The sequence below is a fragment of the Maylandia zebra genome, linkage group LG16, assembly GCF_041146795.1.
Source record: "Maylandia zebra isolate NMK-2024a linkage group LG16, Mzebra_GT3a, whole genome shotgun sequence".
Taxonomy (NCBI): domain Eukaryota; kingdom Metazoa; phylum Chordata; class Actinopteri; order Cichliformes; family Cichlidae; genus Maylandia; species Maylandia zebra.
Window position 1 is genome coordinate 376,818 of NC_135182.1, and position 123,852 is coordinate 500,669.

The 123,852-nt window shown below is 44.8% G+C and overlaps 2 protein-coding genes and 2 long non-coding RNA genes across 7 annotated transcripts; 2 read left to right on the plus strand and 2 right to left on the minus strand.

Annotated features, from left to right (window-relative positions):
• The first annotated feature begins 16,325 nt into the window (after nt 1–16,325).
• Nucleotides 16,326–32,046, plus strand: LOC101471365 (uncharacterized). 2 transcript variants are annotated; one of them, XM_076875008.1, is made up of 16 exons: nt 16,326–16,347; nt 18,924–19,102; nt 20,465–20,551; nt 25,287–25,399; nt 25,612–25,653; nt 25,737–25,763; nt 25,859–25,930; nt 27,554–27,619; nt 27,872–27,898; nt 27,975–28,019; nt 28,105–28,140; nt 28,221–28,301; nt 29,078–29,174; nt 30,273–30,382; nt 30,946–31,065; nt 31,377–32,046. In XM_076875008.1, exons 3-16 carry the CDS (start codon nt 20,476–20,478, stop codon nt 31,392–31,394), a joined length of 930 nt encoding a protein of 309 aa, XP_076731123.1. In that variant the 5' UTR covers nt 16,326–16,347; nt 18,924–19,102; nt 20,465–20,475; the 3' UTR covers nt 31,395–32,046. The 2 variants fall into 2 exon arrangements, with proteins under 2 accessions (XP_076731123.1, XP_076731122.1); XM_076875007.1 differs by having other exon boundaries at nt 30,946–32,046.
• LOC143412985 (uncharacterized) lies at nt 27,803–32,119 on the minus strand. Its single transcript, XR_013093526.1, has 3 exons — nt 32,034–32,119; nt 29,024–29,165; nt 27,803–28,281 (listed from the first exon to the last, which is right to left on the minus strand). It is a non-coding gene; the product is annotated as an uncharacterized LOC143412985 (long non-coding RNA).
• Nucleotides 32,120–37,379: 5,260 nt separating this feature from the next.
• Nucleotides 37,380–116,136, minus strand: raph1a (Ras association (RalGDS/AF-6) and pleckstrin homology domains 1a). 3 transcript variants are annotated; one of them, XM_024799421.2, is made up of 20 exons: nt 115,918–116,136; nt 80,775–80,833; nt 68,348–68,476; nt 68,149–68,257; nt 67,609–67,748; nt 67,278–67,520; nt 66,184–66,339; nt 65,182–65,352; nt 59,622–59,696; nt 55,502–55,579; nt 52,185–52,259; nt 52,008–52,092; nt 49,061–49,182; nt 48,518–48,583; nt 48,227–48,370; nt 48,040–48,150; nt 47,831–47,929; nt 47,066–47,186; nt 45,448–45,578; nt 37,380–43,398 (listed from the first exon to the last, which is right to left on the minus strand). In XM_024799421.2, exons 3-20 carry the CDS (start codon nt 68,474–68,476, stop codon nt 41,038–41,040), a joined length of 4,416 nt encoding a protein of 1,471 aa, XP_024655189.1. In that variant the 5' UTR covers nt 80,775–80,833; nt 115,918–116,136; the 3' UTR covers nt 37,380–41,037. The 3 variants fall into 3 exon arrangements, with proteins under 3 accessions (XP_024655189.1, XP_024655190.1, XP_076731233.1); XM_024799422.2 differs by lacking the exon at nt 80,775–80,833; XM_076875118.1 differs by lacking the exon at nt 59,622–59,696.
• Nucleotides 116,137–117,510: 1,374 nt separating this feature from the next.
• Nucleotides 117,511–119,253, plus strand: LOC143412940 (uncharacterized). The gene is made up of 2 exons (XR_013093455.1): nt 117,511–118,435; nt 119,025–119,253. It is a non-coding gene; the product is annotated as an uncharacterized LOC143412940 (long non-coding RNA).
• The last annotated feature ends 4,599 nt before the right edge of the window (nt 119,254–123,852 follow it).

The window sequence follows — 123,852 nt, forward strand, 5'->3', positions numbered from 1 at the left end:
GTCTGTTTGTTGAAATAGTAACAGACCGCATTTTCTTGTTAGTAACTGTAATGGCGTTGTAACGATGGGAATAGTAATTAGTTAGATTACTCGTTACTGAAAAAAGTAACGCCGTTTGTAACGCCTTGACAGGGAGTGCAGAATTATTAGGCAAGTTGTATTTTTGAGGAATAATGTTATTATTCAACAACAACCATGTTCTCAATGAACCCAAAAAACTCATTAATATCAAAGCTGAATGTTTTTGGAAGTAGTTTTTAGTTTGTTTTTAGTTTGAGCTATTTTAGGGGGATATCTGTGTGTGCAGGTGACTATTACTGTGCATAATTATTAGGCAACTTAACAAAAAACAAATATATACCCATTTCAATTATTTATTTTTACCAGTGAAACCAATATAACATCTCCACATTCACAAATATACATTTCTGACATTCAAAAACAAAACAAAAACAAATCAGCGACCAATATAGCCACCTTTCTTTGCAAGGACACTCAAAAGCCTGCCATCCATGGATTCTGTCAGTGTTTTGATCTGTTCACCATCAACATTGCGTGCAGCAGCAACCACAGCCTCCCAGACACTGTTCAGAGAGGTGTACTGTTTTCCCTCCTTGTAAATCTCACATTTGATGATGGACCACAGGTTCTCAATGGGGTTCAGATCAGGTGAACAAGGAGGCCATGTCATTAGTTTTTCTTCTTTTATACCCTTTCTTGCAGCCACGCTGTGGAGTACTTGGACGCGTGTGATGGAGCATTGTCCTGCATGAAAATCATGTTTTTCTTGAAGGATGCAGACTTCTTCCTGTACCACTGCTTGAAGAAGGTGTCTTCCAGAAACTGGCAGTAGGACTGGGAGTTGAGCTTGACTCCATCCTCAACCCGAAAAGGCCCCACAAGCTCATCTTTGATGATACCAGCCCAAACCAGTACTCCACCTCCACCTTGCTGGCGTCTGAGTCGGACTGGAACTCTCTGCCCTTTACCAATCCAGCCACGGGCCCATCCATCTGGCCCATCAAGACTCACTCTCATTTCATCAGTCCATAAAACCTTAGAAAAACCAGTCTTGAGATATTTCTTGGCCCAGTCTTGACGTTTCAGCTTGTGTGTCTTGTTCAGTGGTGGTCGTCTTTTAGCCTTTCTTACCTTGGCCATGTCTCTGAGTATTGCACACCTTGTGCTTTTGGGCACTCCAGTGATGTTGCAGCTCTGAAATATGGCCAAACTGGTGGCAAGTGGCATCTTGGCAGCTGCACGCTTGACTTTTCTCAGTTCATGGGCAGTTATTTTGCGCCTTGGTTTTTCCACACGCTTCTTGCGACCCTGTTGACTATTTTGAATGAAACGCTTGATTGTTCGATGATCACGCTTCAGAAGCTTTGCAATTTTGAGACTGCTGCATCCCTCTGCAAGATATCTCACTATTTTTGACTTTTCTGAGCCTGTCAAGTCCTTCTTTTGACCCATTTTGCCAAAGGAAAGGACGTTGCCTAATAATTATGCACACCTGATATAGGGTGTTGATGTCATTAGACCACACCCCTTCTCATTACAGAGATGCACATCACCTAATATGCTTAATTGGTAGTAGGCTTTCGAGCCTATACAGCTTGGAGTAAGACAACATGCATGAAGAGGATGATGTGGACAAAATACTCATTTGCCTAATAATTCTGCACTCCCTGTACTTGTAACGCCGTTACTTGTAACACCGTTATTCCCATCACTGGTCATTACACATGTCTAAATACAGGGCAACAAAATACAGTTTGCATCTAATCAGTAAGTGCAATAAAAGCAGATGATATAAAAGGAAGTTCAGTAGAGAGCAAATATACAGATGTACTGATATATACAGACAAGGGTAGTACTGGTGATGGCCAGAGGGGCCGATGGCGCGATATGGCAGCCTCGCTTCTGTCAGTCTGCCCCAGGGCAGCTGTGGCTACAACTGTAGCTGCCTCCACCAGTGTGTGAATGTGAGAGTGAATGAATAGTGGTATTGTAAAGGGCTTTGGGTGCCTTGAAAAGCGCTATATAAATCCAATCCATTATTATTATTATTATTATTATTAGTATAAATAGTGAAATAGTTATGAACAGAGATCAAACATACAGCTGAACTACAGACAAATGTATAGCATACAGATGTTTATATTGCTGTACAGACGGGCAGATATACAGGTGTACTATGGACAAATATACAGATGTGCTACATATATACAGATGTAGCAGTGTGAGATAAACAGATCTACAGAGTGCTATGAATATATCTACAGCAGTGGAAGTGTAGCTCTCTGAACAGACTATAATAGTGAACAGTGTAGGCACTATAACAGAGACTCTGTCAGTGTCCTAAAACTATAGCAGTAACCCATGTGAACATATGGTGAATGTTGAGAAAGAAATTATCATGGTCACTGGGAGGAGGAGTGTAGAAGGGATCACTGAGTGTGGATGGAAAGGTTCAGCGGGGACTGAGTTCAGTAGGGTGACAGCTGTGGGGAAGAAGCTCTTCCTAAACCTGCTGGTTTTAGTCTGAAGGCTCCTGTAGCGCCTTCTGGAGGGGAGGAGCTGGAGGCAGGATGAGAGGAGTCCCTGAGAATGATGCATGCTCGGCTAACCCTAACCCTCTTGTGGACATCCTCAGTGGCAGCAAGTGGAGTCCCTGTGATGCGTTGGTTTTCACCACCAGCTGCAGTGCCTTGCGCTCAGCAACAGAGCAGTTTGCATACCAGACTGTGACACAGTTGGTTATGATGCTCTCTATCACACAGCGGTAGAAGTTAACCAGTATATGAGTAGACAGGTGGTTCTTCTTCAGTGTCCCCAAGAACTTGAAGCTGGAGCATTAGAAGGAAAAGCATGTCTTTGTGCCCCCCTCTCCCTATTAATGCCCTACGTGGCCCCCTGGCAACACTTTGCTAGACCCGCCCCTGCACAGTTACCAGCTGTCAGCTACTTAGAAAAGGATCCTGGTGTTATTTGTCTCTCAGAAACAGTTCATAACTTCCCTTCAACTCATTCATGTCACCTAAAAGGTAAACCTGTTTCTCCATCACCTGTTCAGCTCTGATGATTCAGTAAGGACATCTCCTGGTTTCATCTTCATGTTTCCCTCTCACCACATATCCAAACTGACATCATGACCAGCAGCTTTACAGCTGTGGCTCCAGCAAACATCAGCTGATACTAGAAATTAATATTAAATAAATTCTAACAACAGCTGATCAAGCTTAAACGTGCTGCTGTTGTTTAGCCTGACATCCGCTGGTTTCCTCTTTCTGGCGCAAAGTGGGCGATAAACAAACAAGAGAGACGTAACTTGCATGTCTTGTGTCTTTTTCCATTCTAGCTGTAGTCTGGGACAAACTGTGTTCCTTTTCAGCTCAATACGAAACGCGTAATATTTTCTCTGAATGTGGGACGATTCTGTTTTTTACGGAACGGTTGGAAACTCTAATAACTAACCTTATGAATAAAGTTCAACATCACGAACATCATAGCACCCACCCAACTGTACTGTATAGAAACTCGGTCATGCTAGCTAGTACGCAGTACGAGTTATTGTAACTGACTGTAAAAAGTCAGCACAACGAAACAGTTTGTGTGTTTGCTGATGTTTGTTGAGCTGATAGATACGTTGCATTTGAAATTACCTGCCACAACATGTTACTCCCTTTACGTTTGATCGTCTTCTGTAGGGCTCGTTAGATGCTGGAGTACAGCAACCACAACTTACGGACAGCTGCAGTCGTTGCAGAGCTGTGCCAAAAAAACAAAACCACACAGTGGCCCACTTGGACCCGTTACTATGGCACATGTCATCTCTTTGTATGTGACGTCCCCTGGTGATTATTTTAAAGAGGACTGAAGGCTCAGAGTGACAAAAACAATAAGTCCCTGTAAATTTGTTAAAGCAAAAGTAACGAGAAAATGTAAGGAGTCCAAAGTACAGATATTTGTTTAAAATGTATTGAGGAAAAGTAAAAAGTATTCCAGTAAAGTACAGGTACCTTAAAGTTCTACTTTAGTATAGTGGAGTACAAAGTATATGTACTTTGTTGCTTCCCCCTTGTGATGAACTGAGGCGAGTGAGCTGTGCAGCTCTTTGGATGTTCTGGGCTGTTTGGTGACCTCTTGAATTAGTCGTGGCTGGACGGCCACTCCTGGAAGGTTCACGGCTGTTCCGGTTTGGTGGAGTGCCATAGCTTTAGACATGGCGTTATAACCCACACTGACAGATCTCAATTCATTTGTTTCTGATTTCTTAGGATGCTGGCATGATGTCTGGCTTTTGACCAGTGAAACTTCCCTTTCTGTCAGTGTAAAGAAGTGACATGTTTAACTGTTTTTCTACTTGATAAAGAAAAAGCTGCTGTGACAAAGACAGAAATCTGTTGGCACGGCTTTTTGTACTTAAATCGTAAGAAATAAATGTGTAAAATCACAGAAAAAAGCCCTGACAGCTCATTGCCCACACTGCAGTTTTTTCCTTTTGTTTTGAAAAAAGTAAAGTCTATAACTACTGTGTTACTAAGCCTCATGTCTGCTGCATTTCCGCTCGTCAGACTCACCTAATGAGATGGCTGGAACTGTTTCTTTTTGGCGAGGTGTCTGATGTCAGCTGGCTGTGATCGTGATGGTGCTGCTCAAAGCTGTTTTTTAGCTTTGAGCTCGTACTTGTTTTGCAGCCCAATTATTTCCATTGGAAGGTGTCTGGCACATCAGATGGTTGTACATTAAATGGCGTAGCAAACATGTCCAATTCCTTTTGGATATTCTCCACATCTTGAAACCTCTCCTGCTTGAATGAGTTTTGCACACTCACTGGCATATTCAGTTGTAACGTCAGGCTTTTGCTCTTGCAGGGTGGGAAAGTGTACAGTGTTTCCCTTTTCCAGTTGTCCTTGCCACAGCCTTAACTTCACTTCAAATGATTCCACATTTGAAAGCAGAGAGTTGATGAGCTGGTTGGGACCTTGCAGCTTGATGTTTAATTCAATTTCAATTCAATTTTATTTATATAGCGCCAAATCACAACAAAAGTCGCCTCAAGGCGCTTCATAAAGCTCTGACATGTGCTTGGTGATGTTCACCATGAAGCCAGGTCACTGAGGAAATTGCCATCACTGAGCTCAATGACAGGTTTCCCCTTTATCTCCATGAAGCGTCTGACTTCTTCCCACAGTGTATAAAATCATGCAAGCATATTAGCACAACTCAGCCATCGCACTTCACAGTGATAAACCAGATGGCTGTACTCTGACTGAAGCTTGCTGAGTAGCTCCTTGAACTGACGGTTGTTCAACCCTCTGCTTTTGTTTGTGGTGGACACGACGGTTTCATCACAGCGTTAAGCTTCATGGAATGTGCACACAGACTCTTTGATGTGTGACGCAGTGTCAGCTGTTCCCTTAAAGTTATCTCTTTCTTGTCTTAGTGGCGCTGTCACTTGGTGTTCGCACTCTCTGCGGTAGAGTATCACTTCCTGTGCCTGTTCCAACACACAGTGGTGTTTTTGAGTAGCTTATCTACATAGCAACTTAATTAAAATTTTTTAGATAACTTCCTTTTTCATTGTATAATCTTCACGTGCTTCATCTGAAGCACACTCTCTGTGTTCTCACTCCCTAATTTGTGGCCAAAGTATTCACTCACTTTACAGTTTCGCTATCTTAGCTTAGCTCGTAGCCAACTTGCTAGAAGAATTGCCTCTTTAAACTTAAAACTGCTGGCTAAGGGTAAATATAAATCCAGTAAAATCCTAATTCAAGTCACCAGTAATGACACCCGGTTACGTCAGCTGGAGGTAGGGCTGGGCGATATGGCCCAAAATTCATATCTTGATATTCTTTAGCTGGATGGCAATATACGATATACATCTCGATATTTTTTTTAAAGCCATAAAGTAAGAACAAAACGAGAGTTCTTAGTCAAACCTGTGTCCCAGCTCGCACACAGGCACTTTTATTAACGTACAGCGCAGATATACATGAACAAAATTACTCCAAAATAAATTATCAGTATGTATTAAATAATAATGCTCCATAAATAAAATAAAACAATGTTGTTTTTGTGCATAACAAAACGCACACAATTGTGCAGTCAAAATGTAAACTAACAGACGCTGAGCATAATAACAAAGACAGGCAGACTTCACAGCTGCTCTGTTCCCAACCTCTACTGCGTGACTGACAGCCTGGAGTTTGAAATCCGCATTGTAACCGTGTCTCTGAACAGGAGCCATCTGTGGTCTTTATACACACACACAATACGGTAATATTACGTTGAAGCACAGTACACATCACTCCGCGAGGCTCCTGACTACGCTAGCCATAATGCTCCGATAATCCATCAAGCAGTGCGGCTCTGTAGCTTACCAAAGTCGTACTTAAACATTTTTTGACAGATTGCTGAGTGCCTTGTACCACATAAAATCGGTTCACGGTCAGTAAGCACAACCAGAATTCATACATAAGGCGCTCTGTCGATTTTTTAAAAATGAAATGATTTTAGTGTAAGCTAACAGTACGAAAAATACGGTATATAAGTTTTGTAAGTCGGTTTGTTTCGGGGCAAGAGGCTGGGAGACTTCGCGGTCTGGGATACAGCACAAAGTTTCACACACTCTTCATTTTGCACTTTATGGCGCTGTTGTAAATACTGAAAATACTAGTAGTGCTCCAACCTTTAGTCGGGATGCTTTCCCGGCATTCTCTACACAATACATTATTCTGCTGCTCATCTGACACTCAAAATAATAGTAATAATATTTAGTACTATCAACACTAATCTTGTTAAAATGATGTTAATGCCATAACTGCATTAACGTGGCAAAGCTCCGTTAACAGGTTAGCGCGGATCACCCTGTGTGTGGGGCTGCGCTGTGTCAACGCGTTAGCATGGTTAGCTCATTAAAGCATTGATGCCATCCAGCTGTCCACCAAAACTGCTCAAACAAATCCTGTCATTAATTAATGCTCCAATCTTAAATGTGATCAACCTATCTCTAATAATCAGCTATGTACCACAGGCCTTCAAGCTGGCTGTAGTTACACCTTTACTCACTGAGGAGATGATGGAGCGGGTCAATGCTGGGCTCAGATCTACCCCCGGCCCAATCCCTTTTTGTCCTCCATAAACCCCCCACCAGAGCGGCCAAAGGTTCGCCATCGAGCCCCACCCTCAACAGAGCAATTGAAGTCACACTGCCCAGCCTCGCCCCCCTTAGTTCCTCCTTACCACCTTCATGCCCTGTCTCCGCAGTCTGATGTGTGATGTGTGAAGGGTCCGGGCTGCGAGGATTATGGCAGTGGTGACTTTTCCCAGGAGAAGCTGGGACCCTGTTTACTAGAAGGTTTTAAAATTTCTGTACTTTTAGGTGACAGAAGGAGACATGTGGCCTGGTCAAAACACAGAGAGCTGCACTCTAAAAGATCTTTAAACATAGTAAACATACCTTGTGTGCCACAGACTGCTCCCAAACATGAGGGGGCAAGTAATACCTCTAAAACACTTAAGTTGGCTTTATTAAACATTAGATCTCTAGCTGGGAAAACATTTTTAATTAATGATTTAATCACTGAGCACAGCCTTGATTTTATGTTTTTAACTGAAACTTGGTTGGACCAAAGTAACAGTGGAGCTGTTCTCATCGAGACGACCCCTCCTAACTACAGTTTTATCAGTGAGGCCAGGGTGAGCAGGAGAGGAGGAGGGGTTGCTGTCTTATTTAATGAATCATTTCAATGTAAGCAGCTATCTCCTGGACGTTTTCAGGCTTTTGAATATGTGGCTTTACAGCTGAAGGCCCCATCCAAAGTTGTGTTTCTTAATGTTTACAGGCCTCCCAAATACTGCACAGACTTTTTTTAATGACCTCAGTGAACTGCTGTCTGTGATCTGTGTTGATTTTGACTGTGTAATTATTGCTGGGGATTTTAACATTCATGTGGACAACCCTCAGGACAAAGGGACTAAAGACCTGAGTAACACTCTGGGCAACTTTGGGCTGACTCAGCATGTAACAGAGGCCACACATAATAGAGGACACACTCTTGACCTACTGATCTCCAAAGGCCTGAGCATTTCAAAGGTTACTGTGTCTGATGTGGGCCTGTCTGATCATTACTGTGTTTTCTTTGAAAGTAAAATCTCAGCCCACACAAATATATCAACAACAGTGATCACAAAACGGTGTATAACTGAAGACAGTAGTGAGATCTTTAACCAGGTCTTCCCATTAACACCTGACCTGTCCAGAGGGTCAGTCAATGAGCTCGTCAATAGCTTCAATGCAAAAATGTTAAATGTAATGGATACAATTGCTCCCATTAAGGTGAAGGTTATCTCTGGAAGGAAAAAGTCTCCATGGAGAAACTCCACACTGGTGAAAAATGAAAAAAGAGAGTGTAGGAAAGCTGAGCGCAGATGGAGAAAAACAAACCTCCAGGTTCATTATGACATCTATAAAGAGAAACTTCACAATTATAATTTACAACTGAGGAGTGCAAGAAGGTCCTACTTCTCTGACATCATCACTAAAAACAGCCATAATGCTCGGGTCTTATTTTCTACAGTTGACAGGCTATATGCTAGCAGAGGAGATTATCCCCACTGCGAGAGTCACCACATTCCCAAACCAGAAACCGTGGATGGACAGATCGATCCGCACTGCAGTAAACGCCAGGACCGCCTCCTACAACACGGGTCTCGCCACTGGCGATATGAGCGCCTACAAAGTGGCCTCATACGGCGTGCGGCGCGCGGTGAGAGATACCAAACGCCGGTACCGGGAACGTGTGGAGTCCCGCTTCCACCAGGGTGACACACGGAGTATGTGGCACCGATCAACGCCGACTCTGCATTCACCAACGAGCTGAATCAGTTCTACGCCCGTTTCGAGGTTAGCCAGGCGGCTAATGCTATCTACCGCCTGACTACCGAGGACAGTGACGTCATCAGCGAGAGACCGGTGACCAGCATCGCGGAGCATGACGTCCGAGCGGCATTGAGGAGAGTGAACACAAGGAAAGCGGCGGGGCCAGACGGCATCACCGGCCGTCTGCTGCGCTGCTGTGCTGACCAGCTAGCAGGTGTGTTCACTTACATCTTCAACGAGTCCCTGGCGAAGTCTGTGGTCCCCACATGCTTCAAAAGATCCACCATCATCCCTGTGCCCAAGAACAGCAAACCCTCATCCCTGAACGATTACCGGCCAGTTGCACTGACCTCGGTAGTAATGAAGGTGTTTGAGAGGCTGCTGAAGAACATCATCTCCTCCTCCATCCCAGACACCACAGATCCGCTGCAGTTCGCCTACAGATCCAACAGATCCACAGAGGATGCCATCGCCCACGTCCTACACACCACTCTCAGCCACGTGGACAAGAAACAGGGTAACTATGTGCGAATGCTGTTTGTTGATTACAGTTCAGCGTTTAACACAATAGTGCCCTGCAGACTGTTCACAAAGCTCAGGGATCTGGGACTTAACAGCTGTCTGTGTGCATGGGTGTTGGACTTCCTCACTGGCAGAACTCAGGTGGTGAGGGTGGGCAGGTGCTTCTCCAACAGCATCACCATCAACACAGGAGCACCTCAGGGATGTGTCCTCTCGCCACTGCTCTACTCCCTCTACACTTCAGACTGTGTGGCCACCCATGGCTCCAACACCATTGTGAAGTTTGCTGACGACACAGTGGTGTTGGGTGTCATCTCCAACAACGATGAGGCGGCCTACATGGATGAAGTGAAGAATCTGGCATCATGGTGCCAGGACAACCACCTCCAGCTGAACGTCGGTAAGACCAAGGAGCTGGTGGTGGACTTCAGAAGGGGTCAGCACAGAGACTACAAGCCCATTATCATCAATGGAGCTCCAGTGGAGAGGGTGCAGTCCTTTAAGTACCTTGGTGTCCACATCTCCTCAGACCTGACATGGGCTGCCCACATTCAGGTCCAGACCAAAAAGGCTAGGCAGCGCCTGTATCACCTACGACAACTGAGGAAGTTCAGGGTCTCTCCAGAGATCCTCGGGATTTTCTATACAGACGCTGTGGAGAGCATCCTCACACAGAACATGACATCGTGGTTTGGGAACAGCTGTGTGAAGGACCAAAAAGCTCTCCAGAGAGTGATCCGTACAGCAGAACGCTGCTGCAGGATTGCTCTCCCCCCGCTTCAGGACACCTACACCAGGAGATGCCGGACTAGAGCAGCGCAGATACTGAAGGACCCGTCCCATCCTGGCAACAAACTGTTCCAACTTCTGCAATCTGGTAGAAGGTTCCGCATCTTCCGGGCAAGGACAGAGAGACTCAAGAGGAGCTTCTATCCCCAAGCCATCCGAGCCCTAAACACACACACCCGCCCTCTCACATCATCTATAATTGACTGAGACAGGACTCTTCCAGACACTAAACCAAGGAACAATGTACATTTCAAATTCCTTTAATTTTAAATATGTTTATATTGTCTATCCTGTAAAATAGTCAGATGTCTATTCATACTAATGTACAGAATTCACCTGCTTGCTGCTACTACTGCACATTCACCCAATGTATATACTATATATATATATATATATATATACACTCAACAAAAATATAAACGCAACACCTTTGTTACTGCTCCCATTCCCCATGGGATGGACGTAGAGACCTAAAATTCATTCCAGATACACAATATAATCATCCCTCCCAAACAGTGGTCACAAATCAGTCCAAATGTGTGGTAGTGGGCACATCTGCCATATTGAGATAATCCATCCCACCTCACAGGTGTGCCACATCAGGATGCTGATCTGACATCATGAGTAGTGCACAGGTGTACCTCAGACTGCCCACAACAAAAGGCCACCCTGGAATGTGCAGTTTTTTGCGCTATTGGGGGTCTGGGGACCCAGAACCGGTCAGTATCTGGTGTGACCACCATTTGCCTCATGCAGTGCAACACATCGTCGCATGGAGTCTATCAGATTGTCAATTGTGGCCTGTGGAATGTTGGTCCACTCCACTTCAATGGCTGTGCGAGGTTGTTGGATATTCGTGGGAACTGGTACACGCTGTCGTATACGCCGGTCAAGCACATCCCGAACATGCTCAATGGGTGACATGTCCGGTGAGTATGCCGGCCATGCAAGAACTGGGACATTCTCAGCTGCCATCTGCCCTGAACAATGTGAACCATGATTCATCCGTGAAGCGCACACCTCTCCAACGTGCCAGACGCCATCGAATGTGAGCATTTGCCCACACAAGTCTGTTACGGCGACGAGCTGGAGTCAGGTCAAGACCCCGATGAGGACGACGGGCATGCAGTTGAGCGTCCCTGAGACGGTTTCTGACAGTTTGTGCAGAAATTGTTTGGTTGTGCAAACCAATTGTTCCAGCAGCTGTCTGGGTGGCTGGTCTCAGACGATCTTGGAGGTGAACCTGCTGGATGTGGAGGTCCTGGGCTGGTGTGGTTACACGAGGTCTGCGGTTGTGAGGCCGGTTGGATGTGCTGCCATATTCTCTGAAACGCCTGTGGAGACGGCTTATGGTTGAGAAATGAACATTCAATGCACGGGCGACAGATCTGGTTGACATTCCTGCTGTCAGCATGCCAATTGCACGCTCCCTCATTGCTTGTGGCATCTGTGGCATTTTGCTGTGAGACAAAACTGCACATTCCAGGGTGGCCTTTTGTTGTGGGCAGTCTGAGGTACACCTGTGCACTACTCATGATGTCAGATCAGCATCCTGATGTGGCACACCTGTGAGGTGGGATGGATTATCTCAATATGGCAGATGTGCCCACTACCACACATTTGGACTGATTTGTGACCACTGTTTGGGAGGGATGGTTATATTGTGTATCTGGAATGAATTTTAGGTCTCTACATCCATCCCATGGGGAATGGGAGCAGTAACAAAGGTGTTGCGTTTATATTTTTGTTGAGTGTACATATATAATGTTCTTCCTCTACCCCCCCCCCCCCCCCCCCCCCCCCCCCACACACACACACACACAATTTTTGCACATGTCGAGGAGCGTGTCAGGCTACATTTCACTGTGTGTTATACTTGTATAACTATGCATGTGACAAATAAAGAACCTTGAACCTTGAATAAAGCACCAAATCCACACTTTTAAGCTTAAATTTCAAAACTTACATTTAACTACTGATTTTATCTACTGTTCTGATTTTATCTGTTTTGATTTTATATACTGTTTTGTTTGTTTGTTTGTTAATTAGTTAGTTTGTTTGTTTGCTTGTTTTAATCAATTTTAAATCATGCTTTTTATTTGTTTTTGTTTCTAATGTCTCTGTAAAGCACTTTGAATCACCTTGTTGTTGAATTGTGCTATACAAATAAACTTGCCTTGCCTTACTCAAAAAGCATCTCTAGACCCAGCAGTCTTAGCTAATTATAGGCCAATCTCCAACCTTCCTTTCATATCAAACATCCTTGAAAGAGTAGTTGTCAAACAGCTAACAGATCATCTGCAGAGGAATGGCTTATTTGAAGAGTTTCAGTCAGGTTTCAGAGCTCATCACAGCACAGAAACAGCTTTAGTGAAGGTTACAAATGATCTTCTTATGGCCTCTGACAGTGGACTCATCTCTGTGCTTGTCCTGCTAGACCTCAGTGCAGCGTTCGATACTGTCGACCATAATATCCTATTAGAGCGATTAGAACATGCTGTAGGTATTACAGGTACTGCACTGCAGTGGTTTGTATCATATCTATCTAATAGACTCCAGTTTGTGCATGTAAATGGAGAGTCCTCTTCACACACTGAGGTTAATTATGGAGTTCCACAGGGTTCAGTGCTAGGACCAATTCTGTTTACATTATACATGCTTCCCTTAGGCAGCATCATTAGAAGACATAGCATACATTTACACTACTATGCAGATGACACCCAGCTCTATCTGTCCATGAAGCCAGATAACACACACCAATGAGTTAAACTGCAGGAATGTCTTAAAGACATAAAGACCTGGATGCCTGGAAGGCCCCATCTTATCTTAATGACCTTGTAGTACCATATCACCCCATTAGAGCACTTTGCTCTCGCACTGCAGGCTTACTTGTTGTTCCTTCATTTTATGTTGTTTTTTTTTTTTATTTCTCCAGGCTAAATGATGATCCTCTAAATTTGTGACACGCCATTTCCTCTCCAGCTTACGAGTCATCTGCTTTATTCTACGTGTTTGAGAATTATACCACGGAGTCAGGTACTTCTGATTAGAGACCTTAGTTTTCACAGGAGCTACAGTATCCAGAGTCGTACGTAGTGAGGAGGTAAAATTATTAACAAGATGATCGACCTCTGTTGGGGTAGCGTTCAGATAGCTGCTCTGCTCTATGTTGGTACAGGGCATTGAAGATGATAACAGTGGGTGGATTATATTCTTAAACTTAGTTACAGCGCTTTCAGAAAGACATCTACTGTGATAAAGTCTACTCTCCACTGCTGCGTAATCAATTATTTTAAATGTAAATTGTGAGATTATAATATTATTTTATGCCATGTTATGCCCCTAATTAAAGATTGTGAATTATTATGTAGTTTTAGTTTGCATTATTCTCCTGAATTAGAAGAAGGTGATAACTATTGCATTTGTTAAACTGATTTGCATTATATTAGACTGCTGATTTATTGTGAATGAATGATATTGTTTTATGATGCATTATACTGCTGAGTTATAAGAAATACTGTTCGCAGAAAGTCATCGCCTTATTTGTCTGATTAGAAGAGAACAGAACATGCTGGAGTTTTCTGCCCCATCTCAACAGGAGCAGATAAACAGGGAGCCAAAGTCGTAACTTAGGCGCTGTGTGAGAGAAAGCATGTGAATGTTTAGGCTTTTATGATAAGGTGGGGGCCACTAGAGGCTATAAGAGTTTGATCAATGCTCCACCATTTTGAGATCTGATGCTGTCTGCGTACGGCATCCATCTCCCACGCGTGTGTTCATTAAAATCATCGTTTGACTCAACCCGGCCGGACCAGTGTTGTTATTGTGGTTTTTCCTCTTGTGTCCATCCCAATATTTGAATCCGTAACAAAATGTTATCAGGAAATGATCAGACAGGGGAGGGTTTTCAGGAAACACTGTTAAATGTTCAGTTTCTATGCCATATATTAACACAAGATCTAGAGTGTGATTAAAGTGGTGGGTGGGTTCTTTTAGATTTTGACAGAAGCCAGTTGAGTCTAGTAACAGATTAAATGCCATGTTCAGGCTGTCATTTTTAGCATCTACATGGATGTTAAAATCACCCACAATAATTATTTTATCTGAGCTGAGAACTAAATCAGATAAAAAGTCTGAGAAATCAGACAGAAACTCTGTGTAAGGCCCAGGTGGACGATAGATGATAACAAGTAAGACTGGTTTCTGAGTTTTACAGCTGGGGTGGACGAGGCTAAGCATCAGGCTTTCAAATGAATTAAAAGTCTGTCTGGGTCTTTGGTTGATTAATAGGCTGGTGTGAAAAATTGCTGCCACACCGCCCCCTCGGCCTGTGCTTCGAGGTTTCTGGTAGTTAGAATGACTCGGGGGTGTTGATTCATTTAAACTAACATAATCATCCTGCTGCAACCAGGTTTCTGTAAGGCAGAGTAAATCGATTTGTTGATCAATTATTAAGTCACGTACTAACAGACACTAAGATGAATGATTCTAAAAAAAAAAAAACTATTTTATGGAGCATAAAAGAGCAAAAACACTTCCAGACCATCTCCGAGGCAACCTTTCCCAGATGAATGTGCCTGATCCCATCTGCCGGTGGATCACTGACTTCCTGACGGACAGGAAGCAGCACGTGAGGCTGGGAAAGAATGTCTCGGACTCCCGGACCATCAGCACCGGCTCCCCTCAGGGCTGTGTTCTTTCTCCTCTGCTCTTCTCCCTGTACACCAACTGCTGCACCTCCACCCACCAGTCTGTCAAGCTAATCAAGTTCGCAGACGACACCACCGTCATTGGGCTCATCTCGGACGGGGACGAGTCTGCCTACAGGAGGGAGGTTGAACGTCTGGTGTCCTGGTGCAGCCACAACAACCTGGTGCTGAATGCCCAGAAGACAGTGGAGATTATTGTGGACTTCAGGAAGCACACAGCCCCACTCCCCCCCATCATCCTGACTGACACCCCCATCACCTCTGTGGACTCATTCCGCTTCCTGGGTACCACCATCACCCAGGACCTGAAGTGGGAGCCCACCATCACCTCCGTCATCAAGAAAGCCCAGCAGAGGATGTACTTCCTGAGGCAGCTGAAGAAATTCAACCTGCCAACACGCTGGAGCCACTATCAGGGACAAACAGAGACTGCAGCGTGTTGTGCGCTCTGCTGAGAAGGTGATTGGCTGCAGACTCCCATCTCTGCAGGACCTGTACACCTCCAGGACACTGCGGCGTGCAGCCCGGATCTCAGCTGACCCTTCTCACCCTGGACACAGTCTGTTTGACCTGCTCCCCTCAGGCAGGAGGCTCCGGTCCATTCGCACCAGAACCTCTCGCCATAAGAACAGTTTCTTCCCCTCTGCTGTTGGACACATGAACAATAACCACATGATTGTCCCCGCCACTAACACATGACCCTACGCTGTGTCACTGCATCATTTCATGTTTGGCACTGATCACCACCTGCACTCATGTATATATCTTTCTACGTAGCACTCATAATTCTTATTCTCATGTATATATCTCATGTATATCTCATGCACATATCTTTCTTTCTACATAGCACTTTAATTCTTATTGTCTGCACTGAAGCACCGCAGCAATTTCCTAATGTTGTAAACCTCAACATCTGGCAATAAACCCATTCTGATTCTGATTCTGATTCTGATTCTAAAATTAAGCAGTTTCCTATCAAAATTGCTTAATAAACATTTATTTTGTTTATTTTTATTTTATTAGTATTTTCCTTAAATGTGTTAAATATATATTTTCTCATCTAAATGTCCACTGAGCTGTGAGCCAGGGGGCGGTAATGCGCCTTAACATTGGTTGCCAACCAAGAAGAAGAAGAAGCTGTGAGCCAGGAGGGAGGGGTGAGTGAGTGAGTGATTCGTTCGCTCGCTCTATGATTCAGCACAGGAGGGAGGGGGTTAGTGAGTCCTGAGTGATTCGCTTAAGCTTATGATTCAGCACAGGAGGGAGGGGGTTAGTGAGTCCTGAGTGATTCGTTCGCTCTATGATTCAGCACAGGAGGGAGGGGGTTAGTGAGTGAGTGAGTGATTCGTTCGCTCTATGATTCAGCACAGGAGGGAGGGGGTGAGCGAGTCCTGAGTGATTTGCTTACGCTTACGATTCAACACAGGAAGGGAGGGGGTGAGTAGCTCAAATGTGTTGTTAGCATGTTAGCAGAGCGATGCTACTGTGAACCGAGGAGCTATTTTCTTGATGTGAGCTTCTACTCAGGGTTTTTTCTTCCAGTTCAGAGCAGAAATGCTTTTGTTAAGAAACTGGCTGTTGTTTGTTCCCCCCGCAATTTTAATTATAAGCTAGATATATTTCTACTAAGCGAATTAGTTTGCTAACAGAAACAGGGATGAGTCAGTGAGTCAGTTGGGCTTGTGAGTCATGATTCACGAGTCAGTAAAGTGATTCTCGAGTATTGAACGATTCGTTCACGAATCGAACATCACTAAACAAGACCAGGTTTCCAATGTCGCCTGCTCTGGTCCCTGGAAGACCATTGACTATGGTTGCCGGTGTCTCTAGCTTCACATGTCTGAGAACAGAATCACCAATTACCAGAGTTTGACCCCCGACGGGTGTGTCGCCGAGTGGGGAAAACGGTTAGACACATGAACAGGTTGGTGGTGTACCTGGGGCTTCTGTTTAAGACTATGCTTCCTCCTCACTGTCACCCAGCCGCCCTCTTTCCCCAGCTGCTTGGGGTCTGCCGGGGAACAGGGAGCGAGGCCTACGCTATCTTGGCTGCACCGCTACAGGGGCCTGGCTAGCTACGGGTGAATGAAGGGTGCGAAGCCGAGTCTCCTCCAGAGCTGCAAATATGCTACATTTGTTACAGATATAATTACTGCTAAAGGAGGCCGAGGAGTAACTAAACATCTGACACAATGAGCAAAAAACTGCAGGACGGACAGGTGAAGAGGCCATGGTGCTAGTGAGTTGGCTATGAGTTAAGCTAAGCTAGCGAAACAGTAAAGACTCAGTGAGTGAATACTTTGGCTATAAATTAGGGAGTGAGTACACAGAAAGTGTGCTTCGGATGAAGCACGTGAAGATTATACTATGGAAAAAATGTATCTTACGGTTTTTAATTAAATTGCCAAGCAGATAAGCTACCCAGAAACACCACTGTGTTTGAGCAGGAACAGGAAGTGATACTCTACCGCAGAGCGAGTTAACACCAAGTGACAGTGCCACCCAAAGGAGCCAAGCAAGCCACCCTGTCCCTCTACTCACTTTTGAATACAGTGATTAATAATCACACCATAGTCACACCAATAACTACGGATTAAATACCAAAGCCCAATATTTATGTACTGAAACCAACTACTCCCACTTGGCAGCGTAAGTAAACATGTGTGTTTAATTTTTCCACTGATTAATTTTTTAGTACTGACTGTGGTTTTTTTTGTTGTTTTTTTTACTGAGTTTGTTGCAAATATTCAGCTTAAAAACACTGTCTGAATAATTGTTAATGAGGTATGTTCACAAAGAAACAGCTCATATGTCAGCAGAACTGTAGAACTGAAAAATGTAAAAGTAGAACTTCAGATCCCGAGTGTGTGAGGACAGAGATGGATCAGCTTTATTTCAGATGCCTTGATGCATGCTCAATCATCCAGGAAAGTAAATCTCCAAAAGTTGATTCTGTTCATCTGGATGCAGCGTTTTCAACGGGAGAAACGTTTTGTCACTCGTCCAAGTGACGTCTTCAGTCTCAGCTGACTACAGGTTTCCCCAAACTTATAAACAGTACATTTGCACAATGACTGAAACCAGCCCACTGAATGAACAATGGGCTGGGAGGTCAGTTTCTTCATCATAATTATTCAAATTCTCATGACCACTGAGGGAACAATCAGCCCACTCCCGCACCTGGAAATGTACGAAGGTCTAAATATTTATCCAAAGGGCTCACTGAAGATCAGCTGATTTCTACGGGGCAAAAAGTACTTAAACTATTTCAGTTACCCACTATGACCATTGCTGCAGTGCAGGATGAACAGCACTGATGGGGCTCTGATATATTCATGTAATATATTATGACAGAAAGTGCTACAGACTGCTTTCAAAGTTTCATCCTCTGTTAAGTCTAATTGTTGAATGTTGCCATTGTGTTTCTTAAATTTGTACAGTCTTAGTTTAAGCAGCAGGATCAAAGCCATTCCTTTGATCCTGACCACCTCTCCAGCCACTCTGTGCTGGGGGAGGTTTTATTGTAGATACATCCTATCTGAAAGATCTGTTTCTTTCGATGTAAGCTTCCTGGGTTTATGACCCTTTGGTCAGCAGGAGGTCAAACACACACACACACACACACACACACACACACACACACACACACACACACACACACACACTTACAGAAGTTCACACATATACATTTACATACAGTGCCTTGTCTTTGTAACCAAAGGGGGGTTGCAAGGGGAGGTGCTTTGTAAACTATTGTTTGAAGTTTGTCAATAAAAGGCAGCGAGAGGAGGCCATCATTGGGGTCTTTGTCGTGCTGGACACAGATGAGAGGCCTCCCTTGCGCAAGTAATGGATCGATCGACTGTCTTGTTTTCTTCATGATGAATAAGTCTCTAGAATTAGCGGGGTTTGTGGAAACACAGACCCAACATCCTCCACAGCATGTGTCCTGATCAGCAGGCTCCTCTTTGGCTCAGTGTTAAAGTAATTATCTGATTATTCCTGTGAAGCAGTGCCAGAAGCTGCATTGCATTTCCACAGTTGATTGAGATTAAGCCAGACTGAACGTGCAAGCATAGCAGATTGGGCTGCAGTTCTGCTGGACCATGACCAGGAAGAGATGCAGCTCCAACAGACATCTCCAGTACAGGACTAGAGCTTTCCCAGGCACTGAGCAGGAAACAGCACTGAGGTAAGACACGCTACACTGACTATAATGCATGAACATACCTGAACTCTTATACTTAATTACATATTAGGGGAAAAGTTCTTCTCCATTATTTATTGGGTTTTATGAACAGGACAAGAACATTAATAAATTCCATTTATTAAATTAGAGTTTACAGTGGAGGGACTACGGTCCTGCATTGGAGGTCTTTCAGATTATTTAACTTCAAGTTTGTAATATGTGTTTGGCATTGCAGCCGAGTCCAGGCTAAGAAAACTTAAGTTCCACTGTGAGCTGGAAGAGTCACAACTGCGAAGGGTGAATTATTTTAAGCGTGACGCGAACAAGTTCTAAATCTTCCTCTCGTGCACACTGTTAAATCTCCCAATTCTTTTGATCGTTGGGCTGAAGGAAGGACAATACTCGGTGTATAAATGCTCAATCAACAATCTTTTATTCCATACAATTCAACACTTTATGAGCATAAACCATCCGGATGGGAGATGAGCGCGGGAGGGTGTCCGCCTGATCTCAAAGCGTCTGAGCGTTCCTCACATTCTTATAGCTTCAGCCCCTCCTCCACCTAGTCACAAAGCCTAAACATCCACATTCTTTCTCTCTCAGTAAGTCCAAGTTATGACCTCGGCTTCCTGTGCAGTCTGTCCTGTTCTTTTCTAGTCAGACACATAAGGTGATGACTCTCTGAAAACAGTATTTCTTATAACTCAGCAGTATAATGCATCATAAACAATATCATTCATTCACAATAAATCAGCAGTCTAGTGTAATACAACTCAGTTTAATAAGTGTAATAGTTTCACCTTCTTCTAAGTCAGGAGAATAATGCAAACTAAAACTACATAATGATTTCACAATCTTTAATTAGGGGTCTAACGTGGCATAAGATAATATAATAATCTCACAACACATACACATCCACACACATGTGCACCTGTCTAAAGACAGATCTGACTTAAACTACAGTCATTTGATTAAATGTTTTGATCTGAAGTATAATAAATGAGGCTTCTGCTCTTTAAACTGTTGTCTCATATTAGCTCAACTTAAACAAATTATATTCCTGCCATCTGTCCTAAAATATCTGATCTCAGGGCCCACACACATCCGTTGCCTGACGTTGGTGTGGATCTCCAAGCAGCTTTGCAACCCATTGAAACCCTTCTTTCATGCTGTGTCTGAATTATTAATTACATATCTGTCATCACTGATGGTTTCATGGATCTTTCTGCTAGTCTCCTCATCAGATTTTCCACCTGATAGAAAAAGATGGTGGGTGTTGGTTCGGAAGGAGAGACATGAAGCCATATTTAAATGACCACAGAGGGAAGCAGTACTTTCCTTAGTGGTCATGATTTGTGGTTGCAGGAAGTGTTGAGATGCTGACTCAGCTGATCCTAGGATGGACTGCGTTGCTAAGCAGCCTCCCGTCGGCTGCTTCCTCTATTACAACAAGTGAGTCAAACACTGGATAACAGTTAAGTCCATAAACACTAACACTTTCTTGCCTCCTAAGGTAAAGCACCCACCTCAGTGAGTTTCAGATTAAACCATTAAGATGTGATTGATACTTCAAATGGCAAGGGCCCTTCGTGGTCACACGACAAGTAGCGGATATTAGGTGGTGTGGTCGAACAAGGGAGGGGCCACACAGATATATCACGTTGACCAAGGAGGTCAACGTGATATATCTGTGCATGGAGAGAGGCTGAAAACACTTCTGTGTTGAGCCTGGTGAAGGAGAGAGCTGAGTTGGGGCCGGAGAAATTAATCAAAAATATTGAAGTAACTGTCTGTTAATGAGCATTTCCCCTACCTGGCAGCTCCATCTTGAACGTCCTTTATTGAATATATCCCCTGTGCAACTTTGTACATGTCCAAACCATCTCAGCCTTGCCCCTTTGTTTCCAAACTGCTCAGGCAGAACTGTTGTGATGAACTCATTGTGGTGTGAATAAGGCATGGCGGGACCACAAATTGTAATTTTGAGCCATTTATTTACACCCAAGCTGCCAGCTGCACATCACACCACAAGACCACTCATAACCCTGCTTTTCCGTGATTTAATGCTGCGGCCGTGACCTGCATCTCCAAACGATACATCATAGCAGGTCTCACTAACATCTTGGACACCTCCCCTTTCACTCTTGCTGCTATTGTTCTGTCACAAATCGCCCCTGACACTCATCTCCACCCTACCTGCTCTTTCTTCTTGACCACTCTTGTGCACTATTGCCTTAGATGGCTGACTTCAGGTATGTAAACTCATCTATCCTTATTACCTCTCTTCCTTCCATGTTCACCTTTCCACCTGTCTCCCTCTCGTTCACACTAGAGATGGCACGATACCACTTTTTTATGTCCGATACCGATATCATAAATTTAGATATCTGCTGATACCAATATGAATCCGATATAGTGTATTTTTTAATTGTTTATCTGCTGGTTTCCTCTTTCTGGTGTAAAGTGAGCCAAAAACAAACAAGAGAGACGGAGTCGCGACAGAAGAGCCGATCAGATGATCATTGATCAGTTTTATGAATGAAGTAGCAGCAGGAGAGGGAGAGAGAGAGAGAGAGAGAGAGAGAGAGGCAGTTGCTCCATATATCGGTTGTTAAGCTTAACGCTGGAATGCTTTTCTGGCAGATCAATGACCTCAGTCGCCTCAAAAAATAGAGACGACTCTGGCCCTTCCTGTAAAGTGCTGTGGTGTTTTTAGCCCAGTCCAGTTTATTGTCAATGTGTACTCCAAGGTATTTATAGTCCTCCACAATGTCCACACTGACCCCCTGGATTGAAACAGGGGTCAAGTGTTTCCTGGTCTTCCTGAAGTCCACGATCAGTTCCTTGGTCTTTGCCACGTTGAGCTGCAGATGATTCTGCTCACACCACGTGACAAAGGAGTCGACCACAGCCCGGTACTCTGTCTCATCATCCCTGCTGATGCATCCAACCACCGCAGAGTCATCAGAAAACTTCTGAAGATGGCAGGTCTCTGTGCAGTGGCTGAAGTCTGTGGTGTAGAGGGTGAAGAGGAAGGGGGAGAGGACAGTCCCCTGTGGTGCCCCTGTGTTGCTAATCACCTTGTCAGACACACACTGTGGGAGACGTACATATTGTGGTCTTCCTGTCAGGTAATCAACAATCCAGGACACCAGAGAAGCATCCACCTGCATCGCTGCTAACTTATCACCCAGGAGGGTCGGCCTGATGGTGTTGAAAGCACTAGAAAAGTCAAAAAACATGACCCTCACAGTGCTCACCGGCTGGTCCAGATGGGTGTAGACACGATTGAGCAGGTAGATGATGGCGTCCTCAGTTCCGAGACGAGGCTGATAAGCGAACTGAAGGGGATCCAGATGTGGTCTTACTATGGGTCGCAGCTGGTCCAGGATGAGCCTTTCCAGGGTCTTCATGATGTGGGAGGTCAGTGCCACGGGCCTGTAATCCTGGGGGCCACTGGGACGTGGCGTCTTTGGTACAGGGACGAGGCATGATGTCTTCCACATCACCGGGACCCTCTGCAGACTCAGACTCAGCACAAACAGTTTATGAAAGACTCCACACAGCTGGGGGGCACAGGTCTTGAGGACAAGGGGACTCACTCCGTCTGGTCCAGCAGACTTGCCTGAGTGAAGTCTCCTCATTTGCATCTCAACCTGGTATTGAGTGAAGGTGATGGGTGGGGGAGGGGTGTCAGGAATCTCACAGGAGGCAACATGTGAAGAGAGAGGCTGGCACAGTGGTGTGGCTCTGGATTCCAGGCTGACTGCAGGTGAGGTTGTGGGGGTGGGAGCAGACACTGTGGTGTCGAATCTATTGAAAAACAGATTCAACTCGTCGGCTCTATTCTCACCTCCCTCAGCTCCCCTGCTGTTGGTTGGCCTGAATCCAGTGATGGTCTTCATGCCCCTCCACACCTCTCTCATGCTGTTCTGCTGGAGTTTCCACTCCAGCTTCCTCCTGTAATTGTCCTTAGCCTCTCTGATCTTGTCCTTTAGTAACACCTGGACCTTCCTCACCTCCTCTTTGTTGCCCCCTCTGAAAGCCCTCTTCTTGTTGTTGAGGAGGGCCTTGATGTCCTTAGTCACCCACGGCTTGTTATTTGGGTAACAATGAACAGTCTGAGCTGGAACAATGGAGTCGGTGCAGAAAGTTATGTAGTCTGTGATACACTCAGTAAGCCCATTGATGTCCTCGGCGTGAGGCTCACAGAGTGTCTCCCAGTTGGTCACCTCAAAGTAGCCCTGTAGTTCCGCTATTGCCTCCTCTGACCACCTCCTAAAATTTTCTCTCCCCTGGTGGGACAGTTTGTTTGAATGTTGTTAGTGTATTGTCCAGTGATACATGGTTGAAGTCACCCGAGATCACAATAAAGGCACTCGGGTGCTGAGTCTGTAGCCGAGCTATGGCAGAGTGGATAGTGTCACATGCAGCTGTGGGGTTAGCAGAGGGAGGAACATAAACAGCCACCAAGATGACGTGAGAGAATTCCCTGGGTAAATAATACGGCCTGAGTCCAACAGCACACAGTTCAGTGTCCGGGCAACAAATCTTTTCTTTGATTGTTATGTTGGCAGGGTTACACCACCGGTTGTTAACTAAAACAGCAAGCCCACCTCCTTTCCGCTTACCGCTAGCGATGCTGTCCCTGTCCGCCCGAACAGTGTGGAAGCCTTCCACGGAAGCATTCTCATCGGGAATGTCCTGGTGCATCCATGATTCGGTGAAACACATCAGGCTACACTCTCGGTATTCCCTCTGACTCCGTACCAGTGCTGAGAGCTCGTCGATTTTATTTGCCAACGATCGCACATTTCCCATCACGATAGACGGCAGACACGATTTATAGCTCCTCCTCGCTTCGAGCCTCCGCTGTCTCACCGTCTCCTTCTTTCTTCTCTTCTGTCCTTGACCTCTGCATCCCCGATGTGTTTTCCTCCAAATATCAGCTGGTACTTCTGCGGGCCTGGCCAGCGAGCCGGCCGGCATCAGGGCGATCAGCTCATCTCTGGAGTAAACAGTCCGTCCTCTCTTGGCTCTCTCTCTCTATTATCTGCGTTCTTGAGAGCCACAAAGAGTCAGTGAGACTCTTTCTGACCTTCTCCATTCTTCTCCATCAACACTCTCAAAGCAAACATCACATAGAGCTCTTTCTTGATAGGGAGCCACACTGCTGCTCACTGATTGTCACCTCTCTTCTCAGCCTAGCTTCCACAACACTTTACTTTATCTTCATAGTATGTGTCATTAACTTTAACCTGTGTAGTTACTAGAGCTCTGCATATCACCCTTGCTCTTGAACATCAGTTCCAGTGCCTTGATGCATGCTCAGTCATCCAGGTAAATAAACCCCAAAAGTTGATTCTGTTCATCTGGATGCAACATTTCCAGTGGGACAAATGTTTCGTCACTCATCCAAGTGACTTCTTCAGTCTCAGCTGACTGACATTACATTTTAATAATCAACGAATTGACCTCCCAGCCCGTTGTTCATTCAGTACTGCTGGTTTCAGTCATTATGCAAATGTACTGCTTATAAGATTGGGGAAACCAGCAGTCAGCTGAGACTGAAGACGTCTCTTGGATGAGTGCCGTGTTTCTCTCACTGAAAACGTCCAGATGAAAAGAATCAACGTTTTGGGATGGGTACCAGTACATTTCTTTTCCATTCCTCGGGCATGAGGACTGTGGTGAACAGTCTGGTTAAACAGCCTAAAAGGTCTGCTGCCCTCTCTCCTAGAAATCTGCCAGCCACCTTTCCACTCTTCATTCTCTTCACAGCGGCCCACACGTGTGCAGGGCATTAGCAAGGAGGAAGTGTGGGCCGCTATGAAGAGAATAAAGAGTGGAAAGGTGGTTGGTGACTGCACATGCAGCAGCATGACTGCTGTGCAGACAAGTCAGACAGTGAAATATACAAATCAAGAATCAATGCCCCACAATATTTAATGTCTGAGCCACAGAGCCTTGATCATAGGACCACTCTGGATAACATGATGTCATGGATGGTACGTAAAATCAAAACACAAGATGTGATTTGTTTTAGAAAGTGTTTTTTACTTCACATACTGCCTAAAACCGTCACTATGTCATGATTATAGATCTGATTGATCTCAGTGCCCTCCTTTCCCAGAATGCACAGGGAACACAGTAATTAACATGATTTTTGTACTCTCTGCCTGTGCAGGATTCCCATCCAGCAGAGGCAGCAGGTGGTCAGTTTCAAAATGTGAAGTCTTCATCACTCCTCCTCTTCCACCACCTATGTTTCCTCCAATCAAATGGAAAGCAGAGCTAATGGTGATGATCTCCCTCCTCTCTGTTACCCACAAATTAGCTTTGTTTTAAAATTATTCCTTCAAGACTTTCTTCAGGAATAAATGTTTCAAACCCTTTAGCCTTTAGCCCAACCTGTAGCACCCACATTGATTCATTCAAAGAAAGAAAAGGTGTGAGAATTGAAGCATGATGTAAAAGAACTCGTTTTTTGTAATTTCTCTGTAACTCTCCAGGTTGACATAACAGAACACATCACAGGACCTAAAGGAGAAAAAGTATGCAGGACCATCTTTTTACATATTTAACCCCCCCCCCCGCCATATGTACTGTTACGGTAATGGTACTGTTACTGTTGCAGGGCTGTAGGGGAGCCAGAGGATCGAAGGTACAGTGTAAGACAGTTATCCCATCTTTTCAGGCTCATAAATACTGCATGTAAGATGTCATGAAAGCAAAAGCTAACTGGTGAGTGTATTTCAGGGTCAGCTTGGTGTGTTAGGTCCAGAGGGAGAAGGTGGAATGCAAGGAGCCATGGGACAGCCAGGTCAAAAGGTTATACAAAGTCCGTCCATACAGACATACACCACAACACTGACTGCATGGTCACTACATGGTCAAGGAAAGACTTGCTCTGATCAAATAAAAACAGAAATTACTATTTAATTTAAGAGCTAAAAAGAACTAAAATGAGGAGAAAAGAAGAAGTTCTGGTTTCTTCTTGTTAAAAGGGAGTTTTTCCTTCCCACTGTTGCCAAAGCGCTTGCTCACAGGGGGTCATATGATTGTTGGGTTTTCTCTGTATGTATTATTGTAGGGTCAATATAAAACGCCTTGAGGTAACTGTAGTTGTGATTTGGCGCTGTAACGAAAACTGAACTAAAATGTCAGGAGTGTAAAAGTAATGGATAAAGAGACCTAACATGTAAAATAGAGAATTGCAGAGAATTGAAACAGTGGTGAAAAAATGAAAAAGAAACTCTTTGTGTAACACAAAGTTCATGTTTTCAGTAATGCGACTGTGTGACTAAGAACTCTGAGGTGTGCATTTATGCAATAATAAAGTCATATCCTGTATTTGTAAAGCTATGACTAATAAACGGGTAAACAGCCTGTATTTGTATAGTGCTTTACTAGTCCCTAAGGACCCCAAAGCGCTTTACACATTCAGTCATCCACCCATTCACACACACATTCACACACTGGTGATGGCAGCTACATTGTAGCCACAGCCACCCTGGGGCGCACTGACAGAGGCGAGGCTGCTACTTACATATTTACATTAAGGACAATGGTTACTATAAGCAGAGTACTGTACAGTTATTAAATTAAATAAAAATAACTACAGATAAGAGGCAAAGCAGGTTTTAGTGTGAATCGGTTGATTAAATTATTGCAGTTACAGCGCAGATGGACTGACAATGACAATTGCCCCAATACAATTCCCACTGCACCCTGCACGTGACACTGAGGCACTTCAGGGTTTTTTTCTTTGGCCCAAGGTCCCTGATGAAAATAAAAAGCTTCATTTACGGACATACAGGGTGGGGCATTTGTTCTTGGTTTGCTGTTGACTGCCAGGGTTGATTTTGTTATTAATCATGGTTGTAATGCTTGTGCTACCTGTTATTTCTTGTGCACACCAAGGTCTTTCAATAAGTATAAAAGACTCATCTTATACAGTTTAGGTCATTGTGACACAAGACCCAAACACACACGGGTTATGCTTAGTGTCTTTTATTTTGGAAATAACCTTTGGCACCTGCCTCGGACGCAGCCACTCCCTCCCAGCATCATCTGCTCCATCTCACTGTGGGCACACAAGACATCTCCCTCATTAACACTGTCCCGTACACCTGTTGCCTCTCCTCCTCCGTGCCGCCCAGAGTTCACTATGTCACCCCTCCTCTGCAGCAGGCCAGCAAACCACGCCCCCGCCACAGTCATCCTTTAAAAAGGGGCAAAGTTTCATGTTTTTACAGGAAACACCGAGCATAGAAAACATATCACTAACTTGATTTCTCAGGTGTATCAGTCGCCTTTCCATCCAAAGCCAGATAGGTTTTAAGAATATTAGATGTGATAGACATCATCAATGTTCCATTTATTGAAATAATGTATAAATCTAAATGTTTACACAGTGAAAATATGAGCTGATATGAGTCAATGTTTCCACAGGGAGAGAAGGGAGACAGAGGCTGGAGGGGCCTGTATGGAGATATAGGAACTCCTGGGATGATGAAGGTACATTAAAGGCTGGATATATTATTTATATGACTAACCAGCCAGTAGCCATAGTATATACTACCTGATTTAGGACACATCTCATAAACTACATTAAAGACTGTGCTGAATAGATGAGTTCGTCCTGCCCACATGCAGACATATATGTTATTCACACTCATCCCGACTCCTGTCTGGAAACCAAACAGCAGTTTCCCATTTGTATTTTGTTTTAATGCTACTGATACTAAGCTCCTTTGTGTGTTTATGTAGGGCAATAAGGGGCAAAGCGGATTCAGTGTAAGTGTTTTTTCTTTTTTTACTGTTATACATTTATACATATGTTCCGATGACACTTGCTATTTTTATTGTTCAGGGTGATAAAGGTGTCAAAGGAAAAACAGGCCTGGAGGGAGTGAAGGTGAAGAAATCAAAAGAAGAAAAAACATTGCTCCTGTTAGACATTATGTGACTGCGTTGGCTGATGAATCTGTGCGTCTCTGCAGGGGGAGCGTGGCATCCCTGGAAACCCAGGACAGAAGGTGAAGAACTGGCTGAGACACATTCGGTGAAAATCTCTGGCTGTGCAGTATGTTAAGGCCATTCTGTTGTGCTGGTGCAGGGAGACCCAGGCCAATGGGGCGCTGCAGGGAAAAGGGGGGAGGAGGGATCCAGAGGAAAGCCTGGGGACAGGGGGAGCACGGTAGGCACGAAGAATGAAACACAGAGTGTGTGCATGGTGGGAAACCCTGCAAGGGGTTGGCAGTGCTAGAGTCGGAAGAATGACACACAAGTGTGTGTGTGTGTGTGTGTGTGTGTGTGTGTGTGTGTGCGTGTGTGTGTGCGTGTGTGTGTGTGTGTGTGTGCGTGTGCGCGTGTGTGTGTGTGTGCGCGTGTGTGTGTGCGCGTGTGTGTGTGTGTGTGCGTGTGTGTGTGCGTGTGTGTGTGTGTGTGTGTGCGTGTGCGCGTGTGTGTGTGTGTGCGCGTGTGTGTGTGTGTGCGTGTGTGTGTGTGTGTGTGTGCGTGTGCGCGTGTGTGTGTGTGTGCGCGTGTGTGTGCGCGTGTGTGTGTGTGTGTGTGCGCGTGTGTGTGTGTGTGTGTGCGCGTGTGTGTGTGTGCGCGTGCGTGTGATATTGTTCCCGTTGCATTCATGCCTTTTTGTTTAAAGAGCTGCCTGTTGAAACAAAAGCTAGCTGTGAGGTAGGCGTTTACTAAACGTCTACTAACCGTGAAGTTTTGTACCGACTTCATCCTTTGACACACACACATATCTGAAAAACTGCTTAGTAGATTCATATATTTAAAAAGGCACCTATTTTCTAAATATCATTTTGTTGATGTGAAACTTCTTACCTCTCACTGTCCACAGACATTTGCTGCTTGGTTACCTTTAATAGGATATAGCTGAATGTAAGAAGTTTGTACCTCAGTTTGTCTGCTGCATGCAAACCAAATGAATGGAGTGATCACTGTGTGCAGGGGCCGAAGGGATCTCGTGGGCCCAAAGGGTTTCAAGGTCATCTTGGTCATGCAGGGCGTCATGGTCAGACTGGAGAACCTGGACTTCCTGGACAAGGTTTGTGACAACACGTGTATCAGTTTTGAGCTACTTTAAAGTGCATGTAAATATATAGTCATGATATTGGTACAGAAGATGAAGATTTATAAAGTTGTATTTAAATTTCATTTCACCAGAGAAGTCTGATTGAGGTTAGGAACTGCTTTTTAGACAGTGACGGCATCAGGGAGGCATGAAACTGTGCTGAAGAAACTATGTTCTGTAATGTAATGATTTATGTTACAGAGAATACTCCCATCTACATCTCTACACGGTATAAAAATGTATATAATTACTTTTTGTTTCTTTGATCACGCCTTATTGTGTGACATTGTTTTTTCCAGATGTTTGCACAACCACTAAAGCCACAAGAACCATTTTAATGCTGCAGGTTTATATAACCTGTAATAATCCTTTCATGCAGCGTAATAATCGGTATAAAACCACACTTTAGTTCACACTTCATTTCATCACTGTTTACATGTTTAAACAAAAACTTCCTGGAGCGTCTGCAGTTTATCCAAAACACTGCAGCAAGGCGAACCATCGAAGTATTCACACACGTGACACCGCTGCTGATACAGCTGCACTGGCTCCCCATCGAGTCCATTTCAAGATTCTGGTTCTGACCTTCAGAGCTCTTCATGGACAAGCACCAGCTTACATCATTAAAGGTCTGCAGCCCTGTGTCCCCAGCAGCTCCCTGAGGTCATGTGATCAGGGCCTACTTGTTATTCAGTGTACAAGGCTGAGAACTGAGGGAGACAGAGCTTTAGCCCCTGTGGCTCCCAGACTGTGGAACTCTCTCCCACTGAGCGTAAGATGTGTGGACTCGGTAGTTTCTTTTTAGAGCTGCATTTTGTCTGTTTCTGTTTTATACTTTGTCATCCTTGTGTCAAGCACTTTTTGATCTTTTATCTAGAAAGGTGCTATATAAATAAAGTTTTACTTAGTTACACATTATTTAATAGGGCAATGTCGTTCAGGCCAACGACGCAAGCATGGAGCAGTCATACATACCCAGAAAGGATAAAGCTGTGACATGATGGCCTTGTTGAAACCACTTAAAATATAAACTTGTTGGCAGAAAGCTGATTATGCCTTGTGTTTTCTTAGTGTATATCCTACCAGGCATGGAGGGAGAAACAGGAAACCCAGGTCCTCCAGCCACATGCAACTGTTCACAGGTTCAGAGCCCACAACGATTGGTGGTCAGCGTGCACACGGTCAGTGTCACACTCTGGTTAAACTGTATTACTCTGCTGGGGAGTAATCTTTACACCATCTCATCCCAGTGCATTTTTTAAAGCAAGACTTTTGTTTTATTGGATCTGAAAGAGTGTGGAGCAGCACACCCACAGCAACACAGACAAATGGACCAGAATTCACACATGCTAGCTTACCATGGACCTTCTATGAAATGTGATTCTAGCTATGATGACCCAGCAGCTCTGGATTCCTCATTTTGAAACCACTGCCACCAGTAAGCTTTAAACAAGTCACAGAATAGTTCTGCATGCCATGAGGTTCATGTGCTTGTTCAGTTACATGTTCAGTTAGGCTGTAATCGAATTTCTAATTTGTAAACAAAGCAATTCTTGCATGACTGCTCGTGTTGTGACAGCTGTCAATCAAAGCGGCAGTAATCCTTGGTCCAAACACAGGAGCTATAAATGTTTTCACCCCACGTGCAGTTGTCATGACGAGGAAAACAGCTGGAGACCTGGACTTTGTACCGTTGTGGAAACAAATCCTTTTGACCTCAGCAGGCTCATGTGTCACTCTGCAGGTGTTTGTTGCGGATGGAGAGAAAGCGATGAGAAGGCTGCGCGTGGAGAATGTGATGGTGCTTCGCACGGACAAAAAGGCTCTGTACATCTACACTGAGTCTCAGTGGATCAACGTATTGGTAACACACAGCAACAATTGAATGGAAACACAAGATCCAACACACAATACACAACTGTCTGATGTTTAATGAAGAGTCTCTGTGTTGCTCTCTGTCCACACAAACACACGATTTGAGTGTTTCTTCTTCCACATACTGAAGCTTTAAATTATTATTGATTATGATAATGATTATTCTTTTTTTTTTATTTTGGCAACAAGCACAAATCGGTGTAGCCCATATATCAACAGCTACGCAGCTCGAAGTGGGGGGCAGGCTTTATTAACAGTCACAGTGTCGTCTTTTCTGTGTGTTTTCCCTGCATGGAGCAGCAGGATCCCCGACACTGACGGCATACTGAAGCTGAACCAGACCTCCAGCCTCAGCTGTCCATTAGCAGCGTCTGACCAGCTCCTCTAACATTTACAAGCATTCCCTTGGATTTGTGTGACCACTCTAATATGACCTATAAATATCCTTTTGTGAAAACTCGAGCTGAAAGGTTTTTTCCACCAAGTTGGTGTTGTGGCCTGATGAGTGACGGAAGGCTCATCAGCGTTGTCTAATTGTCCATCACAGACTGTTGGTCACTGAACATCCTCGGGATCACCCCTGCAGCAGTTCTAACTTTAGTAATCACCATCATTTACAAAGTTTACATGTTATATTTGATAAGATCTGACAACTGAAAGCATAACGTCATCAGGACTGTGCTGTGTGACTCTCCTGAGGTCACAGAGTAAGGAGGCTCATTTCCTCACAGACACAAACAGAAGTCACTTAAAATAATGTTCCTGTATCGTTTACCTTTCCAGACCTGGAAGCTATGCCTGTCTTTTGTCTCAACTGATGATTTATGCATGCATCATTTAAAAGCACTTAAACAAGTCTTCATCATAACACACCAAAAGGAAAGTGTTTCTTTCTTGTGATGCTGCAGTGATCCACCTCCTACAAAGAGCTCAATAAAAACAAATACTTTGTCTTACCTTGTTGTGAACATGCTTGTTTGTTTGCTGCGATTAACAACCTGCTCTGCCACCTGATCTGCAGCCACACCTACAGTGGGGCAAAAAAGTATTTAGTCAGCCACCGATTGTGCAAGTTCCCCACCTAAAATGATGACAGAGGTCAGTAATTTGCACCAGAGGTACACTTCAACTGTGAGAGACAGAATGTGAAAAAAAAATCCATGAATCCACATGGTAGGATTTGTAAAGAATTTATTGGTAAATCAGGGTGGAAAATAAGTATTTGGTCACCTCAAACAAGGAAAATCTCTGGCTCTCACAGACCTGTAACGTCTTCTGTAAGAAGCTTTTCTGTCCCCCACTCGTTACCTGTATGAATGGCACCTGTTTGAACTCATCATCTGTATAAAAGACACCTGTCCACAGCCTCAAACAGTCAGACTCCAAACTCCGCCATGGCCAAGACCAAAGAGCTTTCGAAGGACACCAGGAAAAGTATTGTAGACCTGCACCAGACTGGGAAGAGTGAATCTACAATAGGCAAGCAGCTTGGTGTGAAAAAATCAACTGTGGGAGCAATCATCAGAAAATGGAAGACATACAAGACCACTGATAATCTCCCTCGATCTGGGGCTCCACGCAAGATCTCATCCCGTGGGGTCAAAATGATCATGAGAACGGTGAGCAAAGATCCCAGAACCACACGGGGGGACCTGGTGAATGACCTGCAGAGAGCTGGGACCAAAGTAACAAAGGTCACCATCAGTAACACACTACAACGGCAGGGAATCAAATCCCGCAGTGCCAGACGTGTTCCGCTGCTGAAGCCAGTGCATGTCCAGGCCCGTCTGAAGTTTGCCAGAGAGCACATGGATGATACAGCAGAGGATTGGGAGAATGTCATGTGGTCAGATGAAACCAAAGTAGAACTTTTTGGTATAAACTCAACTCGTCGTGTTTGGAGGAAGAAGAATACTGAGTTGCATCCCAAGAACACCATACCTACTGTGAAGCATGGGGGTGGAAACATCATGCTATGGGGCTGTTTTTCTGCCAAGGGGACAGGACGACTGATCCGTGTTAAGGACAGAATGAATGGGGCCATGTATCGTGAGATTTTGAGCCAAAACCTCCTTCCATCAGTGAGAACTTTGAAGATGAAACGAGGCTGGGTCTTCCAACATGACAATGATCCAAAACACACCGCCCGGGCAACAAAGGAGTGGCTCCGTAAGAAGCATTTGAAAGTCCTGGAGTGGCCTAGCCAGTCTCCAGACCTCAACCCCATAGAAAATCTGTGGCGGGAGTTGAAAGTCCGTGTTGCTCGGCGACAGCCCCAAAACATCACTGCTCTCGAGAAGATCTGCATGGAGGAATGGGCCAAAATACCAGCTACTGTGTGTGCAAACCTGGTAAAGACCTATAGTAAACGTTTGACCTCTGTTATTGCCAACAAAGGTTATGTTACAAAGTATTGAGTTGTATTTTTGTTATTGACCAAATACTTATTTTCCACCCTGATTTACGAATAAATTCTTTACAAATCCTACCATGTGGATTCATGGATTTTTTTTTCACATTCTGTCTCTCACAGTTGAAGTGTACCTCTGGTGCAAATTACTGACCTCTGTCATCATTTTAGGTGGGGGAACTTGCACAATCGGTGGCTGACTAAATACTTTTTTGCCCCACTGTACATACATAGCCTTCCAATTTTCAAAACAGTTGTCAAACTTATGATTGTCACATTGAGGTGAGATTTGTAAAACTAACCTGGTTACACTCTCTTAACAAGGAAACGTCCATATAACTGCAAAACATGGAAATAGTTTCTTTTGCTTGCCTGTCTTCAGCTCTCTTTGCTGGCTTCTAATGGACCACATCCCCACAGTGTTTCTGTTAGTAACATGACTGAGCATACACAGTTTCTCAGAGAGAAAGATTGGCAGAGGTTCACCAAGCTGCAAAAAACTGTCTACATCATCAAACACCAGGCGACGGCTGTTCTCAGATGTTAAAGACGGGTGGGTCCTACACTATGCTAAACCCGGCTCTCCTCAATGTTTTATGTTGGTGCCATCAAATTCAAAAGGAACTTATGGGCTCAAATTGTGGTCATAAATATTTTGTACTTGTAAATCAGTTTTGTATGTGTAAAAAGATTTGTGTGTGGACTTAGCCAAAAATATGTGTGAAACTGCACTCTAGTTTCAAGTTACAAGTATGAATTTTGACCCTATTTTTCTTCCTTTCAGCTGATTGGTCAATGTCATGTCAATCACAAATTTAACAATCCAATCAGAGAACAGATGGGTTTTCTGTCAGAGGGGTGCTATTTTGAACTGTAGGTCTTATGGGCGATCGTGGCTCAAGAGTTGGGAGTTCGCCTTGTAATTCGAAGGTTGCCGGTTCGAGCCCCGGCTTGGACAGTCTCGGTCGTTGTGTCCTTGGGCAAGACACTTCACCCGTTGCCTACTGGTGGTGGTCAGAGGGCCCGGTGGCGCCAGTGTCCGGCAGCCTCGCCTCTGTCAGTGCGCCCCAGGGTGGCTGTGGCTACAATGTAGCTGCCATCACCAGTGTGTGAATGTGTGTGTGAATGGGTGGATGACTGGATATGTAAAGCGCTTTGGGGTCCTTAGGGACTAGTAAAGTGCTATATGAATACAGACATATCATGTCTGACAGAGGAAAACTCTACAGAACTAAACCAGATGTAGTACAGATGAACTTTATATAGACAAAGCAAAATGTGCCTTCATTAGTTCAAGGGCTAAATGGATTGTCGTTGTTGTTGTTGGACCAACAGACTATCAAAAACTATATTAATAAACAATTATATTAATATTTCTATTCAGCCCTCTACACTACAAATTATTCCAGTTCAGAAACCAATTCTTTTTTTAGTTCTATCCGGGGAAAAATCCTCAAATTGATACGTACTTTAAAATTCTCAATGAGTCTGAAATCACTTTGGCTGAATTGGATGCTGCTGTTTCCCAAATGGCGAGTGGTAAATCACCAGGTCCCGACAGAATCACAATTGAATTTTACAGACATTGTGACATTAAAGATTACTAGAGGTATTTAATGAATGTATAAATGATCACATGCTTTCTCCAACTATGAAACGAGGAATAATTTCTTTACTTCCTAAACCAAACAAGGACTAGTTTATGCAAGTTAGCTCATGTTTATGCCAACAGATTAAAAACAGGAATAACTCAAATAATAGACGAGACACAGTCAGCCTTTATAAAAGGACGTCATATCCACCATCATACCCGTTTAGTATTAGATATGTTGGATTACAATTATTTAATTCCTCATGATAGCCTTATTTCCTGATTTCTTTAAAGCTTTTGATTCTTTGGAGCATAATTTTTTGTTTAAAGCTCTGGAGTCTGTGGGTTTTGGTCCCAGATTTGTTAGTGTAGTGAAAATGTTGTGCAAAGATATAACAAGTAGTATTGCACTCGATCAAGGGTTTTCTAATAGTTTTAAAATGAATCGTGGCTAATAGTAATGCCCTATTAGCCCGTTATTGTTTATTGTTGCAGCCGAAATGCCATTTATATCAAACTCTCTTCAGATCTGGAAGGAATAAACATTCTTGATAAAGAATTTAAAATTTGCTGATGACACGGCCTTATTTCTAAAGAATGTAAATATGGTCTCTATTGCAATTAATAAAATCCTTTCATTCTCAAAGCAACCAATTCCATTATATTCAGCTTTATCTGGAAAAATAAAACACATTATATACGCAAATCACAATTAGTTAAAGACTATGAAAACAGGGGCTTGAAAGCTTTAGACTTTGAATCCATTATTGCTGCGTTCAGGCTCAGATGGATGAACGACTGCATTTCCCTCAATCTATGTGGTGCTATAATCCAAACAAACTCTTTAATAAGCTCGGGGTAGATTTTATGCTCAGATGTGATTTTGAAATGTTTAAGATTCCTTTTAAGTTGTCTAGTTTCTATAAGCAAGCTTTGAATTTTGGGAAACTAATTTTCACCCGCAATTCTGTGTTGTGGAATAACAGGGTCATAGTCATCAATAAGAGTCCTTATTTAAATCAGACTGGTATGATAGCGGTGTGTGTTTGTTGTTGATCTGCTTGATAAAAACAGAAACTTGCTATCTTATGAAGAATTTATTGATAAATATAAAATAGACGTTTCATTTAATAATTATAATGTTTGTAAAGCGATACCCACACCACTGTTAAATCTTATCGTGAATACTTGAAAGATTTCACTAATAAGAACATGCTCACCTTCACTGACGATAGGTAATACCTCAATAAAGGACAAACAATTTAATCTCTAATACCTGTAAGCAAACAGTATTCTGTAACTATAATGTCAATGTCAGACATGACCTCGATAACACGTTGAAAGAAAAGTCATTTTCTTTTTACCTAAAGTAGCCACCTGTGCCTAAAATGAAAGAAACACTTCTTATCTGACATTTATCCAGTTGGAGAACTCCTGTATAAAAGGTTTAATTTAGAGGCCGACTCTTTTCTGTTCTTCCGATCCAGAAACATTAGAGCATCTATTTTTCACTTGTCAGTATGTTGATGCTTTTTGGTTTGAAATACTCTGCTGGGTTTCACTCAGATTTTCCAATACACCTTCCTTCACATCTAAGGATGTTCTTTACTTTATGGACAACCTGGACTCTGAAATCTCAGATGTTGTCAGTTTTGTAATAGTGCTGTGTATTTTATTCATTCATGTAAGTGGAAGATGCCTCTCCTCTGTTTACCATCTTCTTGAATTACTTTTGTCAATATTTTAAGTCACTCAAGCTTATTTCAAATATGAATAAAAAGACTGCTGTACTATGCTGTAAAATCACAAAGTACTTGCTATTCTAATGTTCCTGCATGTGTCAAAAGGTCCATGTTCCTTATTATTTTACCGTAGAAACTTTTATTTTCTCCCAGTAAAGTTATGACTTGCTTCACCATCTTTATAATGTAAATTGTTACAATTCTGGTCTGTTTCCTTGACTTGTTTTGTATATGAGAATTTCTTTCAATAAAGGTTTAAAAACAAAAAAAACCCTGCAGGACACCAGCACTCGAGGCCTGGAGTTGCCCACCCCTGCTATAGACAAACTACACTTTTTGCTGATCAACTTGATCAACTCATTTTGTGGATGTTTTATAAACAAAGACTGCAGCATAAATGTAATATCACACACTGTAAGCATACAGCACTGTGTGCATTTCGTTGCATCAGTTTACCCTCTAACAGGCATGCTCATGATGGAGTTCTGCTAGCTTGCCAGAAACATGGATCCACACACTAACACGGCTTACAGACCTGTGTACAAACGTTCAGATGTGCACACGTTTGAATCATTTCTCCTTTATTTTAAATGCAACAGCAGTCGTGACACCAAACAGCTCTGCTGGGTGTCCTTGAGCAAGACATTTTCAAGACATCAATCAGCGTCAAACTGTATCTCGAGTGTCGCTGAAACACACCGAGTGAGTACTTTCCTGCAGGGCAGTGGGTTATAGAAGTATTTCTCTCAGGTGAATCCCTCCAAACTCCCCAACAATATCACAAAACAGGTGGTTGAAATGTTAAAACAAACTTAAACCATTTTCTCACCATAATTACAAACCGGAGGGGAAAACAACTGAAAGCTGAGATGATTGCCAAACTGGGGCAGGAATATCATATTTTTGGCATCTGTGCTGGTGCAGTGGTGGTGACATGTCATGCAGAGGATTTTCATCATTTCATTCAGGATTAAAAACTGGAAGGTAGAGACAGAGTGAGGTTAAGCGGCACATGAAATAGAAAAGAAAGATCAGAAAATGGATTTAAAAACTTTATCAAAAATGACAGAGCAAGTTTCAGTAACTATAAGAGTGGAAGGATGAGACGAAACCTGAAACGTCCTGCTGCTACTCTAACCACATGTACCCTCTGACTACTACCAGAAGACATGTTGCTAAAAACAGAGTCATTCATGTGTGACTTTATCTACTGACTTACAAAGGCTAACTGCGATAGCTGACTAGTGTCATGGGTTGTATCCACACTCTTAGCACCAGAGAAGTGTATTTTTTTAACAGGGTGCTCTTTCCTCGTGTCAGGCAGTGCTGAAAAATATCCGCAATCATTTCCCACAGCCCCCAAAATATTATTTTAACCAAACGTTAACCCCAAATGTTTGTACATGTGGGTGGGATCCTGCAACCAGTGAATCTTGTAGGTGAACAGTTCACAGAGCTGTCACCTTAATCTGATAGATATTTCAACTCCAAAGGTTAACATCAGGGCTCAGTGTGAACAGTGTTACTGTTTAAACAGGGCTCAAAAGACTTGCAGTTGACTGAAGCCCCATCTATTCTTTAAAACAAAAAACCACCACCAGGGGGCGCAAAAGTAAATAGAAAAGTGAAATTGTGCATTTCATGGTTCTATGAGTTAATTGCACCTGAACCTGTCCTAATAGAAGCTGTTGTTATTTTCAAAAGCACGTTCCAGCAATGGAACATTAAGGCCAACAGAGAGCTGTGCTACTCTCGGTCATCCTATCAGGTTGTTGCCCCATAAAAGCTCGAGATGAGTGTTTTTTGGCTACATCGTCACACAAAGATGCTAGTGAGTATGTCACAGATCATACGAGTCCAGGCTTTAGGGTGGTCAGGGCGTGATGTAAACACAATGCTTTTAACAGTTAGCATGTTGCTTTTCAGGCACTTGTTCCCAGCATATCCTTTAGTGTTTGATTACTTTAGTGGTCGCACACTTTCGCTAACTAACAAAGTGACTGAAGAGTTAAAACAACACACACTCGTACAGTCTTCTTTCATTGGTGGACTGTTAGGCTTGGGCAGCATCTTTGTCATATTTTACCAGGTTATTTCATGTTTGGATTTTTTCTATGTACTTTGTCTGCATCTCGCCCCCACCCTGACCCCAGCTTGCACAGTGGGAAAGTAGCATGTAAATTTCACTCAGCCATGACCCAGAAAAAACTAATTACTGACACTGACACAGCTTACACATGGAAGGCTAGCATCAGCTGGTGCTAGGACTTCAAACATTAGTCACACGCGGGGTGGTTTTCTTACTGTGAGATTGCTGCATCAGTCTACATCAGCGGTCCCCAACCCCTGGGCCTCGGACCGGTACCGGTCCGTGAGTTGTTTGGTACCGGGCCGCGAGAGTTGAGGCTCAGGTGTGAAATGTATAGTTTTCAGGGTTTTTATCGGTTTTCAGCGTCATTTTGTTATCGTTTTTATCGTTAACTCTGTTTTCCTGGGTCTTTTCACGTGTGTTATGAATAAATCTTCTTTTTTCGGTACCGGTACTAGTTTTATTTTGTTGTATTTATCCGCGACACCTTAAAGGCCAGTCCACGAAAATATTGTCGGGCATAAACCGGTCCGTGGAGCAAAAAAGGTTGGGGACCTCTGGTCTACATTATAATTTCCATTTAACCCATTTCCATTGAAGCTGGCTGCATGAGCACATTTGATGAAAGAGAGGCAGGTCTGACTGTGAAACGCTCTTCGGCTAAGGACTTGTCAGTTACAAGTATACCTGATAAACACAGCATGACAAGGATTTACATAATGAACTTAATGAATGAACTTTTTATTCAATAGGACCAAAACGAGTGGCTGAGTGCCTTGTACTTGTGCGGGCAAAGACGTTACAGTGTGACGATATTCTGTGAGGACAGTGGTGACAGCGGGGGGGGATGACTTCCTTTTAACAGGAAGACCTCTACAACATTGAGGGAGGCCCACCAACAACAATGTGGTGATTGTGTCTGTCATTAAAAGGACGTCTTTGATATTGGAGCACTAAAGCTGAGCTCAGAGAACCTGACTCATCATAACACTTAAGTACAGACAGCTGAGAGAAAAGAAGTCCAGGTCTATCCCGATGGCCTCTACAGAGGGAAGACGAGAAAACAACTGGCGCAAATATACTCGTGTGATGTAATCTCAGTCCTAATTTGTTTATAATCTGTGCCCAGCATCCCTGGTTGAATGTCTACCTGACATACAACATGTTTTCAATCAGCAGATATTCAACCGATTGGTTTTACGCCCTGGGAGTCAGCACTGGTGAACTGGTGAACCTACGTAACATGAACCTTACATCTGCTCCTTTCTATGGAGGGACTTGATTTCAAAAGTAGCATCTTTTCGTTTCTCAAACTCGGCTTGTTTAACATGTGGCTAAAATGCAACCTAACCCTAAACAGTTTGCTAGTTACTTGGCGGTTTGTTAAGAGTGGAACAAAAGAGACTTATTTAGAAATGACCCAAATATAAACCCAGAGGAACTGGCTGTATAATAGTTTTGGCAGCCCAGATCTTTAGAAGAAGGCAGACCCATCCCCAGTCAAACTCATTCACTCCGGACACGTCTTAAAATCTTAAAATAACTATAACAACAATATCTTTCCAGTATTAAATAATCTTATATAAAAACACACAAAAACAGTTGGAAATAAATGGCAAACCTCCTTCTAAGGGCTCCCCGCCTGCCTCCCCCCCTCAGTTCACAATACACATTTACACACTGTGCCGTCCTTCAATGATCCCCTCCCTTCCTTGATCAGTAACATCACTGCCACTGCTCCATGCAGTACCTGTTGTTTTGCAGCAAAAGGTCTCTGTTGCCGTTAAAGTCTTTGTCTCTTGTTGCGTTTCAATTAAGCTGCACAGACGTTGTGAAAAAAGCTCGATAGGTGACTTTTCTGCTTCGCTTGTATACAGATATATACATATTTCATACTTATTGGATTAAACATGTATTGTTAATGATAAGAGTAATGAGGTTAATATTAACAATCAGGGTCTGAGATTAAGAGTAGGACACTTGCTACTTCCTCAGAGTCCGAGGGTGGATGGTTTAGGATGGAGCGAGACGGATAAGGAGAGAGACATTAATTATTTTCTCTTCAGGAACAATTACACCAAATTGTTGAGTTCAGTTCTTTAAGCTCCACCCACAGCGTCCTCCTTCCCTTACCACTCACTGGTCAGTTTGGTGCTTTGGTCCCGTTTCGGCGGAGCAGGAGGCGGGCCTCGCCGCAGCGTTGCATAGCCTGAGATGTTGGCGTGTTTGGCGGAGTGGGAGTGTGCGTGGTGGCGAGATAAAGTCTGAGAGTGTCCTCGGACTCCCTGCTGCTGCTGTTGCTGCAGGAGCTCAGGTGGAGGAGGGGGGAGGAGTGCCATGTCGTCCATGGTGCCCACAAGCTCCATCTTGGAGGAGGATATGAGGTGGGAGGAGGTAAGCGAGCCGTGGCGAGACACAGACTTCCTCTTAAGGGTTCGGTTTAGGTCTTCCAGGAAGTGAGACTTTAGTGCCAGGGAGCCTGGAGCGACTGATTTGGGGGAGGTGGGGGGAACAGGTGAGGAGGAATAAGAAGACAGTGATGGGGGTGGGGTCTGAGATAGAGGTGGTGGTGAGAGGGGCATTGATGTTGTATTATCGTACTGGGCCGTGTTGCTCATTCGCCGGTTCAGTGTTGGAGGAAGGACCGCCCCCTTTTTCAGTGACCCTTGTTTCCATGATGACGAGGATAAGGAGGAGGTTGCCGGATGTTGGTGTGACTGCATCTGGGGCTGGGGGTTTACCACTGCCACTTTTGGGGGTTGGTGAAAATCTGATGGGTGGGGAGGAGGAGGAGGAGGAAAGAGCTCAGAGTCACTGGGGGGAGGTGGGAAGTAGTCTGGGGATGAATCGAGGTGAGGAGGCTGGGAAGGAGGAGGTGGGGGCAGAGGACACTGGAAGTCAGCCGGCTGGTGGTGCTGCCCGGTCTGCAGTCCCTGGAGTGCCAGCGGCAGGTTCGCCAGATTCAGTTTCCCTGGTTTGGGTAGCGGAGCAGGAAGTGAGGAAGAGTCTTTAGAAGGTGACCCTGTCGCTGACGAGGAGCTCGACGAGGTGCCCATCTGAGGAGCTTGGCCAAATTTGCTAACCAGGCTCTCAACCGTCTTGGGCCTCTCCTCCTGGGTCTCTCCTGATGAACTGGAGCGGATAGAGGAGGCTCTCTGAGGTGCAGGTGGAGGGCCCCGTTTGGAGGATCCCGTGGACGAGGAGGAAGGCGACCTCTTTATGGGCGAACTTGTCTTGGAGGACGAAGAAGAAGAGGGAGGAGGAGGGAACTCTCCCAGGGAGCTGTCGGTAGGAGGTGGCGGGAACTCTGGGGATTGTGGAGCCACGACACTGCCAGGTTGCCACTTTGGTTTGGCCTTAACTGCTGGAGGAGACAGAGGGGCAGCGATCTTGGATCCCTCCATGTTGGAGTTAGGGGCAGGGTTTCCTGGGAACTGATTGACAATTTGTTTGACCAAAGAGGAGGTAGCAGCTGCAATGGAGACAGCAGAGGAGGTGGAAGAGGGAGAGATGGCAAGATTTTTGGAGGAAAGGCTGTGCTGCTTTGGCAGAGTGGGAGGTGGCTGATTTGGGGAGTGTCCTGTGGAGAAGCTCTGCTGCTTTTTAAATGATCCGTGTCCAACTTGTGGCTGCGTTGGAGACACAGGTGAGAGTGCGATGGGAAGGGAAGAGGGGCCTGAGGGTTTGGGAGCAGTGAGAGGGGGAAATCCTCCAGTGAAGGTTTTAGGAGGTGCAGGAGGTGGTGCGTTAGGTGACAGAGGTCGGAGACCTTGCAGGGAGGTTGGAGGAGACAGCTCAGTGGAAGGTGGAGGAGGAGGTGGGGGAGAGTTATCATCAGGCACTGCTGGGCTGAAGTCATACACCATGTTGGGAAACTTCTGTGCCAGGAACTGTTGGAGGCCCGTGTTGGAGAGTTGAGTGCATGAGCTAGGGATGGGCTCTGGAGGTGGTGGGGGTGGCAACCCATTGGCATCCGGGCTCTCGGGGGGAGGAGGGGGTGGGAGATAGGAGGGCTCCTGTGCCAGCTCCTCCTCCAGTGGGGGTGGTGGTGGAAGAGCGGATGGGCTTGGAGGGCCAAATTTCAATGCTGCCATGGCTGAGCCCGGCGCTGGTGCCGTGGGTGGAGGAGGAGGGGGAGGAGATGGTGGTAGCTGAGGGGAGGTGCTGTAGGCAGCTGGAAGGGTGTTGTAGTTGGAAAGCGAGGGTGGGGGGGCACCCGCCTGCTGTGTTCTGGATTGGTTCTGGCTCTGCAGGCGAGCCAGCGTGCTGTACTTCACGTATGAGGCGGGAGGAGCCGGCTGATGGGCCACGCTCGCTACAGGGGGCAGTGCGGGAGGCGACGGCGGTGACGGGGAGGACTCCTCAGATGGGACGAGGTTGTCAGTGAAGCTGGTCCGGGATGGTGGAGTCTGAGAGAGAGGGAGCGGCTGGGGGGAGAGGCTGGGTATCTGCACAGGGATGGGTCTACTGATCGGGTCGATCTTCATCATCTGCAGAGACAGAGATCAGAGCGGGGAGTGGGATGCAGGATAAAGACGTGGTGAGAAAGGAGGGAACAAAGAAAAAATGACCACAAGCTCTAAAAATGAAAAAATCCACAAGAAGGCGAAACATCAAACGAGTGCAGAGAACACACACAAACATTCACTGAAGAGTCATTACAATCCAGTCGTGTGAGGTCTTAACATGCCTTACATACAAAGGTACTGAATGTGTTTGTTATTAATCAAAGGAGCTTGCAAAGAAATATTATTAAATATGTGTTTATACACCAGTTTGTATTTAATCATTAATTATCATTAACATCCTCCACAGTGCTCTGTTTCCTGTCTTCCTCCCTGCTAAAGGTTTCTTCCTTTAAAAAGAGTTTTTCTTGCCACTGTCGCCCAATGCTGGCTCACAGGGGTTTGTCTGCTTGTTGGGATTGTCTCTGTATTATTGGAGCGTCTTATATATAAAGCACCTCGTTGTTGTGATTTGACGCTATATCAATAAAACTGAAAACATGCCTTGTTTGTTTGTTGCGTTTCAGTCAGTTTTTTGATTTGTTGCAGTTGTATCAACATAGTTTATTGTTAAATCCCCCAAACTGATTTTATCTCGTATAAAATGTTACAAGTTGTCCTTTTATATTCATATGTATATATTCCTATATCTCTATATATTTATCTATTTATCTCAATATTTATCTATTGTAACTTTGTTCCTAAACTAATTTAATACGAGTTCTTGTTGTTTGTTGTATATTTGCTGCTCCATTTCCATCTGGGATTCATAAAGTTTCTCTGATTCTGAAGTTACTATAATGTTAACGTTTTAGCGCAGAGGGGCACGTAAGGCCAGCAGCAGGCTGTCAGCATACTAGCAATGAACAGTGGAAACCTTCTCATTAAATCAATACACTGCTGAATCACTGCATGTCCAAGTCATAGTTAGGACTTGTTCATCAAAACAGAAAAACAATGCATATTTCAACATTATTATTAGCGTTAGAGTTCAATGTTATTAACACGTTTCATATTCTGGGCAGGTGTCAGGTTCCTCTGACACGCGTCTTAGGCAGTTTGTGGTTTAGCTGCTGTTCCACGTTCGTTCCAGCTTTCTTTACAAACTCTTTGTTTGGCCTCTGATCTGGCATCAAACTCAACGATGTTCACCGTGAGCCGGGCTCAAACATGTCTGCTTAGCTTTAGTTAAACAGTGTCATTCATTAAATGTTTGCAGGGGGCATTCACACCACGAGGTTAGGAAGAAAATCCAACAGGTCAGCTGCAGCCGTTTAAAACAGGTGGAAACCAACATATACATGTTACCATAGAGACAAGCTGGCGGGATGGTCCTGACTCTAACCTGACTGGGGTCATCGTGCCCGTGAGCGTGACCACTCCACGTACAGTAATGGCAACAAGCCTGTGTTACATTACATGATATAATGACACTGGCTGCAGCGCAGCAGCAAAAAGAACATCTTTGACTTGCAAACACTCTGAATGATTAGCTTTGTGTTCGCAGCTACTTGCTTTCTGACGACCAACGAAAAGTCCTGAATCCTAACTACACATCTGCAACATCTACATTTGCTTGTTTTTACTGTAGCTTTTTTAAGACTCGTACAGTTTGGGTTTTAATGAACGTATGATTTACCACAGACTGTGATTCACTAACAGCTTTTCAAGGCCTTCAAACTAATGCACAGAAATGCTGGAGGAAGCATCGTAGGCCTAAAGTCGAGGAAAACATCTGTCACATCTGTCACATCTACTCAACTGTTCAATGTCATGATTGTCCATTTTTATACAACTGCAGCTCAAGTGTCACTTCAAATAAAACCAGTGCTTTAAAGATTGCAGCCAAGCTGTTAACATGCCGGTTACATCACTTCCTGTCTAACCTCCACTCCCTCCTCCTCCTGCACAAAGTGGAACTGGCATACGTCCCTTCATCTTTGATCGCTGGTAGGAAAGCAGAGGGGAAACATGGGCAAAGGCAGAACACAAGCAAACAGATGATGGAGGAACACACTGTGAGCATGACCGCACCTCTCCTTGTGTTCCTCTCCTCCAAGCATCAGAGAAAATGGAGCTGACGACACTCTGGGAGCGGGTGTGGCCCGATGATGTCATCTCTGATACACCGCTGTCTGACTGGCTCGAGTGGTTGGACTGGGATTCTGGAGGGTTAACAAAACATTGAGAAACTGATGACAGTGCTTTTAGTGTGTCTTTTAGCTCATGTTTGAAAGAATCCAGCTGCAGGGATCTTTCCACAGCAATGTTTATCAGGCTCTGAGTGCTCCTTCAGCCCTAATGTGTTTATCTGTAGGTGAGATATACATTCACATGTAATACATAACAACACACTGCACAGCAAAATCTCCAGTGTTAAATTAACACTAGAGAGTGTCTATATGGGTCCACACCTCTGAGTGTTAAATACAACACTGTTGAGTGTTAAATTAACACTTTTGACAGTGTTATATGTTTAAAAGTAACCTAGTCAGTTTTGAAGATTAACAATGGCTAACACTGAGCAGTGCTGATTTTCTAACACTGGAAAACAACTCAAAATGTTAGAAATATTCCAGTGTTAGAAAATCAGCACTGCTCAGTGTTAGCCATTGTTAATCTTCAAAACTGACTAGGTTACTTTTAAACATACAACACTGTCAAAAGTGTTCATTTAACACTGGAGATTTTGCTGTGTATGAACGAGCCAGTAGAGCAGGGCGATACGACCAAAAATATTTATCACGATATACGTTTGAAAATTTGCGATAACGATATAACTGACGGTATAATTGACACGAGACAAAATACTTTACGACTCCACAACTTTATTAGTGCAAAAAAACAAACAAACATCAATGTATTTTCACTTAAACAAGCAGCTGTTTTTTGCATTAAAGTTATATAAACTTTAACAGTGCAAATGCAAATTCCTCGCTGACAGTTTAACCAAAAGGCATTTCCAGTGGAAACTGGCCGACATATCCTCAGCATAACCATGTATAACATCCACAAAACTTAAAAAGAGGTTATACACACACAATACGGTAATATCATGTTGAAGCGCAGCACGTATCACTCCGCGAGGCTCCGCCTACGATAGCCGTAATGCTCCCACAATCCATCAAGCGGTGCGGCTTCGTAGCTTTGCAAAGTCGTACTGAAACATCTGACAGATTTTCGAGCGCCGTGCACATAAAATCGTTTCGAGGTCAGTAAACACAACCAGAGTTCATACATAAGACACACGGGATTATAAGGGGCTCTGTCGACTTTCAGAAAAATCAAAGGATTGATTTTAAGTGTGCCGTATTTTCCAAACAACACGGTAATAACGACGGCCCGCTAGCATGCGCTACCAAAAATAGTGCTTTGTTGTGTGTCTGAGGGACGAAAGCTAAACCAGTTCCACACCAGTGAAGCTGCAGCATTTTTACAAACCAGTTCAGGTTCATCTGTTTCATTCAACGATCCACTTTCTCCGCCATGTGCGTATGTAAACAAAGGCACTGTGTATGTGCGTTTTACCCATATTCTATCACGATATTTCATTTTCTTAGCGTTTCCCAACATTACACCAGTATTACCATGAACGGTATGATATAGCCCCGCCCTACCAGCCAGTGATCTCAACCAAAGGAGGCACACGGACCTGGAAGGCTGGAGGAGCTGGATCCAGACTTGATGGAAGACGAAGACAGGGAGGACCAATCATAGGCTGCCTCCGACCTCCTCATTGCCTCCTGGAAGTTGATGTACAGCTGCTTCCCGTACTGATGGACACATACACAGGTGACACTTTACACAAGAAAGGCAGCTTCAGCAAGTACACAGCGTCCCCACAGTGCTCCCCCCATGTGCATCAGGCTGTGGGCAGGAATAAACACTTGGGGGGGAGGTGTCAGTAACAGCACGCCGATCATAAATCAGTAGTGAATAAGTGAAAATGACAAAGTAATAGCAGGCAGTATGAGGCGTGCTTATTAGATCCCATCTGTGGGCTGTCACACACACAGTCACAGCTCTGTGGACTTTAGTCTCAGGTTACACACTCTTATAAACAGCTAGGCTGAGAAAAGGAGCACACAGGCAATCAGAGCGCTGAAAGTTTGGCAAAGTTAGCTGGCACAGGGTGTTAGACCATGGAAAAGAATTAGAGCACATCATTTAACAATAAAAACAGGAGTTGTTGTTGTTTGTTTTTAAATAAACAACAGCATCCTAAACACGGGCAAACTCTTCAATTTATACTTGTTTTCATACATCATATCCAGAATAGTTTCCCAGTTTTTCATGGTGCACCAGCATGGTCCTGTGTCCCACAGCCTGTGAGCCGCACCAACATCATACACTACGAGTGAATCATCTCCGATTAGAGCCGTCGTGTGATACGACAGGGAGACTGTGAAACGTTTACCTTAGCGATGCGGATGCTGTTGATCCACTGCTGCAGCGTTCTGACATCGTCACAGCAGAGATATTTGATGTACTGTGACTTCTTCTGGATCTGAGGGTGCTACAAAAACACGCTGCATTAACTCACTGGATACTATTAGCTTTAGACCCATCCAAGCGTCACTACAGTTTTTCACCACTAGATGGCAGTGGAAGATCATGTCCACCTACCTTCAGCACCATGCAGTAGTCTGTGGGAGCCTTGTACTTGCTCTTGTAGTCCTGACCAAGGTAGACATTAACATGATCCAGCTGGAGGAAACACGCCAGGTCTCTGGATGCCTGCACAAACACACGTATCTCACAACTTTGCACCCAAACACTGACTGTATGACAAAGTGCTGCCTCCATTACACACCTTGGCCTTGCCCTTGGGAACGTAGTAGATGCCCGAAGCCCTCAGCAGAAAGTAGCGCTTCTTCCAGGACTTTTTGCCATCCTCCTTCAGCCATAAGACACCCTCCATCTCAGGGACGGACACTGAGCTGCCCCCGAAACACTCCTGATATACAAAAACACCATTTTTATTTTCGCCTGAAATTAAAACCATCATGCTAAATGCTAAACATTCTACATGTTTAGCATTTCATGTAAGGACCCAACAGAAGGGAATCTGATGAGGAAAAAAAGAATAAAAATAGAGACCGACCTCTAACAGAGCCTCCTTGTTCCTCTCGGCCATCTCGCATGTCTCCTTCCTCCCCAACAAGTAGTTCTGCAGTAGACAGTGAGCATGAGAAAGAAGGGGTAGGTGAGGAGCTGGAAGTCCAAGAGAAGGTTCAGTCGAGAAGTCGCAGCAATCGGCTCATTATTGTCCAACTTCTGGTTTAAGGTCAACCCTAATGTTCAGGAAAAAGTCCCGCTGTGACCTGCACTATGCTGCATGTGGAGGAGCACTCCGAGCTGGTGCAACATGCCAGAATCCGCCCCATGAATGAGAGCGGTGTCCTGCGGCGCTGTGAGGGACAACATGCCACTTCTCCACCTTGCTCATCACCTGTTACCTTTTACAAGATTTGCCTGGAAGCTTCTGCACCTCCTCTGACACCCAGCTTTCCAAGAAGAGACACGCGTGACAAGGCGGCTTGTCACGCGTGTCTCTGCGACGGCGTTTGATTCTTATCAGCCGATTCCTGAACTTTTGAACATTGGGTCATAATTGCAGGGTGCTTTACATGTGCATATGTCTCACCTGGGGGTTTTTGAACAGAGCATACTTCTCTATGCGCTCAGTGAACATCAGGCGGTTCTGGCTGTCTCTGGTCCAGTTCAGCAGGTTCTCCACGAGGTTCTCGTGATCCTCAAAGATCCGCTCTGCATACAGTCAAAGTCCAGACCGCAGCATTAAAATCATTGCTAGTCCACCACTAACACTTTCAAAGATTTTGTCATGAAGCAAACGATAAGCACAAAGTGTTTCACACGAGCTAAAGATCTGGAAATGTCCCCGCCGCTCTGACACGTTTCAGCTTTCCGTACGTCCACGTTTAAAATCTCAAAACAGGAGACTTTAATTTTCCTACAATAACAACCCAAAAATGTTTTGATGGGAGTTTTTTGACCAGTTTATGAATACTAACATGTGATTAAAGAGGCGTGTTTGTTGATACACGTCAGCTTTCCTTCAATCAGCAGAAGAATCCTCATTAGATCATTCCTGCTGTGCACAGCGACATCAGCTTCAGGTCTGAAACAGGAAGTCAATTTATTGCTAAAGGGTGCCCAGCAGGGTGCTGGTGGCGGTGTGGGAATGTGAGGGGGGTGGTGGGTGGAAATAGACGTGGAAAGCATCACTTACTTGATTAATTAGTACAGCTGGATTTAAATCTAACCCCAGATTGTGTTTGTAAGCAGAGCTTTGAGAGACGTGTGGATTTGTGTAAACGAGGAAGCTTTAGATTCAGCTGGATGTGATCAAACACACTTTGACGTCCCGCTCTCTTTCATAACACTGCTGACCGCAATTCAGCAGAAGCCCTGAAGATGTAGGTTAGATCACACGCATCACTGCACTGGACCTACAAACAGACTGTGTGTGTGTGTGTGTTAAACTGAGTGGAAGCTTGTAGTACAGTGTGTGCTACATACACGCAGTTCAACCCCCAAAGGAAGTGTGTGTGTTTGCAGCTGAATATCTGTGCTGTCACTGATGGCGAAACATCACTGAACACAATTACAAATCTAAGCTAAACAGCAGAACTGAGCTTCACTCGTTTGGTTAAAGTCTGGTAGCACCAGATCACAAATCCCAGTCTGCTTCACACGGTGAACACGAACACGTTACACTCATCTAACAACAGGTAAGAGCATTTTAAAAAGAATCCTCTTGTTGATTGATGACCCATAAAACCAGGTTCAGTTTCTAAGAGCTCACATTGAACACGGAGCTACAGTGATGCTAAACCAGATGTGACAGTGACGGGGGACCGAACAGTAATATCTGTCAACCACTGCTCATCAGCCATATCTGATCAAAACACGGATTTAACGCTCCATATTTTTGTCCCAAAATAAGTGCCTGAGCCTAGAATTTCACCTGCAACATGTTTTCCCAAAGACTGTATGATTGCAGCCATTCCCCAACTCTCTGTGAATGGGACTCATGGCCATTGATCAATGGTCTTTGATCAGCGGGTTTTGATCAATGGTCGTGAGAATTTGCATAATTAAGATTAAGGAACTGACCTCCCAGCCCATTGTTCCTTCAGTGGGCTGGTTTCAGTCATTGTGCAAATGTCCTGTTTATAAGATTGAAACCTGCAGTCAGCTGAGACTGAAGACGTCACCTGATGATGACGAAACGTTTCTCCCACAAAACGCTACGTCCAGATGAACAGAACCAACTTTTGGAGACAAAGACTGTATGACTGGAAGTAGGTGCAGCAGCGTGGGACGTCAAAAAGAAGACACGTCACGTAGTGTCCATGTGTAAATATGGGAACAGTTTAAAAAAGTATGACTCAGGCTCTGATTGTGGATCACAACAGCTGGTGTTTAGGGATGAGGTCATCTAAGTGTCCACTGCAGCCACCAGCTGTACTTTCATACTGCATTTTCCATCTGTGAGATATATAGATATATATGTATATATGTATATTAGGGGTGCAACGATACTCGTATGGATATTGAACCGTTCGATACAGTGCTTTCGGTTCGGTACGCATATGTATTGAACAATACAAAATTTGTAATTTATTTTATCAACTTTCCTTCTGACGATGCTGTCTGTGTTGAGCGCTCAGTGGATCTGCGCTCGACAGTGCAGCCTAGGCGGAGTAGTCGAACGCAGATTCACTGAGCGCAGGGCAAGCTAGCGAGACAGAAGTTAAGCTCTCGTTGCAACATGGCAAATTGAACCTCCCCCACCCTCATTCAGATCTGGCCTTTGGAACTATTTTGGTTTTCATGTGACGAATGACCCTGAAGGTAAGCGCGTCATGGACTAAAGTAAAACAGTATGTCGGATGTGCCACGCAATGGCACATCCGACATACTGTGGATGTGCGTAACTGTGTGTTAGCGCAGTTAGCTCGTTAACGTGTTGACGCCGTCCCCCACGCACGGGGCGATCTGCGGTAGCTCGTTAACGGAGATTCGCCGTGTTGTGGCGTTAACGTCATTTCAGATTAAGGCTGACAGCACTAGTGGGAACACAACGAATATGACTGCACATTTACTCCGACATCATCCTAGTGCAAAGACAAGTGGAAGCAGACAAAAACAACAAGCACGCATGCTACAAACTTTACCCGAGTCATTTAGACAGCCGTTAGCACATTATTCTCCTTATGGGGACCTGATATGTTTAATATGCTGCTGAGTGTGTGTTTATTTTTATGCTCCTCTTTCCCTTCCCATTTCTGGCCCACTTGTCAGACGGACGTGTATTTGGGATTTTGGAGGACTGAACTGGAACGCGTTTGTGGTGGAAACCTCTGTGTGTGCTGTGTGAAGGGTTTGCATTAGTCTGTACACATCAGGGACCCTCAACACGAACTTTTAGCAGAGCTGCACATTAAAAAACCCAACATATTATATAATTTTTTAGTAACTTCTCTCCCTGTGTTTGCTTTCAGGAAACAGGAGTACACATGACGTCATGAGCAGACAGAAGAGCCTCTGTGTGCACGTGCACTCACCCATCTGCAACTCGCTGATGGTTTCCACCAGTGACCAGTCCGCACTGTAGCCACAGTGAGATTTCTCCAGCAAACTGTCCAGAACCTAAAGACAGGGACCAACTGTGAGATTAGCGCTGTGCTCATACTCTACTGCTTTTTAAACTAACTGCATGACTACACCAGCAGGAGCTGTACCTGTCTGACCGTTTGCCGTTCGTCCACCATCATGGTCTTTGAGCTCTCGTCTGACAGATGAACACGAATCACCAGCTGTGAGCAGGACCAGGAGGAGAGAGCAGAGTACGTAACACGGCTAAATGTGAGCTGCTAACATCTCGTAAGCTAACCTTAGTCAGGCTAATGTTGCTAGCAACTAACGTTTTCTTTTTAGGCTAGCGCACTGGCTAATGTTAGCTTTTTATGGGTTGAGGAATGGCTAACACAATGTTTTATATAAGCTAATAGTATCGTTGTTTTCAGCTTCTTGTTTTCACAATTTATTGTTTGTTTTTAATTAAATCTCGGACACTGAAACCAGCGCTGAGCTACACTCGTTTTATTGAAGCCTTTCTTGAAATGACTCCAGAAAGTTACAAACGTGATTACTTTATATTTACAGTACTCGTTCATTTATTGGTTAGCATTAGTATAGGCTTGTTCCTTTTTTTTGAAAATGATAAAATATGTTGCTATATGAATATTTCTCCCATCTCCTAGCACGGTGTATGTCATTCTGTATGCTGCGAAACAGTGCAAACTTTCTAGACTCTTCAGGTTTACCATCATCTACGCCAGGGGTGGGCAACTCCAGGCCTCGAGGGCCGGTGTCCTGCAGGTTTTAGATCTCACCCTGGGTCAACACACCTGAATCACATGATTAGTTCGTTACCAGGGGCCTGTTCTTCGTACCACGCTAAGTGAGTTAGCTGGATGAGATTGTTGACGATTTCGCGTGATCTTGGATCGTTCGGTTCCCCGAAGCTCATCCGGGACTTGCTGTCATAGCAACAGAGCCGTAAGCGTAAACCTGCTGGGGAGCAGGTTTACTTTATGTAAACAGGATTAGATCGCGGCCACGCAGGTATGCCCGCTTCATTTATACGAAAGCAACAGCGATATTCCACCACTGTTTCACCATAAATAAATAACATCAATGTAACTAAAGATAATGCAGCACCTGATCCTTTTATTGATGTCACACAGATACATACAGGTCATTCCCTAAAAAAGGGAAATGTACTATTAACATTCTATTACATGTATATGATTCATATTTCAGAGTAGTAATTGTAAATTACTTCGTGTAATCAAGATGAGAGACCACGGCTATAAAAGCGAAGGTGGATTTGGGAAGCCTGTCGCAGCCATGTCCTGTCCGTTTACGCGAGCAGCCCATTGTGGAAGGTGCAAGATTGATAAGGAGAGTTTTCAGAATTCAGCGTATATTGCGGGACAGACAGGATCCTTTAGCTCAGCGCGACAGTGTGCTCATAGAGAGATATCGATTTTCCCGTGAGGGTATTATTTACTTAACCAACTTGTTGACGAGGGGGTGCAGGACCACCACCTGTCTTTTTTTGCTCTGCCCTTTTCTTGGTTGCTGTTATGAACAAACAAACAGAGTATTTCAGGGTCTCTTTCCAAGAGACGACAAGCAATATAAGTGATAAATATTACCATTCTGTAGGATATTCTTATATTTCACTTTTACTTGTTCCCATGTTCTAGTGGGTCCTGTTGTGGCTCTAATGTGAAAGGGGATATAATGTAACATAATATAATATAATGTAATATAATATAATATAATAAATCTACCCTACCGCCTACTGGTGTTGGCCAGAGGGGCCGATGGCGCGATATGGCAGCCTGGCTTCTGTCAGTCTGCCCCAGGGCAGCTGTGGCTACAACTGTAGCTGCCTCCACCAGTGTGTGAATGTGAGAGTGAATGAATAGTGGCATTGTAAAGCGCTTTGGGTGCCTTGAAAAGCGCTATATAAATCCACTCCATTATTATTGTTATTATTAAATTACTTACGAGTTTAATTTGTCAGCAACTTTCTGCCAGCCCTCTCTCCTTGCTTTTGCAGCCTTTGCAGTGTTCCCTTGGGTTCTGATTAAACTCTGAAACTCCTGACATCCCTCACTCAAGAGTTCTTGCTCTGCTGCCGAAAAATACCGAGCGCACTCCTTCGACATTTCCGCCAACCAATCAGAGGGTTGCCAATCACTGTTTCTGCTATCGATGCGTAGCCCCTTTTACGACACCCAGTGATCGCACATTACTTCAGCCAGCTGTACTAATCGTCAACAGCAGGTGTGTTCGGGGAACCGGATTAGCGAGCTCACGGTTAGCGCGATGGTTTGGTCTTGGATGTGTCATTTGATCTTGGATGTAGTAAGCGACGTACGAAGAACGGGCCCCAGGCCTCTGGAGAACTTCAGGACATGTCGAGGAGCTAATTTAGCCATTTAAATCAGCTGTATTGGTTAAAGGACACATCTAAAACCTGCAGGGACACCGGCCCTCGAGGCCTGGAGTTGCCCACCCCTGATCTACGCAGTGATGTCAGAGAACCGAAAACAGTGCATCATGAACTGAATTCAAATGTTAGAAAACATCTGAATACACTGTTTTCAGTAAGAAAGCTTGCACGTAGATTCTGACATTCATATTGGCAGAAGCTGGGGTGAGCACAGCTCCTGCAGGCTTTGGTAAAGTCCAGACAGGCTGCTGTCAGGTTGAATTACGGCCTGTTGTGATTGGTTCTCTTTGTGTTAATCACCACCAATCACCAGTGATAGCAGTGCGTTTGAGTCAAAGTAAAGATTTCACTGTAATTCTGACAGTTTCCAAAGCAGAAACGTGATCTGGTCTCTGTGGTGGGTCCACGCTGCCACATACATGATTACATTTTTAACAACCTCATCTCAAAAGCCACCTTATATCACACTTTCGTATAGAGCCAGTTCTATGCAGCCAGTAAGTGTTCATTCTTGTATTATTAAAAAACGTGAGCGATGGGTTGAGTGTGATTTTATGGGCTTTGTGCACACAGCTGTTCATACATCTGCCTCTTTCTCTAATGGGGCTTTTGCAGACATGGTGCTGAAAGATCACTTTTCTGGAGCTTTGTGCAGGATCAACATACAGATGATTCAACACACACACACACACACACACACACACACACACACACACACACACACACACACACACACACACACACAGGTAGCTGGGTGTGTGTGTGTGTGTGTGTGTGTGTGTGTGTGTGTGTGTGTGTGTGTGTGGGGTAAATCCAGGTTGGTAATCCCTCCTCTCTCTCTCTGGGATTGGAACTTAACTTGCAGCGGTCATTATGTAGAGTGCTCAGTGTGTGTTTGATGTGCATGTTGACCCCAGCTGTTACTGACCAGAGCTTTCAGTGTGGAGTAACACTGACTTGACCCAGAAAATGAAGTGCGGCGAGCACGTGCCGCAGACGCAGCTACCAGACAACAAATGCGTGGCTCACCTTCTTCACCTGGGCCTCCTTGATCTTCTCGAGGGCCAGTCGGATGTTCTCTGCCTTCAGTTTGGCAGCCTGCTCCTCCTACAGACACACACACACCGGTCAGTCAGTGCAAACCAGCAGTCACTCAGCATCGAGCCCGTCACCTACCTGACTCCTCCAACATGAGTTCATCGTTTGTTTCCCTCAAACAGCCAACACTTCTGTGTCTGCTTGATGTCAAATAATATTTGCGAGGTTTAATTAAAGAGAAGTCCAACTCCAGGAAATGCCGGCGTTTAATGTTTGGGTAGGATCGATGCATTCCCAGCTGGCTGTGTGCCAGCTTCCCGTCTCACCAGGCTTCGGATGCGCTGATGTAGAAAGAGTCGAACAGGTTAGCGCCACCGCAGAGAGCTGCTGTTCAGGAGCCCAAACTACGAGGAACCACGGGAAGAGTTTGGCTGGCAGGCGTGCCTCTCCTCCTGCGTCTCTTCATTTTAATCATCGTCATCAGCGCGTTATTGGACAGCACAGGAAAATGAGACTGGATTAATGCACGGCTGTTGGATTATCCAAACTGAGCGCACGCCGCTACTTCAGCCTGGACAGACGCCGCTTTATCACGTCAAAACAAGGAAGAGGAAGGAGTGGAGGAGGAAGACGGTGGATCGGAGCAGCTTCAGGCACAAGACCTGGAATCAAACAGACTGACCGCGTACGCTCATGCTGATGCAACCATCAGCTGATCTGCAGACTAACAGCCTCCTGTATCAACGAGCTATCAGACTTACTGAGTCAATCCCAGAGTGAAAGATGCTACCCTGTCCTGTCACATCCTCCCCGGCCAAGCGAGACAGAGGGAATGAGAGGAGGAGACGGAGGGAGAGATGCACCCAGCTGGGGGAGGGGCATTGCTGCTGTGCAAGCTTACATGGAAGAGCACTGATCTCTTTATCTCAGGCTCTCATGCCCCCTCCTCACAGACTCACACTCCTGCTGTCATCTCCTCCTTCACTTTTCTCCTGCTGCTGTCCTCACCTCACCTCTCTACCGCTCACATTCTCTTTGAGTTGGATCCAGTTTTAAGGGGTCTGAGTATGGAGGCGCTCTGCTGTCAGTCAGGCTGCATGAAAACAGGAGCCATGTGGTGAGGAGGAGGAGATTAGCAGCCACTTTCCCTCATTCCCCTCCCCCACCCCCAAAACACACCGAAGGATGTGCACACACATGCGCGCGCACACGCACACAATTCTCCAAGCAGCACTGAAGCGAACAGCCTAAGCTCATAAAGAGCTTCATAATCCAGTGCCCATACTTGACTGGCCTTAATTATTCCACTTGGTTCCACAGTTAACTGTCGTGACAAACATATATGGAAGCAGACAATCATTCAGAGGTACAGCACTGTGCAAAAGTTTTGAGCCACCCCTCACTTCTTTATCTTTTGCCAAGAAACAAATGAAACCAAATGTGCACAGACTGAACCGATACGGCCTGACAGCCGTTCCACTGAGGCCATGTCTTCACTGCTGGTGGATCAGTTTTAGGGCTCCTGTCAAACCTTTGGCAGGACGTGACTAAAGCCAGTGAAACAAATGGTGGGTTTCTGTGATGGGCTGTTAGTAACAAAGTGTCTCTGGACATATTTAAAACTGGTTCTTTCATCCTTTCAGTTGGGGCCGTTTTGATGCTTGATTAACTCAGAGAGGGTCAAGTGGCTCTAACGGTCTGATGCATGGCTTGACTGAAAGTCAGACAAACCACAGCTAATGCCCAAAGAAAGCCCAGAGAGCTAACAAAGCTTCATTTTTGAATACTTGAACACGCCGACCTCTGACATCACTGTGTTTTCCATCTTGCAGCATAATCATCGTCTCTCTGTCTCACACATATTCAGCTGGCCTACATTATGAAGCAGCTAAAATGAGCTTGTGCTCAGGGAGAGATCTTCTGCCTTTGAAGTTTTCTAGGATGAGTCCCCTCAGTGCTGCAGCTCAAAACACAGCGCACAGATGAACTGCACAACTGGGCCAGCAGTGTGTGAACAGAGTGTGGGTGGACTTATTGCTGAGGCAGTGTAACACTGACACAAAAACAGTATGCAGACCTGCTGCATCCACACACACACACACACACACACACACACACACACACACACACACACACACACAGTCTAATGACTGCAGATAATTACGCCCGCAGTGCAATCACTGCTGCAGGAATTAGACTGGCCCAGAAGCTCATAATCTGCCTGGATGGTCGGGGCCGTTATGCGTCCTCTAATCTGGGACACAGATGAAAAGAAAACACGGACTGTTTCCATCTTCCCAGAGACAGCTCGAGCATGTTGTGTGAATCAGAGTCAGGAATAGTGCAGCGAGGCAGCAGCGAGGCAGCAGCGAGACGGTCTGACCCACAGCGGTGTGAGAACACTGGTAAAACATTTGTTCCAGTATATTCACTGAATTCTTAGACACAAGAGCCAGGAACAGTACAAATACTATGCAATGAGATACTGCATCATTAGAAAGTTCTTCAAGTATAATTTGATCATTCAGCACTATGTAAACGTCCAGCTTAAACGCTGTTTGATGCGGTCGATTTCTAGGATGATATTCCTTTTTCCTCAAATTGGAGTTTTTGCGGGCAGCTGGCTGCGTTGTGTGCACGTGTCTACGTTTGATGCTCCTAGGAAGGGAATCACCCCTCTGTCCTCCAAAGGAGATTACCCCTGCAAATTTGGCACGTTCCTGTAACATCCAATCAAAGTGCCACAGTTGCTTTTTCTTCCAATGAAATCCTGTCATTGCCGATCCAATCAGGATAAAGCCTCCTTACTTGCTTGCTATTTAAGCTGGCCTTCCTAATACACACAAATACAACCTGCAGCTTAAGAACCACAGATTCTCCGACAGCTACGATTGCCACGCTCCCGTCCACGGATGTCCACGTTCAGTGTTAATACAACTCCCACTGCAGTTAGTGCAAGTTCAAAATAAACAGTAAAACACATAAGACGTGAAAATGTTGGTAAAAAATAACATAAGAAGAAAAACGAGTTTAAAAAAGAATAAAAAAATTATTGAAAATAAACCGGGAACGCCTGATCTCCACCAGCAGCCGGGATGCTGATCCCAGTAACTATTCTATATAGCGGGTAGCTGGTCCCATTATCAATACCAGCACCAGTCTCTGTTACTGCTGCTGGCTGCAAACGCTCGTTAGCACAGAGACAGCCTGTGGACCGTGGTTTCTGCTAACAGCAGCTAACCTAAACTGTCCAGGAGAGCGCTCACACATTCAGCCCGAGCTATGCCACAAGATGAAATATTGAAATATTATCACACACATTTAGTCTTTTTTACTGGAATGCAGCGTCCAACACCGGCTGAGCTGGTTGGAGCTTGTAAAAGCAGACACAGAAGAGTTGGCTGTCACACCTGCTTACCTGTGCTTGGTCTCATTATCAGAAGTAATCCTACATCCTCACAATCCCCAAGATTTTACAGTTACAGGCAAACAGGGCAAACAGAAAAGCACACAGGTGGGGTGTGCTCCAGCGACACGCTCACTGATTTTTAGTGGATGTTTCACATCAGGCGAGGTTTCATAACTCAACATGCACACAGAAATAATGACATATTAGCAGGTACATACTGAGTTTATGACAACTTTGTCCTGTGTGGTCTTCACCTTCAAAGACTTGGTACACCAGTGAAACGCACATATGTCACACGTAGCACACGTCCAGTGAAGCAGCATTTGCCTTCACTCATACATGAAGCAAACCTTAATTCAAAAGTGTCTCTGCACTTGGCTGCAGGTACGACTGAAGGCAAACCAGCTTTTGCATCACTGTGACAAACACAAACCGAGCAGGTGCTGAGTGAGACGCACACACAGCAACATCAGAACAGCAACGGGCAGCATCCACAAAGCTGTGCAAAACAAGGCTCAAGCACAGAGTTAGAAAAGGAAGGCAAAGAGCGAGGTGAACAGAGTTAACAAGCACATCGCCAAAACTCTTGTTTTATCGTGCACATGCATGTTTATTTGACTTATGTAGAAGAAGGTGGAGGAGAGGATGGATGCTGACGCATGAGGGCAGAGGGGCAGTGTGCAGAAGTATGTGGGGTGTCACCTTGGTCAGTAGGTGAGAAGGTTTTCCCGCTATGTTTCTCAAAATCAGCGAGGTTTCCCTGTCCAAATACGAGTGCTTGAAAAAGAAAGAGAGAGTGCCGGTGAATCGATCTGCTGCTGATTGGTTGAACGTGGTAGTTTAGCAGAAAGCTCAATGGTCAGGCAGAGATCAGAGAGGGAAACCTGTGGAGGAGAACTGCACACACAGCAAACACATTAAAGCACTGATCAGCTCTTAATGGAAGGATATTACATCCCAGTGACCCATGTGAGGTTAGCCCTGACTACAACCTGTTTATATGCAGTTTTCCCCGATTCGCCTATAAGTTCAAAAAGCTTCAAAGGTTACGCCTTTAACTTTCTTCATCTTAAAGTATTTTTGTAGCATGTAGCACAAATACAAGGTTACTGCAGATATCAAGAGATTAAGACACATATCATGTGACAGTCATATGCAAAAACTTGTTTTCATAAAAACAACCCACACTGCCCACGGACACCTGCACTCACAAGTTCAGTTCAGTTTACTTATACAGGGAGTGCAGAATTATTAGGCAAATGAGTATTTTGTCCACATCATCCTCTTCATGCATGTTGTCTTACTCCAAGCTGTATAGGCTCGAAAGCCTACTACCAATTAAGCATATTAGGTGATGTGCATCTCTGTAATGAGAAGGGGTGTGGTCTAATGACATCAACACCCTATATCAGGTGTGCATAATTATTAGGCAACGTCCTTTCCGTTGGCAAAATGGGTCAAAAGAAGGACTTGACAGGCTCAGAAAAGTCAAAAATAGTGAGATATCTTGCAGAGGGATGCAGCAGTCTCAAAATTGCAAAGCTTCTGAAGCGTGATCATCGACCAATCAAGCGTTTCATTCAAAATAGTCAACAGGGTCGCAAGAAGCGTGTGGAAAAACCAAGGCACAAAATAACTGCCCATGAACTGAGAAAAGTCAAGCGTGCAGCTGCCAAGATGCCACTTGCCACCAGTTTGGCCATATTTCAGAGCTGCAACATCACTGGAGTACCCAAAAGCACAAGGTGTGCAATACTCAGAGACATGGCCAAGGTAAGAAAGGCTGAAAGACGACCACCACTGAACAAGACACACAAGCTGAAACGTCAAGACTGGGCCAAGAAATATCTCAAGACTGGTTTTTCTAAGGTTTTATGGACTGATGAAATGAGAGTGAGTCTTGATGGGCCAGATGGATGGGCCCGTGGCTGGATTGGTAAAGGGCAGAGAGCTCCAGTCCCACTCAGACGCCAGCAAGGTGGAGGTGGAGTACTGGTTTGGGCTGGTATCATCAAAGATGAGCTTGTGGGGCCTTTTCGGGTTGAGGATGGAGTCAAGCTCAACTCCCAGTCCTACTGCCAGTTTCTGGAAGACACCTTCTTCAAGCAGTGGTACAGGAAGAAGTCTGCATCCTTCAAGAAAAACATGATTTTCATGCAGGACAATGCTCCATCACACTCGTCCAAGTACTCCACAGCGTGGCTGCAAGAAAGGGTATAAAAGAAGAAAAACTAATGACATGGCCTCCTTGTTCACCTGATCTGAACCCCATTGAGAACCTGTGGTCCATCATCAAATGTGAGATTTACAAGGAGGGAAAACAGTACACCTCTCTGAACAGTGTCTGGGAGGCTGTGGTTGCTGCTGCACGCAATGTTGATGGTGAACAGATCAAAACACTGACAGAATCCATGGATGGCAGGCTTTTGAGTGTCCTTGCAAAGAAAGGTGGCTATATTGGTCGCTGATTTGTTTTTGTTTTGTTTTTGAATGTCAGAAATGTATATTTGTGAATGTGGAGATGTTATATTGGTTTCACTGGTAAAAATAAATCATTGAAATGGGTATATATTTGTTTTTTGTTAAGTTGCCTAATAATTATGCACAGTAATAGTCACCTGCACACACAGATATCCCCCTAAAATAGCTAAAACTAAAAACAAACTAAAAACTACTTCCAAAAACATTCAGCTTTGATATTAACGAGTTTTTTGGGTTCATTGAGAACATGGTTGTTGTTCAATAATAACAACATTATTCCTCAAAAATACAACTTGCCTAATAATTCTGCACTCCCTGTACAGCTCAGCAGCAGCAGTATGTAGAAACTGTCTGCAGAGACCAGACTGAGCAGACTCTACTAACAAATCATGTCATCATGTGGGACGGACCCTGGGTGAAGTTTGAGGGCTTTTAAAATAAACTACAAAACAGTCACATGACCACAAAGCTCAGGAAACTACAAGTGCAAAGACACCAGTTAATTCAGGACTTTGGGCTGATTTTTGTGGCTCTCTGTAAAAGGTCTGTGTCGTCATTTCTGGATTTGAAAGCATGACATCAAACCTGCATTCTCTCAGAGTCAGCAGGAGGCAACACAAGCAGCAGTCCCACAGACGTCCAGTAATGGGCTCCAACACTAGCTAATACAAACCAGTGTGTCTCTTATTGAACATGGAGCATGTAGCAGGGTATTCTTACATGGACACGCTGTGGTGTCACAGCACCACCACGGTGATGGCAAAGAGCACTTAGTGTCAGGCAATCGGTGTCACAGTGGAGACTTTCAGGTTTTATGTGTCTCTGCAAATGTCAGCACATATTCTCTAAAGACCACAATAAAGACAGGAGCACAATGAGACTGTTGCTTTGGTTGCAGTTTTCCATCAAGGAGAGGAAAATGGTGCCAAACATGCTGAATGGATTCAAGGACAAACTGTTTAGTTTGCAGTTTGGGTAATAATGTGGGAAACGTGACATCAAGGCTAAATCATGTAAACAGAAACGAGTACAGTGAGTCGCAGCAGCCGTGCAGTAAAACAGTGTTTACGACTGAGTCACTAAATGTACAGTTTTACTCGAATTTAAAGGCAAAGCTAAGAAAGAAACTGCAGACACGTCTGTGGCGTGGTGAGACTTCCTGTCCATGAGCAGAGCCACTGCACCGAGTGTGAACTCTTTGACCAAACACACACCAGGAGGCACTTTCAACAATGACACAGGTTCTTTGACCTGCTATTTTGGGGTAATGTTAAAATGATGCGAACCCATCCTCTCTCTTCTCATCTTTATAATCTGATCACTGCACATTTGCTTCAATCTCTAGAAACTATTTTATAGAAAGCATTAGGTCTGTCGTGACAGCCGCAGATTAAAAATAATATTTAGGTCAGACACACATAACTGACCCGTCCACAGCGTGTGTGACAAAAAGAGCTGCTACCCAGAAACAAGCAGATCAGGCGTGTCCTGTCACATGTAGACAGGCGAGGCTGGAAACATGACTGGGATGTTAAATATTCTGAATGGACAGCTCTCAGGAATTATGACACTGTTGGTGCCGTTAGAGCAGCTCAGTGTGTTTACAAGACGATAACAGACTAATAATAATCACAACTACTAACTCAGCGTAATCTAACCAGAGTGCGTGGTGAACCCAAAGGTGTCCGATTGTGTAGTCATACACACCAGTTACAACACTGTTAGCGTCTCAGTACAACTCCATGCGTTACACTGTAGACTAGCAGGTAAACGCTGACAGTTGATTGTTTTATCTAAAGTAACGTGACGTCATGCACTTAGTTAAAATGATGCTTTTAATTTCACCACATATACATCTTCTGCACTGAAACACGTTAGCATTTAAAGCTGCTGCTGTTAGCGTGATGAAACACAACGTGACTGTTTTCACGAGTTCCAGACAAAGACTGAAGGATTTCATCCAAGTATTGAAACATGCCTTATATTCATGCTTAAGTTCGATTCCTGCAGCTCGTGTGCTTCAATCACAGGGTCACTGTTTTCTATCAAAGCTGATGATGTGTCACTGCCCAGATACTGACTTAACTGTGTTTCTACGATCGGACTTTCAAACATTCAACATCAATATATTTCTGCTGTGTGGTGAAAGAAAACAGGCAGGCGTGTCCTGAACTGAACCACAGTCAGGCTCCCACTAACTCAGAGCTCATGTCTGACTAACCTTTGTGCGTCCACGCGAGAGCAGCCATAACTAGAAAGTTCAATTTACTGAGTCCAGCGACGGGGTTATTTCTGCTGCCCACGGTCAGAGTGAGAGCCTCAGGGATTAGACTGCACGAGTCCCACTTTCTAATGAGCTTGTGGGAGAAATGCTCCGGCAAACACAGTACAGCACTTCTCCTCTTCCTCCTCTGTGTGTCTTTCTTCCTCAGCCCTCTCAGTATTTGGATGTTTTGTGTTGCTAACATGTCTTACTCTCACATGCTGACGCACTCTTGCTTCTTCCATTATTCTAATATTGTTTCTTCTCTGCTCTCTCAGACAAACTGGAGCAGTAGCCCCGTTTCCTCACAGTAACAGGGTGTGTTTGGTTTTTGTTAAACAAGGTGACAGCACTAACAAGGTTGGAGGTTCAACTTCCTCAGCAAGGAAGAAGAAGAAGCTGTTATTTGTGGTGGCATGTGCGCGTCACTGAAGCTTTTCTGTTGGAGCAGTGTGGATTATAAAAGAGGCGAGGACGAAGCCTGAAGCAGCACAAAGCATAACCCGACACACACCAGTAACAAACAGCCGACAAGGTTGTGTTGTTGGAGAGGAGACAGGGTGACGTTGCATCGTTGGTCCCAAACACTTTGAGTCTCATGGAAAAAGACGGCTGGTTGGTCGTTGGGGGTTAAAGGCTCCTTTTCACTGAGAGCACCGTCTCTGTCGTCAAACTTTGGCAGGCAGCATGAACCACAGCCTCCTGTCCCATCTGAACCATCGGCAGCTGCCAATGATCATTTTCAGTGTGGGTTCACCCAGTGCTCACCCACACTGCTGTATAGTGTACACTTCCACACTGTGTGGCTGTCAGGGCTTCAGCTTTCTTTGTCTTTAAGGAGAACATGAATCAGACTGACAGCTACACAACAGTCTCTGATCCATTTATCGTCAGTCTGAGTTTACTGAACAGACACGAGGCTGCAGTAACAATAAGGAGGCCTTAAACTAGTAACCTCACCTGGAACTGTTGACCCAAGTCACACATGAAGTAAGGACAACTGCATTTATGCTGCCTCCTGCTGGGCTGCTAGAATCCATGTTTAAGGCTATTGGTGTTATTGTCATAATGTCCATCTTTTACATACAGTCTGTGGAAACGTCCATGCTGTTGGAAGTCTTCTGAAACTGCAGTGTATACGTTTTACACTCATCTCCAGCTGCAACACTAGAGTGATGTATGCATCCATTAATAATATCGTGCATATGATTCGTTATGAGCGTATTTTCACCCTCAAGCCACTAAAACTGCAGGAGAAAACTAAATGAACAGAACTTAGCTGTGTTTGGATTTCCTGAGCGCTCCGCATGTTCTTTAATTGTGTGTGTGTGTCGTGTAAATGCAGTTACTGTGTGATGTGCAGGTGTAATGCCAGGCAGTGAATATCTGTACTTTTAACCTCTAACCAACCAAAGGACCTCCTTGTTTGTGAGTTTACTGGTCATCACATTATCTACAGTAAGGTATCTTATGTTCGGCTACAGCAGCACAGGACCGTACAAACAGAGAGCCGTGTACCTCTGTGTTGGGATGACCTCGACCGGCTCCTTCTGCTGGGGGCGTCACTTGCTGGCCGTCTGGGTCAGCGCACAGAACGCTGTCCAGCGAGTCCATGGAAGAAGCCGAGTTAACGGAAACTCCGGATGCTGAGGTGATGGAGGAGCGTGACGAGTGGACAATCGAGCGTGCCTAAAGTGGCAAACCAGAAGACATAAGAAGGAGCAGAGAGGCCCTGTCATCGTCAGACCAGCTGGACACAAACGCTGGACAAGCCCGTAGAGATAATACGCTAATGAGCTTAAAACGCTGAGATGATGTGCTCAGACAGCAGTTTGCTGTTTAACTACTAACAAGCTGCTAGCTGCTCGTCTCAGAGTGTCTTTAAACACTAACCCTGAGCACAAGTCAGCACTTATGTTTACTCATGCTTTGCAGTGTGAGGTAGACCCAGTCCAGCCTGCAAGTAACCATGGCGAGCATTTCAAACAGACTGTGGTCACTGCAAACGAATCAACGTCTCTAAAGATCAGTCTACAAGTAAATGACTTGATGGGCTATTTAAATACTGAGAGTCACAGTGGTTTCTAATTCAAAACACTGAAAAGAAGAACGAAGGCCGTCCCGGGAATGTGTCTGCTATAAAAAAGGTTTAGGTACCCATGAAACGAGCGTTCATCCAACTACAGTCTCTGTGTAACAGAACTCTTGATGACAGACACTGTAAGCAGCACCGCTGTGTAACTGTTGCTTTGCTTTCATTAAACATACAAATATCTTTTATTTTATATGACACGGCTCCACGTGATCACAGCCAGGACACAGAAACCGAGTCGACGGGACTCGAGTTCCTCCTATAAAGCCTGCAGAACAGTGCAGAGCCATCGCGCTCACATCTGAGACCGATGACCAGTTCACTGAGCTGACTCCATCCTCCTGCTGCCGCTTTACTTCTGTCTTTCTCGTTTCTTTTGTTGCCTTTGTAACGCTGATGTTGTGATGAAGCAGAAGCTCTGCTCTCACCTCGTGTTCGCTGACCGTGCCGACCGATCCCGTGCGTCGATGCTGCCTCTGAGAGGATCCGGGCCTTCGCATCGTGGCTGAGGATGCGAAGGAGGAGGCTGAGCTAAGAGAGTGGGAGGAGGTCTGACGAGCAGCTTCGTCCATACTGAGCGAAGCCTGAAGGAGACACAAACAGAAGAAATGAGAGGACAGACCGAGTACGTCTGCAGGAAGGGAGCACTTTGGTGGTGCTGCGGATGTGTCATCACTGACAGGTGATGCAGGTGGTGCTCGATGAATCCGCCCTTAAAGTTTTACCCACTAATATCAGGGCTGTGTCACATCTTATTGTATCCTCAGGGCATCCAGGTGTGTATCCAGGACTGTCTTATGTTCAGGCCTAACATCTGCACACGCAAAGAACTAACTAGGAAGCATTTGGAGACCGACTCCCCCCCCAGAAAAGCAGGAAAGGCCTTTATTTGCTGGTCAGTCACACGTCTGGCTTATCACGCTAAAGAGGAAACAGCGCTAACATCCTTAACTGGTCCAAGTGCTGGTTGCAACCTGAACCCTGAGCTGTGTTAAAGGCCACGGGAATGAAGGGAGTGGCAAAGATGACGTTCATGGCAGCACAGCGAACATGAAAGATGGATGTGGTCACTGTGACGCCACCTGTGGGTTCTGAAGCATCAACATGTCCACAGCCATGTTATTTTTTTGGAGCTCGAGGTGACCGAGGTGACAGTGGAGACAACCAAGCTGGCAGCTCGGGTACAAGCTGCATCAGCCTGCAGCTACAGCTGTCCATCACATCAGCCACGAGCATCCAAATGTTGTTAGGAAGCTGACACAGTCCACAGAGACCAGCCTTACATCTGTCGCAGGCTGCACACGTCTTTATCTGTGCTGTGAAGTTTGTGTGTTAAACTGTTGCACTGTGATGTCTGTGATACGACTATGACAGGAACAAACAGAAGAACGTGACCACAGCTCAGAGAAACAGGGCTCAGCCTCCAGCTGCCCTCCCCTCACTCTCTCTGCATCAAGTTAGGGTTGAGTTGAGTCCCAACACTTCTTTGTAATAAAATCAAATGTGTACTTTTTACTGTTACCTTCTCCAGCTGGGCTGTGATGTCATCCAGACTGAAGTTAGAAGCCAGGGCTGGTCTCCCCTGCTGCCCAGCAGGAGCTCTGATGGTGCCGGCCGGTGACGCCCTGGTGCTGCTGCTGCTGCTGCTCGCCCCACTGCTGCCACCCCCACCGCTAACACTGTTACTACCACTGCCGGCAGCACCGCTGCTGCCCCCTGCTGGCTGCTGCCTGCTGCTGCGCCCAGCTGGGGGCTTCTGGCGAACCTGGAGAGACGAGAAAAAAGAAAGCGTTAGCGTAAGAGGCGCAGTCGGTAAACGTACAGCCAGCGACAAGAGGGACGATTGTGCGTACCTTGGTATCGGTTATGCCCAGACGGGCCATGCTACCAGAGCTGTTTGGTTTGGCGTTGACGGTGCTGAGTTCCTGTTCGATGGAGCAGAGGTCGGCCATGAGAGCATCCAGATCCACATTCTCCCTCTGATTCAAGGCCTCTGCAGAGACAGAAGGATGTGAGGCAGGAACAAAGAGGAGGAAGCAGGCATGGCTGAACAAGAACAGACAAAGGTCAGCGACCTGTACGCAGAAGGTCGTTCATTATAGACTAGAATGACAACACGCTTTATGGTAACTGAAAATGTACCGACAGAGTTTATCTTTCACCAAACATCAGGGCAAATACATACGACAGAGAAAAGCACTTTTTTATTATGCTTTTAAAATGCAGATGAGCGAGCTGCTGAAACGTTTTACAGACGCACACTTGCTGATGATGTGTGTACGTCTGATTAGGACTTGGTTGTTATTTAATTGCTAAGGAAACAGTAAGGTGTGGGCTGCATCGTCCTGTGGGGGAAAAAGGAAAACAGGGAGAATAAAAATAAAATGTCTGACCGTTGATGTTATACATGGAGAATCTGTAGGAGAAGTTGGCTATGTTGGTCTCCTGTCTGAGCGGAGGCTTCTCCTGAGGTGGCCGTTCTGAGCGACCGTCATCCAGGCTCTGGATTGGCAGGCGAAGCAGAAAGGAGAGTGTTTACATGCAGCTGCATTTCTAACACAGATAAGCACGGACTGTTCATGCTCTGTGTACCTGTGTCAGCTTGTCCAGCTCTCCCAGCCAGGCACCAAACATCTTATCCAGGTCCTGGTCCTCCTTGTCACTGTCCTCCTCCTCCTCCTCCTCTCTGACCTCCACCTCCTCATCTGACAACTGATCCATCTGAGGATAAGAAGAGTCATGCTCATTAATGCTGCACCTGTGATCTCTGTGCTCCATCTGGTGGTCAATAGTGTGTACTACACCCTTCTTAAACCCTGTCTGAAGCTTGTTGTGTGAAAGCTGCAAATTCAGTGCAAGTGGTTAACGTGTAATAAATCGACGGGCAGCAGGAATCCGGCTTCAAAGAGTCCAGCTGGATTCAGTAGACAGGATGGACTCTGACGTCCCTGAGACGTTCATCGTTTCCTTTGGGATTTTCCAACAATTCAAATGCACATTAGAAGCTGCTCAGAATATATTTGTAGTCTGATAATCTCTCAGATTGGAATTATTAAAATGTCTCAGGAAATAATCCCTGCCCCAGCACGCCTTTAATAAGCCCAAATGATGGTTAGTGACCCTCTTACAGATAACCAGTAAATGGACTAAAGTTTAAATGATGAGGCTATAAGACGAGTGTGAGCCAGTAAGAACTGCAGTCAGCTGTTACACTGTTTGGTCCTTTGACCTTCAGTCTCTGTTGTGCCCATCTTGATATGTTTGACATTGTGGTCAAAAACAACATTTTCTATAAATTACTTAAAGAGAACTGTTTAATTTCTCGACCCCTTTGAGTCTTATTCACAGGAAGAGTTGGAGCGGTTTGTTTCCACAGAACTAAAGAGTCCGAAGCCAGAAATGAAAATACCGGGGAAAGGTTAAGAGAGATTAACTGTCTGTGTCCCCAGACAGAGAGCGAGGGAGCGTTGCTTTGATTAACGTCTCTCAGAGTTATTTAAATATACTGAGAAACAGATCAGAGACACGCAGCAGCTGTTAAATACTTTGCTGACAACCAGCAGCAAACACATCTTATTGTAATGAAACCAATGCTCCAACGGTTTATCAAAGTAAAACCATGACCTGCAACCAAACATCGCTTTAGTCATCAGGCTAATTCCAACTACAAGCTCATTTCTTTGGTAAATAAAAATACTGCTGACAACAGTTTAGCTGAATGAATCGCTTAACTTTGAAGACTATTCTAAGAAATAATTGCTTTTATTCGCCAGAGTTACACAAGTATCATTTATGTCAGAAGCTAATAGTCAGAAGATAGCTAGCATAAAAACACAGTACCAATATTAGAAAGGTATCATGACACATTAAAATAATCATACCTTGTTTTATTTGCACTGACACTCACGACACCCATATTAACACAGCATATACAGAATATGGGAAAGCCCTCAGACCATGAATACAACTAACCTAGCATCTCATGGTGGACCCGCTAACGTCAAAGACTGTCTGGCTACATGATGTGATATCAACCCAATGCAGGAAAAACTGGAAAGTTGTGTAAAATGAAAAGAGACATAGAAAGAAATGATTTGCAGCTCTCAAAAACCCACATTTATTTCATAAAACAACAGCGGAAATGTTCAAACTGACATGTTTTATTATTTCATTGAAAATATGATGATTTTGAAGTCGGCTCAAAAAAAGTTTGGAATGAAGCATAAGGACGGAAAGTAAGTGGTGCTGAAATCAGCTGGAGGAACATTTGTCTCGATCGTGGCTCAAGAGTTGGGAGTTCGTCTTGTAATCGGAAGGTTGCCGGTTCGAGCCCCGGCTCAGACAGTCTCGGTCGTTGTGTCCTTGGGCGAGACACTTCACCCGTTGCCTACTGGTGGTGGTCAGAGGGCCCGGTGGCGCCAGTGTCCGGCGGCCTCGCCTCTGTCAGTGCGCCCCAGGGTGGCTGTGGCTACAATGTAGCTGCCATCACCAGTGTGTGACTGTGTGTGTGAATGGGTGGATGACTGGATGTGTAAAGCGCTTTGGGGTCCTTAGGGACTAGTAAGACGCTATACAGGCCATTTACCATTTTGTATGTAACTGTAACTGGTCACACGTCAGCAGCACGACTGGGTTTCATCGACTACATAATATGCTCAGTGCGGCGAATCTGAAAAAATCTTTGTGTGGAAGACACGAGGCCTAAACTCCATATTGGATGTGGATGATCTTTGGTCCTTCTGGCAGCACTGCATTAAAACATGATTCAATCATAGAATCATTGCATGGGCTCAGACTTCCAGACATCTGTGAACACAGGTCATCGTGCCATCCATGAGTGGAGGTCAAATGTCTGTCATACAAAGAAGAGCCTGATCCAGAAATCCTTTTATCAGGACCAATGCTCGTTTAAGGTGGACCAGAGAAAAGCAGAAAACTGCTCTGAGGTCAGACAAATCAAAATTTAAAATTCTTTTCAGAAAAAAAACCACGAATGCCGTGTCCTCCGGACTAAAGAGGAGCGGGACCGTCGGGATTGTCATCAGCCTGAGGTCTGATAGTACGGGGGGTGCATCAGTAGATTTTAGAGCAACACATGCTCAGACAACATTTTATTCAGGGAAGCTCATGAATATTTCAGCAAGAGAAACTTCAAACTGCATCTACAAGCTGCTTTGAAACCCACTGCCACCCTAACTGCTGTTCAGCTGTTCTCCCCACCTCTGGCATGTATGCATGCAGAAGGAGTCACTCTCTCCCTACATCACACTTCTAAGACCAGCTCATAGCAGGGCAGAAGGCCACAGAGAAGATCAACACACGCAAACATAAAGCGCCTTGAGACGACTGTTGTAAATTGAACATCAATGCAAAGGAAAACAGTCTTATTTTGACTGTAGGGATCTCGACTCTGCCGTTTCTAACGTCACACTGAAGGTAAATGAAATCATCATAGTTGATATTACACACTGTTCTTTTCTTTTCCAGTACATGTGAAAAAACTGTCTTTTGGTAAAGATTAGCTGTGAAGTGAAGCTGCACATACAGCTCATCGAGTTGTACTCAACAGTGACAGTGTTGCAGGCCTCCTATAAGCAGCTCCTCCAGCTCTCCACCCAGACAACCCCACAGTGCTGCCCAGGGCACAGTATGCTATTCCTGGAGCGCTGCTTACTCGTCACCACTCTGCCCCCTTTATGGAGATACATAGCCAACCAACACACACACACACACACACACACACGGGTATGAGGAGCGCTGCTACAATTAGATCCCTGTGGTTAGCAAGGTCTGTCATTTAGACAAGTGTGTGTGTGTGTGTGTGTGTGTGTGTGTGTGTGTGTGTGTGGTTTGGGGCTGCTGAGGGACCAGAGGAGCGCTGTGAAAGCTCTCACAGCTGCACTCTTCTGCAACAATCTGTTGTTTCCATGCAGCCAAAGGTTGGACAGTCTCCTCTCATCAGGTCTGACTCAGCTTGGGTTCAGCTTATCTGATGCTCTGACATCTGGTCACTGCACCACATATTTTAAATGGAGGAAGAAGACGTAAGACCACACTGTCACACAACGCTGTTGCCGTACATTGAAACTGCGTCAGGATAGTTTTAAGGATGAATCATCAGGTATTTCTGCACAAAGAGTTCATTCGTCTAAAAATAAGCCTGGAATCAATATCAAAAGTCTTAAATGTGCTGTTACAATTATTTTTCTCTGACACTCAAAAACTGATTCAGGGTCCACTGGTGAGTCAACGGCATCACACCAATTAGAATATTAGTTACAAAGATACCAGGCAGACTGTCACCGTGCTTCATGTTCATCTTTACAATGCTAGTAGAGAACAGTTACATGTACAAAGCACTTATTTGACCACCATGTGTGTCGGCCTCTTTCCGGAGAGTCTCCAAACTCATTCTGGGATCAGCGGACACGAGCACGTCCCTGCTGGATGTTAGCTTAGCTTCACACCAGGAGCAGCAGGCTGAGGAGCTGTGTCAGGCTACTGGTCGCCCACTATGGCTCGTTCTGGCAGCACCGTTTGTGTCAGCCGGTGATCAGCTGATCACGGGGCCGGGTTTAAAAGAGAGACGCCACCCACCTGTTCGCCGCTCAGACATTGTTCTCTTCATGTCAGGAGCTCCGAAATTTTGCCGATGTCAGTCTCCGCCTGATTCAGCAACCGTGAGTGTTTTTCCCTTCGATCCTTTTTCTCATCCCGGCTCCACTCGCTCTCCGTCTGTAACGCCAGTTCTGAAGCCACGCTTCGTGCACTGATCGTTACTAGAATAACTGCGTGTCTGTTCCAACCCACTGCTAGCCTTCGCCATGTTTGGGTCTAGCCAGCCCGCCACACGGGCACGCCGAACTACTGTGTGTAATTCGCCCGATCGTGACAGTTTGTAAAAAGCAAAAGGAAACCACTGAGTAAATACATATATGAATAAAGATAATAATAAAGAAATGGTGACCAGAGGGTCCGTGTGAAGCCTGATTCAGAGTCCATTGGCGAGTCAACGGCGTCGTTGCCATTCTTGCTCATGCTGGTGCTTTTGTCTTCATTACTCTGTGGCTCTTTTCCTGTGTCGGCTGATAGAAACAATAAAAACCTGATATTTTTCCCCTCGAGTATTTCGGTGGCAAACATATTTGTCCCTCAAGTTTCTCACTCCAGAAATGTGCTGACATTTCTCGATCCTATGACTCTTTATCCTGAGACAGTGATCATTATTCTCTCACAGATCAGTCTGAACTGAGATGGAAACACCTGACGTGTGACATGATGTCAGCTAAGGCCGTGGGGTCTCAGAGGGGCTTGCAGGCGTAGCCTGGGCTTATCTCACTTGTTTTCAGTTCGTTTTGTACATTTTAGTCATCGTTGCTTCGGTTCTTGCTTCTGACCAGTTGTTAGCCAGTGAGTCAGCAGATTCACAGTGACATCACAAAATCTGGCTTTAAAAACGCCAAAATCAAAACACCAGTGTCCTGCTGTGCACCAGTACAGTAGGAGACTGGGACTGATTTAAAACAGCAAACGGCTGGTGCCTTTACTTTTTTAAATATCTGTCATCACATCATGAAGGAGGTATGACTGCACTGCACGGCTACATGTAAGTGTCGTGTAAAAAGATGAGAGAGCACGATGTCAGCGTCCAGCTTGGCTGTACTCTCTCCACCCTCCAGCATCGGCATGCTGTCAAGTGCACCTTCAGGTGGAGCCTTAAAAACAGCTCTGAGTCAAACAGCTGAGACAGCAACTCATTGTGATGGGCTGTAAGTGTGTGTGTGTCTGTGAGTGTGTCCAAAGTAAACAGTAATTACTGTGCTGCTGTAGCCACACTCCTCCTGTGTGTCACAATGAAACCATGCAATCATCCCCCATCCTCCCTTCTTCATGTCTCTCCCTCGTTTATTGTCCCCCTCCTCCCTCGCTCCCCCATCCTCTCCCACTTGTCTGTTACAATTTAGAGGGAGTGAGACAGTGTTTCTCGATATCCTGTAGAGACGACAGCGCCCTCACATGAGCAGGACGTCGCTACAGTGTGAACGTTGCGCTGTTACACGATGCATGCACAGCTCAGCATGCAGGCAGGTGTCTAAGCACACTGGTGCTGAGAACGCTGCTCACCCTGAGTTGTCTCTAACGAGGAACTGTGCCCGTTCTTATTATAACTGTACTTACTCACAGAGAGTTGCTATTTCAAAGCTAATGCTAGCTAGAATCCACTAGTCTGTATCGACCTTCTGGCTCTCAGCACAACGCAGACCAACAAAGTGTCTTCATGAAGACAGAAAGCAGAAAGCTGCATGGGATCATTCAGCATATTAGCGAGCTGAGGTCAGTGTTGGCTTTGCGTTCAGCGCTGAATCCTACTGCACGTCTTTGGCCGCAATAAAACTGACATTTTTTAATTTTTTGGACATTTAGACAAAAGATGCTGTGAGATGAGACGGACAGCACAACGACCTCTGAGAGCTTTTATCTTGTTTCCAGCAAACTCCAACGACGCCACGCCCTGTAACCAGCTGGCAAACACTACAAATCATTACAGACGGGAGGGGCCTAAACCTCTCTCCCACAGCGTTAAATAACAGACGAGAGCAGAAAGATGACTTCCTAACGCTAACATAGACAGCCCCTCCCAGACCTGAAACTGTAGAGCCAGTGTTCAGGCTTGTATGTCTGAGGATACAAAGGCCCATCTCCCTCTAGGACGCAGCAGGGCGGCCTCAGACAGCGAATGTCAGGCTCCTTCTGGACGTCTGCTTGCCCTCCAGTTTTCTGTGATTGAATTGCACTATGCAGCAACAATGCAGAGTCTGAGTGCTCTTAACAAACTCATAAGCACACTAGGACTAAAGAGACGAAAGGAAAGGAGAAGGAGGGAAAAAGGTGAGGACACCAGAAGGATACAGGAGAGGCAGAGAGAAAGGGAACAAGTGGAGAACGACACAAAGTGAGAAGAGATAAGTGGAAATGAGGCAAGGAGGAAGGAGACAAGGAAATGAATGAAGAGGAGGTGAGTAAACAGGGGAATGACAAAAGGAAACTGAAAGTGAAAAAAGGAGAAAAAGAAATGAAATGAAGAGAGCGATGAGAGGAGACGAGTTCAAAAGGAGGGAAGAGGAGACAGAGGGTTCCAGTCCTTCATGACTTCACCAACAGCTGCTGTCTTAGTGCCCTTGAGCAAAATGCTGCATCTGTACTGGCCAGTTCCAACTGTGGCAGCGCAACAACTGGTCTGCTGCCATAACAGAGCAACAACAGAAAAGCCTTTACAGACCCCTCCAGCTCCAGTGCATTCAATGTGGCTCGTTCCCACGGCTCTATATCAGGACATCAAACACACACACACACGCACACACACACACGCACACTCACAGAGGACGGTATTTTTAGGCCTGCTTGTTGGGTTTGTTGGGTTTCTGTGAAGCGAAGCTATAAATCAGGTCCAGAGAAACGCAGCAGTGAGTAAATCCGGGTGGGACTCGTTCCTCTGTGGTGCTTGCTGATGGTGCACTCACACTAAAAGGCTCCCTCAACAGCTTCAAACGCACAGCGCTGTCTAATTACCACACTTACAAGCACAGTTCACTTTTTCTTGAGATATTTCAGTCAGGGCCGGGTCGGTCCAGAGAAGATGCACATCTGAAACTGCGGTCCCCGGACCTCCAGCGGTCCGCGAGTCATAGCTTGTGCATCATCCAGGGTTGAGCCAATTAGGACACTGGACAAATATTTTAATCAAGCAATGCAAAAACCAAACCAGCTAAAATTAGAAACAGTTACCTCGAGTTTTGCTTCCATCAGAACGATGATTGAAGAGTTTTATCAGCGGGGCGGGTGGTCCTAGGAAAGTCTTTATCCCCAGTAAGGGGTCCCTGGGCTAGGGTAGCTTAAATAGTTCACCCTATACAAGAGCTTCCAGTTTGATGGGTTTGATCATGGACAAATGCAAACGGTATCACTAAAGTCTAGAGTCAAAGCTGATTCAAAGCAAACAGAGGTGATGCTTCCGTCTCAAATCCAGGATCTTTGAGCAGATTTGTTCGAGTCATGTTTTCGGGATGTCTCTTCCTCACTTCCTCTCTTAACTTTGCCTCTAACATTTCTGCCAAAGAGGATCGTGCTGACGATGAGATCAGTGTGAATGATTTTACACTGTGTGTGTGTGTGTCAGAGTCTAACGCTGGTTCTGTAGTGAGGCTCTCCCACAATGCTGCCTTCATATGACAGACGTGTATACTGGGAGTCTCCCAGTTTGTCTAACATGGAAACCAGCCATGTTTCAGCTGTGAGTTAGCATCATTTACTACAGTGAAGGTTAAATACGAGGCATCGGGCACAGCTGTGAGTCAGACTGATGCGAGCCAGGCTTCCTGTGATCCACACACGTTTACCCCAGAGTGTGGGGAAGGATGCTTTCTGTTTACTCTGGTTCTATGTGCATCGTTGTGATGGTGCCAGAGTCGTCTGCAGCTCTGCTAACAGCACAGGAAGCACACTCAGAGTCATTAGTTCACAACACTCAGCAGCGCGGTGAGGCGACATGATGATTATTAGCCTCGCTCTCCTTTCAAAAGCTCCCTCACAGCTCGGAGGTCATTTTAAAACTCGCTACCATGACAACATGTAAACAAATATCTAATCAACAAACGGCAGCAGCTCAGGCATCGTTGTTGGTGTCAGATGGTCTGAGATTTCAGGTCCCTCGTTAGCACCACAGGGCAGAGGAGACTTGGTAGACAGGTCTGAGCTAAAAGGAAGTAACTTTAACACTCAGTACGACCACAGCATGAAGAAGAGCCTCTCTGCATGCGCAACACGTCCACACCACACTCACAGCTAAAAATTCACAGACTCACCAAAACTGGACAACAGAAGATTGAAAATGTTTCCTGGTGTGATGCGTCTGAATTTCTGCTGTGACATTTGTCCAGTAAGACCAGCATGGACTCATCCCGTCCATGCTGCTGGTGGTGTGGGGATGTCGTCGATGGCCACGTCCACCCACAGACACACGTCGTTTTTCTATCGATCCAGCTAATATTATTAGATAAGACGTTTTCGTTGCTATGCAGACGACACCAGCTGCTATCTGGATGAGGCCGAGGGGTTTCTGACACAACCCCAGAAGGGAATCTGTGTCTCCAGCTGCAATCGAACAAGTGAATACGTTCACCTCTACACCAGTGGCTCCCCAGTTTCCTACTTTAACCTCTGCTCACCTCTTGGACTCTCATCTCATCCGGACTCTGACCTGAATAAATACAAACTGAGTTACAAATGTTAGAAACAATAAAACAGCTGGTGTGAGCAGCTTTGATCAGGGTGTATTTGTAGGTTAAACCAAATGACTAGTATGTAGGGTTTTTTTTAACAATGAAATTAGTTTTTTATTTCAGTTTCAGCAGGAAAGGCCATCCGTCCATCAGGGGGACGTTCTGTCACCGATGTCATTCGCCTCATTCAGCCATCTTTAACTTTGTTACATCATCACCAGCTCAAACAGGATGCAGGAAATTACCCCGAAAGACCAAAAAGGCCATCCTGTACTTCCTGTGCTTTGTAAAAAGGTCACTAATAATATAACACACATTGTTTGATTCTCTTAGCAACGTACAAAAGCAACAGCAGATTACATCAGCAGATTTCACGTAAATACAGTTTCCAGAGTGTAATTTCTGCACAGCACAGGTTTAGCTCATATCACACAGGAAGAAGGATGGTGGGAGGCAGAGGAAGCAGAGGACGAGCGGGGGGGCCGCCTGCTGATCCAGCACAATGATATCACTTCCCCCGAGACCCACAGCAGGCATTACATCATTTCCTTTCTGTTTCCCTGCTTCGTATCGACACCTGCTTCTGTTTCTCAAGGAAGGGAGATGAGATGAATCCGGAGAAAGAGTGGGAGGTGGAGAGAGCGAGTGCTGTGCTGCTGCAGCCTTTCTGCTGGCTTACACTGCGTATCACAGCCAGAGACACATGTTACGCAGTGGCCACTGTGTCTGCAGGTGTCGTGCTGGAGGACAAACCCTGTGTCACAGAAACAGAGACAAGCAAACGGACACGTGTGCGCATGTGTGTGGTGGAAATGATGGTGAGCGTCCGAACCTCAAGACCCAGCAGATCCCCAACAGGGCTCAGCTGCAGCCATGTAACATGATACTGCACACACACACACGCACGCATGCACGCGCATGCACACACACACACACATGCACGCACGCACGCACGCACACACGCACGCGCACGCGCACATGCACATGCGCGCATGCGCACACGCGCGCGCAAACACACACGCAAACACACACACGCACATGCACACACGCACATGCGCGCATGCACACACACACGCACGCACACACACACACGCACATGCACACACGCACATGCGCGCATGCACACACACACACGCACGCACGCACGCACGCGCACACACACGCAAACACACACACGCACATGCACACACGCACATGCGCGCATGCACACACACACACACGCACACGCACACACACACACGCACACACACACACGCACACACACACACACACGCACATGCACACACACACACGCACATGCACATGCACGCACACAAAGAACAAATGAGATCTATTTTTGCTCCCATAGAAACAAACAGGAGGCAGCAGGAAGTTGATTCTACTGTACGACTGAGTAAGTGCACACTCGCTGCCCTGAGTAATTCGCCTGCACACAAGCAGGCTGAAAGCTGAGGTGAGAATACAGGCACAGTGACACTACAACAACATGACCAACACAGACAACCCGACCCTGCAAAGACACAAAGCTGTGTTCCTGTAGTTTATCGTTTTTGGCTTAAAGAACTCACAACAGGACGAAAACATGAAAAACCTTTTACTCTTGCATGCTTTCACCCACCGTATGTGGAGTTTGTACGTCAGACACCACGTGGTGAGACAACCGTTATAGTTCCACTTGTTATATTCAGGATGTTGTAGGTCTTCACCTGTGCTCTGATGAACCTGCATGCAGCTGAATATTATCCAGTTAAATGTTGTGCTGGGTGCTGTTCCCACATCTCTGCTACCTTTGAGTTTTCTAAATATTTGTGGTTTGAAAAACAAAAAAAGAGGAGAATTTAAAAACCCGCCTTTAGTTACAGCATTCACAAGATTTCCTAACAACTTGACTTCTGCCCTTGACTTTGAAAGATTTGTATTAGTTATGGAGTGACTTTAAAAATCCTGCGTGCATATGAGCTGAGCCTGTAGAAGATGACATGCAGAGCTTTTCTAACGTTTGATCATGTGATCGGTCACAGCTGCCTGATGTTTGTAAACAGTCATCACACGGGCACCGGTGTGGTCTCATCTGTTCTCACAGAGCGCACAGATGCATATACTCGCAGTGCACTGGGATTCATACTTTACATACGCTAGTTCACATCTATATTAAAAAGAATTGAAATAAACACTATTGATCTAACTTCACTCATGTATTTTGACACAAACCACTCCCTCACAACCACACACTGTGTGTGGGTCATACCACACTTTGATATGTCACCAGTGTGGTACACATGTGTGTGCAGCAGTGGGTTCATTTAGACTTGTGTGAAACTACAGATATCAGAGCAGCAGCCTCATAATGAACACGCTGTGTGATCTCAGGGCTCCTAAACCGCACGCACACACACACACACACACACACACACACACACACACACACGCACACACACACACCTCATGCTCTAGGAGGAGTTCACAGATTTATACCACCAGCTAGGGCTGTTCGATACAACGATATATATCAGATGACGATATAAAAACATCGTTTCATTTCACACTATTGTTTGTTTCGTGGTGTCGCAAAATAAACTGTTTACAGCAATATGTTTTCATGTTCTGATGTCACTGTAGTTATTATTAATTTCTTAAAGTTCTCTCTTTCTCCTATATTTAATATAACCACACTACGGACGGACAAGCGCCTGTTTTTATGCAACAATGACGGTAAAACCATCGCATGTCCACTTCCAGAATAAAGCTCAAGATCCTGTTGAGACTTTTCAAAATAAACTGAATCACGTGAAAGAGCAGATTATTTACAGATGAGAAGTAAAAAAGAGCCGCCAGGTGCTAAAAAATAAAAATAAAGACTCCAACATTAGAACAGGCTTTTCCCCGCAGCACGCCGTGTAATAAATATAAAGAAACCGTTACAGCTTCTGTCTAAAAATGTATCGTTTCATGCATCAGTTAAAACACTCGACTCCAGCTACATGACGCCCAGCTGGAAACACTTCACGCAAGTCGAGCTGCCCGAGATTCACAGAACTTACAGAAAATGTTACATTTTTGTGATTTATATTGTTATCGGACGATAGATGTTTTATATCAGGACATGAGATTCTGGTCACAGCCCTGCCACCAGCACTCAGAACTGGCTGTGGGTGAAGGCTGGAGCCACTCACTACAGAGCTGTTCAGTTGTCCACAGAGCTCACAGTGGAGTCTACTCTCCTGGAGTACTCAAAGCAGGTGTGGGACTGCTGTTCCCTTTTTTATTTTGGAAATCACGACAGAACTTTGCACCATCAGTTGGACGCCACCCACTTACCCTTAACACAAATTTTAAGATCAACTATGAGACTGCAGTTCAAAGACTTTTGGACATGTGACAGAAACAGAGAGGAGTACTTTGGGCTGCTCCCTCACTCACGAGGGGCTGCACAGTTTTTTATCCTTCCTGATGAAACAGGGTCTGAACTGGAGCTGGTGTACATGTGTGGAGCAGCACTCTACAGAGGCAGCAGGCAGAGGGGAGTCTGTCTCTGCTGATGTGACGCTGATGGCTGCAGAGGACGGTTGGACCATGTGCCTGCAGCCTGTTGTAGCAGCTCTTCTATTTGTTTTTATTTTTTCTAGAAATCATTTTCTAAATCACTTTTCTTAACAGCTGTGTGAAGTGAACCATTCAAACCAGTCAGCACATGCATGTGTCCGTGATTCAAAGGGCTCACGTGCTTTCAGGCCAGTTACCTTTGGTCTGCTAACAGCTCAGTCCAGCTGGAGCGCAGCACAGTGATGATCCAGTCAGCCTGCAGACACAGACAGAAAAGGCATCAAGTACAAGAGCAGACTTCCCTCACATGGACAGAGACTCACATGTTGTTGAAAGCACGCTGGTCCTGTCACAGCTGGCTGTGGGTGTGTGGGACCTGCTTACAGCCTGAATGTGGTGCAGAGGAGAGCAGCGTCACTACAGAGAAGACCTTTGGCTTAGAGAGCCCGACCAGCTCCGCTACATGCGATAACACACACACACACACAGTGGCTGTCTACACACCTGATATGTTGTCAGCAGGTGGCGCTAGTGTGTGCATCTACCGTGCTGAGTGTAGCCTGTGTGTGACCTAAAAATAACTGACAGGCCCCAACATTTGAAGACCCTGCTGCAGGCTCCGTCCACGCTCCGGCCTCCATCTTCACCCTGTGAGCCTCTGTGCGAACCTGCTGAACCAGCCACAGCATCACTGGGCTCCTCAGACCCAGTCGTGCTGTGATCGGGCCTCACACACAAACACAACGTGTGAAACCACGTGTGTGTTCTCAGATTCACACTGCTCACCTGTCACATGGATGTGTGTGTGTGTGTGTGTGTGTGTGTGTGTGTGTGTGTGTGTGTGTGTCCACAAACTGAGTGGACAAATGTATAAAAACGTCAACACTTCACCGAACAAACCAACGCTGCGGTCGTACTTGTATAAGATCATTAGCAGCTCTCATGTGATCAGTAGCTGAAAGCTGAAGCAACAAGGAGGCTGTTGTTGGAGCGAACAAAGAGCAACACAGTGCTCACGGGCACATCAGCGGCATTCAACCCAGCAACTGTTCCCTGGGAAGCTTACATGTGGAGCGTGTCTTATTTTAGTGCTGTTGGCACAGTTACTAACAAAACAGCTCATGAACATGAATAAACAGGAAGTGTAAAACCAGCCGTCTATAGTTTAGTGTTTGTCACATGTGGAACGTTCCAGCTTGTTCATTAACCTCATTAATCTCAGGCTCACACAATCATGTCAGCTGTTACATTTGGTTATGCTGAGCCAAACCTGCTGCTCACCCCAGATGGGTTGCTGGTGACCAGGTAAATGTAAAGAGGTTAATCCCCTCCCACTGCCGTAGGGTAAGTTAACTCTGATGTCCACGTCCTCATCGATGATGACATGTAATGCTAACAGTACGCTATGAATGAGGAGGAGCCCTTTACTAACGCTCAACAATGTTTCCCCATCAGCAGTGTTACATGACTCCACCAGTCACATCGACCTAGAGACCAGTTAGCCAGCAAATAGTTACCACTGGTCACTAGTAAACATGTGTGTTGCCTGACCAGTTGTCAAGTATTGACTGTGGCAAGCTGCTCGCAGTTCCTACACTCAACAAAGATATAAACGCAACACCTTTGTTACTGCTCCCATTCCCCATGGGATGGACGTAGAGACCTAAAATTCATTCCAGATACACAATATAACCATCCCTCCCAAACAGTGGTCACAAATCGGTCCATATGTGTGGTAGTGGGCACATCTGCTATATTGAGATAATCCATCCCACCTCACAGGTGTGCCACATCAGGATGCTGATCTGACATCATGAGTAGTGCACAGGTGTACCTCAGACTGCCCACAACAAAAGGCCACCCTGGAATGTGCAGTTTTTTGCGCTATTGGGGGTCTGGGGACCCAGAACCGGTCAGTATCTGGTGTGACCACCATTTGCCTCATGCAGTGCAACACATCGTCGCATGGAGTCTATCAGATTGTCAATTGTGGCCTGTGGAATGTTGGTCCACTCCACTTCAATGGCTGTGCGAGGTTGTTGGATATTCGTGGGAACTGGTACACGCTGTCGTATACGCCGGTCAAGCACATCCCGAACATGCTCAATGGGTGACATGTCCGGTGAGTATGCTGGCCATGCAAGAACTGGGACATTCTCAGCTGCCATCTGCCCTGAACAATGTGAACCATGATTCATCCGTGAAGCGCACACCTCTCCAACGTGCCAGACGCCATCGAATGTGAGCATTTGCCCACACAAGTCTGTTACGGCGACGAGCTGGAGTCAGGTCAAGACCCCGATGAGGACGACGGGCATGCAGTTGAGCGTCCCTGAGACGGTTTCTGACAGTTTGTGCAGAAATTGTTTGGTTGTGCAAACCAATTGTTCCAGCAGCTGTCTGGGTGGCTGGTCTCAGACGATCTTGGAGGTGAACCTGCTGGATGTGGAGGTCCTGGGCTGGTGTGGTTACACGAGGTCTGCGGTTGTGAGGCCGGTTGGATGTGCTGCCATATTCTCTGAAACGCCTGTGGAGACGGCTTATGGTTGAGAAATGAACATTCAATGCACGGGCGACAGATCTGGTTGACATTCCTGCTGTCAGCATGCCAATTGCACGCTCCCTCATTGCTTGTGGCATCTGTGGCATTTTGCTGTGAGACAAAACTGCACATTCCAGGGTGGCCTTTTGTTGTGGGCAGTCTGAGGTACACCTGTGCACTACTCATGATGTCAGATCAGCATCCTGATGTGGCACACCTGTGAGGTGGGATGGATTATCTCAATATGGCAGATGTGCCCACTACCACACATTTGGACTGATTTGTGACCACTGTTTGGGAGGGATGGTTATATTGTGTATCTGGAATGAATTTTAGGTCTCTACGTCCATCCCATGGGGAATGGGAGCAGTAACAAAGGTGTTGCGTTTATATTTTTGTTGAGTGTAGGTGAAACTGACTGAAAAGAGGTCTGGTGGTGGCTGTAGCTCAGGTGGCAGAGCAGGTCAGCCACTAATCAGAAGGTCGGTGGTTCGATCCCAGGCTGCCTCCTGGCTGCATGCAAGGGCAAGATACTAACCCCGTGTTTACCTACTGGTGGTGGTCAGAGGGCCCGGTGGCGCCAGTGTCCGGCAGCCTCGCCTCTGTCAGTGCGCCCCAGGGCAGCTGTGGCTACAACGTAGCTGCCATCACCAGTGTGTGAATGGGTGGATGACTGGATATGTAAAGTGCTTTGGGGTCCTTAGGGACTGAGTAAAGCGCTATACAAATGCAGGCCATTTATCAAAATACACCTCACAGCTGCTCCGGTCACCAGCAGATTCTGGTCGTCTACTTTACTTATCGAGCGCTCGCAGACGAGTCGGCAACTTCCATCTCATCTACAGGTCAGTAACCTCCCAGCAATGAAACAATCAGAGGGTTGTTTTTGGAGCACAACAGTCACAGCGAGTCGCTCGGAAGTCGAGACAACTTTTATCCTAGATTTAAACACTTCTCTCCGGATGAGAAGGATGTTTTGATGAAAAGCATGTCTATAATATCCTACAGCAAGCACCGAGTGTTGGGCAGTGCTCTCTGCCACCATCCTCAAAACACCAGCTGAGGTCATATCGTTTGGAAAAAGGTGTTCAAACTTCAGCGTGTAGTCAAGCTGTTCTGAACACAAAGACACTTTTAGTCTGTGTGCTGAGAAGAATGGGAGCATGTGAGAGACTGACAGAGGGGAGTAACTCGGTCAGTCTCACAACATGGGGATATAACAAAGGCTGAGGCCAAAGCATCCCCCTGTACTGTTAATCTGCCAGCATAAGAGTCACTCAACAGTGAGTGAACCAGCATTCAGTCATTCAGCCATCTAACAGGAAGTGTTACCCAGTTTTTTAAAGCTATATGACATTGTAGATAATCCACTGTGTAAACCCATGGGAGTGATGCACAGTACACTGGTGTGGGACTGTTTAAAGGGTTCAACAAATCAAACAGTTCAGTCTGGATGACCTTTGGCTTTCGTGTGCTCTTCCTTAAAGTGGTAACCTCAGCTGCACACCCATGTTTGTGCCGTATCACTTGGCATTCATATCTTTCAGGAATTAAAAACTGATGTGTCGTTTAAAACAGTTCCCCATCCTGCTGTGTTGCAATTGGAAAGCATTAGAAAGCATTAGCCAATAACAGTGTTTCCAAACAGCTCATTTAAAGTCTGGAACATGGACGTCTCTAAAGACTCCTTCTTTGTGATGCTCTGCCGTTGCTCCAGCTGACTTCAATAGTTTGTGGGTTTTTCCACTCATCATTCTGTTTACTCATTTATTTATTCTTTGGCTTGAATAGTTTTCATACATGTCATATTTCCATTGCATCGCCAAACATCAGTCCATTCCCACCAACAGCCGTGCATCGTCTCCACCATGTTTGGCAGATGAACAGATCCTGAGACCTTTTTTGGTGTTTTTCCAAATTCATCCACAGATTCTCTTCCACAGATGTAAAGTATATGTTGGCGTTCCTGCCCTCACTGTGATTCGTCTGTTACGTCCCGTTTCTCATGACGACCTCCCTGACGTACGTGGACCTCACGCTGACACTTAAAGACGGAACCACCTGAAAATCAGTCGTATAAATATCTTGTTCTACTCCCACCAGCACAAAGCAGAACATGTACCTGACAGTTTTCTGTTGGGGACTTCAAAACACTGACAGGTGCAGAGGCAAAGGTTAAACAACACTGTGTTACCAACCTATGGCCGTGAAGGGATCGCTAATATGCTTGTAATATTAAAGCTCTGCCTCTCCTGATTGGTTACTCCCGGCTGCCAAACGGGCCCCATTAAAAAGTCTTATGAAACATGGGCAGAGGCTTTATGCTCTCTGGAAACAATGGCGTTACTACTTCAGTCATAATAGGACTTTATTATAAACCTTATTACTTTAAGAGGACTTAATAGTTTGATGTTATGAATGCAGAGCAGAGAGGAACTGAAACACTCCTAATGCAGGACTTCTTCCTCCAGTCTTCCTCAAACATCCTCAGGACTGAGGCTCCGCCCACTGGATTCTGATGATGCAGCATGTTTGTACGTGACCCATTAGTGAGTCACGTTCAAAACAACAACGCTGTTATTAGAGATGTGCTGCAGGTTCAGGAGTGTTGTAGTAGCTGGGGTGACCGTCTCATGGTTAGGATACATCAGTAAAGCTGATCGGACTTTGTTGAAGGATGTCAAACACACACTGAGCTACAAATACAAGCATAACACACAGAATCACAGCAGACAGACTTGAAATGCCAGAGGTCGGCTCAGACCCAGCAGCTGCCAGGCTGCTAATGCTCTCAGAGACTGTTTGAATACTAAACTGATTACATTAATCTTGGAGCGTACTTTGACACTGTGCTGAATGTAGAAATCTCTCTGCTGTTCACGTTTAAATGTGTGTGTGAAGAAGTTTAAAGTCATTTATAAGGAAAGCTGCCACTGTCAGGGCGACAGCCACTAGCTGAAGGATTTCTTTGTACATGTGTACAACATGTGTAAGCAGCTCCCTGACGTCCTGCGTCTGCCTCCTCTCACTGTTACTGCTTTTTGATATTGATGTTTGACAATCACGTCATAATTCAAAAACATCATCAAGCCAGCTGTTCGTCCAAGCAGTCGGAGCAGTTCTGAGACATTGTGACAAAGGGACAGACGCACAACACAAAAATGTGAAACCAGAGGAAAAAGCGAGCTGGCTCTTCTAGCAGCTACACAAATGTTCACTCCACATCTAATCAGTTCATGCAGTGAAATGCATGACTTTGACAAGTATTCCAAGAAAATAAGAGCAAAGCTAATAAACACATTGTGCAGGTCGACAGCTCATTTCCAGACCATCGTGTGCCGTTCCTCAGAAAATCCCTGACACACAGACTCTAACGCTATTTGGAAAGAGTGCAAGTTTGAACTAGTCCAGCTGTGGAGGTTAGACTTCATTAGGCCTTTATGAATCACAGGGACCTGCAAGGACCTAAGATGTGTCATTAGACAGCGGCTCTATGTCAATGCTGGCATGCCCTCCACAAAGACACCGCACTACACACTTCAAAGAAGCCAAACACAATGACAGCTGACGTGTGGCGCGTGCAGCTGTTGGTGTCCAACCAAGAATAATCCCTGCTTTGGGTTTAGGGACTCGGGAGTGTCAGCAAGCATCCTCGTAGCTATAAAAACACCAGTGTGCGTGTGACGTGTTTGAAAGTGAGAAGCTGGGCTGGTAGAAACCCCCAACGCACCTATTTAGAGCAGCGCAGACGAGCACACATGCCCCATTGGCTGCGTGCCATTTTTTTCCTTAAATCGTTATTCAGATGGGTACGCGCTGCCAGAGGGCACATCCAATCAGACAGAAGGAAACTGGAAACATTCAAAGTTTTTTTAAACATCACATAAACATGGATGAAAAATCATTTTGCCGCTGGATTAAAATGACACACATGGATTTACTTTTCTGATTTTCTAACTGCTGTTGCAAAATATCAAGATTCCTGGAAGTAAGCCGACACCTGCACTGCAGGAAACCCTGTTCTTGTGTCAGGGTATTATTTCCTCTACATCCAATATGGCTGCTGACACAGCAAACAGTATTTCCTCAGTGCCACAGTGTCATTTCTCCACTGGTGACCATCGGCACAAGCGCAGCACCTGTTGCCGTTTTAGCTAGCTGTCATATCAAGTCTGAAATATTCCAGCGGGCACTTTCTTAACTAGAATCTGTGTCGGCACAGTTTGAATGAGGACAGAAAAGTTTGTCCCAAGTCACAGTTTTCACTCACGCATGCGGTAACCCCCCTTGCGTGGAGGACAGAGCCACCTCAGTGTACATCCAGGCACTGCAATCTGAAGGCCGGCTGCTGACTGTGACAGCCTGCTGATGCAGAGCTGAACGGTTTTAGATTTACCAACGTAGCACTGTTCAAGAAGTCCTACAGTGATGCTGCAGTGGTCACACTGCAGCTGTCAGGGAGATTCACAGCACTCGCTATGCTGCAAACACAGAGTCAACACCTCAGGCACTTAATGCAATGTCACTGAGCTGCTGGGTTAAACTGCTGCTGGGAGGAAGAAGAGCAAAGAAGGAGGTCAGCAAGCCTGCCTGGGCAGACTACTCCACAACAGGAAGAAAGGATTTGGACTGCTCATGTTTGACCTCAGAATTAGATTGATTTTATTTTTTTGCAGTCAGAGATCGACTGAAAGCAGCTGCAGCGACTAACTAGTTGCCAAGACACTGAGGCTACGTCCACACTGTTTTCTCTCCGTTTTGGCCTCCCATCCACACTGAGACGCCGTTTTCCTCAAGGAAAAACGCAGTGTTTTGAAAACGCACACATTTCAGAACGGAGCTGCTGTCGCAGTGTGGAGACTCGAAAACGCAGACTTTCTAAAACGATGACGCATTTTAGTCATGTGATGCAGTCATGTGACCAATTAAACAAAGATAGCGAAGGGCGTTATACAGCGGTTGTTTTGATTGCTCTCAATTTTGACCCTAAAAAGGATTAATATCACTTTGTAAATGACCAGATAGCTTTTCTTCAAATTCTTTAATTCTCACTCACTTTTGCGCAGGACTGGAACGTAAACGTTTCCGGCCGTTGCAATGTGGACGCACAACGACTGAAAACGCTAGTGTGGACGCGGAGCGTTCTCAGACAAAAACGCTGTTTTCAAATCTATCCGGGCTAGTGTGGACGTAGCTAGAGCAGGGCGATATGACCAAAAATATTCATCACAATATACGTTTGAAAATTTGCGATAACGATATAACTGACGATATAATTGACACGAGACAAAATACTTTACAACTCCACAACTTTATTAGTGCAAAAAAACAAACAAACATCAATGTATTTTCACTTAAACAAGCAGCTGTTTTTATCTGCATTAAAGTTATAAAAACGTAACAGTGCAAACTCCTCGCTGACAGTTTAACCAAAAGGCATTTCCAGTGGAAACTGGCCGACACATCCTCAGCATAACCATGTATAACATCCACAAAACTTACAAAGAGCTTATACACACACAATACGGTAATATCATGTTGAAGCGCAGCACGTATCACTCCGCGAGGCTCCGCCTACGATAGCCGTAATGCTCCAACAATCCATCAAGCGGTGTGGCTTCGTAGCTCAGCAAAGTCGTACTGAAACATCTGACAGATTTTCGAGCGCCGTGCACATAAAATCGTTTTGAGGTCAGTAAACACAACCAGAGTTCATACATAAGGCACACGGGATTATAAGGGGCTCTGTCGACTTTCAGAAAAATCAAAGGATTGATTTTAAATGCGCCGTATTTTCCAAACAACACGGTAATAACGACGACAAAGCTAATAATGTCAGTCAGCCAGGACAGCGGTCCCTCATTTATCGCTAGAGTTACCGTCTAAAAATAATCCAGATTGATGAAATCCACATCTTTTTTCAATTATTATATAGATGTTTACAGGCTGTAAAACTCCTCACTACACACTTTATGCACTTTTCTCAGACAGGCATGAACATTTTCACACGTTTCTCTCTTGTTTAAACTCTCAAAGTTCAAACCTTTGTAGAAAAATAAGCCCAGTGTTATAGAATGAAACCAAAGGCACCCGCAGGTGACGACGTTTCGTCGACATTGTTGTGTTTGTTGGGGAGAAAACTTCAGAGTCACGCTGCTGCTGATCAAAGATTGATGTAAATTTGACACGCTGAACACATCCTGTACTGTACAGGAGACACAGCATGGAGGAGAGTGATTGACGAGGGTCTACAGCCAATCAGGACGCAAAACACAATGCACTGTTTAAAAAAAAACAAAAAATGCTCAAAGCGGCCGCATGCGCAAAAGAAGACGTCACACACAACGCGCTCTGTTTAGACCCAGACCAACAGCATTGTTTGACTGATGGCCTTAATATAAAGACTTCGGACTTTACGTTTCCCAATTTTGCTTTAAGTTATAAAGTTATTGTGTTATTTACATTTGGCCTAATAATGATGCTTATTGCTGTTTTAGAGGAGCGCTGCTTCTAGTTCTGTCAGAATCTGCAGATTATACAGAACAAATAAAATGTTCATGTTTCTCCAGCGTTGTCTTCCCAGCAGTTTCACTGACATCTACACGGGATGGTCGGGAAGCGTTCGCGATGTCTTCTCAAACAGCAGTCGCTTTCTAAAACATCAGATATGTATCGGATTCAGCACCACATACAAAGGTGACCCAGATCGGATTAAAATGATCGGATTTGTGCCGTTCACACTGTCACACCATGATCGGATATGTTTCGCACAGGGTCAAAGAAGTTGGATTTGATGCGCTTTCGCCTGCAGTGTGAACGATATTTTCACACTAGAGCGCGTCTGCTGTCACATTTTATTTGTAGTGTGAACGAGCAGACAAAAAAAATTTGTCGGATTTGATCAAAAAGTCTGAATTGAGCATCAAGACCTGCAGAGTGACGTAGCCTAACATCCATCAGTTAAATAAACAGCGTCTGAACCATGAATATGAAACTTTAACAAACAACCTGTCAGCTGCTTTTTTGGAAAACAGAAATGTTACTTCACAGAAGGAGGACGGCCTTCACACGCACACAGACACACACACACCCACACGCATGGACACCCACGCACACACACAAACACACAAACTCGTGTAAAACCTTCATTAACAACATCACAGAATAATGCTGGACTAAAGCACAGTGTAAAGTATCACACGGTCAGAGTGACGGTTCCACAGGTGAGGACACCCTGAGTGTCCACAGCTGTGCTGACAGCCAGGACTCCAAAAACAGATCATTTTAGCTCCTATTGCGTTACAGTGTTTAAAAACGTTGCTTCTACATGTACACTGTGACACCCAAGCTAAACGTACAATAAAACTTTCCACTTCGGTCCTCAGCTGAAATGATTCCTGCCAGAAACAACAACTAGGAACCAAGGACAACCTCCTCAACATGTGAGAAAAACAGGCAAAGGGTGAAGACACCATGACCACAGCAGAGTGGGTTTTTCCCCCCCCGATTACTTTCTGTCTCTTTTTGAGACTGTACAAAGAACACACACACACACACACACACACACACACACACAAGTACAAGACGGGGAAAGGCAAGCAATACTGACCAAGTGAAAAACGTGCTCAGGCACATACAAACACAGAAGTGAGGCTTCTACAGATTCCTGCAGCTAATCGTATAATTAACAAAGCAGACACCGAATCTGACTCAGCTGAATCTACCAGAGCGGTTCAGTTCCAACAAGTTCACCGACAGGCCCCAGGCCCCGCTTCACCGCACTATCCCAGTGACCCAGGACCATGCAAAAGTCTTGAGCCCCCATTTCTTTCTGTTTTGTTAGGAAAATGTGAGACTCATTGAAATGTAGAAATGTGATATTATAGAAGATAATCGGGCAAACGCAGAGATCATGAACACTTAAAGTGCTTCAGTTTAAAGCAGTGTATAGACTTTTCAGACATATTCATTAGAGGTGGGAATCACCATACATCCCACGATACGATATTATCACAATACTTAACGCACGATACGATATTATTGCAATTTTTAAAAATATTCTGCGATATTCAGATTCTGTACATAAAGGTAAACTTTATCAATATTCATTTTATCTAATATCAAAGTCTCGCACTCAGTCTTTCTCTCATTTCAGTTTTATTGTTGACAAACTGAACGGTTTGTATTACAGTCTAGTCCAACTTAACTGAATGCAACCACCTGGTACAATTACAGCTATTCTGAACTATGCAATTTATGAAAACTATGCAGCCCCTTCAGCAACTGAAGAATTTGAAAGTAAATTAAAACAAAATATAATTTTACATTAAATAAAAAAGTTTTAAACTTAATTAAAATAAAACATGTCTTAAATTAAAATAAGTAAACTGTCATGTTTATTGCTGCCAAAAACAGTTAAACACATTTGGACAGTGAAGGAATGTCAGGATTCTTGCTCAGAAAAAGGATCAACATGCTCTGAAGTCAGAGCACAAAAACCTTTTTGTAACAAAATATCGATTTCTGCTGTCCCTGTATCGATACATTATTAGCAAACAAAATATCACGATGCAACACAGTATCGATTTCTTCCCCCACCCCTAATATTCATACAGGATTAGGATGATCCTGCCCACTTCACTCACACCCACGGTAACCAGTCTAACCTGACTGATTTACAGATGTCTTTAAAGTACGGGAGGAAGCCAGAGCAGAGGTTTCCTTCATTTCTGCTTTTGTCTGCAAAAGAACTTGTAACAGGTCATCTGGACGCTTTAAACAGACCAGTGAGGGATAATAGCTGCACTGTCACTGGGGCATGATGACACCTAAAGAAATGCATTAGGCCAGATGGCGGTCTTCCCTGTTTCCTCCAAACTTGTTGTTCACTAAATATGTGATCCAAATAATATGGAAACATTGATAACTGGGATTTTTTAACAAGTATAGAAATTATTTTTCCTATGACGCTTTTTTTCTTATTTTCGCTGTAAAAGTCCCGACTTGCTTGCTGTTTAGTCCGACTCCAGCCGAGATGAGTAAAAGAGAGAAAGTTAATGCTCGCCTGCAGTTTGTCTCTGCATTGCTCGGGGTCACCTGGACCCCCACCGAGGGCTGTTGACTTCCCGTCGCTCGCCGTAAGCGATGAGTCCCACACCCCTGTCTGCCAGCGCAGACCTGAGCTGAGAGCAATTATTAGAAATGACTATTAATAAGTGAACTGTTTTAAACCCTGTTAGGTGACGACCCTGACCCTGATGTTAATGCGACGGTAGTCGAGCTCGAATCCCAGCCTGGTGGAGATCAGCTGATGGGTCTGATCCTGACCGCGGTCCTCGCCACAACAGCAACCCAAAGACCACACAGTCACCCCTGCTCCTTTCCCCTTCTTCCTGCCCCTAAGCTCACAGTGGTAACCACCAACATACCCGAGTCTGTGTAGCATTATATTACACTGTATTATAAAAAGGGAATTAGAATACTGGTGATACTTTCCACCCAACCTCTTAACCTGGAATCCAGCCTACAGCCTGACACGCAGTGAAAACACGATCGCACAAACCCTAGTGCTGCTTCCAACATCAGCTTTAACCTAACCTGTTAACCCTGATCTACCAGAACCAAAGGCCTTTTGATACTGACCCAGGTACTTGTGATTATGGAGAAGACCAGCACGCACTGACTAAACCATCATAGAGACAAGCTCAATGTTACCACTGGAGCTGATGGAAATATCATGGCCCAGCACAGCACCAGTGCTCTATGCTGAGCCGCTCTGCATCAGAAGAATAAAGATGTGCTTAACAGCAAAAGAGTGCATGAAGCTGTTTTTAACATAGTGAAGAAGTTCCTGCCTGAAGACACCTACAGAGCAGCTGCTGGAGGAGGTGAACACACTCCTCTTTCATTCTTTCCATCCACACATTTTTTCAAACCAAGCGGAGGATTTGAGCTTCCAACTCCACAGTGAAAAGGCCGCCAGACTTAACTCTTGGATTTAGTTTCTCAATATTCACTGCACAGAAAAAGTCCATAATTATCAAGTTGGCTAATGCCACGAGCAGCATAGGTCTGAGCGTCGCTCCACGTCCATCCAGACAGTGTTTGGATCCACACAGAGACAGGAGGACGGCTCACATACTTTCCATCTGTGGCGGAGAGCTGCTTGGATATAAAAAGGTAGCTGCGGTTTGGTTTGGACGTGGTGCGCCTATGAGACTGTGTGTTTTCACATGTGATAGAGTGAGCACAGAAAAACAGTGGCTGTTCCAGGAGGACTGCGAGCCATAACACACAAAAGCTTCACTGCTTCCTGTACGGAAAACAGGCAGCATGGACACAGTCTTCAAACACACACAGCTCTGTCAGCAGTTACATCAAGACGACCAGCCAGCAAACCCCAAACACAAACCTATCTGTCCCTCTGCACTCTGTGCGAGCAGCTAACACACACAATCAACACAAGCTCTTCGAGTCAGACACACAAACACACACACGTGCATCGCTGCCACACACGTGCTCTCCAACGTCTTCTGCTTCAGACATGAACGGCTACGGGACACAAACACACTGCACCACTCGCTGCTGCGATTTGTTTGCCTGTGAGGAGGTAACCTCAGTCTTTCACACCATCATCATACGTGTGTGTGTGTGTGTGTGTGTGTGCGTGCGTGCGTGCGTGCGTGCGTGCATGCGTGCGTGCGTGCGTGTGTGTGTGTGTGTGTGTGTGTGTGCGCGAGAATGACAGGGAGGCTGGTGGAAGAGCGGTAGCGAGCTTAAACACCGCTGGTATCTAAAAACATTGACCGCACACAAGACGAGGGCGGAGCCAGGGTGAAGTGGGCGGAGACGGCTGTTAGAAACAGTGAAAGGAAAGATTTACAAGATGGTAGTGAGACCAGCTATGATGTGTGGGAGGTCAAACCAAGACCCCTTTATGCAGCTGGATCCAGCAGGTGGTCCACTGGGTGTACTGGGGTATCCAGTGGGTCACGTAGCCCACTCCGCAGGACAGTTTGATGCGTTTCCCTCTGACAGCGGCTTCTGATCATTTTCAGTGAATAAGTGAAAACATGTTCACTGAGTTTCAAACTAAGAGCATCAGTGCTGCTCTCTCTTTGAGCCGAGCTCTAACTCTACGAACTATCTATGACGGCCCACAGCCCACTTTGATCTGGAGTGGACCAGTGAAACCCTCCTTTGTTATATTTAACTGTTTGTCTAAACTGTTTGTTCAAAAAACCTGCTGTGACACAGAAACAAATCTGTCAGCTCGACTCTGGAAGAAATAAACGTATAAAGTTACAGAAGAACTTGTGGTAGCTCAGCGCCCACACTGCCCATGTTTGTGTTGTTCTTTGAACTGTAGTCATAAAAGCATTTTTTCACAAAGGTACAGAGGTTTTATTAGAGACACAGCTAGGTGTTTCTTTGGTACTGAACAGCAGAAATGAGGCACACTGAGGGACAGAGCTGTGCAGGAAGTGCGACCGTGATGGAAGCAACAGCCGCACTGAGAGGGAATTCTGTTTTTCAAACATGAAGTTTTGCTCTCGTTTGCTTTTGGTTCAGCAGTGACGAAATCTGGATTTTCAGAATCTGTGGGCTTTCCACACTCGGTGGGCACGTCCTGCACGTGGGAGCCGCGCTTGGCGTCTCCATTTTTCGGCGGAATCTGTTTAGCTGCTCTTTAATCGTTTGGCGTTTTAGCTTTTTGGTGGTCGTTGAAATGGCTTCAGCGGAGATTCTGACGTTTCCATGGATACACGTCTGTATTTAAATAACAGATCCGGCGGTACATCGCGTCGAACTACATGTTCTCCCTCTCACCCGCCGCACCGGGGGCAGTGGGGTTCACACAATCGAAATGCATCATGGTAGATGTAGTTCAGGGTCAACACTTTCAAGCAGCGTACAGGAAACTGATTTGAAGAAGCTCTCGCGCGTCACAAAACGAGGCGGCGGCCACATTTGGTTTGTGTTTCAAAGGAGCACAAATTGTTTCTGATGTCTGATTATTATTATTATGTTTTGCAGGTTTTTTTTAATAATGGACATTAAATAATCACTTGTGTAAAATGTTGTTTACAATGTAACAATCATGCAAAATTAATTAATTACATGTAAAATACTTAATTGTACTTCCAAGTATTACTCCTGATTTTCAGTTCTGCCCAAATCAGAAATCAAATAAAACCCTGAGAAAAAGACTCCTCACATTCATAATAGACGTGTTTCACAGGTCAGTTAAAGTGTAGCCGCCGTGTCTGTAAAACCAAACAAACCTACTGTTACCTGATGCTCAGGTCTTTCAGCCTCCACAGTGCAGACCAACGGCATGGCCCATATTTAGAACGCAGTTAAAGGAGATTGTTTAAGAGAGAAGACAAATTTCAATCAGAATGACTTTCACTTTAAGCACCTGACATTCCTGACAGAGGAGCTGCTTGGTGATGATAGGGAGACGTTTATCTGACCATCACTCACTGCATCATTCACAAGTTACAACCTGCGATCCAGTCATTCGAGCGCATTAACCTCCAGAGTTTGTTGCTGTTCTCAGTAAATCCAAGTTTCCTTGTTCCCTGTACAGAGATCTGCAGATGTGGGGAAACAGGCGGCGACGTTAACAGCAAAGCAGAAAAAGACGCGTACAGGAAGCAGTGAACCTTTTCCAGTTTTCTCTGGAATCTTCTGTAATGGAATAGTCACTGTTTTGTAAATGCAGCATTCTGTCCTGTTTGAACGTGAGCTTATTAAAACCTAAATTAGTGAAACAAATCAGTTTAACATCCATGAAAACAGGATTTATTCAGTTTAAGTTAGAAGTTAGCAGGAAGTTAGCTCGCTAGATTCCACCTAAACATGATATAGCATGTTCTGAGGGAGAGATTAAAACTGATAAACAAATGTTGGAATTTTATATATTTTATAAATACATTCAATTTAATTTTCAATTCAGTTTTATTTATTCAGCGCCAAATCACAACAACAGTCGCCTCAAGGTGCTTTACATTGTAGAGTAGATACAGAGAAAAACCCAACAATCATATGACCCCCTATGAGCAGCACTTTGGGGACAGTGGGAAGGAAAAACTCCCTTTTAACAGGAAGAAACCTCCGGCAGAACCAGGCTCAGGGAGGGGCGGGGCCATCTGCTGTGATTGGTTGGGGTGAGAGAAGGAAGACAGGATAAAGACATGCTGTGGAAGAGAGACAGAGATTAATAACAGATATGATTCAATGCAGAGAGGTGTAGAAACACCCAGTGCATCATGGGAATCCCCGGCAGCCTACGTCTATTGCAGCATAACTAAGGGAGGATTCAGGGTCACCTGGTCCAGCCCTAACTATATGCTTTAGCAAAAAGGAAAGTTTGAAGCCTAATCTTGAAAGTAGAGATAGTGTCTGTCTCCTGAATCCAAACTGGAAGCTGGTTCCACAGAAGAGGGGCCTGAAAACTGAAGGCTCTGCCTCCCATTCTACTTTTAAATACTCTAGGAACAACAAGTAGGCCTGCAGAGCGAGAGCGAAGTGCTCTAATAGGGTGATATGGTACTACAAGGTCATTAAGATAAGATGGGGCCTGATTATTTAAGACCTTGTATGTGAGGAGCAGGATTTTGAATTCTGGATTTAACAGGAAGCCAATGAAGGGAAGCCAAAACAGGAGAAATCTGCTCTCTCTTTCTAGTCCCTGTCAGGACTCTTGCTGCAGCATTTTGGATTAGCTGAAGGCTTTTCAGGGAGTTTTTTGGACATCCTGATAATAATGAATTACAGTCGTCCAGCCTGGAAGTAATAAATGCATGAACTAGTTTTTCAGCGTCACTCTGAGACAGGATATTTCTAACTTTAGAGATGTTGCACAAATGGAAGAACGCAATCTTACATATTTGTTTAATATGTGCGTTGAAGGACATGTCCTGGTCAAAAATGACTCCAAGGTTCCTCACAGTGTTACTGGAGGCCAAGGTAATGCCATCCAGAGTAAGAATCTGCTTAGATACCATATTTCTAGGCTTTTCAGGGCCGAGTACAATAACCTCAGTTTGATCTGAATTAAGAAGCAGAAAGTTAGCGGCCATCCAGGTCTTTATGTCTTTAAGACATTCCTGCAGTTTAACTCATTGGTGTGTGTTATCTGGCTTGAGCCAAATTCCACTGAATTTGGAAATTTGGAAAAATAAAGCACGTACTGAGTCACTGCAGAGATTTCTGTGCTGGAAATGACTTTACAGGGAATTATTACGATGCAGGCACATGCACATGTTTACGTGCATTTAGTTAAAACTTGTTTTGTTTGCCTGCAGAAAGCACCGACTGGTCCAGTCATTTCTCAGGGTTTAACGCTGATCCTGTTTTTACTGCGTGTCAGACTCCGCCTCCTTGTGAGGGCCATGAGCATTTTCTTGAATTTGAATCTGACGTAAAGCATTTGAATGCTTCTTGCACTGTTCCCCAGGCGAGCTTTAAAAAGAAGGAAACAATGTCAGGCTCCACTCAGTGCAATCAGAACGATAGTCCTGATCCCCAGCTGCACAGCCGGCCCCTGGATCTCCGCGAGGGTCGAGGGACATAGACGCACAAAGACGAGACGGAAACAGAAAGAGAGAGAGTGGCTTGGCAGAGTCGTGCAGCTCAGGGGATAAACATGGAAGGAAAAAAAGGAGAGAAGAAGAAATCACATTCAATTTTCCAAGAATGAGGGCTGTGCAGTAATACAGCAACAGCAGCCTGCATCTGTCTCCACATCTGTGTGGGATTAAAGAGACGCAGCGGTGCTGAACTTCAGCGTTTGCTGCAGATGACTACATACATCTGCAAACGTCACACACATCCATACCAACACTTCGCTGTCCACGTGTCTCACATTATAGGACAGTACAGGACATGCTGCTGTGCTGCATTGCTGTGGGGCAACCATAGTTCAGGGGGTTGGGAAGCTCAACCGGAAGGTCGCCGGTTCGATCCCCCAGCTCTCTCTGTCCTGGTCGTTGTGTCCTTGGGCAAGACACTTTACCCTACAGCCTATTGGTGTTGGCCAGAGGGGCCGATGGCGCGATATGGCAGCTTCTGTCAGTCTGCCCCAGGGCAGCTGTGGCTACACCTGTAGCTGCCTCCACCAGTGTGTGAATGTGAGAGTGAATGAATAGTGGCATTGTAAAGCGCTTTGGGTGCCTTGAAAAGCGCTATATAAATCCACTCCATTATTATTATTTAGAAGCCACAGCTTTATAATAAATAAGCACCGAGCTGTCAGATGCAGGGGTTGGAACCATTTAAACTCCAGAATATAAAAAAGAAAGCATTTTTGTTCTTGATGCTCGAGTTGGATTTGTTGACATCTGTGGCTGACGGCAGCATCACGGTGGATAAAGACCAGTGGAGACGGGCTGTCGTTGTCACAGAAGTACTGAAACCTTTTGGAAACTCAGCTGCTGCAGCTTCACTTTCTTGCTAAGATACCTCAGACAGCTAACCATTGCTTTCCACAGCAACATGTCCTGAGCTTCCTGTGTCAGGTGTTTCATACCATTTTAATGCTCAGTTATATGTGGACGTCTTTGGGTTTTACAAAAACACATTTCTAGTTGTCACATTAGAGATTGATGCAGTATTAATGTTTGAACCTTATTTGTCTTAGTTCTACTTTGATTTGTGTGAGTCTGTTTCTTCTCCAGGAGTCGTGTTGTTCAGCCACTGAAACTATGACAGGAATGTGTCTCAGACTAGGGCTGGGCAATATGACCCAAAATTCATATCTCGATATTTTTTTTAAAGCCATAAGTTAAGAACAAAAAGAGAGTTCTTAGTCACACTGTGTCCCAGATGTCACACGGGCACTTTTATTTACATACAGCGTAGATGTACATGAAGAAATTACTCAAAAATAAATTATCAGCATTTATTAAATAATCATGGTCCATAAATAAAAGAAAACAATGTTGTTTTTGTGCATAACAAAAAGCTCACAATTGTGCAGTCAAAATGTAAACTAATAGACACTGAGCATAATAACAAAGAGACAGATTTCACAGCTGCACCACGTCTCTGAACAGTTGCCACTTGTGGTCCTTATACACACACAGTACATATCACTCCGCGAGGCTCCTCCTCGGTAGCCGTAATCCTCCGACAATCCATCAAGCGGTGCAGCTCGTAGCTTAGCAAAGTCATATTAAAACATTTTTTGACAGATTGCTGAGCGCTGTGTCCCACATAAAATCGGTTCGCGGTCAGTAAGCACAACCAGAATTCATACATAAGGCGCACTGTCGAGTTTTGAGAAAATGAAAGGATTTTAGGCCATGCAGCCCCTTCGGGCTGCATGTCGTTAGCGCGGTTAGCTCGTTAGCGCGGTTAGCTCGCTAACACGTTGACGCCGTCCAGCCCCACGCACGGGGCGATCCGAGGTAACTCGCTAACGGAGATTTTCCGCTTTCATCTTGTCGCTGCCTGCAGGTGAAGCTATGGGGGAGGGGGAGTTGTGTTCAGTGAAGGAGAGGCGAGGCCGAGTAACGTTGCGTAGAGACAAAAGTGGACGAAAGAGAGGCAAACCTGCGGCTAATTATAACGTAACATAGACTATATCGATATAAACGATATTGTCACATCTTATATCTCATATGAAAATATATCGATATTTTTAAAAAACTCAATATATCGCCCAGCCCTATCTCAGACCAACAGCAGCCTTCTCTACGGCATCCCTGACCTCTGAACCTTGAGTGGCGTGTACGTGTTTCCCTTACGCACAATCCAATAAAAACCACTGAGATTTGCTAACAAGTACAGGAAGGATCATTGTACCAGTCTCTGATTTACCCGCTGGGTGTTTTCTTTACAAAGTTGTCCACTAAGGGGAGACACTGGAGACCAGAGTACTGCTACTCATCTGGATACTCCATTAATACTGTGTGTGTCTATGTGGGAGGCAGAGAAACACACACAAACAGACACACACACAGGCTGAGTCATTGCATTCAGCTGCCAGCTGCCTGTTTCAACAACAAACAGTAAAAACCATTTACTTCTACCAGTGTGCGCACACACACACACGTGCAGCTTCATCACTGCACTGCCTTCATAAATCCATATGTTCAGAGCTTAAACACTTCATGCATAACTCGGTCGTCCAACCCTCGTCTTAAACCAGCCTCAAAGTTAACGAGCAGGAAAAACCCAGCTCTTATCAGGGGTTAACGTGGAAACCCCGTGTGTGGGTTTGAAACAATATCAACCAACATCAACAACACGCACAATCACCAGTGGGTGTGGGTGTAACATTGGGGCAGATACCATCAGTGGACTGATGTCTACTTTTAGACTTGCTGTTGACAACCAGTGGAAAACAAATAGCTGAGGAGGAAGCTGCTTCCACCAAGCTGTGACCAAGCAGACAGCATGTAGCCTCTCTGGGTGCTGACCATAATCCCGCTGTGTGATAATGTGTGGCTGCAGGCTTCACACTGACACAGCACCACGCACAGGTGGTGTGTAACAATACCCTGCAGCTCACTCTTTGGCCATTTATGACACGCTGTGTGCACACAAGGACATTTCCAATCAGACTTCAAACAGCTGAAATATGTGGGAAAGACGATGTCAGAGGTGCTTTAGCATGAAATCATGTCTTTGTTAAAGGTGAAACATCTGCACGTGCACCGCGACATCTGAGGGGTGGTGTTAATGTCCACTTTAGTCCCGCTCTGAGGTTTCTAACCATGTGACCTTTGTTTTATGAACAATATCTTGGGAGTTTGAGCGACATTTTTTCCTTTTGTTACTGTCGTCAGAGCTCCGGTTGGGTTGATGACGGCCTCAGGAGTGACCCGCTGTAGTCTGGTGACAGCTTTAAGGTTAAAGAACTATTGAGCTGCTTAGGACTGCAGGTCCTAGAGCCTTCCTCGGCTGTCATAATGGCACATCAAAGGGCTAACATGATACACAATCATATTTGCTTTTTGTTATTTCTCCTCTTTAAAGCAAAGAACTTCATGGCTGAGATCCACATAGTGCTGGGCGATATGGAAAAAATATTTATCACGATATGAATTATTTTATATCACGATAACGATATATATCACGATACACCACCTCGCAGTCCGTAAACAGCAGAAGAGGGTGCAATCTTTGTTAATGAAACGGATGGTTACGCTCGTGTAGGGCTGCGTATCTCTGCTCGTCCACAGGTCAGCAGCCAAGGCTTAATGCACGACACTGCAAACATCCTGCTCTACTTTGGCCCGGCATGCATCGTATAAGCGAGGCAACTCGACTTTACTAACGACCGGGCATAACGTACCTCGGATCAAGGACTGGGCAGCACGGTGGCACGGTGGTTAGCACTGTTGCTGCACAGCAAGAAGGTCCTGAGTTCAATTCCACCATCAGACCGGGGTCTTTCTGTGTGGAGTTTGCATGTTCTCCCCGTGTTTGCGTGGGTTCTCTCCGGGTACTCCGGCTTCCTCCCACCGTCCAAAGACATGCAGCTTGTGGGGATAGGTTAATCGGATAATCCAAATTGTCACTAGGTGTGAATGTGCGAGTGAATGTGAGTGTGAATGGTTGTCTGTCCTTGTGTGTTGGCCCTGCGACAGACTGGCGAACTGTCCAGGGTGTACCCTGCCTCTCGCCCTATGACAGCTGGAATAGGCTCCAGTGCCCCCCGTGACCCTGAAAAGGATAAGCGGAAGCGAATGGATGGATGGATGGATGTTAGAAATGATAGAAGACAAATGTCCACACGATATATATCGTCATATCGCCCAGCACTAATCCCACGTTTCCAAACGGTTCAACTTCACCACTTACAGCTGACTATGGGATATCTCGATACATTCACAGCAGCTCGTGAAGGCAGACAGCGTGGCTGGCTGTTTGATTTTCTACACCAGTGGCAGTGGGACTGAAAACAGCTGAATTCAAAGATTCAGAGGTTTGGTCCAGTGCTTTTTGTCCCTGCAGTGTGTGAATCAAACTGGAGTTCTTACTCCCTTAGTCCAAGGTAAACTGTCTAAACACAAACAGTTCAATGTGCTGGAAAAGTGTCCCTGCTGATGTGCTGTGCTGCTCCGTCACACCCTCTGTCTGTCTCACCCCTGGGATGAGATGGAATTTCCTGAGAGAAGGAGGGATGACTTTTCCATACACTTGGCTAGAGGAGGACAGACATGCAAAAGAAAAACCCCAAAAACATCAGATGGTGACCTAGTTTGACCTCTCTTAGCCTCCAGTGGCAATATACTGACAAACTGCAGTAGAGCAGCTGATACAGATGCCAGAGGAAGCACACGAGGCCAAACGTCGACTCTGTGCTCGTAGGCCTCTGCGCTGCTCGGAAACGCAGATGGGCTAATTCCCATAACAGAGGTCTAAGTGCTGCTGAGCAACCAAGCAGAGCCTCGCACAGTCACTGAGAGCTCTCATCAAAATAATGATTCCAATCAAATGCATGTCCAACTGGAACAAAATGAGAACGCACAGTGGAAGCAGCAACAGACGACCGGAGAGAGCTAAAAGAAACAAACTCATCGTCTGCGTTATTAATCGAACAGCAACCTGCTCCTTCCATTGTGTCAATACATTAGAGCAGATCCTTCTTTTATTTTGAAGGTGCGAGGGCAAAGGCCTCAAGGCAGCAGAAATAACAGGTTAACTCGATGTGTCCTCGCTCCATGCTGCAAACATTCATGGTGGAAATTTAATTTCCTCAGAACTGTCAGCGTGCGTCTAATGATGTGGCCGTGTGTTTGGAAAGCCTCGTGAATGAACTAAACTAACGTCATCTTTGTACAAACATGTTTGTTTGTAATGTGTAATTGTCCACGACATCCCAAAGCCATGCTTTGATTGACTTAAGTCTAGTGCCATTTCCTGTTTGTGCTAACGGTGCACAGCCCATCATGCTGTAAATGCATGTTACACAGTGGATACAAGCGTGGAATGGGAACAGCCAATCAAAACATAACTGTTTAGATCAGCTTTGACATCATTCGTCATCAAAACGCATACATTTACCCTCATTACATCCATCTAGAGCTGGGCGATATAAGATTTTTTCATATCACGATATGTTTTTTTCGTTTCAGGCGATAACGATATCTATCACGATATAAGCCAAATAACTACATTTGTAAGATTTAAATGTGCCGTTGCTCACAAGTAAAATGTGAAATAATCAGCAGCTTGTTTTTATTTAAATATTTATTTCCCATAATAAGTTCAACAGGGTAGATGTACTTAAGGAACACGAGACTTTTTCAGATAAATAAAGGCAAATATTGCAAACTACACAAAAGGCAGCCGCTAAAGCGTTTAAGTTTCAAAATAGAACAAACGAAACAGACTACTAAATTGTCAATTCCACTTAGAAACAAAATATTAATTCTAAAAATAAATCTTAGTTTGTTTTACAGAAGAACAGACAAAATTGACTAACTTTTGTCAATATCAAATAAACTGAGAACTAAAAGGAAATTCTCAATCTCTCCTTGTTGTATAGCTGAGCTTTTCAAACAGTTGTAACAGTTACTTTAGTCTGACAAAAGCTGAATGACGAATTAGCGCTTCCAGTCAGAGACTGAGGCTACGTCCACACGTACACGGGTATTTTTGAAAACGGAGATTTTCCGTTTTCGTTTTAAAAAAATAATCCCGTCCACACATAAAGGGAGAAATGAAGGAAAACTCTGCTATGACCATGCCAAAGCAGCAGGTGGCGCTAGATTCCTAACCGTGCAGAAATGTTGGCCAATCAGAAGTCTAGAAGCCTCGGTGGGAAAAAGTAAACAAAGCTGGGGCATAGAAGCAGAACAGAGCCGTATGTGTGGAGGGACAGTAACTGTGTGTATATGTAAGCATTTAAACACTGCAGAGAGTAGAATTAACAGTAACAGTATTGTAGAAATTCATTTCACCGAAACAATAACGTGGCGCACAGTGTGACGTCAAAAAATGCGCAAACCTTTGACACTGCATTTTCTCCGTTTTTCTAGTCCACACGTAAATGCAAAAACTGAGTTTTCAAAAATCTTCGTTTTCAGTGACCAAAAACGCCGTTTACGTGTGGACGAAAGGTGCAAACGCATAGAAAAAATTTTCAAAAATACCCGGGTACGTGTGGACGTAGCGCATGCACCAGTTTATTGTATTTCCAGACTTGCTTTCGGCACAATTTACAGTGCACGCTACTCTGTTTGTTGTCAGACTTGAAATAGCCGAAATACCTTCACACTACGGAACTTCTATGGCTCTTCCGTTCGACAATCTCTATGGCATTGGAACCATCATCTGTTTTCTCTTCGGTAACCTTCGGTCACGCTCGGTTGATTTTTCTAGTCGGCACACTCATTTCCTCCATTACCCGGGCGGTGCGGTGGCTGGCTGCTTCCCAAACAAATACACATGTGCGGCTTGGCACTTGTGCTGTACGTAACAAGTCACATGACGTGACGCTGCGGCTGTGATTGGTTCGGCTCTGCGCTACGTAATTTGGAATGGCTGTTCTTTTTTTTTTTTTTTAAGAGGACAAGAGCGGCGAGGTCTATCGTGATAGTTAAATTTTTCTATCGAGAAAAAGTTATATCGCGATACATATCGTTATCGTTCTATCGCCCAGCTCTACATCCATCCATCCCATCCATCCATCGTCATCCGCTTTATCCGAGGCCGGGTCGCGGGGGCAGCAGCCTAAGCGAAGAGGCCCAGACCTCCCTCTCCCCAGCCACCTCCTCCAGCTTATCCGGGGGAACACCAAGGCGTTCCCAGGCCAGCCGAGAGATATAATCTCTCCAGCGTGTCCTGGGTCTGCCCCGGGGCCTCCTCCCGGTGGGACATGCCTGGAACACCTCACCCAGGAGGCGCCCAGGGGGCATCCTTGTCAGATGCCCAAACCACCTCAGCTGGCTCCTTTCGATGTGGAGCAGCAGCTGCTCTACTCTGAGCCCCTCCCGGATGGCCGAACTTCTCACCCTATCTCTAAGGGAGAGGCCAGCCACCCTTCGGAGGAAGCTCATTTCTGCCGCTTGTATCCGCGATCTCGTTCTTTCGGTCACTACCCACAGCTCGTGGCCATAGGTGAGGGTAGGGACGTAGATCGACCGGTAAATTGAGAGCTTTGCTTTTACACTCAGCTCCCTCTTCACCACGACGGACCGGTGCAGCATCCGCATTACTGCAGCTGCAGCCCCAATCCGTCTGTCGATCTCCGGCTCCCTTCTCCCATCACTCGCGAACAAGACCCTGAGATACTTGGACTCCTCCACTTGGGGCAGGAACTCATCCCCGACCCGGAGTGGGCACTCCACCCTTTTCCGGCTGAGAACCATGGCCTCAGATTTGGAGGTGCTGATCCTCATTCCCGCTGCTTCACACTCGGCTGCGAACCGTTCCAGTGCGAGCTGGAGGCCCTCACCCGATGAAGCCAACAGAACCACATCATCCGCAAAAATCAGAGATGGGATTCTGAGGCCACCAAAGCGAAAGCCCTCCGCCACTTGGCTGCGCCTAGAAATCCTGTCCATAAAAATTATGAACAGAACCGGAGACAAAGGGCAGCCCTGGCGGAGCCCATCACCCACTGGGAACGAGTCCGACTTATTGCCGGCAATGCGAACCAAGCTCTTACAATGGTTGTATAGGGATCGAATGGCCCGTAGCAATGGGCCAGACACCCCATACTCCCGCAACACCTCCCACAGGACACCCTGAGGGACACGGTCGAATGCCTTCTCCAAGTCCACAAAACACATGTAGACTGGTTGGGCAAACTCCCATGCACCCTCAAGTATCCTCGAGAGGATAAAGAGCTGGTCCAGTGTTCCGCGACCAGGATGAAAACCGCATTGTTCCTCCTGTATCCGAGGTTCGACTAGCGGACGAACTCTCCTTTCCAGCACCCTGGCATAGACTTTCCAAGGGAGGCTGAGGAGTGTGATCCCCCTGTAGTTGGAACACACCCTCCGGTCCCCCTTCTTAAAGATGGGGACCACCACCCCGGTCTGCCAGTCCACAGGTACTGCCCCTGATCTCCATGCAACATTGCAGAGGCGTGTCAACCAGGACAGCCCTACAACGTCCAGAGCCTTCAGGAACTCGGGGCGGACCTCATCAACACCAGGGGCTCTGCCACCAAGGAGTTGTTTAACTGCCTCAGTGACCTCGCCCCCGGAAATTGGCGGGTCATTCCCCTCATCCCCAGACTCTGCTTCCTCCTCGGAAGACGTGTCAGTGGGATTAAGGAGGTCCTCGAAGTATTCCTTCCACCGCCTGACAATTTTCTCAGTCGACGTCAGCAGCGCTCCGCCAGCACTATACACAGTGCAGGTAGAGCACCGCTTTCCCCTCCTGAGACGCCTGACGGTTTGCCAGAATCTCTTCGAGGCAGTCCGAAAGTCTTTTTCCATGGCCTCTCCGAACTCCTCCCACACCCGAGTTTTTGCTTCAGCCACTGCCCGAGCCGCATTCCGCTTGGCCTGTCGATACCTGTCGGCTGCCTCCGGAGTCCCACAGGCTAACCAAGCCCGATAGGACTCCTTCTTCAGCCTGGTGGCTCCCTTCACCTCTGGTGCCCACCATTTGGTTCGGGGATTACCACCACGGCAGGCACCAACCACCTTGCGGCCGCAGCTCAATGCAGCAGCTTCGGCAATGGAGACGCTGAACATGGTCCATTCGGACTTAATGTCCCCAGTCTCCCTCGGAATGCTGTTGAAGCTCTGCCGGAGGTGTGCGTTGAAGATCTCGCGGACTGGGGCCTCTGCTAGACGTTCCCAGCACACCCTCACTACGCGTTTAGGTGCACCAGGTCTGTCCAGCGTCCTCCCCCGCCACCTGATCCAACTCACCACCAGGTGGTGATCAGTTGACAGCTCAGCCCCTCTCTTTACCCGAATGTCCAGAACATATGGTCGCAGGTCTGGTGATACGATTACAAAATCGATCATCGACCTACGGCCCTCATTACATGTTAAATTATAATCTATGTACCACATCATTTTACAGTTATTATGTGTATTATAGTTTATTGTTGGGCAGTTGGTGAAGATGTAAAGCAGGTACGGTGCTGTGCAAAAGTCTTCCCACATTTCTTTCGATTTTTTAGGAAAATGGGAAAAAGGTGCAGTTACTGAAACATGTGCAGACATCCATGGAAATATCAAGTATGAAACAGTTGAGCTTGACAGTCAGTATTTGGTATGACCGCCTTCATTCGTCCATACAGCCTGAACTCTAAGGCAAGCTTTCCAGTTATTGCTTAAATAGTCTTGAGAAATATTTCTCTAAGCTTTTTGAAGGGCGCTCCAAAGCTCTTCTTTGGATGTCAGCTACTTTTTGTTCTGTTAGATTGCAGAGGAGGCCAGACCATGAATGACACAGCTGCACTTTGGTTTTTCAACTAGGGCTGCCACAAACGACTATTTTGACAGTCGACTAATCAGATCATGTAAAACGTACGGCTTATTGCACCAGCGTGCATCTGCTCTTATACAACTATCAGCAGAGATGGGCAGTAACGCGTTAATCCGATTACTTTTTTCCAAGTAACGAGTAAAGTAAGGAATTACTATTGCAAAAAAGCTAATTGGATTACCGTTACTTTCCTGTAGGAAGGCTGCGTTACTGCGTTACTAAAACCGTGATATTTTTTTGCGAGAATGTCTCATGACAGTGACATAAGCGAGTGCGACGTTCGTGACAACAGCTGTGTGCAGATCAACAATGGATCATATATCGAGTGCAGGAGAGAGTATGAGCGTGCAGCGTTTAAAGCGTGGAAGTACTGACCTTACTTTGAGTTTGATTCCATAAAAAGTGACAAAAACATTAGCGTCCGCTGTGCGTGGGAAGAAAACGTCTTTTTACAGCGAAAAACCCCTAAACTTCCAAGCAAGCACCGAGTGCGCTACGACGTAATGGGAAACTCACAGAGAAACTCGCGGATTCTTCCACTGACCGCGGCACACCTGCACCAGGGTAAACCTCCGCCTACCCCACTCCTGCTTTACAGGTGAAAATAGAGCAACAGGACCGCTGAGTCTTTGACTTTATTTATTTTCTGCTGTGTTTTACTTGCATCTGAAAGAGTGAGTGTAAACACAAAAAATATTTTATTTTATGTGCTGGAATAGGTTTAAATGTTAAACTAATTTCTTCCAGTCAGAGAATGTTGCATATAATTACATTTTTGCTTGATGCATAAAGTTAAAAGATTAAAACTGATAAAACAAGTTTTAAAAAGAGACTTTTCCATTTGATTACATTTTGTATGATGGATTATGTAGAAAAAGTAGAATTGGGCTGAAAGATCTATCCCTTTATCACCTATTCAGGTTGTAAATCGTGTTTTTAAAAACTAACTAAGTAACTAAGTAATTACTTTTGAAAATAAGTAATCAGTAAAGTAACGGGATTACGTTTTTGAGGAAGTAATCAGTAATTAGTTACTGATTACTTTTTTCAAGAAACTTCACCAACACTGACTATCATTAGCTTACAGCTTGAAGTGTTTCAGGTCTGTGCTAACTAAAAATAATCAAGATGATAGTTTGCAGATTTGCAGATTGTTTTGGTGAAGTTTAATAAACTCAGCCGTCTGCTCCTTGCTATCTAAAATATAACAGGAGTATATTCTCCACCGTCTCACACTTCTGATAATCAGTTCTCTGCTTGACGTTTATTCAGCTGTGTAAAAACTATAACTTTAATCTCAGCCAAACCGATTTACTCAAGAACAAATAAAATACTGAAAAAAGCCAAACAACAACATTTTTAAGTTATCTAAGTGACTTATATATCATGCTTAACCTGAGTAGCCAAAGGCCGCGGGGGGTTGAAAATGATGTGCAGGGAGTCCGCTGTTCTCGCTGTGCTCTAGTGAGCCTTGAACCCCACTATCGAGCTGGTCGGTAACAGACGTCTCCGAAAACGTCGGAGCGCTCTTGCAAATATGTGATGTCTTGATAAACCGAACAGATATTTGAAGTTTACACGGCTAAGGCCACATTTGGAGGAGTCTTCGAATTTGGACAGTCTGTCGTGTCGCTGTAACGTAATCGGCCTACAAATGCGGGCTCAGGAGGATGCAGTTCCTGAATTTGGACACAGCTACGATACCGGACACAGCTTCTTCTTCTTCGGGGTTTGACGGCAGCTGGACTCCTTGTACATGCAGTGCTGCCATCTTCTGTTTTAGTCCGTTATTACACTCTTAAATCCTACTACTTATTCCTGTATCTTTCGGGATCTTACAAAGCTTCAAACGACACATCGACTATTAAGTTAGTTGTCGACGATTTTGATAGTAATCATGGCAGCCCTATTTTCAACCCATGTATGTTTTACTGCATTGGCAGCATGTTTGAGATCATTGGACCTCATTTACTAACATCTGCTGCAGTTTGTACCGGACTGTTTTGTTCTGACCACCATGCGTATTTATTAGTCAATCTGATTCATTCGAACCGACAGTCTAACAGGATCTCCATACAGTTTACATACCATCTGCATTCTGCCCCACCCCCATTACTGTAGTGACGCTGGTGTAAAAGAGAGGCCAGCACCTCTAAACCTAACAGTAGAAATAAGTGTCTGAGGTTGTGGTCGTAAATTTTGAAGCCATCCTGATAACCTTCTCCCACCAAGGATGTGGAGATCCAACCTCTTTAGATCCAATTAAAATCAAGACACTTAAAAAGATGCTCTGGAACAGAGTTTAATACACTGAATCATATGAACAGCAGGAAAAATACATACAGACATTTAGCAAGAGAATTACATAGCAGAAAGCAAGCAAAGCAAAACCCCGGGGTGTACAGCCTTAAGCACAGACAGCAGAACAACACAGAGACGGACAGAGAGCATCAGCAGAGGGGAAACGAGTGCTGGGGGTGTCCTCTGGTCCCCTGATATATAGGGATCAGTATCCCCGCCCCCTGTTGCTGAGTAACTTTCCCACCCGTCCAAACACAGCTGCAGGGGTCAGGTACAGGCCAGGGTACGGGCAGCCCTGGCTGAGGGCCCTGCCCAAGGGGACACCCTCAGGTTAGCCCTTTGCTTTGCCTTCTGACAATAGGTCACAGCATGGTCAAAGGCCACACATTAATCCTAATTACTAATATATAATCTTATAACTACATAGGTTCTTAAAACACTTCAGTGTAGTTCAAAGTGTGTGTGTGTGTGTGTGTGTGTGTGTGTGTGTGTGTGTGTGTGTGTGTGTGTGTGTGTGTGTGTGATTATATTGTCGTATGATATTTTATCGTGATGTGTTCAGGATCTCTGTTACAATGTTACTGTTTTGGTAACATTGTAACACTCAAAGACGTTGAGTGTGTATTGGGGAAGGTTAGTTACCGGAGAACTCTCCCCTTACATTACCTGCCCTGTTACTGTAAAACCTTAATAAACCTCGGTGAAGCAAAATGTCTTGTGCTTAAGACTCTACATGAAAGTTAAAATATATCTGTTCAGTGCACATAGATATATAGTGTATATAGTTACAGGAGGAAGAGGTGCAGTTTTCCAAAGTGTCTCCATTGGAGCATTTTTCATGGATTCAACCACAGAAATGGGAACAAAATCAAGCTAATGACACAACTGCTAAGTCTGGTACATGTAAACACAACACTAACTCATCTCTCTCTAGTTAGGTGTTTTATGCTTGGATGATTCATGGGTACAAGGACTGGATTAAAAGGCAGTGCCTGTACTGCCTTGGTGAGCTGAGGTGGGTAAGGCAGCCAATGTCCCAAGAAGCCTGGCAGCTCAACACTGCTTTAAAAGACTACAGGAAATTCTGACTGGTTGGGAGCAAAATATTGAAGAGAGCCTCAACACTTTTGTGCAATGCAGTATAATTATCAGTAATATTTGATCAAAATATCTGGGAAATAAAGAACATCACCTTTTCTCCCCCCAGGTTGTACTTGTACCACACATGCGCAGGTTTTCACAGCTGCTTCATTAAGCTGGGCAGACACTGTGCGATTTTTTCACCGACATGTGGTGACACCCTCACGACGGTCGGGAGGATTTCAAACAAGTTTGAAATCCTCCCGACCAAGCGATTGATGATCGGGAGCTGGTCGTGAGGTGTTAATCGCTTGTCGTTGCCCCACGTATACTACACGATGCACGATGAAGGGCAAACTCGGGCCGATCACCAAAAAGGTCGCATGACTCAAAAATCAGCTCAAAATGGGCCAAAAATTGCAGAGTGTGAGCCCAGCATTAAGTGCTTTATGCAACATGCTCCTTGCACCAAATCAGCGAAGCCTGTTCATGTTCTGGTTTGCCAAGAAAAGCAACCAGTATACTTATTAGCAGTGATGATTACTCAACAATATATTATTGTTTATAATGTTTATGCGCTTGGTAATTAGGTGAGTTTAACTGCAATGCAGGGCTCGCAAAATCGCTAGCCCGACGTCCCGGGGCTAGTGATTTTTCCAGTCAGGCTACCAAAATCTATCTCTGCCCTGCCCGTCGGCCTATTGTAGGAAGGAAAAATATATGTCAATGCTTTTGCATTCTTTCGGAAATGTAGCTGGGTAATTATGTCATTGGCATCGGTGAGCCACTGTCAATACGTGACATATTGAAATCGTGTTTGAATTTGCGCTTGTTTTTTGCTTTCACTTTGCAATCGCGCGAACTGTGTAAAGAGAGCGACAGCACTGATCTGTGAGTGATGATAATTTGCGCACCAATTCCTCTGACATCGTCTTATCAATCGTTAGCTTACTATGCAAACATGACAAGTGAAATCTCCCGCAGCTTAAACATGTGAGAGGTTGATCGCGCAGAGAATCGCTGAGCGTTATGTGAGTGTGTGTAAAAGCAGCAGGATATATATTTTAGTTCTGCTGAGCCAAATAAGACAGGTCAGGGTGAAGAAGTGACAGCCAAAGAAAAGCTTACCACAAAACGGAGAAGTTGTGACAAATCAGACTATAAGGCAAAAAGAAAGTGCAGCTTCATGGTTTCATGGACAAAAGAATTTCTGTGGCTGCAACATGACGAGCTAAATAACCAGGGCTGCACATAAGTGGTCCGCAGGTGCGCATTCGCTGTCAAAATAAAAAACACGCACAAGATAAGAAGTTGCAACGCGTGTTTGCGTACATAAGATTTTCAGGAGGAGGACAGACATTTGTTTAGAACTCTTAAAGATGTCGAAGAAGCTCCTTTAAGCAATTACTGTGATGTTCCTCCACCTCCAAACAAATGTCAGAAGGAGTCCGAACCACAAAAGAAGCGCGTATTCTCGGAAAAGTGGTTGCAGGAGGTGAGCTGGCTTCAAACAAATGATGAACGCACAGAGATGTGGTGCAGAATGTGCCGTGAAAATCCCACTCTAGGACAAAAACAGCTTTTTATATGGACGCAAACGCGCGCTGCAACTTCTTATCTGGTGCGCGTCTTTTATTTTGACAGCGAATGCGCACATGCGGACCACTTATGTGCACCCGTGTAAATAACATAATGTTCTGCCGGCTGTGTTGTTGGTTTTCTCTCGATTTCTGAGTCGACAAGCGCCTTTGTTACTGGGACCAGTCATTTTAAGAAAGGCCCCCATTAGAACCCATGAGAAATGCAAGAAATGCATTATTGCTCAGTCTGCAATATCTTTCCCAGAACAAACACCAATTGCAAATAACATACTAAAAATAAACCTGAAAAATCAGTTTAGAACAGCTACTATGTTGCAAAGAGTGAACTACCACTGGCACAATGTAGCAGTCTGTGCAAACTTCAAAAAGCAAACGGCCTCGATCTTGGTTCCACTTGCCTCTTACCCGTGACTTCAGTGGAAATTTCAAATTCAGGATCTGACACAGACTGATTCAAGTCCTACACAGTTCTTACAAGTTCATAGAAATTTCTGTTCAATTAGAACCAAGTGTTTGAGTTGATGATTGTAATTTTTATACAATGTTGTAATTTGTGTTTCAACAATTTTTTGATGAATGTTTTGTTTCCTTTACAATATTATACTTTAATGTATAATATTGTAAAGGAAACAAAACATCAATCAAAAAATTGCTCTCTTTTTTATTCGGGCTACTTACATTTATTTTGGGCTACCAAAAACTGAAGAGTCCCTGCCCGAAGGGCTACCAGGGATTTTGAAATTTTGAGAGCCCTGCAATGGTTAGCCAAATGATGTTCACGATATTTAAACAATTTAAACATGTAATCCACACCTTGCCAGCAATAAGCAGCAACTCGTACTGCATCAATGCTAAAACCATCAAAAATGGTGTCACGCTGTTTAAAAAGGCGCCAGGCGACTAAATCAGCATGTTAGTGAGGGCACAGTGGACAGTGTAGTCCAGGGGCTGGTCACACATAGCTGGGGAAGCCTTGAGTGGAATTAGGGCATCTGAGATTTTTATACTCCAGTTCACTCTCAGCACCACCCGGAGACACGGGATCCTGCCCCACTTTGCCGCACGCGAGCGCGTTATCGAGGCGGGACTTCTCAAAACTGCCAGAACGATTAGACTGGAGCTCTGACGAGCCCAGTTCCAGACGTTTACGCCTTTACGAGTGGTTTTAAGAACATTTGGTTGAAATGAGGCATCACACATTTGAATGAGAAACGTTTAAAGCTGTTAGTGTGGTGAAATCATTCTGAATACTTTATATATCATTTCCTGTCTTGTGTCACGAGTGGACGCGATTAACTCCTCAGTTAAAGAAGAGTTTGTGATCACAGTCTCATTCCCACAAAATCAGTTGTAAGTACAACTTCATGTTGCACTACATCAGTACACTTACATCAGGCTTCTGTGACTGAACACACTACACTGCTCCTACATCTTCAGTCACACATTGGTACAAAGTGTGTGCCACAGCCCTTCCTTTTACTACAATGGTGAGTGAATGAAGCTTAGATCTTGTAGCTGTGGAGAGACTTGTGTAAAAACGTGTGCAGCTGTAGCAACAGGTCCACGGAGACACGAGCAGGAAAAACAACATGAGTCTTGTATGGAGATGCTGGAGCATCTGACCAGCAAAAACCAACATGCTTCGACACGGACGCTCTGAAACGACAGGAGGAAGCCTGTCGAAGAACCTTAGAGACGAGCACGGCAAGTGAACGCGTCAGGATGTTCATACCTGAAATCTTCCCAGCAAAGCTCCTGGAACAATCTCCCATGTGGAGCTGCAGGTTTGCCCTTCTAGCTGTTTGCCTGTTCGGTCTGGTTTGCACTCAGGAGTTTAAGATTAACCGTAACCACGTTAATCAGAGAAACTGCTCCATATTCTGCTCTCTCTCATAGACTGTATATAAAAGACAGACATGAGTAACCATTGGATACTTCAAAAGGAAGATCTTTCGTCATTGCCATCTCACTACTTTTTGAAGTGGTCATGATAAACAGACTGGTTCTTATACAGCGCTTTCTACTCTACCTGAGCACTCACAGCACTTTATACAACACGCATTCAGCCATGCACACCAGCATGGAACATACAATTCAAATAGTAATACCAGCATGTGATAAAAAGTACTGATGATATTCTTCTTGGTTATAAAAAAAACAATCACAATAACTGTGGTTTGGCAGAAATATTGTGTAAGTGCCTGCATATTATATTAAAAAATAAGATAATTTTGTGTAATTTTAGCATTATTATTAACATGGCCTGTTGGGAGCTGTATCAAATCAGCGCCTGCTAAGCCACACCTCTAATGGCTGTAACACAACTAAACCACGCCCCTATATTTAGTGTCAATAATATGGCTGGCTGTGCAGGAAAGGCTTCCAAAAGGTCGGTTGTTGACATGTGAATCTGTGTGTTGTACAGTTGTGGGTTCAGCTAACCGCCCTGCTAGCATTTCCTAATACCACTGCACATCTCTATGGACTCAAAAACAAACAACACTGCACACACCGTAACCACCAACACTGAGGAGTGGAGTCACGTCATTTAAACACCTGACAGCTTACAGCAACACAAATAAAAAATGGCTGACCACCACTTCTAACCCTGCTGGGTCCGTCAGTGCAGACGGACAGGAGTGTGAGCAGGAGGACAGACAAGAGAGGAAGTTAGACCCTGACGGTGCACGGGAGGAGGACAGACAGACAGATGGCAGGCCTGCATGTCTAATGATGCTGCGTTTGGAAGGACTTTTAAAGAAGCCTCGGGGCGAGCCTTCGTCTGCTTATTACACAAAACATCACGAAAATGGAAACTGATGCTCAAATCACATCAATGCGCGTAATATGTGGATGCGATTTAACAGGACAGCAGTGAGTTGTGAGGCAGCTGCGGGGGACACGCCCATATCTGTGTAATGCTATATGAAGGCCACGCCTAGCTCGCGTCAGCCCGGCATGCCTGGCCTCGGAGCTACGCCGATATTCCGCCTGGAAAAGCGATGCAAGCCGGCTGCTGTTCCCCGGCGACCCTGCGCATACAGGCCGGGAGTGTGTGCGCAGCAGGCCCCGGCGCAGTGTGACACTACGAGCAGCGAGCCCGTGTGTGCACATGCAGACACCCCAGTGCCTTTTTTCTGTCACCCCCCCCCCCTCCCCTCACATCCTTCTCCTTTCTTTGCACACATGCAGCTTCTAACGGAATTAATTGCTCTTATTGCAGCGGATGTTAACGAATGGAAATCGTGATGCATTTGTCACAAAACGAAAAAGCTCCGGTGTTCCAGCAGCCAGGAGAAGCCGCTTTAGTGCTTGATCCACAAAGGTTACCGAGAGAGAGGGAAAGGGTGAATGCGGTGCGATGAAGATGCGTTTAGGTGAGCGAGGAATCGGGCTACTTACTGTGCGGATCCAGGGAGGAAAAACCGCAGCCAGCAGCGGGAGACGGGACCGAGGAGTCCGCCGGGAGCTTCTGCGGTGTCACGGTGGACACTTCGCCGGGATTCTTGCCGGTTTTCACCGACTGCCCTTTTCCCAGATAGCCCAGATTCCACTGATTTCCCTTGCTGCTACACTGAATCCCAACACCGCTGCTGATACTGGAGGCTGGCACTCGGAGCACTTCCGGCGTGACTTTCACAATAAAACTAGAAAGATGAGCCCTTATTATTATTATTATTATTATTATTATTATTATTATTATTATTTAATAACTGACAATAAATAATGATAACATATTTATGTCATATTTATGTGTTTACATTGTAATGATAACTTTGTGGTAGCGGGCTACTCTCTTGTATATTAATTGTAGCTCATTTGCCTTAGGAAAAAAAAAGCATTATTATTAGTACTGACATTTGAGAATGCCACTTCTCATGTTTATTTGGCTAGGCTACACAATATTAAACACTTTTAGGTTCTATTTTTTATTTATCTCAATTTAGATTGGATTTTTTTTTTTTTTTTTTGTCATTGTAGAAGTTAAACTGAGGGAAATAATCCAGTTCCAGACTCCACACAGACCAGTGTATATTACATAAAAAAAGGAAGTTTTTGTTTTTTCTCTGTATATCAAATTTTAGATTTAAGGATTGAGAATAAAGTGCATATAAGGACCATACAAATAGGAATTAAGCTTTTACTGTGAAGCCGAAAACGCCTCACTTCCGGTATTCTGCAGTTTGACTTGACGCTACACCGGATCCCAAAAAAACTTGTGGGAGCGCGTATCCTCACACTGCGCGTTCCCGGTGGCTCATTTCCTGTCCTGCCCAACCCTTAAATCAGCCTTAACCAATCGGTGCTGATGAGTTCATTCTATTCTATTCTCATGTCATCTGTTTGAAAAGTTTATAATATAATATAATATAATATAATATAATATAATATAATGGGCCAACATGTACCACGCACACACAAAATAGGCACCTGGTCCGATTTAAGAAGCTTTTTACATCCAAGTCTGACCACGTGGTCAGACTTGGATACATCACTGTGTGCATGTGTGCACCAAGGCTGGACTGGGACAAAAAATCGGCCCGGGCATTTTGACTAGAGACCGGCCCACCAGGATAAAGATTGAAAATGTGATGTCATTCAGGGGTAAAACAGCAAAGGATTCTGGGAACTTGTGGCAAGAGGTACTAGCGCACGCAGGCTTTCAATTGAACTCAGTTACACAGCGATAATAAGAAACCCAAAAAATGTCAAGAAGCTGTTGTATTATTAACTGCAATAGCCGGTCGCATGACAGCCACGGGAAGCCGACGGGTAAAGAGATCGTTTTTTTTAATCGGATTACGTCGTTGAAGAGAAATTTTTTAAGCCATGTTTCCGAAGTAAGAGCCAACGGATGGTCTGGATATACCAAATATAACGTCTCAGAACACTCCAGCTCACAGGTTAGTCTGCTCCAAGCATTTACACAAAGGTCAGAGTTTTGTAGTAGTTATTACATCATTTTTCTTAACATAATTGATGATATAGGTTACAAGCAAGTCTGGCGCTGAACAGAAATTGTCGCGCTATGCTCCTTTATTTATTGTGCATAAATAGTGAATTGTCCTGACACAATATTGTGTTTCGCTTCTGTTATTATGGTACACTGACAAAAACATATACTTTTATTCACAGGATAAAACAGTTGTTTTGTATCACTAATTGTCCAGTGCGATTACAGCATACAGTATTATTGTCACTGCTACATTTCTGTACCAGAAATTATTTCCACTACTAATTAATTACCGTTGAGCTCAAAGGTCCTATTAATAAACGGTTAACGAATGTGTATTTATGAAGACGATTTGTGAGACTGGTAAACTTATGATACGTACGATGGTCTTTCGTTCTACACGGTGCATTTCAAGGTCCTGCACCCATCCGTCGGTAAACTGTACCTGGACTTGTTGCAGTGACCTGAAGTTACTAAACTTCATGAGTGTATGCACTCACTCCAAGAACCGTATGATTATAAATATGAGCGTGGTGAAAGTTGGGCAGCACGCTAACGTCTTTTGTCCACTCTGTGTGCTCGTAAGGGTCTGACCCGTTCACTCCTTTGATTTTTTCCTCGTACACAGCAAATTCAAAAGTGTTAAATGTTTTGGTGTTAATAGTCTCCTTGCAAAAGTAGAGTTAATTTTACTCTAAGTAGAGTCACATTCTTTTAATGTAACTCTGAGGTGTAAAATGATAGTAGTTAAAATCGAGTGTTAAAAATGAGTGTTTCTCTGTCAAATCTGGAGGTGTTACAATGGAAACATTAACTCTTGACCTCTTAACTCTGAACTCCTAGACGGGCTATGACACCAACAGAGTAAATTCACAGACTCCGCCCCCAGCACGGCTCCAATCGAAGCTGAAGTGAAGCCGTTTCAGAACATTTTGCTCTACATATTTGAGTTGTTTGCCATGCTTGGTAAGTCATTTTTTCAAAGATTGTTTCAATTGTTATTATGAGCTTTTACTTCTGTGGCTCTTTGGAGTTGAGACAAAGCTGTGTGAAAGGCATTAGCCATGTTGCTCGCTGATAGCATAATATTCTGTTTTAGCTAGCTGAAAGGTATTGTTTGCGGGCAAATACCACAGCCTTGAAAAAAGCTTGCATGTGAATTTTCAGTCAAACTTTTGGTCAAATACACCTAAAACAATGTGTAGAATGTGAAATGTTGGTATAATGGTGCTACTTGAAGCCTGAAAACGATCGCCCATAAAAAAAAAACCAAAAAACGAGCAAACAGCAGTAGCAGACGTCCTGACTGGTTTCTACGTTAGCATAGATCCCTCCAGAGTTTTGTGCACACGGTTTAGGTAAAAATGAAAAAGGTTGAGGTTTTACATTTAGTTCAGTATTACCTGTTGTCTGTGTCCTTGTCTTTTGGGAAAATACTTTACACAAGTAATGGCTCAAAGAGGATTCCTTTTTTTTTTTACTGTGCTGCAATTGTTTACTGGATTATTTGTGCCATTAATTAGTGTCAACTAATTTTTATTCGATCTCCGCACAGGATATGCTTGTGAAGATGGAATATGGGGGAGAGCAGAAGTGCGTTGAAGTTCCACAAAGGGATGAATTGAAGAAATAAGTGATGAGAATGCTGTTATTTGCATTTACCATGTCAGACCTTTTGATAAACAAAATTCTAATGAAAGTGAGAACATGTATACTGTTACATCTTTCAGAAAATGTTTTGAAATTGTGGTGCACAGTTCAGAATAAATGTTTTTCAAAAACCATTGCATCTTTTTAGTAAATGTTTATTTCCAAAAGAAATTTCTAGAAGTTCAGAACAGTAAAATTCCTGCTTTTTAGAATGAATTAGAAGATAACTCTTACGTAGTTAAACTAAAATACTCTTTGAGAGTTAATATATAAACTCTTAACACCAAGTGTTAAATTATCAACTCCAGACAGATTTGGTGTTTAACACTAAATCAGAGTTAACGTACCAACTCTCCAAAAAGAGTTAAATTAACACTCTCTGGTGTGGACCCATATAGACACTTTAATAGTGTTGAAATCAAATCCGACAGTGTTAATTTGGACATGATGGATTTGCTGTGTATCTTTTCTTTGACTTTTCGTCGAGTCTGTCTTTGTACGGACCGGCATTGTTCTCCTTTTGTTTTGTACATTCCTATTTTGTGCGGCAAAGAAAAAACAAGAAGGTATTGGAACCGGAGAATGAACGTTTTGCGGTGCTGCAAATGCTTGCATTTGATGCGGTACTTGGATTGTTTTGCCACGAGTTCCCGGCATGCAATGCGCGAAAATCACGTGATTGCTAAACAAGGGGGAGGGTGCATCCGGCCTCCTCGGCTGTAATTGGTCCAGCCCAGAGTCGATCATGACCAATTGGCCAATCCAACACCTTTCATTATATATACCCTTCCTAAAAAAAAAAAAAAAAAATCCATCGGCCCATAAAAACAAAAAATCGCCAGCGGCCCACCGGGCAAATGCCCGGTATGCCCGATGGCCAGTCCATCTATGGTGTGCACACAGTGATGTATGCAGATCCACACAAGCTTCATATTTTAATTTACTAAAAGGAGACCCCGACAGGATCAAATAATAATAATACGTTATTTTCTGGTATGTCTGGTAGCTCATATTAACACAACCCAACAATTATTATTATTATTATTATTATTATTTTAAAGGGTCTAACACCTAGCACACTTTTAAAATCAATCATTATATGTACAAAAGAAAAAATATTATGCTTTCTTCAAAGCACGGTCTGCAGGAGGTACGTCAGTTAGCGGAAAACAATCATGGCTCTCTCCATAGGACAAATATGTAGAACTGAAATGAGTTTCCAGAGAGCTCCCTCTAGTGTCAGACTGTCAGACTGCGCTGACTCGTCATTCTGCGCAGCAAAATTCAAAGATCTGTGTGAAAGCAAAGAAAGGCCAGGAGTGCAGAGGGTGCTGTAACACCTGTATCACAGCGTTCAAACACACTCTACTCTTCCTTTTGACATTTCTCTGTCAATGTGTGACAGAAAGTTATTAGTTACTGTTTTTTCTGTTTGTACTGCCAAGCATCATCATCATAGTCAAACATGGTGCATTTTTCACAATGGACTATCTGCTGAGTCCCATCAGGAGCCAATATGAAAATATTACTAGTATTATTATTATTTTCTAGCTACCAGCTTGCTACAAAGAGCACAACATTCTCCATGTGTCAAATCATAGTTATGGTCCATGAGACGATGGGAGAGACTCGCACACCTGTCCCTTATGAACGCCCTCACACATGACTTGAACGTTAAATGGGCTTATTGCTTTTCTTTTCTCCCGGAGCGCACAGAGCACTTTATACAACAGGCCGCATGTTTTCCTGTGCTTAAGAGGATTCTTGCCCATTGATATTTGCATATTTGGCATGCAAACTGGAGCAGCCAGGGATCAACCCACCAGTCTTCCAGTCAGTGGATGACCCACTCTACCTCCTGAGCTTCAGCCAGGTCCAACCAGTGGACAGTGAAAATGTCCTCATTGCGCCTCACGAAGAAACCTGTGAACACAAAGTCACATCTGACTATTATCATCACTGCACCCAGATAAAGGTGCTGCCCAGCTGGTGAACATTAGAGCCGGTTGGACACGACTATGCTGTGATTTCGAGCTGGGTAAAAGATGCTAAATTAGCTTTTCTCTCTCTCTCTCTCTCTCTCACACACACACACACACACACACACACACACACACACACACACACACACAACCGAGTTTAACAATGTAGCAGCTGTATTTCATTTTCTTTGCACTCACAGAAAAAAACTTTGTCTAATCCCAAGAATCCACCTGTCAGTGTTACAATGATGGAATTAAACCATTTTAAATGGGAGACCTGCTGGCTTCAATAAGACAGTTGATTTTTTTTACAGCAGAACACTTGGGGCTGCTGCAGAGAGGAAGGAAGAGGAGGAGGTACAAGCTGCAGCTCTCAGCCACAGACTTGCATGCTGTGTTTGGCACTAACTAGCTGAAGAGAGCCATTGCTATAAATCTCTGATGGGGTTAACTTTTTTATTGTTGCTCAAACTTTAGAGCTCAACCCTGCACTTGTGGGGTGCAAAGAGACTGCATGCCAAATAAGAACACCAATTTTCCAAAGCCAAAGCCAACAAAGAGCCGCAGATTAGACAAACAGAGACGAGCAGGCAGTGGAACTTTAACCTGGTGGTGCGCTCAGCGGGAGCGGGACGTCCCCTGCTGGCTTCCTCTGTTGACTTATAATAGAAAGACAATGGAAAAAGCAATCAAAGATTTCCACCCACTTATTACATATATGTATATTTTTTAAATGTGCATTACGTATCTCAGTACTTTGACGAGCTTTCCAACTCACAGCCCACGCTGCTAATTTGAAATGTCGGGACATTTTATTTTCATCCCCTTGCACAAAGCTGTGAGCTCGTCACTGGAGGAACAAGGGAAGGTTAATGGCTGCACATGTACACACAGTGTGTGGTGTGTGTGTGTGTGTGTTCAACCCGTCTATGAAGATGCATATTTTAAATATCAACTCAACACATGAGATGGAAGCATAACCACATTATTAACCTTTCCACAGAGCAGACGTCTTCCTCCCCACACCTGCGGGTAGTGCTTGCTCATAGGGATCATCAACAAAGCACGTTGAAACGACTCTTGCTGTAAACTGGCACCGTGTGAATTTATGTGGCTGAACTGAATCCACATTACTGAAACATTTATGTAAATTCTGAAAAACTGAATGTTTTAACATTGCGTGTTAATTCTTCACGAGGCAACTTTGTTACAACTTTGACATGCCCTGTATGTTAGTACATGTACTAACATACAGGACAACTACTCACCAAATGAATTTCACTGTTGTGGATATAACGTCTTAACTGGTTCATTGTTAATTATAAACGGACTTATCCTTTACTTGTATTTATTAGAAATATTACAGGGAGTGCAGAATTATTAGGCAAGTTGTATTTTTGAGGAATAATTTTATTATTGAACAACAACCATGTTCTCAATGAACCCAAAAAACTCATTAATATCAAAGCTGAATGTTGTTGGAAGTAGTTTTTAGTTTGTTTTTAGTTTTAGCTATTTTAGGGGGATATCTGTGTGTGCAGGTGACTATTACTGTGCATAATTATTAGGCAACTTAACAAAAAACAAATATATACCCATTTCAATTATTTATTTTTACCAGTGACACCAATATAACATCTCCACATTCACAAATATACATTTCTGACATTCAAAAACAAAACAAAAACAAATCAGCGACCAATATAGCCACCTTTCTTTGCAAGGACACTCAAAAGCCTGCCATCCATGGATTCTGTCAGTGTTTTGATCTGTTCACCATCAACATTGCGTGCAGCAGCAACCACAGCCTCCCAGACACTGTTCAGAGAGGTGTACTGTTTTCCCTCCTTGTAAATCTCACATTTGATGATGGACCACAGGTTCTCAATGGGGTTCAGATCAGGTGAACAAGGAGGCCATGTCATGAGTTTCTCTTCTTTTATACCCTTTCTTGCAGCCACGCTGTGGAGTACTTGGACGCGTGTGATGGAGCATTGTCCTGCATGAAAATCGTGTTTTTCTTGAAGGATGCAGACTTCTTCCTGTACCACTGCTTGAAGAAGGTGTCTTCCAGAAACTGGCAGTAGGACTGGGAGTTGAGCTTGACTCCATCCTCAACCCGAAAAGGCCCCACAAGCTCATCTTTGATGATACCAGCCCAAACCAGTACTCCACCTCCACCTTGCTGGCGTCTGAGTGGGACTGGAGCTCTCTGCCCTTTACCAATCCAGCCACGGGCCCATCCATCTGGCCCATCAAGACTCACTCTCATTTCATTAGTCCATAAAACCTTAGAAAAACCAGTCTTGAGATATTTCTTGGCCCAGTCTTGACGTTTCAGCTTGTGTGTCTTGTTCAGTGGTGGTCGTCTTTCAGCCTTTCTTACCTTGGCCATGTCTCTGAGTATTGCACACCTTGTGCTTTTGGGCACTCCAGTGATGTTGCAGCTCTGAAATATGGCCAAACTGGTGGCAAGTGGCATCTTGGCAGCTGCACGCTTGACTTTTCTCAGTTCACGGGCAGTTATTTTGCGCCTTGGTTTTTCCACACGCTTCTTGCGACCCTGTTGACTATTTTGAATGAAACGCTTGATTGTTCGATGATCACGCTTCAGAAGCTTTGCAATTTTGAGACTGCTGCATCCCTCTGCAAGATATCTCACTATTTCTGACTTTTCTGAGCCTGTCAAGTCCTTCTTTTGACCCATTTTGCCAAAGGAAAGGACATTGCCTAATAATTATGCACACCTGA

What these genes read in the sequence shown, in the direction of transcription:
- LOC101471365 (XM_076875007.1), top strand. Translation starts at nt 20,476, where the DNA reads ATGCTGACTCAGCTGATCCTAGGATGGACTGCGTTGCTAAGCAGCCTC. An exon ending in AATGGAAAGCAGAGCTAATG is followed by an intron (nt 25,400 to 25,611) that starts GTGATGATCTCC and finishes GTAACTCTCCAG; the next exon opens with GTTGACATAACAGAACACAT. An exon ending in TGGGACAGCCAGGTCAAAAG is followed by an intron (nt 25,931 to 27,553) that starts GTTATACAAAGT and finishes ATGTTTCCACAG; the next exon opens with GGAGAGAAGGGAGACAGAGG.
- raph1a (XM_024799422.2), bottom strand. Translation starts at nt 68,476, where the DNA reads ATGGATCAGTTGTCAGATGAGGAGGTGGAGGTCAGAGAGGAGGAGGAG. An exon ending in AACGGCAAACGGTCAGACAG is followed by an intron (nt 52,093 to 52,184) that starts GTACAGCTCCTG and finishes CCCTGTCTTTAG; the next exon opens with GTTCTGGACAGTTTGCTGGA. An exon ending in CATCAGCGAGTTGCAGATGG is followed by an intron (nt 49,183 to 52,007) that starts GTGAGTGCACGT and finishes GACTGTATGCAG; the next exon opens with AGCGGATCTTTGAGGATCAC.